Source organism: Myxine glutinosa, chromosome 3 (assembly GCF_964187855.1).
Source record: "Myxine glutinosa chromosome 3, kmMyxGlut1.1, whole genome shotgun sequence".
Taxonomy (NCBI): domain Eukaryota; kingdom Metazoa; phylum Chordata; class Myxini; order Myxiniformes; family Myxinidae; genus Myxine; species Myxine glutinosa.
The window spans coordinates 147,787,546-147,931,724 of NC_136263.1; the positions used below are offsets into that span (position 1 = coordinate 147,787,546).

A 144,179-nucleotide genomic window follows, 5' to 3' on the forward strand; every position below is an offset into this window, starting at 1 on the left:
CACGAGCCTCGATCTTGTATACAAAAAAAGCGAAAAAAAAAAAGCAAAAAAAAAAATAAAGGAAACACGAACACCCTGAGTGTAATGAATGAAACACTAATGCCCTGAGCACAATGAATGAAACAAGAAAGCGTTGCGCGTAATGAATGAAACATGAACACCCTGGACGCAATGAATGACAGATGAACCACCTGAGCGTAATGAATGAAACTTATGAATGCAAAAACGAACGAATGAATGAAACACGAACGAACGGCCGTAATGAATGAAACACGAATGCCCTGTGTATAATGAAACCCGAGCACCCTGAGCATAGTGAATGAAACACGAACGCCTTGGGGGCAATGAAATACGCCCTGAGGGCAATGACACACGCTTTGAGCACAATGAGACACAAACGCACTGAGGGCAAATGAACCACGCGCTGAGGGCAAATGAACCACGCCCTGAGGGCAATGAACACACCTGGTGTGATGGCGAGATTGAGGAAACACCACACAAGCTATTTCAGAGACGATGATCAGGTGCGTGTGCAATTAATGATTTCGGGTCACGGCTCATATAAAAACCATACCGATGATAAAGTCGAGGCACGCCCCTTGGTTGTAGTTGTTTGTTGGATTTTGGGGGTTCGAACTTGTTCAGGGGAATCATGAAGTGCAATGTGGTTGTTGTTTTTGTGGTTGCGGTATTTATGTGTGGTGAGGGTATACTACGGTGAGTGTTCATGACGTGTGCTCCTGTATAAGTTGGTTTCGTATTGGATTATCGATTGCATTGTGGATAGTTTAGTTTGATGTCTAATTGTAGTTTTGTTTTTTACAGGATACCTTTGATCAGGAGTCGCACGGCACGGAGCCGGGCAGGTGATCTAAATCTACCTTTCGATGGTTTGCTGGCACGTCTCAATGGTAGCGCTCGGGGAACCACCATGGAAGAATTGATGAATTACCTGGATGTACGTTCATTCATACATTCATTCATTCCTCATTCTCGCAATTAAACCTCGCTACCATGGAAGATCCGAGGACTTGTTGAACCACAATTTGTTTTGCAGGTTCAGTATTTTGGTCTCATCGGCATCGGATCACCTCCACAGACCTTCAAGGTGGTCTTTGACACTGGTTCTGCCAATCTCTGGATTCCGTCGAAGCGCTGCTCCCCAAAAAACCGAGCATGCTGTGAGTGATTGTTGGTGGGGGTTTGAACCCTCTTTTTGGGGGTTCATGGTGCTTTTCATGAGTTACATTTTGTGGCTTGTGCTGTACTATTGACACGTTTGAAACTTCCATTCTCGAGCAACTTTTGATTTTAATCTTGTAATTTATGTATCTTTATTCAGGGTTTAAAATTTAACGCCAATGTTTTTCATTCGTTAATATAATTTGAGCGATGTATAAATCTTCATTACTGTACCCTCAGCAATTTAATCCTTCGATTTGGAAAGTAATTTGCTCTGTTCTTGGTGGTGAGTGGATGGGTGAATCGATTCTTCCAATTGGTGTAGATGTTTACATGGAACTTGACCTCTGAGTGTCCTCCAGCCAATAGCTTGTGTCCCAACGTGCTTAGTAAGGAGACTAATGGGCCCATCAAGCCTGCTCTTTCCAAGCATATTCAATTATTACATAAATTCTAAATTTTTAAAATTTGATTTCTCGTTGGTTTTTATACATCCACAGATGAAGTTGCCGCAGCATTGTTTTTTACATTCAGTCTGTGATAAGGTTTTGTTATCGCGATAACTTGATGGCAGGAGGGATCCAGGTCAAACTTGGAACAAGTGTGTGCAAGGTAGCTTAGATTATGGGGTCAGTTGATCTTGCAGGTAAAACATTTATTGGATTTTGATCAGATTTGATATCGATCATTAAAATGGAGCAAAAGTATGACGTATGTATATTTGTGACAGGTTTTTATTTTAAAATATTTATAAAAGGGAAATACGATGCATGAGGCGACGAAGCCATATACTACCAGACAAAAGTTATAGAACGCCTCAGTTTTTATTGAAATTTACGCAATTTAATGTCTCGATGTACACTGAAATTAAGCATAGAACAAATAAACAATTGGAGATAAAGAAATCACAATCATTTTGTTTAACAAAATTTAATTTAAAATTTTGACTCGGCAAAGTAACCACCTTTTGCAAATAACAGCCGAACGCACTCGTGGCATTCTTTCTACAATGGAAATCAAATATTGTTCGGGAAGTTCTTCCCAACACTGTTGAAGTTCCCACAAATGTGTGCAACTTGTAGGTTGCTTTGCTTTCACCCTTCTGTCCAGTTCAACCCAAACCAGCTCGATGGGGTTTAAGTCTGGAGACTGTGCTGGCCATTCCCTGATTTGAAGCCTACCGTCTTGTTCTTTTCATCGAAGGTAGTTTTGTCATATCCTGGAGGTGTGTTTAGGGTAATTATCTTGCTGTAGGATGAACCCCCTGATCAACTACGCGTATACCAGAGGGTATTGCATGGTGCTGATAAATGCTGTGGTAGCCTTTTTGGTTCAGGGAGCCAGTCACTGTGCATGTCGCCGACTCTGGGTCCAGCAAAACAGCCCCAGACCATCACGCTTCCTCCTCCATGTTTGACAGTTGGTGTCACACACTAAAGAACCATCCTTTCGCCTCCTCGACGGCGTATAAAAACCCTGTGGGATGAATCAAATATTTCAAATTTTCATCGGTCCATAAGACCTTCCAGTCTTCAGTAGTCTACTGGCGGTGCTTCATGGCCCAGGCAAGCCTCTTTTTCTTATTTTGTCATCAGCAATGGCTTTCTTACTGCCACTCGACCTGTCAAACCTGCAGCTCGAAGTCTTCTCTTCACAGTTGAAACTGAGACTTGCTTCCTTCGACCAGTCTTAAGCTGTGCTTGCAGCTGTTGTCCTCTGAGCCGCCTATCACGCAAGCTGTTGACTCACAGAAACTTGTCTTCTGATTCTGTTGTGTCTTTGGGTCTGCCAGATCTCTTCCTGTCAGTTTCCTCCAGTTTCCAATATACCACTTACTGCAGTGCAATATTGTCCAAATAATGCTTCGGAGGGTGTAATAACAGTCTGTTCCATTACTGCTTTTATAGACGGGGTTTGTAATCAGCAGAGGTTGGGATACCTGTAGAAATTGTGTGCATCAATTTTCAAGGCTTAATTTACTTGCATTGCTTCAGAACAGCTGTACGTTGTTAACCCATTACTTGTTCCCTGAAGAAGGCCTTTTTTTTCATCGAGCAGTTTACTGCTTACCTTTGTACCATTTCAGGTTATTCACTGGACATTAAACTGCATAAATTTCTATAAAAACTGGAAAAATTGAGGTGTTCTAAACTTTTGACCGGTAGTGTACGTCTACATAATCTATTTTGTACTCTTTGAACATCGGTTGCATCCTGTCTATTGCTTGTCAATGTACTGTTACAATATATACTATCATAATAGAGCAAATGTATAGTTTGTTTATACGTGACCAAACTTCTTCAAATAAAATTGACACCCAAAACGATCAACTCTTATGTTCAGACTGCTGAGACCCCTCAGACCTTTGACGACACTTTAAAGGCCCTGAGGACGCAAACACCCCAAGACCCAAAAGATTAAACATTGAGGAACCATAAGACCCAAAATATTACTCTGGAACCAAAAGACCCAAAACTGCCCAGTAGACCCTTAAATACCTTAAAGACCCAGAGGAATCAAAAGACAAAATGGTCAAAGATGCCTATCCCTCAAACTGTGTGGTGAGGTGCGCTGAGTCACCAGCTGGATGAATGAACATGATTAAATAATTATATTGATATATGTGGGGAAAATTACATGATGAGACCATGGTTGTTTGAATGAAACACGTTGTAGTTTGAAAACATGTTTTTAGATTTCAGCATCAAAGGATGTCAGGTAAAAATGTGATACTTGAGAACAGCTGATGGGATTTAAATCACACGGGCTACTAGTATGTGGGCAGAGACCATCGGTCAAGGCCAAAGAGCCGTTCAAGTTCAAACTAATTTAGCAAATTGAAGATTCCTTTGAGCTGAAACAGCCATTCTCAAACCACCTGCATCATACTTTTGTCAGGTTGTTCTTACTTTTTTGGGGTCCTCTCTTTGAGCCTCAACATTGTATAATGAAGGATGTTTTTCTATATCTATCAATCAGCCTGTGTACATGTTGAGAATTAATGGCTTGTCATGTATATTGGTTTGTAGTTACAGCTTCGGTTGAAACGCTGGTTGAGGTATGCTATTGGCCAATTGATTAAGAAATTTTTTAAATTATGTAATCGATCGAATATTTTACACCTCTCCCTCCCAATAGTCTGAGCTGCACTGCGGCAATGCTGCACTGGAGGATGTTTATTTGGCATGGGGGTAGTGTACTTTGAATGTATCTGTACTTGTTCCATAATTGGTTATCAAAATATGGTAGAATATGACCAGCATACCCACACCTGCTGCTGGGTAGCATGCTCCATGATGCAATTTACATTGATGTACCAATATTACATTGTAGTTGGGTTTGCTCCATGAAGCAAAACTACCACTGAAAATGAGTAGTATTGAATTGTTAAATGGTTCACTCGATTCTAAAGCACTCCAGCAAGGTGGAGGTTTGCTGTGTAGCTGTAGAATAATTTGTCATGCCTTCACTGCAGTATCATTCTTTCCAACTTCATATTTTTAGTTTGAGCAGAAGATTTTTCATTTTCAACAGCAGACTAAATCTTGGAAGTTAAAACAAATCCATGCCAAAGTTGTAACTGCATTGGACAGTGTGTTGTCCAAGAAATGGTACCTGTGCATGCTTAACCAATGTTACCTACCTGGTGTGCTTTTTAAAATTTTTTTGCAGCAACACACAAGAGGTATGACTCTTCAAAGTCTCGCACTTACACTCAGGATGGCAGACCCTTTGAGATCCATTATGGCACTGGCAGTCTTCAGGGCTTTATGAGCAAGGACATTGTTACGGTATGTGGAGGGGATGGGGATAGGAATAGGGATAGGTATGGGTATTGTGGTTGGGGATGGCCTCGTCCACATGGTGAGAATATTTATCAGATATCCCACAAGTTGAGTTCAACCTTCAGCAAATGTTGCATACCTAGTGGCAATGTTTTATTTGGATTGTCGTGATCATAGCCACAAGTATTCCCATGGGGGGGATCGCTTGAGTTTTTGGCCGCACTCTTGAACCGGCTGCAGTTGGCAAGTTTTACTTCAGGGTGCTGGTGATGACTTGCTTGCTCCAATGCAGTGGGGTATTTTGTTTACCTTGCGCTAATAGATGGGCCATCCAATTTGAGGGACGAGACTGCAATGTCTTGCACTTAAATCTTTGGCAGATTGGAGTTCAATGTGCCATGTGCACCATTCTTCGCCAAGGATTTTGATTGGAAGCTCATGGAAAATGGCCATGTCAGATTGCCATGGGATAGTTGGCAAAAAAAACAGCAGGCCCAGTAAGGCACTTCAGGGAGAACTCTGATGCTAATACATTGCAGTTGATTATATACACCTGGCATCTTGGGGCAGGCATTGTCTATATAAAACTGCGCTCACCCGTATTGTGATTTTTTAAAAAAAAATTTGCCCATATTGTCTGCATTGATGGATCCTGATTTCTCACGTGATATGCATGACAATCTTTCTCGCTGTAGATCGGGAATCTTAGTGTGGTTGGACAGAGGTTTGGTGAAGCTGTACAGCAACCTGGGATAACCTTCCTGCTGGCTCATTTTGATGGGATTGCAGGGCTCGGTTTCCCATCTCTTGCTGTGGCAGGTGCCACACCACTTTTTGACAACATGATGGCACAGGGTTTGCTTCCACGTCCTGTATTCTCTTTCTACCTGAACAGGTGTGTGAAGTGCAGGCTGGAATTTCACTTGTTTGATTGTTGCTAATTGTTTCAATGGTTGTAGATTTATCATACTTTCAACCTGTTTGTCTTGTGGAAGTGGTTGGGCCTAAATAACATAGTTGTGACATGTGCACTTTGGTATAATGGTATAGTGTGTTCATGTTAAAGTGCAGCTATTCAAGTGTTCCTTTGCTGTCCCGTCTAGAATGAGCTGCCTTTAGTTTCTGCAGGTGATTATGGTGACGAGCACCTGTTGTTACCATGGCAACACTGGGGAACTTGGCAACTTCCCCTGCCCCAATTCATCGAGGATATCTGACGATGCTTTGGCTTTTGACTGGCAATCCATAGGCGATTCCATCTTGGGATCAATCGTACTAAAATGTGCAATTTGGTGTCGGTCTGTTTTTTGGTTTTTTTTGTTTTGTTTTTATCGCGATACATTCCGTCGTTACTTATCCAATCTCTTTCAAACTTGACAGGATGACTGAGGGATGCACAATGAGGTTGTAGCACATTCATTGCCCCCCTCACCAAGGGGGGTTTCTCTCCCGAGCGGGTTTTCCCTGCCATTGCGGTCAATGGGGTTGCGTGTTGCGGTGTATCCATGTTAAGTTATCTTTATCATGGCGTTTTAATAACATTAACGATAATAGCATAATATTCATGTTATTACAAAACATAACACCATTAATATCCGACCTCCCCAAGGGGTTTTTCCTCCTTGAACAAACGTCGAGTGAACGTTTATAAATAGTTTATCATGGCGTTTTTGTGGGAGCAACGGCCTCTACCCGAAGTAAAAAATATTATAAACCACAAACACGTATGATTAGCTTTTTAAACAGTCGCTAAAGCTGTCTAACAATAAATGAAGAAATTGAGGAATCCTGAAATCCGTGAGGTAATTTTACTTTCAGAACTGAGCAAAGATCTGCTGTACTCTATATACCCCACAAGTGTTGGGTTAACATGACCCTTCCTGCAGCTACTGTGGTGACCTTTTGAAACTCTCTCCTGCTGTTTGACACGAAACAAACGGAGGAAGCCCGGGTTGCGCTCATTTGCCAAGTTGCTAGCGAGCGCTTGCCAAGCCAGCCGTTCATTAAGGGTTTTGAATGGAGTGCTTGCTCGAATGCTTAAACCACTTGGTGACCTCTCCACAATAAACTTGGTAAATGAACACACACCCAATGTTCGTGAGATCTGACCATAGATCGACTTTAATCTATATACCCCAAAGAGGAATGACTTCCTGCCACTGCCATAGTGTGTGCACTAGTAAAAGGAAATAAGCTATTCAGTGCCTTGCTCATACAGCCTAATTAACTGTAGACAATTAATTTAGAAGCAGGACCCTCAATTCCCCTCCCACCCGATACCCAACTGTCTTGTGCACTCATTTCTACACCCTGACTATTAACTTTCCTTTTCATCAAATCTCGCTTCCCATTTCCACAATGCCATAAATTGGGTAACCTTACCATGAATAACCAGTAACTTCTGTTACACCAATAAACTACATGGTGGTGACAGGTCCTAAGATAAAGTCAATATCAACCACCAAGGCCAGTTTGGGTCAAAATCTGTCTTTAATTCAGCCATTCTCCCAAACAATCTGCTGCATAGTCTTTGGACTAATGTACTTTATATACCAGCTTCTAATCTACAGGGAAGTTTCAAAAAAAATAAAAAAATTGCTAACACTGGCCAATAAAAATGGACTTTATTTTGACATCAGCAGTTGGATTTCAATTAAGGAAGCTGGTATTTATACTCGAGATTTGAACATTTGTGACCATATTTGAGAGAAACAGGTTGAGATGGTTTGGTCATTTGTTGAGGAAGGATGAAAGTGACTGGTTGAGAAGAGCGATGAAAATGAATGGAGAAGGAAGTAGAGGACGGGGAAGACAAAGACTTTGCTTAATGTGGTGGAAGAAGAAATGTGGGCAAGGGGGTTAACAAGGGGAGATGCAGGAAATGGCGTTAAATGCAGAAGATTGTCATGGGGCCCGCAAGTCTAACCCCCGCTCTCGCAGGGAAAATGGCCTTAAAATGCATGTTGTTGTTGTTGACCATATCGAAAAATACCAACTTGACAACTAAGACACTTTTGATAATATTCAGCAGTTTGTAATTGTTTGCTTGAAAAACTCGAGATGAAACTACATGTTTATTTCCACTGTTTGTTCTCCATCCCCCAGAGACCCGAACATTCTGCCAGGAGGTGAACTGATATTTGGTGGGTCAGATTCCAAGCATTACAAAGGAAACTTTCACTACGTGAAGCTCACAAAAAAGGATTATTGGCAAATCCATATGGAAGGGTGAGATTTTATTTGTATGTTGTGTATTGTGGTGTTGTGCTATCTTGTCCAATGTGCTCATGGACTTTGTTTGCGCAGCCTCACAGTGGGCCCAATGATGCTGTGCCGCAGTGGCTGTGAAGCTATTGTAGATACTGGTACGTCTCTGATCACCGGCCCATCAAAGGACATTGCAATGCTGCAAATTGCGCTTGGGGCTGTTGCTTCACCACATGGTCAGGTTGGTGTGATTGTTTTTATCTACAGATTGTGGCATTTGATTCCATGAAGCTTTTGTTGGGTTAGTGTATTTGATCAGTCAGTCATAATGATTGCTGCTGCTGGTATAAAACAATAGGTCATCCTTCCCTGAGCCCCTGCTCGAGGATTTCATTGTTGGAGTTTTGCACCTTTGGCAAAGATTGAAAAGGAAAGTGCCTTTTTTTTCCTTTTGTTTTTCCTTCTTTCTTTTTCTTTGCAGTTTTACATTGACTGCAATGCTGTCACATCGCTCCCAGTTGTCACGTTCCTGTTTGGTGGAAAGGGCTACACCTTGACAGGAGAGCAATATGTAACAAAGGTAAGACATGGGTCACTTTGCTTTCAACCACTATTTTTGCAGAGGTTCAAAAACAAATTGTTAAAGATGAAATTGTAAAACTGAATTTATAGTCAGGTTCACTATTTTTTCGTTCAAAATCATGGTAGATTAGCAAACATACATTTTTGGAAACGTTATTACATGGAAAATCTGAAAATCAATGTTTACATTTGCCAATTCCGACCGATTCGACCAATCGACCAATTCCATTCGACCATTCGACCAATCGCTTCGATCGACCATTCGACCAATTCGATCGATTCGATTCGATCGACCATTCGACCAATTCGATTTGCCAATCAATTTGACCGACCTTTGCTTGTGTGGAACGGACTGTGAAAACGATGCGGACTATATTGTCGGATACGACACACAGGACAGTGATGACGAACTCTAAATGGCATATTCTGTAATCGTGTATGTTTGATGCCATTGACTGCCTGTGTATATTTTGTCATTGACTGCCTGTGTAGATGTGAAGTTATACTGACTGCATGTGTATATATGATTTTGCTGACTGCCTGTGTATGTTTGGTGATATGAATTATTGTGACACATTTTGATGTTATTAACTGCCTGTACAAAATGATAACATGTATTTGATTATGCAACTTATCACGAATATAAAGACAGTATTTTGCAATTCAAAACCTTTGATTCGTCTTACCATTCCCCATAGCACTAATTTGATACTTCCATTGGATTCCTTGTCCCTGAAAATATAGGTTTAGTATATTTTAAAGTTTTTAGGGGTAATTAGAGGCAGAAATAGAACAATATGTATTTTACAGTGGCCATTTTGAAAATCCAAAATGGCCGCCATACAGGTATCTCTCCAAATGTAAACATTGATTTTTAGTTTCCTTATGCTATAACCTTTCCAAAAATGTATAGGTTTGCTAATCTACCATGATTTTGAACGAAATATAATTTATTGACATAGTGAACCTGACTTATAGCCCAGCAGATATGTGAAAAAATTGTGCTTTTAGTGATACAAGCATGAAATTTTGAACACTGATAGAGCATACTACTAGGAAGATTTTTGGATATAGGGGCATTCAAATCTTTTCCTAGGGACAAAATGGCGGCCATTTTAAAAATGGCCGTTTACGGATAATAAGATACACAGTACCGATGTCTATAAAACTAGATTTACTTATTGCTCAAGCACACCTATGATGTTTTTTTCACGTAAACAGGTTGTAAGATCATAATTAAATGTCAACAAACTCACATAACATTTATTTGGTCCTTATTCTTTACAAAAATAATTATTTTTGAGCTATTTTGAGCAAACTCCAGAAACAATGGAAATGAAGTGAAAATGTCACATTAACGCTGTGGAAGTGACTTTCACTATAAAACAGTCTACAAAACAGTCTTCCACATGTTTGTGTATATGTAACAGGTGTGTTATTCCTCCTGTATACTATCGTGTGCACTCCCCTGCACAGTGACACAGAGCTGAGCACTGGAGTGCGGCCTTAACACACTTGCACTGTTTCCTGCAACCCTTCTTGCATCCACATCTAATCAATTGTCGGCATGCCTCAGTTGCCTCTGTGAGGGTTGTCCAATATATCCCCCAGCCGTTATTACTCTGTTTCCAACCCCATTCACTTGGCGATGGGAGCTCAGGTGCGCAAATCATCATCTGGCCCCAACAAAAGCCGGCTTGGTAGGCAGCTCTCTTGATGTGTTGTCTGAGGGCTTCTTGCGTTGGTGGGATAGCCTCTATTGATCTACCAGTCTGGGTGAAGAGATGCTTGCGGGCATCGTTAACATGTTCCTGGCTGCTTGTTCGATCGTAGAGCAGAACAACAAAACGCTCCAGTGGATCCATGTTGTCATTTGCAGTTGAAATGGTTGGTGTGGCAGCCAGTGCGCAGAAAGCTGAGGTGACCTCATCATAGGCTTTCCATGTTTCCCATGCTGTTTTCTTCCCCCTTCCGCCGAAGCAGGACACGGTGTCACACCCAGTGAAGGCGTGGAAGAATGGCAACCCTCGGCACTTGTTTGGTCCCAGTGCCACAGCCATCTCGTGAGCTGCCAAGTGCCTGAAATTCTTCCCTGTGCCAAAAGCAACCCAGAGTTCATCGATGTCAAGATATCCAGTTGCTGCCACTGCAAGGATCAAAACATCTGTGTCCACTGTGCGGATTGACACCTTGGTATAGCCCTGTCTGACTGCATCTTGGACATGGAGTAGTATCCTTGTATCTGCCTCCTCGTGACTACACGGGGAAAGACCAGTAACATCTCGTGGCTGTGTACAAAAAACTTCTTTGTGGTTTGTGGTGACGATTTGCTTGTCAGTCTCAATGTTTGCTATCCTCGTTGCTAGAAAGTCAAACAACTCCACCTTGTTCTCGTCTATGCGAAGGAAGGCCTGCCAGTTTCGAGGGATGGAACTAGATGGCTCAACTCGTCTCCTGGTGCCTTTACCCCTCGTCTTCCTGGTGTCGGCTTTCAAACTGTCTGGGAAATATTCATCCCAGATAATATCAACCCTGCTCTTATTTTGTATCTGAGATGTGATGTATGGCAAGAATACTAGTGATGCATACTCAGAGAAGGTCTTCGCATTACGAGGTGCCAGCATGTTCACGAAGGCTGCTCCATCCAGGATCATGACTTCAACAGGGGGGCTTACATCATCATTTTCCCGTGAGGTGATCAGATCTTCTAAGCACCCAACCAGATCAGACTTGGTTCCAAGCCGGATTTTGCCCATTTGTGACAATGCAGGGGGACAAGCTTGGTTTTCATGTGCAAAGAATTCATCAAGATCTCCATTCCGTGTCTGGGATGCAATAAACAGCCTGGAGAACAGAACGCAGTCATTCTTCAGAGATACCACCTTCAACTCTGTTCTTGACTTCTCTCTGACTGGGGGTCGGCTGAAGAGAGGGAGATTGTTTCTTTTTATTGGGTCAGTGATAGGCTTTGTATGATGTACAAGCCTCTCGTTCACATATGTGTCATACTGTTCTTTTCCCAGCTTCTCGATCTGGTAAAGGGTGTTGATGACTGCTGGGTCTGCCAGGTCTCTGCTGTCTAGCACCAAGAGATCTTTGCTCTCGTCACAGAATGGGTTCCCCATCTCTCCTATGACACGGGTGAGTGCTCTCACATCTCGAGCAAAGGCTACCTGCATGTGCTTTGTCTGTTCATGGTGTTTTAGTTCAGTTTTCCTAATTCTTTTGAACTCCACGGCTATCGCTATTTGGGTGCTGGAAAAGTGAAATGCCAGTGCCATGGAAGGAGTCGTGGGCACTTGTTGAACTGGGGTTATGATCAATGTTATCTACTGCCCCAGTTGTGAAGAGGTCACTTTTTAGCTCAGGGGGGCAAACTGTACCCTCATTTTGGAAGAAACGGCAGATTCTGTTCCCCAAGTCCGTGGAGATGCTAAGCACCCTGTCATAGGAGATCGAGAGACCCAGGTTGAACATAGTATCAACCAGGTCTCTTTTTCGAGTCTTTGTGTGGATAAGGGTGCCCAGGTACACAGGCAGGGGAGTCTCCCGATTGTGACTGTGCCTCGTGGACGTGGTAGTACTGCTACTCTGTCTGCGGCGTGAGTAACTGTTGAACATAAGGAGTTGTGAGATTGTGAGAGTAGGTGTTGATACCGACGAGTGGCTTGACTGCTCTTGGATGTTAGGACCATTCAAGATCATAGAAACTAGTGATACAAGCGAATTAGGTACCGAATGTTCTTGGCAGTGGGCTTCAAATGAACCACTAAATGTTGAGTTCATTTTCAACATGTCTCTACGAACTATATTTGCGGCTCTCGCAAGACAAACTCCATCACTGTCAGTGTCGTGATCACATGCCTTCTGAAGGGCTGAGCCAACATCCTGGTTGAAAGCAAGCAGAATATCTCGACTGGACATGTGCTCCTCTAGGTCTGGAAAATATGTCATGATTCGATCTTTGTTTGGTGGAGTGGACACGCCTGGTCAAGACTGTTCCAAGCTGTTCCAGCCTGGTGGTGTATAGTCTTGCTAGGTCTACCAGCTTGAACACTGGTGTCACAAGAGCATCTGTGCGGGCATCATCGATGTAGGACACTAGCTCTCCAAGTGCTATACCGTGATTGATATCATCTTGTTCATTCAGTGTTGTGCTTGTGGCCCTTGCTTTGTTATAAAGTGACACCAGACACTTCACGTGGTACTGTGCATCTTGTGCTATAAGGTCACCTGCACTCAGTTTAGCAAGAAGTGCCTGATCTCCTAGTTTCAGGGCAGCTGTCCTGACATGTTTATCGAGGTCGAAGGTGGAAGCTTTTCGCAGAGAATTAGTACCCGCTGGTTTGTCACAAAATAAACACTTTTCAGGCTGTGGCTGTGTGTGGTCTACATGTACTCTGTGACGGGTGTACTTTCTTGAGACACTTGCGGTTTCTTCACTAGACGTTTCTCTTTTTTGTGCCCGATGCAGTTCAGTTTTGTTGTATTTCAGTCTGCATGAATCATGCCACTTAGCCTTGTGGCTCTGGAAGGTTGACTGGATACCTTCATCGTCCAGGCGGGACAGTTCTAGAGATTTTGGCAGGCAGCCCATCTGGCTGAAGGTGAGGAGATAATCTGCAAGAGTTTGGTATCCGGACCCTGTGGTTCGCTTGGAATCAGCTGGACAGGCAAGGGCCTCATCGGTGACCTCCTGACATAACACACACTTCTCCCAATCTGTCAGATAAGGCATGTTTGTTCCAGATGTACTAGGGCTTTGGGGGTCTAATAGCTTGAAATTTTTGTTGGCCATTGTCAATTAAGCATTATCCACCACCACCATCCAATCAATATACAAATTGGGAACCAAATCTAGGTAGCTACTACAGTCAATGAGCGAAGGTGCAGTGCAGTCGAGTTATCATCTGAAAAAGAAATACATACATTATTATCATAAATATAGTAATACGCTTTCGTAACTTTTCACTAGCCTTGCATTGTTCCTTATAGTCACCTAGTCTATGATAGGAAAGTTCATAAAGCTACATCAAAGTTGTTCATATAAAGGTATTGAACCAAAATTACACCCAGGAGAAATCAGATAGTCATGCAAAGTTAAATAATTAAACCGCTAGACCAGTCCTGTCTATTGCAATGGTAAACCATTTGTTCTGCCCCTTATAGGCCACCGTAGATTCCAATTTTGAACCCAGTATGAAGGTATTGCATAGCATGTACATGACAATTTATAATATGCTCATTACATTGTGTTTCAATAGCAGCACAAATGACAAGTCTGAAATAATAGGTAAATATGTCCTTCTTAGCCGCCATTTTGTAAAATGGCCGCCATTTTGGGCCAAGGAGAAATCTGGAATGCCCCTACATCCAAATTTCACTGTAAGGGTATGCCCTAACTGTGTGCCAAGTTTCATGCTTGTATCATCAAAGGCACAATTCTACCACAATTCTTCACATATCTGCCGGACTATTAAGACAAGTACCTTTCTAAACCTTTACTTAAAAAATTTTTTTTTTTCTGAAGCCGTCTTGTAAAAGCATACCTGTAAATATAATTATGGTTTCATGACCAAACTATCCATATCTTTACCTGTACATGCTTTGAGACGAATTGAATGTTTCTTTCAGGACGTGACCTTTTATGGAACCACCTGCCTTTTGGGCTTTATGGCTGTTGATGTTCCTCCACCTGTGGGCCCATTGTGGATTTTGGGTGATGTGTTCATTGGCCATTATTACACTGAATTTGACCGTGGACAAGACCGGGTGGGCTTTGCGATGGCCTTGTGATCATGCACTTTTGTACATTTGAGCGTTTAATCAAAATATAAGTTTTTGGCGTGGACTTTCTCTTGTGGTTGTTTTAATATTCCAGAATTTAAACTTGCTTCTAAAATATGAATTCACGATTTTCTGTAATGTCCATAAAAGTGGTTTTGTCGAGAAAAGTATATTCGGTGCAATGATAAATTGGACCATTAGTTGATAATCTCAACATAACCTGGAGTTGAGGGAATTTAACATATATTTTCCTCATTTGGTCCCTAATCTGGCAATAGGTCAATTTGTTTACTCGATGTCAGAAGTTGTCCTGTTCTTGAACTATGGCAATTGGAAAAATTAGTCCTGATCACTTATTCTTATTTTTTTCACAATCTTTCCATTCTAATTTAGCTTTCACAAGTAATACACGACTTTACAAGTGAATGGATCTATTTTTTTTTTTTTTTTTTTATAAATATTAACCCCCACCCCCCCCCCCCCTCCCTCTCCCCCTCACTCAGTCATCAGTGGGGGCAGGTAATAGTGCAAAGCTATTCAGGGAGAGCAAACGGTCTCCATGCCAAGTTTAATAATAATAATTCATTTATTTTGTATAGCGCTTTTCCAGAAGCCCAAAGGTGCTTTGACAGAGTGGAAAACATAATGCATAACAATACATGAAAACAACAATTGCAAAAGGACAAGAATCAATAGGGAAATATTTAAAGCAAAAGGAGGGAGAATGTGAAGAGATAGTCAGGGGTTAAATGCTGTGGGTTGAATGTTGAATGCAGTGTTGAACAGGTGGGTCTTTCGTGATGTTTTGAATGTGGTGATTGAGGAGGAGTCTCTGATGGTGTGAAGTAGTGAGTTCCAGAGGGTGGGAGCAGCGATGGAGAAGGCCCTGTCCCCCCATGATCTGAATTTGGTCCGGATGGAGGGGGTCATGAGGTTGGTACCAGCAGAGCGGAGGTTGCGGGTGGGAGTCTGGAGAGGAGGTCAGCCAGGTCGGATGGGGCCAGGTTATGGAGGGCTTTGTATGTCAAGAGGATTTTGTACTGGATTCTCTGGGGGATGGGGAGCCAGTGAAGCTTGTAAAGGACGGGGGTGATGTGGTCACGGGTCCGGGAATGGGTGAGTAGACGGGCAGCGGAGTTCTGAATGTATTGGAGTTTATTGGTGATTTTTGAGGGTGAACCATAGAGGAGGCTATTGCAGTAGTCCCTACGGGAGGTGATGAAGGCATGGATGAGGGTTTCTGCAGCCGTGGAGGAGAGGGATGAGCGGAGACGGGCAATGTTTTTCAGGTGAAAGAAGGCTGACTTTGGTATTTGTCGAAGGAAAGGGTTTGGTCAAAGATGACGCCAAGATTCCGGATGTGAGGGGAGGTGGATACTGGGATACCGTCGATGTTGAGGGCAAAGTTATGGGTTGATTTTGTGAGCATTTTTGGGCCAATGATGATTATTTCAGATTTATCACAGTTGAGCTTGAGGAAGTTGATTTGAAGCCAGGATTTTATTTCAGTGATGCAGTTTGTCAGGATAGAGTGGGTGTCGGTGGAGACGGACTTGGTGGAGATGAAAAGCTGGATGTCATCGGCGAAGCAGTGGAATTGGAGACCATGACGGCGGATTAAGTGACCGAGGGGGGACAGGTAAAGGATGAAGAGGAGGGGGCCAAGAACTGAACCTTGGGGGACACCTTGGGGGAGGGGAGCAGTGGGGGATTTGCAGTTATTGATGGAGATGAACTGGCGTCTGTCAGAGAGGTATGATTTAATCCAAGAGAAGGCAGTGCCGGTAACGTTAAAGGTAGATTCAAGTCGGGTGAGGAGGATGGTGTGATCGATGGTGTCAAAGGCAGCGCTGAGGTCGAGGAGGACGAGAATGTTGAGGTTGCCAGCGTCAGAGGAGAGGAGAAGGTTGTTGGTGATTTTGAGGAGAGCAGTTTCAGTACTGTGGTTGGAGCGGAATCCGGATTGGAATGTTTCATACAGGTTATTGGCAGAGAGATGATGTTTGAGTTGAGTGGCTACAGCGCGTTCCAAAACTTTTGACAGAAAGGGTAGGTTGGAGATGGGTCTAAAGTTGTTTAGGGTGTCAGGGTTTAGACCAGGTTTTTTTAGAATGGGGATAACAGCAGCAATTTTGAGGGAAGGTGGGACGATGCCTGTAGACAGGGAGGAGTTTATTGTTGCAATGATAAGTGGAGAGAGAGCAGGGAGGGAGGCCTTGACAAAGCTGGAGGGGATGGGGTCAAGAGTGCAGGTGGCAGTTTTCATTCCTATGAGGAGTTCAGAGGTCAGTTGGGGAGAACCGAGACAGGGGATGGCAGGACAAGGGGGGGGGGGCAGGTGGTTGGAGGGGGAACGGGTGCAGCGGTGGTCAAGCTGTTGTAGATGTCAATTTTGCGTTGGAAGAAAGAGGAAGGAGATGCAGTTGTCTACTGTGAATGACTGGGTGGTGGTGTTCAGGGGGCGGAGGAGTTTGTTTATTGTCGAGAAGAGTGCTTTTGGGTTTCCGGAGCCAGAGTGGATAATTTGAGAGTAGTAAGCGGGGGCGGGAGAGGGCATCTTTGTAGTGTTGTAGGTGGTCCTTGTAGGCTTGGGAGTGAACTGTGAGACCCGTTTTATTGCGGAGTCTTTCAAGTTGGCGAGCACGAGTTTTCATCAGGCGGAGTTCAGGGGTAAACCAGGGAGCAGAATGGGTGAAAAACTGTTTTGGTTTTTACAGGTGCAAGCTGGTCAAGGCAGGAGGAGAGAGTGTGGTTGTAGTAGTCGGTGAGGTCGGAAGGGGTGTGGAGGTCAATGAAGGGAGAAGTGGACATTTTTTCAGAGAGGGTGGATGAGAATGAGGTAGGTGAAAGAGCGTTTAGCTTACGGAAGTTGATAGTGCGATAATGCCTTGCTGTTGGGGCGGGGATCAGAGTGATGGCTAAGTGGTCAGAGGGTGAGGTCGGAGCCAGAGAGATGGTGCAAATTTAATCCAGTGGAGCAGACAAGGTCCAAAATGTGACCACGGATATGGGTAGGAAAGTCGACATGTTGAGAGGTTAAAGCAGGTGAGTAAATCAGTGAAGTCAGTGGTTATTGTGGAGTCCATGTGGATATTGAAATCACCAAGGAGGAGGATTGAGGGGGAGAGGGAACATAGCTGGGTCAGAAAGTAGGAGAAGTCAGACAGGAATGATGGGTGTGGTTTGGGAGGGCGGTAGACGACAGCCATGACTGACTGCATGCGACCAGAGAGTTTAAAAGCCAGGTGTTCAAATGATGGAGCAGATGAGATGGAGATGAGGTTGGTCTTGCTGTCTTGACGGTGGATAACGGCAATTCCACCACCTCGGCCCTCCGAGTGTGGTTTATTGACGTAGGAATATCCATTGGGTGTGGTGAGGTTGAGTGTGTAGTAGTCCAGAGGTTGTTGCCAGGGTTTGGTGAGACAGAGAAAGTCCAGTTTGTTATCCAGGATGTATTCATTCAGGATGAGGCATTTGTTGTTGAGGGACCAGGTGTTGAACAGGGTGAGCTTGATGTTGTTTTGAACAGCAGGGATGAATTCAGGTGATTTAGCCAGGGTTCGTAGGCAGGAGGTGCGATCGTGTGCGTTGCTGTGACCAGGTGCGCTGGGACGAAGAGTGAGAGTGCGCTGAGCCGACCAGAGGACGGGGATGGAGTGACCTGATTGCAAATAAACAAACTTATGACCGGAGCCACGGTGAATGTACCTGGGTCGTCGGAGGAGTCCATTTGATTTGATGGCAGAGATGCATGATGGGGTGGAGCGGGTATTGAGCAGAAGGAGCCTTGCGGCGGAGTACCGCAGAGCCATGCCAGGCAGGAGCGGAGAGACGAGACGAGGCCAAGGTTGAGGAGGTGAATCAATGGTCCCAACCCACGAGAGTGGGCCCGAGGAAACGAAGGAGCCAGGCAGGAGCGGAGAGACGAGATGAGGCCAAGGTTGAGGAGGTGAATCAATGGTCCCAACCCACGAGAGTGGGCCCGAGGAAACGAAGGAGCCAGGTAGGTGAAGCCAGGAGCAGAGCCGGGACCAAGCAGAGGGCAGGCAGGAGCAAAGAGACGATCATTGGGCAAGGTTGATCACGGCAAAGCGGCAAATGCAGCGGCAATCGACCGCCGCTGCTACAAATCTAGATCACGGTGGGAAACCGCCACCAAACCGCTGCGATGGTCACAACCCACGAGAGCGTGCCCGAGGAAACAGCGAGCAGGCGAAGGAGCGGGGCAGGCGAAGCAGGGAGCAGAGCCGGGGCTATGCAGAGGGCAGACTCAATGGCCAAAAAATCCGCACGACCACCAAAAAAGAAAGCAACTGACAGTGGCCCGGTCGAAGAAGCGGCGAGCATGTGACGCCTGCGTCCTCTTCATACCGGACCTGAAGCCGAGTTTGAGACTTGTGGTTCAAAGGATGTCGAAGGTGCATTGTAACCATATGCAGCACTGCTTTGTGAGGGGGTGGGGGTGTGGGAATGCAATAATTCAATCATAAAAATTAATATAATACATTGAAAAGAATGCAATAGTAAAGAATTTTTTTGTTGTTGTTGTTGGGTTTTTATTTTTTTATGCAAAAACCGGTCCAAAAAGACCCACAACTGCGTTTGTGGGGGAGGGGTGAATTAAAAAAAAAAAACATTCCCCCGATCCTGAAAGAAAAAAACAAACAAACAAAAAAAAACCCTAGACACATACAGGAATATGTATTACCCTTCATCAAAGTATACATGAAAGATAATGTGTAAAATTGTTTACGTGTGTAAAATTGTAAATTGTAATGAATGAAACACGAACGCCTTTAACATAATGAATGAAAAATTAATGCCCTGAGTGTAATGAATGAAACACTAACGCCCTGAGCGTAATGAATGAAACACGAACGCCTTTTGCGTAATGAATGAAACACGAATGCCTGTAGTGTAATGAATGAAACACGAATGCCCTGAGCGTAATGAATGAAACACGAATGCCCTGAGCGTAATGAATGAAACATGGATGCCCTGAACGCAATGAAAAAAACACGAACGCCCTGAGAATAATGAATGAAACACAAACGCCCTAAGCATAATGAATGAAACATTAATGCCCTGAGCATAACGAATGAAACATGAAGGCCCTGGGGGCAATGAATGAACGCCCCGGGGGCAATGAAACACGAAGGCTGTGGGGACAATGAACGAACGCCCTGGGGGCAATGAAACACGAATGACCTGGGGGCAATGAACGAATGCCATGGCGGCAATGAAACACGAAGGCCCTGAGAGCAATGAATGAAACTGAATGTTTCGGGGGCAATGAAATACGCCCTGAGGGCAACGAAACATGCTCTGAGCACAATGAGACACGAACGCACTGAGCGTAATGAATGAAACATGAATGCCCTGAGCGTAATGAATGAAACATGAACGTCTTTAGCTTAATGAAAGAAACACGAATGCCCTGAGCATAGTAAATGAAACAATAATGCCCTGAGCCTAATGATTGAAACACGAACGCCTTTCGCGTACTGAATGAAACACGAACACCTTTAGCGTAATGAATGAAACACAAACGCCTTTAGCGTAATGAATGAAACACGAACGCCTTTGGCGTAATGAATGAAACATGAACGCCCTGAGCATAATGAATGAAACACCAACGCCCTGAGCATAATGAATGAAACACGAACGCCTTTGGCGTCATGAATGAAACATGAACGCCCTGAGCGTAATGAATGAAACACTAACGCCCTGAGCATAATGAATGAAACACGAATGCCTTTAGCGTAATGAATGAAATACGAATGCCCTGAGCGTAATGAATGAAACACGAACGCCTTTAACATAATGAATGAAACATTAATGCCCTGAGCATAATGCATGAAACACGAAGGCCCTAGGGGCAATGAACGAATGCCCTTGGGGAAATGAAACATGGAGGGCCTGAACGTAATGAATGAAACACGAACGCGCTGAGCGTAATGAATGAAACACGGACGCCTTTAGCATAATGAATGAAGCACGAACGCCTTCAGCATAATGAATGAAACACGAATGCCTTTGGCGTAATGAATGAAACACGAATGCCTTTAGCGTAATGAATGAAACACGAACGCCCTGAGCGTAATGAATGAAACACTAACACCCTGAGCGGAATGAGTGAAACACAAACATACTGAGTGTAATGAATGAAACACGGACGCCTTTAGCGTAATGAATGAAACACGAACGCCCTGAGCGTAATGAATGAAACACGAACGCCTTTCACGTAATGAATGAAACACGAATGCCTTTGGCGTAATGAATGAAACACGAACGCCCTGAGCGTAATGAATGAAACACGAACGCCTTTCGCGTAATGAATGAAACACGCACGCCTTTGGCGTAATGACTGAAACACAAACGCCCTGGGGGCAATGAAATACGCCCTGCGGGCAATGAACACACCTGGTGTGATGGCGAGATTGAGGAAACACCACACAAGCTATTTCAGAGCCGATGATGAGGTGCGTGTGTAATTAATGATTTCGGGTTACGGCTCATATAAAAACCACGCCGACGATGAAGTCGAGATACCCTCCTTGGTTGTAGTTGTTTGTTGGATTTTCGGGGCTCGGGCTTGGTCAGTGGAATCATGAAGTGCAATGTGGTTGTTGTTTTTGTGGTTGCGGTGTTTATGTGTGGTGAGGGTTTACTACGGTGAGTGTTCATGACGTGTGCTTGTGTAGAAGTTGATTTCGTGTCGGATTATCGAGTGTATTGTGGATAGTTTAGTTTGATGTCTAATTGTCGTTTTTTTTTTACAGGATACCTTTGATCAGAAGTCGCACGGCACGGAGACGGGCAGGTGATCTAAATCTACCTTTCGATGGTTTGCTGGCACGTCTCAATGGTAGCGCTCGGGGAACCACCATGGAAGAGTTGATGAATTATCTGGATGTATGTTCTTTCATTCATTCCCCATTCTCCCAATTCAACATCGCTACCATGGAAGATCCGAGTACTTGTTGAACCACAATGTTTGTTTTGCAGGTTCAGTATTTTGGTCTCATCGGCATCGGATCACCTCCACAGACCTTCAAGGTGGTCTTTGACACTGGTTCTGCCAATCTCTGGATTCCGTCGAAGCGCTGCTCCACAAAAAACCGAGCATGCTGTGAGTGTTGGTGGGGGTTTGAATCTTCTTTTTCGGGGTTCATAGTGCTTTTCATGAGTTACTCCTCCAGCCAATCGTTTGTGTCCCAACGTGCTTTGTAAGGAGACTAATGGGCCCATCAAGCCTGCGCTTTCCAAGCACATACAATTATTACATAAATTCGATTTTTAAAATCTGATTTCTCATTGGTTTTTATTTCTCATCATTTCTCATCTGCAGATTAAGTTGCCGCAGCATTTGTTTTGTATTTAGTCTGTGATCAGGTTTTGTTATCGCGATAACTTGATGGCAGGAGGGATCCAGGTCAAACCTGGCACAAGTGTGTACAAGGTAAAGATTAGATTATGGGGTCAGTTGACCTTGTAGGTAAAAGATTTATGGGATTTTCACCAAATTTGATATCGATCATTAAAATGGAGCAAAAGTATGATTGTACATTTGTGACCAAAAGGTTTTTATTTTCAAGTATTTATAAAACTGAAATACGGTGCATGAGACCAAGCCATATGTCTACATTATCTATTCTGAACTCTTTGTCGGTTGTATCTTGTCTATTACTTTATGTACTTACAATATCTATATATATATATAACTGTGTGTGTGATGTTACCTATAGACTCCTAAACGGAGAGGCTCACGTACTTGATATTTGGCACAGACATGGCCATTGAGCCTGGTAAGAGAGCATGGCCGACCTAAAAATTGATTTCATAATATTTTTTAACCATATTTTTACCTCAGCGCATTTCAGCGAGGAATATTATGCACGGAATCTGACCGGTGGCAGAGCAGCGCGCTGATTCGCTCAGAGCGATCACGTGATGTTCCATCCCGTCGCACGTTTGCACGTAATTCAGGGCGAAAAGCGATCGCGTTTTTTCACCTTTGTGCGATATGAATTAAATTTTAATTAATCTTTCTTTACGAATTCGAATACGAAGGATTTTCCCTTTCGATTTCGAATACGAATCGAATACGAGCTTGAGTCGAGAGGGCGAATGTACGGGTCTCCCTTCCCCCGCCCGGCAACGCCGGTACTGGAGGGCGTGGGTCACAGGATCGGTGAGTCTCCAAAATCCGCTTCGTGCTCTTGCGAAGATGCAGGACGATGTCGCGATTGTTGTGCTGCCCTCCGACCATGAGAACTGCAACGTCATTGTTGACTGGCCCTCCCCCTCCCCCCATTCCCCCTCCCCCCATTCCCCCTCCCTTCCCCCATCCGTCCTCCACCTCCCTTCCCCCTCCGTCCTCCCCCTCCCTTCCCCCTCCGTCCTCCCCCTCCCTTCCCCTTCTCCCCTCCCCCTCCCCCTCCCTCCTCCCCTCCCTTTTGGTTAAGGTTAAGAAATGAAACTCTGGTTGAGGTATGCTATTGGCCAATGGATTAAGAAATTATTTTACGACTTGCCGAAAGCACCCGGCGTTGCCCGGGTTCTTTTTGAATGAATTTACGACTATAATTCAGCTTTTCCCCGCGGCTGTAGAAGAATGACTACTATAATTCAGCTCAGCTTTTAATTGCCAAATGGGCCCAGCCCGGCCGATGTGGCCTCGACCGGCCTCGCCTCCTAGGCAAAAACCTCCCTGGGGCCTGGCCTGACATTTTTTTTGTTTCAGAGGTTTCCTCCTATCTTTCACCGTTCAGGAGATTAGCGCGTGCAGACAAACACACAAAAACTTATATATATATATATATATATATATATATATATATATATATATATATATATATATATATATATATATATATATATATATAATTATATAATTAATCGATCGACTATTTTATCTCCCTCCCAATAGTCTCTGAGCTGCACTGCAGCAATGCTGCGCTGGAGGATGTTTATTTGGCATGGGGGTAGTGTACTTTGAATGTATCTGTACTTGTTCCATAATTGGTTATCAAAATATGGTAGAATGTGACATCAGCATACCCACACCTGCTGCTGGGTAGCATGCTCCATGATGCAATTTACATTGATGTACCAATATTACATTGTAGTTGGGTTTGCTCCATGAAGCAAAACTACCACTGAAAATGAGTAGTATTGAATTGTTAAATGGTTCACTCGATTCTAAAGCACTCCAGCAAGATGGAGGTTTGCTGTGTAGCTGGAGAATAATTTGTCATGCCTTCACTGCAGTATCATTCTTTCCAACTTCATATTTTTAGTTTGAGCAGAAGATTTTTCATTTTCAACAGCAGACTAAATCTTGGAAATTAAAACAAATCCATGCCAAAGTTGTAACTGCATTGGACAGTGTGTTGTCCAAGAAATGGTACCTGTGCATGCTTAACAAATGTTACCTACCTGGTGCTTTTTTTTTTTTTTTTTTCAGCAACACACAAGAGGTATGACTCTTCAAAGTCTCGCACTTACACTCAGGATGGCAGACCCTTTGAGATCCATTATGGCACTGGCAGTCTTCAGGGCTTTATGAGCAAGGACATTGTTATGGTATGTGGAGCGGATGGGGATAGGAATAGGGATAGGTATGCGTATTGTGGTTGGGGATGGGCTCGTCCTCGTGGTGAGAATATTTACCAGATATCCCACAAGTTGAGTTCAACCTTCAGCAAATGTTGCATACCTAGTGGCAATATTTTATTTGGATTGTCATGATCATAGCCACAAGTATTCCCATGGGGGGGGATCGCTTGAGTTTTTGGCCGCACTCTTGAACCGGCTGCAGTTGGCAAGTTTTACTTCAGGGTGCTGGTGATGACTTACTTGCTCCAATGCAGTGGGTTATTTTGTTTACCTTGCGCTAATAGATGGGCCATCCAATTTGAGGGACGAGACCAATGTCTTGCACTTAAATCTTTGGCAGATTGGAGTTCAATGTGCCATGTGCACCATTCTTCGCCAAGGATTTTGATTGGAAGCTCATGGAAAATGGCCATATCAGATTGCCATGGGATAGTTGGCAAAAAAAACAGCAGGCCCATTAAGACACTTCAGGGAGAACTCTGATGCTAATACATTGCAGTTGATTTTATACACCTGGAATCTTGGGGCAGGCATTGTCTATATAAAAGTGTGCTCACCCGTATTGTGATTTTTTATATTTTTTTTGCCCATATTGTCTCCATTGATGGATCCTGATTTCTCACGTGATATGCATGACAATCTTTCTCGCTGTAGATCGGGAATCTTAGTGTGGTTGGACAGAGGTTTGGTGAAGCTGTACAGCAACCTGGGATAACCTTCCTGCTGGCTCATTTTTATGGGATTGCAGGGCTCGGTTCCCATCTCTTGCTGTGGCAGGTGCCGCACCACTTTTTGACAACATGGTGGCACAGGGTTTGCTTCCACGTCCTGTTTTCTCCTTCTACCTGAACAGGTGTGTGAAGTGCAGGCTGGAATTTCACTTGTTTGATTGTTGCTAATTGTTTCAATGGTTGTAGATTTATCATAAACTTTCAACCTGTTTGTCTTGTGGAAGTGGTTGGACCTAAATAACATCGTTGAGTGACATGTGCACTTTGGTATAGTGTGCATGTTAAAGTGCAGCTATTCAAGTGTTCCTTTGCTGTCCCGTCGAGAATGAGCTGCCGTTAGTTTCTGCAGGTGATTATGGTGACGAGCATCTGTTGTTACCATGGCAACACGGGAACTTGGCAACTTCCCCTGCCCCAATTCATCGAGGATATCTGACGATGCTTTGGCTTTTGACTGGCAATCCATAGGCTATTCCATCTTGGGATCAATCGTACTAAAATGTGCAATTTGGTGTCGGTCTGTTTTTGTTTTTTTTTTGTTTTGTTTTTATCGCGATACATTCCGTCGTTACTTATCCAATCTCTTTCAAACTTGACAGGATGACTAAGGGATGCACAATGAGGTTGTAGCAGATTCATTGCCCCCCTCACCAAGGGGGGTTTCTCCCCCGAGCGGGTTTTCCCTGCCATTGCCGTCAATGGGGTTGCGTGTTGTGGTGTATCCATGTTAAGTTATCTTTATCATGGCGTTTTAATAACATTAACGATAATAGCATAATATTCATGTTATTACAAAACATAACACCATTAATATCCCACCTCCCCAAGGGGTTTTTCCTCCTTGAACAAACGTCGAGTGAACGTTTATAAATAGTTTATCATGGCGTTTTTGTGGGAGCAACGGCCTCTACCCGAAGTAAAAAATATTATAAACCACAAACACGTATGATTAGCTTTTTAAACAGTCGCTAAAGCTGTCTAACAATAAATGAAGAAATTGAGGAATCCTGACATCCGTGAGGTAATTTTACTTTCAGAACTGAGCGAAAATCTGCTGTACTCTATATACCCCACAAGTGTTGGGTTAACATGACCCTTCCTGCAGCTACTGTGGTGACCTTTTGAAACTCTCTCCTGCTGTTTGACACGAAACAAATGGAGGAAGCCCGGGTTGCGCTCATTTTCCAAGTTGCTAGCGAGCGCTTGCTAAGCCAGCCGTTCATTAAGGGTTTTGAATGGAGTGCTTGCTCGAATGCTTAAACCACTTGGTGACCTCTCCACAATAAACTTGGTAAATGAACACACACCCAATGTTCGTGAGATCTGACCATAGATCGACTGTAATCTATATACCCCAAAGAGGAATGACTTCCTGCCACTGCCGTAGTGTGTGCACTAGTAAAAGGAAATAAGCTATTCAGTGCCTTGCTCATACAGCCTAATTAACTGTAGACAATTAATTTAGAAGCAGGACCCTCAATTCCCCTCCCACCCGATACCCAACTGTCTTGTGCACTCATTTCTACACCCTGACTATTAACTTTCCTTTTCATCAAATCTCGCTTCCCATTTCCACAATGCCATCAATTGGGTAACCTTACCATGAATAACCAGTAACTTCTGTTACACCAATAAACTACATGGTGGTGACAGGTCCTAAGATAGTCAATATCAACCACCAAGGCCAGTTTGGGTCAAAATCTTGGTGTCTTTAATTCAGCCATTCTCCCAAACAATCTGCTGCATAGTCTTTGGACTAATGTACTTTATATACCAGCTTCTAATCTACAGGGAAGTTTCAAAAAAAAAAAAATTAACACAGGCCAATAAAAATGGACTTTATTTTGACAGCAGTTGGATTTCAATTAAGGAAGCTGGTATTTATACTCGAGATTTGAACATTTGTGACCATATTTGAGAGAAACAGGTTGAGATGGTTTGGTCATTTGTTGAAGGATGAAAGTGACTAGTTGAGAAGAGCGATGAAAATGAATGGAGAAGGAAGTAGAGGACAGGGGAGACCAAGAAAGACTTTGCTTAATGTGGTGGAAGAAGAAATGTGGGCAAGGGGGTTAACAAGGGGAGATGCAGGAAATGGCGTTAAATGGAGAAGATTGTCATGGGGCCCGCAAGTCTAATGCATGTTGTTGTTGTTGACCATATCGAAAAATACCAACTTGACAACTAAGACACTTTTGATAATATTCAGCAGTTTGTAATTGTTTGCTTGAAAAACTCGAGATGAAACTACATGTTTATTTCCACTGTTGGTTCTCCATCCCCCAGAGACCCGAACATTCTGCCAGGAGGTGAACTGATATTTGGTGGGTCAGATTCCAAGCATTACAAAGGAAACTTTCACTACGTGAAGCTCACAAAAAAGGATTATTGGCAAATCCATATGGAAGGGTGAGATTTTATTTGTATGTTGTGTATTGTGGTGCTGTGTGTGCTACCTTGTCCAATGTGCTCATGGACTTTGTTTGCGCAGCCTCACAGTGGGCCCAGTGATGCTGTGCCGCAGTGGTTGTGAAGCCATTGTAGATACTGGTACGTCTCTGATCACCGGCCCATCAAAGGATATTGCAATGCTGCAAATTGCGCTTGGGGCAGTTGCTTCACCACATGGTCAGGTTGGTGTGATTGTTTTTATCTACAGATTATGGCATTTGATTCCATGAAGCTTTTGTTGGGTTAGTGTATTTGATCAGTCAGTCATAATGATTGCTGCTGCTGGTATAAAACAATAGGTCATCCTTCCCTGAGCCCCTGCTCGAGGATTTGATTGTTGGAGTTTTGCACCTTTGGCAAAGATTGAAAAGGAAAGTGCCTTTATTTTCCTTTTGTTTTTCCTTCTTTCTTTTTCTTTGCAGTTTTACATTGACTGCAATGCTGTCACATCGCTCCCAGTTGTCACGTTCCTGTTTGGTGGAAAGGGCTACACCTTGACAGGAGAGCAATATGTAACAAAGGTAAGACCTGGGTCACTCTGCTTACAACCACTATTTTTGCAAAGGTTCAAAAACAAATTGCTGAAGATGAAATTGTTCCACTGAATTAAAGACGGTTACCCTTTTAAACTTTTATTTTAAAAAAAATTATTCTTTTTTTGTTTTTTTCTAATGCAGTCTTGAAGCATACTGGTAAATATAATTATGGTTTCATGACCAAACTATCCATGTCTTTACCTGTAGTTTGAGACGAATTGTTTCTTTCAGGACGTGACCTTTTATGGAACCACCTGCCTTTTGGGCTTCATGGCTGTTGATGTTCCTCCACCTATGGGCCCATTGTGGATTTTGGGTGATGTGTTCATTGGTCATTATTACACTGAATTTGACCGTGGACAAGACCGGGTGGGCTTTGCCATGGCCTTGTGATCATGCACTTTTGTACATTTGAGCGTTTAATGAAAAAAGTTTTTGGTGTGGACTTTCTGTTGTGGTTTTAATATTCTAGAATTTGAACTTGCTTCTAAAATATGAATTCACGACTTTCTGTAATGTCCATAAAAATGGTTGTCGAGAAAAGTATATTCGGTGCAATGATAAATTGGAGGATTATTTGATAATCTCAACATAACCTGGAGTTGAGGGGATTTAATACATATATATTCCTCATTTGGTCCCTAATCTGGCAATAGGTCAATTTGTTTGCTTGATGTCGAGTTGTCCTGTTCTTGAACGATAGGAATTCGAAAAATTAGTTCTGATCACTTGAATTCAATTTTATTTTTATTTATTTTTATTCCCCCACAATCTTCCCATTCTGATTTAGCTTTTACAAGTGAATGGATATATTCTGTAGGTGTTACCATTAAGTAATACACTAATTTACAAGTGAATGTCTGTTTTTGTTTTTTTTTGTTTTAAATAATTAACATAAATAAACCCACCCCCTCTCCCCCTCACACACACATTCATGAGTGGGGTCATGTAATCGTGCAAAGCTATTCTGGTGGAGCAAAGTCTTCATGCGAAGTTTGAGCCTTGTCAAAGGGTGTGGATTGTGGAAGGTACAAGGTACTTTTAAAATAAATTTCCCCGATCCAGAAAGAGAAATATTTATTTATTTTTAAAACCAAAACACATACAGGAATATGTATTGCCCTTCATCAAAGTATATACGAAAGATGTGTAAAATTGTTTCATAACAAAGTTACAGTGAAACAATCATGCCAGGCAATGGGATGGTTAAAAAAAAAAATTACTAATAAAAAACCCTAATCCACACGTGACCATGTATTACCCTGTACTCAAAGCATATATGAAAGATAATAGGGTAAAAACGTTTTTATAACAAAGTTAGACACCCTAATGCAATAAAAGACGCACAATTGCATTATCGGGGTTGAATTTTAAAAACCAAATCCCTCCCCTCCCCCTTCCATCCTGAACAAAAACATTACACACATACTACTGTATATGCATTGGTCTTTATTTGAAGGAAAGAAAAGAGCATGGGTAAACGTTTTTATAACAAAGTTATCACAAAACAAAATAATGCCAGACAAAAAAGACGCACGAATGCATCGAAACGCCAACCACTTCGACTTTCCTCCAAACTTCTTCGATTTTAGCAGTGACTTTAAAATGTAATTTACATTGGACAGAATTGACTGAATCGTTGTGGTTGAAATTATTGCACCATGAAACGGCATTATAACCTATCTATACACCTTAGCACTGAGTTTGTCCAAGATACAAATCCCCTTTGGAGAGGGGGGGCAAGTTAAATAGCTGCACCCACCATCGTGTGACCTTTAGTCCCCAGACATGTTTGGTTGGGATTGAATAAGTAGCGAGTGAATGTATCACGGTCAGACAGACACCAAATTGCATATTTCAGTAGGATGATAGCTCATGTCTGAATCGCCCGTCAACACAGAAATCTCAACGCTGCGACCTTAGTATTGAGAAATGGACCGGACGATCTTGACTGTTCCCAAAGGATAAAGATCATGAAATTGAGCCGAAATAATTGCGGAGGAAACAGTGACCTCAACAATTCCCATCAACATGTTGGATGGATTCGCCTTCCCACACATTGAAGACCTGCAACCCGATATCATTTTTCAACAGGACCGCACTCCCCCTCATTGATACTTGACCAATGAGAAAAGAAATCTTAGTCGTTCGAGCCTTCGGGAAGGAAACATTTCCAGGTCGGTGGATTGGCCGAGATGAACCAACCAACCGCCTGGACCCACTTTCACCATCCATAACCCACCTTGATTTTGTTTTGTGGGGTTTGTCAAGGATGTTGTCTGCAACACCAAGGTGGCAAATCTGCAGGATCTTCATGCTCGGATCACAGCTGTATGCGCACTGGTGGATGCAAACATGACGAACCGAACATGGTTCGTTATGGCTGTAAAACACGAAGGCCCCGAGCGCAATGACCCACGAACGCCCTGGGGGCAATGAAACACAAAGGCCGTGGACGCAATGAATAAAACACGAACGCCCTGAGCACAATTCATGAAACACAAACGCCGTGAGCGCAATAAATGAAACACGAACACCCTGAGTGTAATGAATGAAACACTAAAGCCCTGAGCACAATGAATGAAACAAGAAAGCCTTGAGCGTAATGAATGAAACATGAACACCCTGAACGCAATGAATGACAGATGACTGACCTGAGCGTTATGAATGAAACACGAATGAACGAAAAACGAACGAATGAATGAAACATGAACGAACGGCCATAATGAATGAAACACTAATGCCCTGGACAAAATGAAACACGAGCACCCTGAGCATAGTGAATGAAACACGAACGCCTTGGGGGCAATGAAATACGCCCTGAGGGCAATGACACACGCTTTGAGCACAATGAGACAGAAACGCACTGAGGGCAAATGAACCACGCCCTGAGGGCAATAAACACACATGGTGTGATGGCTAGATTGAGGAAAAACCACACAAGCTATTTCAGAGACGATGATCAGGTGCGTGTGTAATTAATGATTTCGGGTCACGGCTCATATAAATACCATACCGATGATGAAGTCGAGACACGCCCCTTGGTTGTAGTTGTTTGTTGGATTTTTGGGGCTCGAAATTGTTCAGGGGAATCATGAAGTGCAATGTGGTTGTTGTTTTTGTGGTAGCAGTATTTATGTGTGGTGAGGGTTTACTACGGTGAGTGTCCATGACGTGTGCTCGTGTATAAGTTGGTTTCATATTGGATTATCGAGTGTATTGTGGATAGTTTAGTTTGATGTCTAATTGTAGTTTTGTTTTTTGCAGGATACCTTTGATCAGGAGTCGCACGGCACGGAGACGGGCAGGTGATCTAAATCTACCTTTCGATGGTTTGCTGGCACGTCTCAAGGGTAGCGCTCGGGGAACCACCATGGAAGAATTGATGAATTACCTGGATGTACATTCTTTCATACATTCATTCATTCCCCAATCTCCCAAATAAACATCGCTACCATGGAAGATCCGAGGACTTGTTGAACCACAATTTGTTTTGCAGGTTCAGTATTTTGGTCTCATTGGCATCGGATCACCTCCACAGACCTTCAAGGTGGTCTTTGACACTGGTTCTGCCAATCTCTGGATTCCGTCGAAGCGCTGCTCCCCAAAGAACCGCGCATGCTGTGAGTGATTGTTGGAGGGTTGAACCCTCTATTTGGGGGTTCATGGTGGTTTTCGTGAGTTCAATGGTGCAAGCCTGTTGTCTATTGGCACGTTTGAAACTTCCATTCTCTATCACAACTGAAGTTTCCATTTTGATAATTCTGTAGTATGTTAAATATTTCACCCTTACTCGTATTTGTAGAGTGTTTAAAATTTAACGCAAATATTACCTTTTCATTCGTTAATATTGCGGTTTCTGGAAACTGCTGAGAAGTAATGGCAACCACCGTACAGGTCCCTTAGAATAGTTATTTCATAGCTGAACATTATCTTGGCCCCTTCCCCTTATTTCGGGTTAGTATGTCTGTTTTTGGGAGGGAAAGAAAGGTCCTTCACTCATAAGGGGTAATTAGCCAGGCCGATGCACCAAGATTGCATCCACAGTTATTAATTAAAAGTCCTGAAGGACAGAAGACAGACCAAAGACCATTGGAATATGCACCAGATAAAAGTCCCTTCAAAAGGTTTGGTGGCCAGGGAACTTGTCAATCCCACCAATCTTTGCCTGAGAAACTTCGGGGGAGCTTTTGGGGGTGGAGTGACAAACTCCACCAATCGGGAGCCCGGAAAACATCTCCTCCTCCCTACCCCCCACACTAGGCGAGGGTTGGACGAAGGCCTTGTGCATTGCCTTGATCTCAGGGTTGCCAACACTCCACCTAATTGCACACCTTTGTACATTTCTGCTGCGCCACAGAAAAAAGTGCCGTGCTTCGTCAAAAATTGGGCTACTTTGGTCTCCAAGGCGCGGAACTCTTTTTCTAATTCAAGATGCTTTGCAGTGCACTCATACACTCGTCACTCTGAAAACAACCGGAGCATATTTTGGAAGTCGCACTGAGCATGACGTCACGATGATTGGGCCCGGTTAGGGCGTGGCCACTCATGAGTCTGGTTTGGGACTTGGGGGAGAGGGAAGAGGATATAAATTTCCTTTGTTATTATTGTTACCAAATTATGCAACTATTATCGTTGTCAATTAGTTAGTATTAATTAATATAGGCTTGAACAATGTCAGTTTTTGTTGTTTTGTAATTGGAATAATGTTGTGGAAGCACATTCATCTGTTCGTCTGCTCTATGCCACCTCTATTTACACATCAACATGATGCACATTTAAAACAGAATTTCTTCTGAATTATTTGTAGTTGATTAGCCCAATCAACTCAGATCATGACTATGATTTTGGATTCTCAAATTCCACATCAGAGATCCAGTTAAACCACCAAAAAACGTCACACACACACAGCCAAAAATAGAGGGGAAGAAGGGGCATGTGCACAAACTATCAATTGTTGGTAACTCGGAGAAATTATCTAAATGATCAATGCTTTTCGCGGCTCAGGAAGGAGAACGAGCGAAACACTTTGGGTGGCGAAAGAACGAGCGAAACAAACGATCAAAGTTGGAGCATATGCATATCTTAAACGACTTGATGTATGCGTACCTTGTTCTGTTTTTGTAAAACCCCAAAATTGTGCGGTTGTTTTTCATGAAAAGTGCTGTCATGCGATTCTGAACGACTAGACATTGGGTGCCTTTTGGTCCATTTGATGTGGCTTTCTGCCGCACCTTGGCAAATCTTTAGTTTGCAACCCTGATTGCTTTCCCTCTTCGCCGGTTTCACTCAACACGTGTGCATCCGCTCTTGACTGGACCTTCACAGGCCTCTGCACATGATTCACTCTTGGCCGGTCTCTTCCTGTTCTCTGTTGGCTGCCGGACTCCCACTTGATGCACATGTGCATGACTTGGACTATTTCTGCACATGCCTGCTTACCTGCCCAAGTTCGTACTGAATATCGCCTATACCTGTTTGTGTTCGTGCTGAGGATCACCTTTGCCTGCTCGTGTTTGTGCTGAAGATCGCTTTTGCCTGCTCATGTTCATGCTGGAAATGGCCTTTACCGGCCCGTGTTCGTGCTGGGAATCGCCTTTACCTACTCGTGTTGCAAACTGCCGTTTGCTGGCCAGGTGTTCATTGGTGGGGTCGAGGCAAAAGTCATCGCGATGCAAAGCATCATGTCTGATCATGACTGCTTTGCTAACAGGATCCCAACGTTCGTTCTCCTCCCCTCCCCTCCCCTACCCTGTGAATGTGTGATGGGTGCCCTTGTTGTGTTTATTTGTTGTAATCGTCATAATGTGTAGATCAAGCTGGGTTTCTGCCTGTTCTCCCTTTTTCTTTTCTATTGATAAGTTTCACTGTAAATGTTTCTAAATAAATCAAATCGTGAAACGTTTCCTTACCCTCTGTCCGTGAATGTCTTTGCTTTCATTGGTCTGCCTTTGCTCGCACCCAGAGTAATGATCGGCCGTAACAAAAATTAGCATTAGCCCAGCGGGTACCAACAGTTGCTCGGCCGTCTACATTTCCATCAAGGAACAAAAAGTGGTACACCACCGGAGGGTACGGTACATTCCCCGATTGAAACCGTCACGTGGTACATGTAAGTGGAGTTAGACGATTGGACCCTGCTATCATTCGATGGTCCAATTGGTGTTCATAGTTGCTGGTTCGCAACCTGTCGAAGTACGAAGTTGTTTGTGTGCGACAGCCTCAGGTCTGGTAAGTTCGGGAGAGAACGGAGGCTAACCCCTTCGTAGTGAACCACGGGCCATTACAATATAATTTTAGCACTATGCAGGCAGGCGTGGTTAGTCATTTGTGGACCCCATGCAAAACTCGAATAGCCCAGTTTGGCTCTTGGGGTTTGTCCAGTGCCCAAACACATGCCCAGTGTGTCCCTGTCAATTTGCCATCGAAATAAAATACGAAATCTGGTGTCCGACAGTCTGACGTCAATTTACTCGGGCATTAATTTTGCAATCTCGACCAACTAAAGTTGCCAAGCAGACTACTGGTCATATGGCAGAGGTTGTAGCAATTGCATTTCTCCCTCACCAAGAGTTAAGGTGCAGCGACAGTAATAATCCAGTATTGCAAAATATTAACATTAATAATTATTATTAATTTAAAAAACGTGATGTACCTGGCCGCTGCCATAACTATGTTTGAAATTGTTGTATGAGATTAGAACAAGTCAGGAGACGACGGTTCACGAGCGAGTGGTATTCAATGACAATGCTCAATGAGCAATGTTATGAGGTTAGTTAGCTACACAATACCGAAAATTCGGTTCGATTCTGACAACTTTGAAAATTTCACCTTTGTGACCTTCAAAGGTCAAATGTCGAAGATTCTGAAATTTTTTGGAAACCTATTTCATGATGTATGTGATAATATAAGATCATGTAGGACATTTCACCCTATCAGGAAGCGAACAATGTAATAAAACCATCAAAAATCGACTTTTCTAAATTTCGTGACCTTGGGGCGAAAATGAAAAATCGAGCTCCGTGGGGCTAGACATTGGCCTAACCATTGGCCTAACTTGGGTGAGATCAAGACCAGATATCATCGGGTAGTTATGCTGCGGACAGACCGACAGACAGACGCACACCCACGACGTATATTTTGGTCACTTGATAACTCGTGAACCAATTATGTTAACCCCTAATCTCACCCAACACCACCAGCCGCAAACATGAGGTCTCTTGCAAAAAGTTGATCCAGGGGTCTGTCCCATTACCAAACAGGTAGCTGACTAGGTCTTGCCAAGCCAGCTGTTCTCAACTGTGTTGCAGTTCTTGCTTGCATGCTTCAGATGCTTGGTGAGAGCTCTACTTGCTGCTCAATAATGGACCACACCATGGGCATCTAGGTGGGGGTTGGCAGGAAGATATACCCCTTCCTCTCTCTCACTTTTGTGACTAGGGTGGTTTATTCCTTCCCTCCCCCTCCCCACTTTCCACGCGAATGTTGTGGAATGCATTGCTTTGTACAAGCCTCACAGGCCCAGGTGTGGGATGTTCCGCAAATGCATCATATAATTATGTATAAATCAATATTGACCGTCCCCAAATAAGTTTCTTTTGAATAATTACTGAGGTTGTGGGCATTATTTACGAAGAGACCATATCGACAAATGCATTTCATGCTAGATTTCATTGGTTGGAGTAAGTTCGGACTGCAGTGTCCATGTGCTGAAAATGCATCACATGATTTGCGAAAACGTGATACAGGAAGACATTCCCCCTGCAGTGCTGTGTAATGGTGTTGCTTAAAATGTTCTACCAAAGTGTTACGGATTCGTCACTTCCGTTGTTGTGGTTCTCATCCACTGCAAACATTTTTGGTTGCATGTGCTACTATTGTTGTATAAGTGAAATAGAGATTACTATTTTCAAAAGGTAAAAAAAGTTAATGTTTTAAAAGAAACCGGAACCGGAGGAAGAGGAAGAAGAGGCGGAGCGAGTGAGTCGGACAAGAAGCCGAGGTGCTTCGAGGTCTTGAGCAAATGTTGGCGAACGAACTTCGGGTTTCCCGGGAAAGGGATTCCTGTGACAGAGTTGTTATCGCTGTGACAGATCAACCTGCGTGTCAGGTTTTGCGGTTGATTCCGAAGAGAATCGTTGTTTGAGGGCAGTTGCGCCTCGAAGAGGCCTGTTGGCCGTTTTTGTCTCGCGCCTGATTTCGCATCACTCTGGGCTCTTTGCCTCGTTTCAACCATTTTCACCACATCCAGAAGTTAAGCTGGTGTGTGTGTTTAAAGTGGATTTTGAGTGGAAATTTGCGGTCGCCATAAAGGGAGCCGTTGAACGTCCATATCCAAAGGAGTGATTTCCCAGTCGCCTTGAGGGCACCTTTACGCATCTTTGGCAGTGTGACTGTCACTGTCAACCGAACGGGATTCTGGTCTCGATTCGACGTCGTTCTGACGATCAACTTTGCGTGGACCAACTTTGGCTTGAAGCCGGGATAGAGACATTGGGGATGTTCTTTACGCTCACTTGGAGCACAGCGAGTTATATTGTACGAAACTGATGGTACCATCATAGGAATGATATATTTGTTGTGCAATATTGATTACTATTGTTTTTTGTACTGTTATTCTTGTGTGATCTTAATACAATACTTTGTTGGTAACAATTGGTGTGGTTTCACCATTGATCTTTGACATGCAGAATAACACATCTTTCTGCCGTGACTCCTCTCGGGGCTCAGAGGTACACCGTGACCGGGGTTTGGGGAGGAGCACGTAACAGAAATTGGGGGCCTCGTCCGGGATCGAATTCCCTAACATCCTCGTCTTGGATAGAATTCCCTAACATCCTCGTCTGGGATAAAATTCCCTAACATTCCCAAATTTTGGAATTTTTCTAACATTCCCAAAATGAATTTAAAAAATTTGAAATTTTTTGTGGTAAGGTTAACAGGTGTTAACTGATAGTCACCATGGTGTTTGACGCAGAAAAGTTTGCGGCGTCCCCTAATGAGGCACAGTTCCAAGCGTTAAAAAGACCGGAACTTGTGATATTGGCCAAATATTTTAACTTGGAGGTCCGAGTTAATATGAAGAAAGCAGAGATGCAGACATTGGTGGTAGAACCTCTGGTGGGACAAGGAACATGGAAAGAGGTAGCCTTGGATTGGTTACCCGAGGAAAAAGGAAATGTGGAGCTCTGGAAAATGGAGATGCAACTGCAGAGCCAGGAAAGGTTAAAAGAGTTGGAATGGAAAGCGGAAAAGGAAAGAGGAGAACGAGAACGAGAACTCGAGGAGAGAAGAGCCGAGGAAAGAGCAGAGGAAAGGAGAGCTGAAAAGGGAAGAACAGAACAGGAACGAGAACTCGAGGAGAGAAGAGCAGAGGAAAGGAGAGCTGAATAAGAAAGAAGAGCAGAGGAAAGGAGAGCTGAAGAAGAGCAGAGGAAAGAGCAGAGGAAAAGAGGAGAAAGGGAGTTAAAGGAACGGGACATGGAGTATCAGAAGGAACTTAAGCTCAAGGAGCTGGAATTACTGGGGGAACGGTGAGAAGTAGTATCCATGCTGGCTAGTTCGACAACTAGTCAGAACTCTTGGGATGTTGGTAGGCATGTGAGGCTGGTTCCACCCTTCAATGAAAAGGAGGTGGCCAAGTTTTTTTTTTTTTTACATTTTAAGAAGGTGGCTCAAATGCTAAAATGGCCTGTGGGGTCCTGGACTATGTTAGTGCAAATAGTTTTGGGGGGTAAAGCTCAAGATATCTATTCGGCTTTACCGATTGACCAATGTGCAGGTTTTGAGAAAGTGAAGAAAGCCATTCTCAAAGCCTATGAATTGGTCCCTGAAGGTTACCGACAAAAATTCAGGAATAACCAGGAAGAGGGAGAGTGAGACCCATGTGGAGTTTGCCAGAATAAAGGAAACCATGTTTGATAGGTGGTGTGACTCGAAGGAGATTGAGAAAGACTTCAACCTGTTGCGACAATTGATCTTGGTGGAGGAATTCAAACAGTGTGTCCATGTGGACATTATAGTACATCTGGATGAAAGGAAAGTACCAGAGTTGTATGAGGCAGCAACCGTGGCAGATGACTATGCTTTGACACACAGGATGGGGTTCCACAAACCTAACTTCCCGCCGAGAGGTAGTCAGGGGAGTCATGGTAAATCAGGTTCGGAGAACGAATATTCATAGGGGCGCCCTGGAGATGACTATGAGGACAAATCTGATTCCGCGATATTTAGGGATCAGAAGACTGCAGTTCCAAGACATACTTATCTTCTGATGGTACCATCATAGGAATGATATATTGGTTGTACAATTGATTAATATTGTTATTGTACTGTTATTCTTGTGTGACCTTAATACAATACTTGTTTGTTGGTAACAATTGGTGTGGTTTCACCATTGATCTTTGACATACAGAATAACACATCTTTCTGCCGTGACTCCTCTCGGGGCTCGGAGGTACACCATGACCGGGGTTTGGGGAGGAGCACGTAACAAAATAAAAATAAAAGTAAATAAGTAAATAAAATAAGTAAGTAAAAAAATAAAATAAGTTTCTCTTGAATAATTACTGAGGTTGTGGGCATTATTTACGAAGAGACCATATCGACGAATGCATGTCATGCTGGATTTCATTGGTTGGAGTAAGATCGGACTGCAGTGTCCATGCGCTGAAAATGCATCACATGATTTGCGAAAGCGTGATACAGGTAGACATTCCCCCTGCAGTGCTGTGTAATGGTGTTGCGTAAAATGTTCTACCAAAGGAGCCTCTTGCTGGCCTACAGTGGAATTTTCAGTTAAAAATTTTAGTAGTTTTTATTGGAGATGAATGCCAAGGGTTATGCCAATCCATACGCAAACAAATAGGTATCCTCCGTGAAAGCCTGTTTATCCATTCAGACCAGCACCCATCTAACAGTTGGTCTCCTGCATGGGGGGAAGGTGGCCTTCTCTGAAAACCCCATGGGATCCATGACCCCCAACGCCGCCTCTGGATATAGGCTATAAACCTTCACTACTGGACATGCCCTCACTAATTTTGTCCTTTGATTTATTTGGAAAGTAATTTGCTCTGGTCTTGGTGATTAATGGGTGAATCCATTGTTGCTCCATTTGGTGTTGATGTTAACATGGAATTTGACCCTTGAGTGTCCTCCAGCCAATAGCTTGTCTCCCAAATGTGCTTTGGGATTCTAGGATCCTGAGTTTGAATCCCGATTTATTGTTGAGTTAACGCCAGGGGGTACTAGCAAATTGAGGCAAATTGAGTACTAGCTCAGTGGTAATTGGGGCACTGCATCAGCGGAACAAACACGCTTCTAGAGAAATGATGCAACCAGCATCCACAGGCTGCATACGAAACAACCCCCACTCCTGTATACCTAAATCTAAAATATAACTTGTGGTTTTGCCCTTTCTACTGTTTCAGGGAGGTTATTCGATGCATTTCCTGAGTGAAAGACCCCGCTGCTTTAATTGCAACAGTACCAAGGCAGGGGTCTTGAGTAATATCTGCATTTTACCCGTTAACTTTATTTTTCTTACTAAAATTTGCCTTACCTGAACATAATATATGGATGATTCTTGTTCACACTTTGCATCCTTCTGAATGCAGATGCTGCCCTCTTGCGGTGATTGCGACCATCAGCACATGCGTTAAAATGAGTTAATATATCACAATCTTGATGGTACCTCAATTTCGAAGAACTAATTTATTTATTTTTTCCCAAAATTAATTGTAAATTTTGTCCACAAATATTAAATGATTGACATCTGATTCATCTTTCAAACTGAATTGGAAATTTGAAGCCTCCTTTGAGGTGAAACGAGCCTTTCCTAACCACTGCGCAAAACTGTTATGGTAACTTTTTTGTTCCTCTCCTTGAGCCTCAACCATGCAAAATTGAAAGGATTTAGATGTAAATATGAAGAATTTATTTTCATAATTTAACAAATTGAAGAATATACTCGATGAAAAGTAGGTCGAAAGGATGTCATTAAGGGTATATGGGGTCCAACTCGTTCTAGACACCAAAATGCAATACCCTCTCGAGGGCAGCAAAATCAATGCTGAGGTAGCAACTGCATTGGACAGTGCATGATGTAGCAAGTGTTACGAACAATAACATGGCTAACAAATGTTACTTGGGCTGATTGAAGGTTTTTTGATGGAATATTCTTTTTCTTTCAGCAAAACACAAGAGGTATGACTCTGCAAAGTCTCGCACTTACACTCAGGATGGCAGACCCTTTGAGATACATTATGGCACTGGAAGTCTTGAGGGCTTTATGAGCAAGGACGTTGTTACGGTATGTGGATCGTGGTTGGGGTTGGGCTCGTTATGTTAAAACTTGAATCTCCAATCTGTTTGTGGCATGGCCAGGAATCTACCTTGATGCCTCGTTCTTTATGCGACTTTGCACCATGTCAAAAGGATATTGATTCGAAGACTTTTCAGGGAGAACTTGATGGTTCCTGATTTCTCGCTGCAGATTGGGAATCTTAGTGTGGTTGGACAGAGGTTTGGTGAACCTGTACAGCAACCTGGCATAACCTTCCTGCTGGCTTATTTTGATGGGATTGCAGGCCTTGCCTTCCCCTCTCTCGCTGTGGCAGGTGCTACACCACTTTTTGACAACATGATGGCGCAGGGTTTGCTTCCACGTCCTGTATTCTCCTTCTACCTGAACAGGTGTGAAATGCAGGCAGGCATTGCACATGTTTCTGATTCTGTTGGCAATGTAGTTTGGACTCTTGTATCAATGTCAAAAATGCTGTTTAATGAAGGTGCACATGTTGTATTTTGAATGGCTTTGGGCACTTATTTCTCACATTTGAAAGCTCATTGTGACCAAGATATGAGGAGTTCAAGATGCTTAAATTCTTGCATACGTTCTTTATATACCATAAACTGACTTTATACAACCCTATACATTTGAGTGGTGGGGGTGGGGGGTGGATTTCTGGCAATTGGTGACCTTAGGACTCGCGTTGTAGATGGGTGATTATACAAAAGGCAACGAGGTACACATTATCACATTCCATCTCTCGTGGCGCAAACCTTGCTAAAAATCACAATTGGTCTTGCCCCCATTGATTGATACTGACCAATTACATTGGCTTGTGGCCTATTTGGATCAATAAAAGCAAATACATTCAGTGCCTTGCTAGTGCAGCTTAATTAACTGGTGACCATTACTTTAGAAGCATAATCATCTTCAAATATTTTCAGGTTTATTTATTTCCAGTTGGGTGTGCTTTCACATTGTGTAAGCAATAACAAACCATGCTTTGTCCGTAGGTAGTCATGGCCAAAAATATTGGCGCCCTTGCACTTTTTCAAATGCACCATTTCTTCCAGAAAATTTTGAAATGGAAAAAAATATTTGGGTACATGTCCATATGTATTTATTTGGTTTGCAGTGGAACAAAACAAAAAAAATCTTTTTTTGTTTACAAAATCTTACCTTTTTCCACACAAATACTAAAATGGCTTGGACAATATTATTGGCATGTTTTAGAAATTGTTAGAAATAATTAGATTTCAAGCAGGAGATGCTCCTTTTGGAATCTAACCCACCCGTGGCGAGTTGCAGGTGCCTGCAATATAAAAATCACTTTTATCTCATTTATCTCATCTCAAAAATCTCCAGTTTGAATGGAGAAAATACGTTTTTCTGCTGTTTTGTCACTATCACAATGAGCATGGAGGAAAAAACAACAAAAAAAAAACAATTGTCTGAGGAGGACACAAGATTGTAGCCAAGCATAGACAATGAAGGCTAAAAGTCCATCGCCAGAGACTGATGTTCCTGCGCCACCATACACAATATCAGGAAGTTTAAGGCCTATGGCACTGTAGCCAACCTCCCTGGACGTGGCCGCAAGAGAAAACCTGATCGAAGATTGCAGCGAAGGATTGTTTGAATGGTGGAGAAAGCACCTCGATCAACTGCCAAACAGATTCAAGCTGACCTTCAGACACAAGGTACGACAGTTTCAACTCGCACCATCTGTCGCCAACTCGATGAAAGGGGGTTCCATGGAAGGATCCCACTGCTGAAAGACATAAGCAAACCCGACTGGAGTTTGCCAAAACACATCTGAACAAGCCACAATCCTTCTGGGCGAATGTACTGTGGACAGATGAGACCAAATTAGCGCTTTTTGGTAAAACACATTTCAGTTTATGGAAAACAACAAAATGAAGCCTTCAAAGAAAAGAACACCTTTCCTTACAGATAGTCAAACATGGAGGTGGTTCAGTGATGTTTTGGGGTTGCTGTGCTCCCTCTGGCACTGGGTGCCTTGAATGTGTGCATGGCATCAGGAGATTACGTAGACATTTTGGAGCGCAATGTTCAACCCAGTGTCAAAGCTGGGTCTCATGTTCATGGGTCTTGCAGCAGGACAATGACCCCAAAAACGCTGGACTGGTCTGGCGTGGCCAGCAATGAGTCCTGATCTAAATCCCATTGAACACCTGTGGGGAGATCTGAAAACAGCAGCTGGGAGAAGGAACCCTTCAAATCTGGGAGGACTGGAGCAGTTTGCACAAGAATATTGGGCCAAACTGCCAGTAGGGAGGTTTAGAAAGCTCATTCATGGCTATAGGAAGTGCTTGACTGCAGTTATTTTGTCCAAAGGTCGTGCTACCAAATATTAAGTCTCGGGTGTCAATAATTTTGTCAATGCCATTTATTTTTATTTTCTGAATTAAAAGGATATATCGAGTTCCAAATCAAAAACAAACGTTGTGTAATAACAGTGAAATAAGGAATTGTAGAGACTAAATGCTTGTGTATTTCAACTTTTTCGAGAAAATTTACTTATTTGAAAAAAGTGGAGGAGTGCCAATATTTTTGGCTATGACTATGTAGTAAATGGAAGCTGTACGATTATAGGCGAGCATCACCTTGCAGGCGAGCATCACTAACCTGCTGCTTGATATCAACTTAGATTTATTTTATGGGCATGTTTATGGTTTTACATAAATTTTCATTTAGATTTGACAGATTTTTTTTTAAATTAAATAAATGATATATATATGCCGTGTACCGGCTTTGTGTTGGCATGCCAAATTTCAGCCTTCCACAACATCCAGAAGGTACCGAACATTGTCAGTCGGTGGTTTGAAAAATGTGTGAAATTTTATTCTCAGCCCAACCATGTAGTATGCATTCATTTCCTTGCTAATCCAATCTGGTTCCCATTTCTACAATGCCATAAATGGCGTAGCATTCCCCTCTACAGCCAGTATCTTGCTGTGATTCGGCCATTTTGACTTCCTGCTTTCGCAACGATAAACCACATGCTGGTGATGGGTCCGAAGGTGAAATGCATAACATCTTTGTGTCCATTTTTAATGTGGATAATCTCCCAAGTTATCTGATGTATCGTCTTTGACCTAATGTACTTTCTTGCAATACCAACTTCTAATCTGCAGGGAAGTTTCAAAAAAATAAAAATGGCTAGCATAGGCCAATCAAAGTGCACTTAATTTTGACATCAGCAGTTGATGTATTTCAATGGAGAGCTGGTATTTATACTCCAGAGATTTTAACACTTGTCATATCCCAGAATACTTCCTTGGCAACCAATACACAAATGCCTGATGTGATAAAATCTTCAGCGGTTTGTAATTTTGGCTGAAACTACTTGAATGTGATCAAACTAAAGGTTTCTACTTGCACTTTTGGTTTTCCGCTCTGCAGAGACCCGAACATGCTGCCAGGAGGTGAACTGATGTTTGGTGGGTCAGATTCCAAGCATTACAAAGGAAACTTTCACTACGTGAAGCTCACAAAAAGGGCTATTGGTAAATCCATATGGAAGGGTGAGATTTTATTTGTATGTTGTGTATTGTGGTGCTGTGTGTGCTACCTTGTCCAATGTGCTCATGGACTTTGTTTGCGCAGCCTCACAGTGGGCCCAGTGATGCTGTGCCGCAGTGGCTGTGAAGCTATTGTAGATACTGGTACGTCTGATCACTGGCCCATCAAAGGACATTGCAATGCTGCAAATTGCGCTTGGGGCAGTTGCTTCACCACATTGTCAGGTTGGTGTGATTCTTTAACCTACAGATTTTGGCATTTGGTGATTCCATGAAGCTTGCTGGTTTAGTGTATTTGATCAGTCATTGATTGGCACAGCTGGTATGTAACAGTAGGTTTTGGAATAAACAATAGGTCATCCTTCCCTTGGTGCACCTGTTCTTGGATTTGATTGTTGGAGTTTTGCACCTTTGGCAAAGATTTATAAGGTAACTGCTTTTCTTTTCTTTTTTTTTTTCTTTTTTTTTGGCAGTTTTACATTGACTGCAATGCTGTCACATCGCTCCCAGTTGTCACATTCCTGTTTGGTGGAAAGGGCTACACCTTGACAGGAGAGCAATATGTCACAAAGGTAAGACATGGGTCACTCTGCTTACAACCACTATTTTGGAAAGGTTCAAAAACAAATTGCTGAAGATGAAATTGTTCCACTGAATTGAAGATAAGTACCCTTTTAAACTTTTATTTTAAAAAAAAAATGTTCTTTTTTTTTTTGTTTTTTTTCTAATGCCGTCTTGAAGCATACTGGTAAATATAATTATGGTTTCATGACCAAACTAGCCATGTCTTTACCTGTAGTTTGAGACTAATTGTTTCTTTCAGGACGTGACCTTTTATGGAACCACCTGCCTTTTGGGCTTCATGGCTGTTGATGTTCCTCCACCAATGGGCCCATTGTGGATTTTGGGTGATGTGTTCATTGGTCATTATTACACTGAATTTGACCGTGGACAAGACCGGGTGGGCTTTGCCATGGCCTTGTGATCATGCACTTTTGTACATTTGAGTGTTTAATCAACATAAAAGTTTTTGGTGTGGACTTTCTCTTGTGGTTTTAAAATTCTAGAATTTGAACTTGCTTCTAAAATATGAATTCACGACTTTCTGTAATGTCCATAAAAATGGTTGTCGAGAAAAGTATATGCGGTGCAATGATAAATTGGAGGATTATTTGATAATCTCAACATAACCTGGAGTTGAGGGGATTTAATATACTAGGACGTGCCCGTACGTGGGTGCCCGTTCCTTGCCAAAAAAAAAAAAAAAAATGTCTTCGCCCATGCATGCATGGGCGTGCCCATGGGCCCATGGGCGTGCCCGTAAGTGCGTGATGTGACCGTACAATGAATGTATCGTCCCGACGCCGCAGCTCGGATGGCGCTGCAGTTAATCGGGCCTGTATCGGCAGAGTTTTTATAAACGTGTACTACAATCGATCGTACCTTACAGCGTCTGCTCGCCACGTTCACGTCGTCACTATGACTATCCGTAAGTCCGGAAGTGACGTCCTCATTTGACTGTCCGGAAGGTCGCATATCGCAGTTACGATGAATCGCAAATTAGTTTTAATTAGTTTTAAAACATAGTTTAACGCCAACATAGTTTGCCAACGTGAAATAAATGAATACGCTCTCAAATGTGCCGTCCGAGGCAGAGTCTGTTCGCCACGTTCGGCACACGTGATAGCTCGCTGCTCTCTGATTGGTTGAATCGTTTTTTGGACATAGCTCGGTAACTACTTGTCCGATTAATATGAAACCTTGAAAAGGCACATCCTCGGGTCCACAGCAATATACCTGGCAAGTTTCAAGTATATCGGACCCGTGGTTGTCGAGAAACAGCGGTCACAGACAAACAAACACACAGACACACAGAGATTACTGGAATTATAGATAGATAATGTATATTCCTCATTTGGTGCCTAATCTGGCAATAGGTCAATTTGTTTGCTTGATGTCAAGTTGTCCTGTTCTTGAACGATGGCAATTCGAAAAATTAGTCCTGATCACTTGAATTCAATTATTATTATTTTATTTTTTCCCCACAATCTTCCCATTCTAATTTAGCTTTTACAAGTGAATGGATCTATTCTGCAGGGGTTACCAATAAGTAATACACTAATTTACAAGTGAATGGCTCTGTTGTGGTTTTTTTTGTTGTTTAAAAAAAAAAAATTAACATAAATAAACCCACCCCCTCTTCCCCTCACACACATTCATGAGTGGGTGCATGTAATCGTGCAAAGCTATTCTGGTGGAGCAAACGGTCTTCATGCGAAGTTTGAGCCTTGTCGTCCAAAGGGTGTGGAAGGTACAAGGTACTTTTAAAATAAATTTCCCCGATCCAGAAAGAAAAATTATTTATTTATTTTTAAAACCAAAACACATATACAGGAATTTGTATTACCCTTCATCAAAGTATATAGGAAAGATGTGTAAAATTGTTTCATAACAAAGTTAGTGAAACAATCATGCTAGGCAATGGGATGGTTAAAAAAAAAAGAAAAAAAAATTCCTCCCCCTGAAAAAACAATATTAATAAAAAACACTAATCCACACAGGACCATGTATTACCCTGTACTCAAAGCATATATGAAAGATAAGGGGAAAAAACGTTTTTATAACAAAGTTAGACATCCTGTGGCCATAAAAGACCCACAATTGCATTATAGGGGTTGAATTTTAAAAACAAATCCCCCCCCCCCACCCCCATCCTGAACAAAAAAAACAGATACTGTATATGCATTGGTCTTTGAAGAAAAGCAAAGATCAAAGATCGGCATCAGCCCACGGGTCCTAAAATCCTGTTCTTCCGCTCTTTCACTCCCTCTGTTCTCTTCACCCTCTCTTTTACTCAAGGTCATCTGCCATCTGCTTGGAAATCTGCCAACATCACCGCTCTGCAAAAAAAAGGTGCAAAAACAGATCCCAGCAACTACAGACCAATCGGCCTTCTCCCAATTATCAGCAAAGTCATGGAATCTATCATTGCTTCAGATATGAAATCTTTCCCTCTTCTCCAATGGCTTGATCTCTGATCATCAATTTGGTTTCAGACATGGTCACTCTACTCTGGACATGCTGCTTCTGCTTTCTCAACAATGGATGGAGGTCCTCAATGCCAAACAGGAAATAAGAGCTGTCTCCCTTGACATATCACGTGCCTTCGATACAGTCTGGCACCCCACTCTGCTCACCAAACTCTCCTCTTTTGGTATCCATGTAAATCTCCACGCATGGCTGGCGGACTTCCTCTCTAGTCGTAGTCAACGTGTGGCCCTGAATGGGTTTCTCTCATCTCCTCTTCCTGTTCAGGCTGGAGTTCCCCAAGGCAGTGTTCTGGGCTCTGTGCTTTTTCTGGTCTTCATCAATGATCTCTCTGACTCTCTTGAAAATCCTCTCTATCTCTTTGCTGATGACTCTACTCTCTGTCGCTCCATTCTTCATCCCTCAGATCGGCAGTCTGCAGCCTCCTCACTCTCTGCAGACCGGGACAAAATCACAGACTGGGCAAACAAGTGGAGCATGTCTTTCAATCCTGACAAATCTCACACTCTTACGATGTCTCTCCGAAAAGACCGACTGGACAACCCTCCCATCCACTTTCTGAATAATCCTCTCCAAGAATTTCTGTCACTCAAGCTTTTGGGTCTCACTATCTGCCATGATCTTTCCTGGGAAAACCACATTTCAAATCTGGCCTCCAAAACCAGTCGCCGACTGGGCATCCTCCGTCGTGCGAAGTCCTTCCTTGGCACACCTGAGCTCCTCACCACATACAAGGCTTTCATCCACAGCTCAATGGAATACTGCTCTTCCCTTTGGGCTGGTGCTCCTGCCTCACACCTAGCTCGTCTTCACGCTGTTGAAACCAAAGCATTCAGAATCATTGGAATCTCCCGCGATGAAGCTAACTCCAAGGGCCTCTCCTTCACTCACCGCAGGTAGGTTGGTGGTCTTTCCGTCTTCTACCGACTCCTCTCTGGCCCTGCCCCCCCCCCCCCCAGCTCTCTCTGGGCACTGTCCCGCAAATATTCCTACAGGTCGCACAAGCTCTGCCTGCAACCCTCTTATGGTTAAACTGCCAAAATCAAGACTCTCTGCTCACCTTCACTCCTTCATTCCTCTTTTCTCCCACCTCTGGAACAAACTCCCTCACTCTCTTCAATCCCACTCCACCCTCCAGGTCTTTAAAACAGCTGTTCACCACAATCTCTTATCTTCCCCCATCCAAAACCTTGATCTTTTCTACCCCTGCTAATTTCACCCCAATTCCACTTTTTTGAAATACCTATTTCTATCCAGGAAGTCCTTGGTGTCCTTGTTTTATACTTCTCCCACCCCCCCCCCCCATACCCCCCCTTCCCACGCCTCCTCCCCCCAAGCCCTCTCCCTCCCACACATCTCCCTGCTCTCAAATGTTGTGTGCTCTCAAGTGTTTGTGTGCTTCCCCTTCTCTCCCCATCTTGTCTTCCGCTCCCTCTTTTTATATATTTTGTTTGTCTGGTTGATTTGTTTGTGAAGTAAATGTTATGCCTAAGTCACACATAGGCGGATTTGTCGGCGACTACTGGCGACTGGAAAAATCGCCACCACCCGCCGCCAATCGTAATGAAACCGTAATGGACGGTCGCCTGTAGTCGTGGTAATCCTCCCCAGGTCGGCTGCAGTCGGCAAGAGCCGCAAAGGGGCCAAATATTTTTTTAAATGTTTAAAAACGGCGCGCTCAGTCGCACTCGAAAAAAATCCGCCATGCTGTCGTGATGGAACCGCCATGCTGTCGTCGGTATCCGTAATAAGAGCGTAAAGCGGCCGCAACCCAGTCGCTCATAGTCTTCCGCAATCGCCCCACCAGCTAGCACGGCAGAGATGCGAATGCCATTCGGCCTTCCTGCAGCATCTTCCCGACTACGGGCCGACACTGTTGCGGCTGCATATCGACTACAGAAGAACTGCCACGTCTCCCCTGCGGCTATGGGAGACTGACGACGACAGCAGTAGGACTAGTGGCGGCAGAGTTACGGCCATTGGCGACAGAGATACGACTGCCTGGCGACTGCATTACGACATACCACGATTCCATGGCAAGACAGGATGGTGTGAGGGTCTCCGTGGAGTGAGGTCCTGTGGTGCCGACAAGGATATGGCTTTAAACTTTATTGTTTGGACTTGGGACTTTTGGGAACTTTATTTTTGGGACTTTGGTCCTTTGGAAACTTTATTTATGGGACTTGGGACCAGTGGAAATAATTTGTTCGACTTTATTTCCATTCTCTCTCCCTGCAGAAAAGTTTGATTATTACATTACAATGATACATCTTTATTAACTTTCTTATTGTCCATCAAACATCTTTATGCTTCATGTCATACATCATTGAAATGAATAAAGTGAAATGTAAAATAGAGAAATAAAGATTTAAAAAGTTGTGTGAATCGTCTCCAATCGCCGGCCGTCTTATTGCAGTCTTGCGGACGTCGGAGTAAACTGCCATCCGGCCCCAATGCAGTCACTGCGATCCGCCATCGGTCGTAATCTAGCCGCCAGACTGTCGCCACGCTGCCGCCGTGCATCCGCAATGCAGTCGTCGTCGATCTTCAACAGTCGCCATCCCACTCGGGGCGTCGTCGCAATGCAGTCGCAATGTGGCCGCCTGCAGTTGCCATACTGCCGCCTGACCATATTTGACCGCCCGAAATCACCAGTAGTCCCCGAAAAATCTTGATCGCTGGCAGTCGCCAGTAGTCGCCAAAATATCTGCCTATGTGTGACTTAGGCATTAGCTCTTTCACGAGCCTCGATTCAGTATACAAAAAAAAAAAATCATAGGTAAAAACGTTTTTATAATGAAGGTAGAGATACCTTGAGGCAATAAAAGACCCACGATTGCATTATAGGGGTTGAATTTTAAAAACAAATACCCCCCCCCCCCCCCCCCCATCCTGAACAAAAAAACAATACACACATTCTTCTGTATATGCATTGGTCTGTATTTGAAGGAAAGGAAAGAGCATGGGTAAAAACTTTTTTATCACAAAGTTATCACAACATAAAACCAGACCTAATGGAGCACCTCCACACACGAATGCATCGAAACGTTAAGCACGTCGAGTTTCCTCCAAACTTCTAATTTAGCAGTGACTGTTTAAAATGTAATTTACATTGGACAGAATAGACAATCGTTGTGGTTGTAATAATTTCACCATGAAATGGCATTATAATCTATTTATACACCTCAGCACTGAGTTTGTCCAAGACGCAAATCCCCTTTGGAGAGGGGGGCAAGTTAAATAGCTACACCCTCCATCGTGTGACCTTTAGTCCCCTGACATGTTTGGTTGGGATTGAATAAGTAGCGAGTGAATGTATCACGGTCAGACAGACACCAAATTGCATATTTCAGAAGGATGATAGCTCATGTCTGAATCGCCCGTTAACACAGAAATCTCAACGCTGAGACCTTAGTCTTGGGAAATGGAGCGGACGATCTTGACTGTTCCCAAAGGATAAAGGATCATGAAATTGAGCCGAAATAATTGCGGAGGAAACAGTGACCTCAACAATTCCCATCAACATGTTGGATGGATTCGCCTTCCCACACATTGAAGACCTGCAACCCGATATCATTTTTCAACAGGACCGCACTCCCCCTCATTGATCCTTGACCAATGAGAAAATAAATCCTAGTCGTTCGAGCCTTCCTGAAGGAAACATTTACAGGTCGCTGGATTGGCCGAGATGAACCAACGAACGACCTGGACCCACTTTCACCAAACATAACCCCCCTTGATTTTGTTTTGTGGGGTTTGTCAAGGATTTGTCTGCAACACCAAGGTGGCAAATCTGCAGGATCTTCATGCTCGGATCACAGCTGGATGTGCACTGGTGGATGCAAACATGACGAACCGAACATGGTTCGTTATGGCTGTTAAATTCGAAGGCCCCGAGCGCAATGACCCACGAACGCCCTGGGGGCAATGAAACACAAAGGCCGTTTGCGCAATGAATGAAACGGGAATGCCCTGAGCATAATGAATGAAACACTAACGCCGAGAGCACAATGAATGAAACACGAACGACCTGAGCACAATGAATGAAACACGAACGCCCTGAGCATAATGAATGAAACACGAACGCCCTGAGCGTAATGAATGAAACACGAACGCCCTGAGTGGAATGAATGAAACACCAACACCCTGAGCACAATTAATGAAACACGAACACCCTCAGAGCAATGAATAAAACACGAACGCCCTGAGCGTAATGAATGAAACACGAACGCCCTGAGCACAATGAATGAAACAAGAACACCCGAAGCACAATAAATGAAACACGAATGCCCTGAGCACAACAAAGGAAACACGAACACCCTGAGCGTAATGAATGAAACATGAACGCCCTGAGCACAATGAATGAAACACGAACGCCCTGAGCACAATAAATGAAACATGAACGCCCTGAGCACAATAAATGAAACACGAACACCCTGAGCGTAATGAATGAAACACGAACGCCTTGAGCGTAATGAATGAAACACCCTGAGTGAAACACCCTGAGCGTAATGAATGAAACACGAATGCCCTCAGCGCAATTCATGAAACACAAATGCCCTGAGCGCAATAAATGAAACACGAAAGCCCTGAGTGTAATGCATGAAACACGAACACCCTGAACACAATTCATAAAACACAAACACCCTGAGCGCAACAAATGGCAAATTCCTTGGCACCCCTGAGCTCCTCACCACATACAAGGCTTTCATCCGCAGCTCAATGGAATACTGTTCCCCCCTCTGGGCTGGTGCTCCTGCCTCACACCTTGCTCGGCTTCACGCTGTTGAGGCCAAAGCTTTCAGAATCATTGGAATATCCTGCGATGTAGTCAACTCCGAGGGCCTTTCACTCACTCACCGCAGGCAGGTTGGTTGTCTTTCTGTCTTCTACCGACTCCTCTCCGGCCTTGCTCCCACAGCTCTCTCTGTGCTCTGTCCCCCCAATATTCCTTCAGGTCGCACAAGATCTGCCTGCAACCCTCTTATGGTTAAACTGCCAAAGTCTAGGCTCTATGCTCACCTTCACACTTTCATTCCCCTTTTCTCCCGCCTCTGGAACAAACTCCCCCACTCCCTTCAATCCCACTCCTCCCTCCAGGTCTTTAAAACAGCTGTTCACCACCATCTCTTATCTTCCCCCATCGAAAACCTTGATCTTTTCTACCCCCGGTAATTCACCCCAGAGTCCTTGTAGTGTTCATATGTTTTATTCCTCTCCCACCTCCCCCCAAGTCCTCCCGATGTCCCTGCTCTCAAATGTTGTGTTTGTGTCCTTCCCCCTCTCTCCCCATCTTGTCTGCCGCTCCCCTTGTTTTTTGTGTTTTGTGTGTCGGTTTGTCTTTTTGTGTGATTAATGTTAGCTCTTTCACGAGCCTCGATCTTGTATACAAAAAAAACGAAAAAAAAAAAGCAAAAAAAACAAAAAACGAAACACGAACACCCTGAGTGTAATGAATGAAACACTAATGCCCTGAGCACAATGAATGAAACAAGAAAGCCTTGCGCGTAATGAATGAAACATGAACACCCTGGACGCAATGAATGACAGCTGAACCACCTGAGCGTAATGAATGAAACTTATGAATGCAAAAACGAACGAATGAATGAAACACGAACGAACGGCCGTAATGAATGAAACACGAATGCCCTGTGTATAATGAAACCCGAGCACCCTGAGCATAGTGAATGAAACACGAACGCCTTGGGGGGCAATGAAATACGCCCTGAGGGCAATGACACACGCTTTGAGCACAATGAGACACAAACGCACTGAGGGCAAATGAACCACGCGCTGAGGGCAAATGAACCACGCCCTGAGGGCAATGAACACACCTGGTGTGATGGCGAGATTGAGGAAACACCACACAAGCTATTTCAGAGACGATGATCAGGTGCGTGTGCAATTAATGATTTCGGGTCACGGCTCATATAAAAACCATACCGATGATAAAGTCGAGGCACGCCCCTTGGTTGTAGTTGTTTGTTGGATTTTGGGGGTTCGAACTTGGTCAGGGGAATCATGAAGTGCAATGTGGTTGTTGTTTTTGTGGTAGCGGTATTTATGTGTGGTGAGGGTATACTACGGTGAGTGTTCATGACGTGTGCTCCTGTATAAGTTGGTTTTGTATTGGATTATCGATTGTATTGTGGATAGTTTAGTTTGATGTCTAATTGTAGTTTTGTTTTTTACAGGATACCTTTGATCAGGAGTCGCACGGCACGGAGCCGGGCAGGTGATCTAAATCTACCTTTCGATGGTTTGCTGGCACGTCTCAATGGTAGCGCTCGGGGAACCACCATGGAAGAATTGATGAATTACCTGGATGTACGTTCATTCATACATTCATTCCTCATTCTCGCAATTAAACATTGCTACCATGGAAGATCCGAGGACTTGTTGAACCACAATTTGTTTTGCAGGTTCAGTATTTTGGTCTCATCGGCATCGGATCACCTCCACAGACCTTCAAGGTGGTCTTTGACACTGGTTCTGCCAATCTCTGGATTCCGTCGAAGCGCTGCTCCCCAAAAAACCGAGCATGCTGTGAGTGATTGTTGGTGGGGGTTTGAAGTTTGAACCCTCTTTTTGGGGGTTCATGGTGCTTTTCATGAGTTACATTTTGTGGCTTGTGCTGTACTATTGACACCTTTGAAACTTCCATTCTCGAGCAACTTTTGATTTTAATCTTGTAATTTATGTATCTTTATTCAGGGTTTAAAATTTAACGCCAATGTTTTTCATTCGTTAATATAATTTGAGCGATGTATAAATCTTCATTACTGTACCCTCAGCAATTTAATCCTTCGATTTGGAAAGTAATTTGCTCTGTTCTTGGTGGTGAGTGGATGGGTGAATCGATTCTTCCAATTGGTGTAGATGTTTACATGGAACTTGACCTCTGAGTGTTCTCCAGCCAATAGCTTGTGTCCCAACGTGCTTGGTAAGGAGACTAATGGGCCCATCAAGCCTGCTCTTTCCAAGCATATTCAATTATTACATAAATTCTAAATTTTTAAAATTTGATTTCTCGTTGGTTTTTATACATCCACAGATGAAGTTGCCGCAGCATTGTTTTTTACATTCAGTCTGTGATAAGGTTTTGTTATCGCGATAACTTGATGGCAGGAGGGATCCAGGTCAAACTTGGAACAAGTGTGTGCAAGGTAGCTTAGATTATGGGGTCAGTTGATCTTGCAGGTAAAACATTTATTGGATTTTGATCAGATTTGATATCGATCATTAAAATGGAGCAAAAGTATGACGTATGTATATTTGTGACAGGTTTTTATTTTAAAATATTTATAAAAGGGAAATACGATGCATGAGGCGACGAAGCCATATACTACCAGACAAAAGTTATAGAACGCCTCAGTTTTTCCAGTTTTTATTGAAATTTACGCAATTTAATGTCTCGATGTACACTGAAATTAAGCATAGAACAAATAAACAATTGGAGATAAAGAAATCACAATCATTTTGTTTAACAAAATTTAATTTAAAATTTTGACTCGGCAAAGTAACCACCTTTTGCAGATATAACCGCCGAACACACTCGGCATTCTTTCTACAATGGAAATCAAATATTGTTCGGGAAGTTCTTCCCAACACTGTTGAAGTTCCCACAAATGTGTGCAACTTGTAGGTTGCTTTGCTTTCACCCTTCTGTCCAGTTCAACCCAAACCAGCTCGATGGGGTTTAAGTCTGGAGACTGTGCTGGCCATTCCCTGATTTGAAGCCTACCGTCTTGTTCTTTTCATCGAAGGTAGTTTTGTCATATCCTAGAGGTGTGTTTAGGGTAATTATCTTGCTGTAGGATGAACCCCCTGATCAACTACGCGTATACCAGAGGGTATTGCATGGTGCTGATAAATGCTGTGGTAGCCTTTTTGGTTCAGGGAGCCAGTCACTGTGCATGTCGCCGACTCTGGATCCAGCAAAACAGCCCCAGACCATCACGCTTCCTCCTCCATGTTTGACAGTTGGTGTCACACACTAAAGAACCATCCTTTCGCCTCCTCGACGGCGTATAAAAACCCTGTGGGATGAATCAAATATTTCAAATTTTCATCGGTCCATAAGACCTTCCAGTCTTCAGTAGTCCACTGGCGGTGCTTCATGGCCCAGGCAAGCCTCTTTTTCTTATTTTGCCATCAGCAATGGCTTTCTTACTGCCACTCGACCTGTCAAACCTGCAGCTCGAAGTCTTCTCTTCACAGTTGAAACTGAGACTTGCTTCCTTCGACCAGTCTTAAGCTGTGCTTGAAGCTGTTGTCCTCTGAGCCGCCTATCACGCAAGCTGTTGACTCACAGAAACTTGTCTTCTGATTCTGTTGTGTCTTTGGGTCTGCCAGATCTCTTCCTGTCAGTTTCCTCCAGTTTCCAATATACCACTTCCTGCAGTGCAATATTGTCCAAATAATGCTTCGGAGGGTGTAATAACAGTCTGTTCCATTACTGCTTTTATAGACAGGGGGTTTGTAATCAGCAGAGGTTGGGATACCTGTAGGAATTGTGTGCATCAATTTTCAAGGCTTAATTTACTTGCATTGCTTCAGAACAGCTGTAAGTTGTTAACCCATTACTTGTTCCCTGAAGAAGGCCTTTTTTTTCATCGAGCAGTTTACTGCTTACCTTTGTACCATTTCAGGTTATTCACTGGACATTAAACTGCATAAATTTCTATAAAAACTGGAAAATTTGAGGTGTTCTAAACTTTTGACCGGTAGTGTACGTCTACATAATCTATTTTGTACTCTTTGAACATCGGTTGCATCCTGTCTATTGCTTGTCAATGTACTGTTACAATATATACCATCATAATAGAGCAAATGTATAGTTTGTTTATACGTGACCCAAACTTCTTCAAATAAAATTGACACCCAAAACGATCAACTCTTATGTTCGGACTGCTGAGACCCCTCAGACCTTTGACGACACTTTAAAGGCCCTGAGGACGCAAACACCCCAAGACCCAAAAGATTAAACATTGAGGAACCATAAGACCCAAAATATTACTCTGGAACCAAAAGACCCAAAACTGCCCAGTAGACCCTTAAATACCTTAAAGACCCAGAGGAATCAAAAGACAAAATGGTCAAAGATGACTATCCCTCAAACTGTGTGGTGAGGTGCGCTGAGTCACCAGCTGGATAAATGAACAGGATTAAATAATTATATTGATATATGTGGGGAAAATTACATGATGAGACCATGGTTGTTTGAATGAAACACGTTGTAGTTTGAAAACATGTTTTTAGATTTCAGCATCAAAGGATGTCAGGTAAAAATGTGATACTTGAGAACAGCTGATGGGATTTAAATCACACGGGCTACTAGTATGTGGGCAGAGACCATCGGTCAAGGCCAAAGAGCCGTTCAAGTTCAAACTAATTTAGCAAATTGAAGATTCCTTTGAGCTGAAACAGCCATTCTCAAACCACCTGCATCATACTTTTGTCAGGTTGTTCTTACTTTTTTGGGGTCCTCTCTTTGAGCCTCAACGTTGTATAATGAAGGATGTTTTTCTATATCTATCAATCAGCCTGTGTACATGTTGAGAATTAATGGCTTGTCATGTATATTGGTTTGTAGTTACAGCTTCGGTTGAAACGCTGGTTGAGGTATGCTATTGGCCAATTGATTAAGAAATTTTTTAAATTATGTAATCGATCGAATATTTTACACCTCTCCCTCCCAATAGTCTGAGCTGCACTGCGGCAATGCTGCGCTGGAGGATGTTTATTTGGCATGGGGGTAGTGTACTTTGAATGTATCTGTACTTGTTCCATAATTGGTTATCAAAATATGGTAGAATATGACCAGCATACCCACACCTGCTGCTGGGTAGCATGCTCCATGATGCAATTTACATTGATGTACCAATATTACATTGTAGTTGGGTTTGCTCCATGAAGCAAAACTACCACTGAAAATGTAGTATTGAATTGTTAAATGGTTCACTCGATTCTAAAGCACTCCAGCAAGGTGGAGGTTTGCTGTGTAGCTGTAGAATAATTTGTCATGCCTTCACTGCAGTATCATTCTTTCCAACTTCATATTTTTAGTTTGAGCAGAAGATTTTTCATTTTCAACAGCAGACTAAATCTTGGAAATTAAAACAAATCCATGCCAAAGTTGTAACTGCATTGGACAGTGTGTTGTCCAAGAAATGGTACCTGTGCATGCTTAACCAATGTTACCTACCTGGTGTGCTTTTTAAATTTTTTTTGCAGCAACACACAAGAGGTATGACTCTTCAAAGTCTCGCACTTACACTCAGGATGGCAGACCCTTTGAGATCCATTATGGCACTGGCAGTCTTCAGGGCTTTATGAGCAAGGACATTGTTACGGTATGTGGAGGGGATGGGGATAGGAATAGGGATAGGTATAGGGATAGGTATGGGTATTGTGGTTGGGGATGGGCTCGTCCACGTGGTGAGAATATTTATCAGATATCCCCCACAAGTTGAGTTCAACCTTCAGCAAATGTTGCATACCTAGTGGCAGTTTTATTTGGATTATCGTGATCATAGCCACAAGTATTCCCATGGGGGGGGATCGCTTGTTTTTGGCCGCACTCTTGAACCGGCTGCAGTTGGCAAGTTTTACTTCAGGGTGCTGGTGATGACTTGCTTGCTCCAATGCAGAGGGGTATTTTGTTTACCTTGCGCTAATAGATGGGCCATCCAATTTGAGGGACGAGACTGCAATGTCTTGCACTTAAATCTTTGGCAGATTGGAGTTCAATGTGCCATGTGCACCATTCTTCGCCAAGGATTTTGATTGGAAGCTCATGGAAAATGGCCATGTCAGATTGCCATGGGATAGTTGGCAAAAAAAACAGCAGGCCCAGTAAGACACTTCAGGGAGAACTCTGATGCTAATACATTGCAGTTGATTATATACACCTGGCATCTTGGGGCAGGCATTGTCTATATAAAACTGCGCTCACCCGTATTGTGATTTTTTTTTTAAAAATTTGCCCATATTGTCTGCATTGATGGATCCTGATTTCTCACGTGATATGCATGACAATCTTTCTCGCTGTAGATCGGGAATCTTAGTGTGGTTGGACAGAGGTTTGGTGAAGCTGTACAGCAACCTGGGATAACCTTCCTGCTGGCTCATTTTGATGGGATTGCAGGGCTCGGTTTCCCATCTCTTGCTGTGGCAGGTGCCACACCACTTTTTGACAACATGATGGCACAGGGTTTGCTTCCACGTCCTGTATTCTCTTTCTACCTGAACAGGTGTGTGAAGTGCAGGCTGGAATTTCACTTGTTTGATTGTTGCTAATTGTTTCAATGGTTGTAGATTTATCATACTTTCAACCTGTTTGTCTTGTGGAAGTGGTTGGGCCTAAATAACATAGTTGTGACATGTGCACTTTGGTATAATGGTATAGTGTGTTCATGTTAAAGTGCAGCTATTCAAGTGTTCCTTTGCTGTCCCGTCTAGAATGAGCTGCCTTTAGTTTCTGCAGGTGATTATGGTGACGAGCACCTGTTGTTACCATGGCAACACTGGGGAACTTGGCAACTTCCCCTGCCCCAATTCATCGAGGATATCTGACGATGCTTTGGCTTTTGACTGGCAATCCATAGGCGATTCCATCTTGGGATCAATCGTACTAAAATGTGCAATTTGGTGTCGGTCTGTTTTTGGTTTTTTTTGTTTTGTTTTTATCGCGATACATTCCGTCGTTACTTATCCAATCTCTTTCAAACTTGACAGGATGACTGAGGGATGCACAATGAGGTTGTAGCACATTCATTGCCCCCCTCACCAAGGGGGGTTTCTCTCCCGAGCGGGTTTTCCCTGCCATTGCGGTCAATGGGGTTGCGTGTTGCGGTGTATCCATGTTAAGTTATCTTTATCATGGCGTTTTAATAACATTAACGATAATAGCATAATATTAATGTTATTACAAAACATAACCATTAATATCCGACCTCCCCAAGGGGTTTTTCCTCCTTGAACAAACGTCGAGTGAACGTTTATAAATAGTTTATCATGGCGTTTTTGTGGGAGCAACGGCCTCTACCCGAAGTAAAAAATATTATAAACCACAAACACGTATGATTAGCTTTTTAAACAGTCGCTAAAGCTGTCTAACAATAAATGAAGAAATTGAGGAATCCTGACATCCGTGAGGTAATTTTACTTTCAGAACTGAGCAAAGCTCTGCTGTACTCTATATACCCCACAAGTGTTGGGTTAACATGACCCTTCCTGCAGCTACTGTGGTGACCTTTTGAAACTCTCTCCTGCTGTTTGACACGAAACAAACGGAGGAAGCCCGGGTTGCGCTCATTTGCCAAGTTGCTAGCGAGCGCTTGCCAAGCCAGCCGTTCATTAAGGGTTTTGAATGGAGTGCTTGCTCGAATGCTTAAACCACTTGGTGACCTCTCCACAATAAACTTGGTAAATGAACACACACCCAATGTTCGTGAGATCTGACCATAGATCGACTGTAATCTATATACCCCAAAGAGGAATGACTTCCTGCCACTGCCATAGTGTGTGCACTAGTAAAAGGAAATAAGCTATTCAGTGCCTTGCTCATACAGCCTAATTAACTGTAGACAATTAATTTAGAAGCAGGACCCTCAATTCCCCTCCCACCCGATACCCAACTGTCTTGTGCACTCATTTCTACACCCTGACTATTAACTTTCCTTTTCATCAAATCTCGCTTCCCATTTCCACAATGCCATAAATTGGGTAACCTTACCATGAATAACCAGTAACTTCTGTTACACCAATAAACTACATGGTGGTGACAGGTCCTAAGATAAAGTCAATATCAACCACCAAGGCCAGTTTGGGTCAAAATCTGTCTTTAATTCAGCCATTCTCCCAAACAATCTGCTGCATAGTCTTTGGACTAATGTACTTTATATACCAGCTTCTAATCTACAGGGAAGTTTCAAAAAAAATAAAAAAATTGCTAACACTGGCCAATAAAAATGGACTTTATTTTGACATCAGCAGTTGGATTTCAATTAAGGAAGCTGGTATTTATACTCGAGATTTGAACATTTGTGACCATATTTGAGAGAAACAGGTTGAGATGGTTTGGTCATTTGTTGAGGAAGGATGAAAGTGACTGGTTGAGAAGAGCGATGAAAATGAATGGAGAAGGAAGTAGAGGACGGGGAAGACAAAGACTTTGCTTAATGTGGTGGAAGAAGAAATGTGGGCAAGGGGGTTAACAGGGGGAGATGCAGGAAATGGCGTTAAATGGAGAAGATTGTCATGGGGCCCGCAAGTCTAACCCCCGCTCTCGCAGGGAAAATGGCCTTAAAATGCATGTTGTTGTTGTTGACCATATCGAAAAATACCAACTTGACAACTAAGACACTTTTGATAATATTCAGCAGTTTGTAATTGTTTGCTTGAAAAACTCGAGATGAAACTACATGTTTATTTCCACTGTTTGTTCTCCATCCCCCAGAGACCCGAACATTCTGCCAGGAGGTGAACTGATGTTTGGTGGGTCAGATTCCAAGCATTACAAAGGAAACTTTCACTACGTGAAGCTCACAAAAAAGGATTATTGGCAAATCCATATGGAAGGGTGAGATTTTATTTGTATGTTGTGTATTGTGGTGTTGTGCTATCTTGTCCAATGTGCTCATGGACTTTGTTTGCGCAGCCTCACAGTGGGCCCAGTGATGCTGTGCCGCAGTGGCTGTGAAGCTATTGTAGATACTGGTACGTCTCTGATCACCGGCCCATCAAAGGACATTGCAATGCTGCAAATTGCGCTTGGGGCAGTTGCTTCACCACATGGTCAGGTTGGTGTGATTGTTTTTATCCACAGATTGTGGCATTTGATTCCATGAAGCTTTTGTTGGGTTAGTGTATTTGATCAGTCAGTCATAATGATTGCTGCTGCTGGTATAAAACAATAGGTCATCCTTCCCTGAGCCCCTGCTCGAGGATTTGATTGTTGGAGTTTTGCACCTTTGGCAAAGATTGAAAAGGAAAGTGCCTTTTTTTTCCTTTTGTTTTTCCTCCTTTCTTTTTCTTTGCAGTTTTACATTGACTGCAATGCTGTCACATCGCTCCCAGTTGTCACGTTCCTGTTTGGTGGAAAGGGCTACACCTTGACAGGAGAGCAATATGTAACAAAGGTAAGACATGGGTCACTTTGCTTTCAACCACTATTTTTGCAGAGGTTCAAAAACAAATTGTTAAAGATGAAATTGTAAAACTGAATTTATAGTCAGGTTCACTATTTTTTCGTTCAAAATCATGGTAGATTAGCAAACATACATTTTTGGAAACGTTATTACATGGAAAATCTGAAAATCAATGTTTACATTTGCCAATTCCGACCGATTCGACCAATCGACCAATTCCATTCGACCATTCGACCAATTCGATCGATTCGATTCGTTCGACCAATTCGATTTGCCAATCAATTTGACCGACCTTTGCTTGTGTGGAACGGACTGTGAAAACGATGCGGACTATATTGTCGGATACGACACACAGGACAGTGATGACGAACTCTAAATGGCATATTCTGTAATCGTGTATGTTTGATGCCATTGACTGCCTGTGTATATTTTGTCATTGACTGCCTGTGTAGATGTGAAGTTATACTGACTGCATGTGTGTATATGATTTTGCTGACTGCCTGTGTATGTTTGGTGATATGAATTATTGTGACACATTTTGATGTTATTAACTGCCTGTACAAAATGATAACATGTATTTGATTATGCAACTTATCACGAATATAAAGACAGTATTTTGCAATTCAAAACCTTTGATTCGTCTTACCATTCCCCATAGCACTAATTTTATACTTTCATTGGATTCCTTGTCCCTGAAAATATAGGTTTAGTATATTTTAAAGTTTTTAGGGGTAATTAGAGGCAGAAATAGAACAATATGTATTTTAGTGGCCATTTTGAAAATCCAAAATGGCCGCCATACAGGTATCTCTCCAAATGTAAACATTGATTTTTAGTTTCCTTATGCTATAACCTTTCCAAAAATGTATAGGTTTGCTAATCTACCATGATTTTGAACGAAATATAATTTATTGACATAGTGAACCTGACTTATAGCCCAGCAGATATGTGAAAAAATTGTGCTTTTAGTGATACAAGCATGAAATTTTGAACACTGATAGAGCATACTACTAGGAAGATTTTTGGATATAGGGGCATTCAAATCTTTTCCTAGGGACAAAATGGCGGCCATTTTAAAAATGGCCGTTTACGGATAATAAGATACACAGTACCGATGTCTATAAAACTAGATTTACTTATTGCTCAAGCACACCTATGATGTTTTTTTCACGTAAACAGGTTGTAAGATCATAATTAAATGTCAACAAACTCACATAACATTTATTTGGTCCTTATTCTTTACAAAAATAATTACTTTTTGAGCTATTTTGAGCAAACTCCAGAAACAATGGAAATGAAGTGAAAATGTCACATTAACGCTGTGGAAGTGACTTTCACTATAAAACAGTCTACAAAACAGTCTTCCACATGTTTGTGTATATGTAACAGGTGTGTTATTCCTCCTGTATACTATCGTGTGCACTCCCCTGCACAGTGACACAGAGCTGAGCACTGGAGTGCGGCCTTAACACACTTGCACTGTTTCCTGCAACCCTTCTTGCATCCACATCTAATCAATTGTCGGCATGCCTCAGTTGCCTCTGTGAGGGTTGTCCAATATATCCCCCAGCCGTTATTACTCTGTTTCCAACCCCATTCACTTGGCGATGGGAGCTCAGGTGCGCAAATCATCATCTGGCCCCAACAAAAGCCGGCTTGGTAGGCAGCTCTCTTGATGTGTTGTCTGAGGGCTTCTTGCGTTGGTGGGATAGCCTCTATTGATCTACCAGTCTGGGTGAAGAGATGCTTGCGGGCATCGTTAACATGTTCCTGGCTGCTTGTTCGATCGTAGAGCAGAACAACAAAACGCTCCAGTGGATCCATGTTGTCATTTGCAGTTGAAATGGTTGGTGTGGCAGCCAGTGCGCAGAAAGCTGAGGTGACCTCATCATAGGCTTTCCATGTTTCCCATGCTGTTTTCTTCCCCCTTCCGCCGAAGCAGGACACGGTGTCACACCCAGTGAAGGCGTGGAAGAATGGCAACCCTCGGCACTTGTTTGGTCCCAGTGCCACAGCCATCTCGTGAGCTGCCAAGTGCCTGAAATTCTTCCCTGTGCCAAAAGCAACCCAGAGTTCATCGATGTCAAGATATCCAGTTGCTGCCACTGCAAGGATCAAAACATCTGTGTCCACTGTGCGGATTGACACCTTGGTATAGCCCTGTCTGACTGCATCTTGGACATGGAGTAGTATCCTTGTATCTGCCTCCTCGTGACTACACGGGGAAAGACCAGTAACATCTCGTGGCTGTGTACAAAAAACTTCTTTGTGGTTTGTGGTGACGATTTGCTTGTCAGTCTCAATGTTTGCTATCCTCGTTGCTAGAAAGTCAAACAACTCCACCTTGTTCTCGTCTATGCGAAGGAAGGCCTGCCAGTTTCGAGGGATGGAACTAGATGGCTCAACTCGTCTCCTGGTGCCTTTACCCCTCGTCTTCCTGGTGTCGGCTTTCAAACTGTCTGGGAAATATTCATCCCAGATAATATCAACCCTGCTCTTATTTTGTATCTGAGATGTGATGTATGGCAAGAATACTAGTGATGCATACTCAGAGAAGGTCTTCGCATTACGAGGTGCCAGCATGTTCACGATGGCTGCTCCATCCAGGATCATGACTTCAACAGGGGGGCTTACATCATCATTTTCCCGTGAGGTGATCAGATCTTCTAAGCACCCAACCAGATCAGACTTGGTTCCAAGCCGGATTTTGCCCATTTGTGACAATGCAGGGGGACAAGCTTGGTTTTCATGTGCAAAGAATTCATCAAGATCTCCATTCCGTGTCTGGGATGCAATAAACAGCCTGGAGAACAGAACGCAGTCATTCTTCAGAGATACCACCTTCAACTCTGTTCTTGACTTCTCTCTGACTGGGGGTCGGCTGAAGAGAGGGAGATTGTTTCTTTTTATTGGGTCAGTGATAGGCTTTGTATGATGTACAAGCCTCTCGTTCACATATGTGTCATACTGTTCTTTTCCCAGCTTCTCGATCTGGTAAAGGGTGTTGATGACTGCTGGGTCTGCCAGGTCTCTGCTGTCTAGCACCAAGAGATCTTTGCTCTCGTCACAGAATGGGTTCCCCATCTCTCCTATGACACGGGTGAGTGCTCTCACATCTCGAGCAAAGGCTACCTGCGTGTGCTTTGTCTGTTCATGGTGTTTTAGTTCAGTTTTCCTAATTCTTTTGAACTCCACGGCTATCGCTATTTGGGTGCTGGAAAAGTGAAATGCCAGTGCCATGGAAGGAGTCGTGGGCACTTGTTGAACTGGGGTTATGATCAATGTTATCCACTGCCCCAGTTGTGAAGAGGTCACTTTTTAGCTCAGGGGGGCAAACTGTACCCTCATTTTGGAAGAAACGGCAGATTCTGTTCCCCAAGTCCGTGGAGATGCTAAGCACCCTGTCATAGGAGATCGAGAGACCCAGGTTGAACATAGTATCAACCAGGTCTCTTTTTCGAGTCTTTGTGTGGATAAGGGTGCCCAGGTACACAGGCAGGGGAGTCTCCCGATTGTGACTGTGCCTCGTGGACGTGGTAGTACTGCTACTCTCTCTGCGGCGTGAGTAACTGTTGAACATAAGGAGTTGTGAGATTGTGAGAGTAGGTGTTGATACCGACGAGTGGCTTGACTGCTCTTGGATGTTAGGACCATTCAAGATCATAGAAACTAGTGATACAAGCGAATTAGGTACCGAATGTTCTTGGCAGTGGGCTTCAAATGAACCACTAAATGTTGAGTTCATTTTCAACATGTCTCTACGAACTATATTTGCGGCTCTAGCAAGACAAACTCCATCACTGTCAGTGTCGTGATCACATGCCTTCTGAAGGGCTGAGCCAACATCCTGGTTGAAAGCAAGCAGAATATCTCGACCGGACATGTGCTCCTCTAGGTCTGGAAAATATGTCATGATTCGATCTTTGAGTTTGGTGGAGTGGACACGCCTGGTCAAGACTGTTCCAAGCTGTTCCAGCCTGGTGGTGTATAGTCTTGCTAGGTCTACCAGCTTGAACACTGGTGTCACAAGAGCATCTGTGCGGGCATCATCGATGTAGGACACTAGCTCTCCAAGTGCTATACCGTGATTGATATCATCTTGTTCATTCAGTGTTGTGCTTGTGGCCCTTGCTTTGTTATAAAGTGACACCAGACACTTCACGTGGTACTGTGCATCTTGTGCTATAAGGTCACCTGCACTCAGTTTAGCAAGAAGTGCCTGATCTCCTAGTTTCAGGGCAGCTGTCCTGACATGTTTATCGAGGTCGAAGGTGGAAGCTTTTCGCAGAGAATTAGTACCCGCTGGTTTGTCACAAAATAAACACTTTTCAGGCTGTGGCTGTGTGTGGTCTACATGTACTCTGTGACGGGTGTACTTTCTTGAGACACTTGCGGTTTCTTCACTAGACGTTTCTCTTTTTTGTGCCCGATGCAGTTCAGTTTTGTTGTATTTCAGTCTGCATGAATCATGCCACTTAGCCTTGTGGCTCTGGAAGGTTGACTGGATACCTTCATCGTCCAGGCGGGACAGTTCTAGAGATTTTGGCAGGCAGCCCATCTGGCTGAAGGTGAGGAGATAATCTGCAAGAGTTTGGTATCCGGACCCTGTGGTTCGCTTGGAATCAGCTGGACAGGCAAGGGCCTCATCGGTGACCTCCTGACATAACACACACTTCTCCCAATCTGTCAGATAAGGCATGTTTGTTCCAGATGTACTAGGGCTTTGGGGGTCTAATAGCTTGAAATTTTTGTTGGCCATTGTCAATTAAGCATTATCCACCACCACCATCCAATCAATATACAAATTGGGAACCAAATCTAGGTAGCTACTACAGTCAATGAGCGAAGGTGCAGTGCAGTCGAGTTATCATCTGAAAAAGAAATACATACATTATTATCATAAATATAGTAATTCGCTTTCGTAACTTTTCACTAGCCTTGCATTGTTCCTTATAGTCACCTAGTCTATGATAGGAAAGTTCATAAAGCTACATCAAAGTTGTTCATATAAAGGTATTGAACCAAAATTACACCCAGGAGAAATCAGATAGTCATGCAAAGTTAAATAATTAAACCGCTAGACCAGTCCTGTCTATTGCAATGGTAAACCATTTGTTCTGCCCCTTATAGGCCACCGTAGATTCCAATTTTGAACCCAGTATGAAGGTATTGCATAGCATGTACATGACAATTTATAATATGCTCATTACATTGTGTTTCAATAGCAGCACAAATGACAAGTCTGAAATAATAGGTAAATATGTCCTTCTTAGCCGCCATTTTGTAAAATGGCCGCCATTTTGGGCCAAGGAGAAATCTGGAATGCCCCTACATCCAAATTTCACTGTAAGGGTATGCCCTAACTGTGTGCCAAGTTTCATGCTTGTATCATCAAAGGCACAATTCTACCACAATTCTTCACATATCTGCCGGACTATTAAGACAAGTACCTTTCTAAACCTTTACTTAAAAAAATTTTTTTTTTCTGAAGCCGTCTTGTAAAAGCATACCTGTAAATATAATTATGGTTTCATGACCAAACTATCCATATCTTTACCTGTACATGCTTTGAGACGAATTGAATGTTTCTTTCAGGACGTGACCTTTTATGGAACCACCTGCCTTTTGGGCTTTATGGCTGTTGATGTTCCTCCACCTGTGGGCCCATTGTGGATTTTGGGTGATGTGTTCATTGGCCATTATTACACTGAATTTGACCGTGGACAAGACCGGGTGGGCTTTGCGATGGCCTTGTGATCATGCACTTTTGTACATTTGAGCGTTTAATCAAAATATAAGTTTTTGGCGTGGACTTTCTCTTGTGGTTGTTTTAATATTCCAGAATTTAAACTTGCTTCTAAAATATGAATTCACGATTTTCTGTAATGTCCATAAAAGTGGTTTTGTCGAGAAAAGTATATTCGGTGCAATGATAAATTGCACCATTAGTTGATAATCTCAACATAACCTGGAGTTGAGGGAATTTAACATATATTTTCCTCATTTGGTCCCTAATCTGGCAATAGGTCAATTTGTTTACTCGATGTCAGAAGTTGTCCTGTTCTTGAACTATGGCAATTGGAAAAATTAGTCCTGATCACTTATTCTTATTTTTTTCACAATCTTTCCATTCTAATTTAGCTTTCACAAGTAATACACGACTTTACAAGTGAATGGATCTATTTATTTTTTTTTTTTTTTATAAATATTAACCCCCACCCCCCCCCCCCCTCCCTCTCCCCCTCACTCAGTCATCAGTGGGGGCAGGTAATAGTGCAAAGCTATTCTGGGAGAGCAAACGGTCTCCATGCCAAGTTTAATAATAATAATTCATTTATTTTGTATAGCGCTTTTCCAGAAGCCCAAAGGCGCTTTGACAGAGTGGAAAACATAATGCATAACAATACATGAAAACAACAATTGCAAAAGGACAAGAATCAATAGGGAAATATTTAAAGCAAAAGGAGGGAGAATGTGAAGAGATAGTCAGGGGTTAAATGCTGTGGGTTGAATGTTGAATGCAGTGTTGAACAGGTGGGTCTTTAGTGATGTTTTGAATGTGGTGATTGAGGAGGAGTCTCTGATGGTGTGAAGTAGTGAGTTCCAGAGGGTGGGAGCAGCGATGGAGAAGGCCCTGTCCCCCCATGATCTGAATTTGGTCCGGATGGAGGGGTTTATGAGGTTGGTACCAGCAGAGCGGAGGTTGCGGGTGGGAGTGTCTGGAGAGGAGGTCAGCCAGGTAGGATGGGGCCAGGTTATGGAGGGCTTTGTATGTCAAGAGGATTTTGTACTGGATTCTCTGGGGGATGGGGAGCCAGTGAAGCTTGTAAAGGACGGGGGTGATGTGGTCACGGGTCCGGGAATGGGTGAGTAGACGGGCAGCGGAGTTCTGAATGTATTGGAGTTTATTGGTGATTTTTTAGGGTGAACCATAGAGGAGGCTATTGCAGTAGTCCAGACGGGAGGTGATGAAGGCATGGATGAGGGTTTCTGCAGCCGTGGAGGAGAGGGATGAGCGGAGACGGGCAATGTTTTTCAGGTGAAAGAAGGCTGACTTTGGTATTTGTCGAAGGAAAGGGTTTGGTCAAAGATGACGCCAAGATTCCGGATGTGAGGGGAGGTGGATACTGGGATACCGTCGATGTTGAGGGCAAAGTTATGGGTTGATTTTGTGAGCGTTTTTGGGCCAATGATGATTATTTCAGATTTATCGCAGTTGAGCTTGAGGAAGTTGATTTGAAGCCAGGATTTTATTTCAGTGATGCAGTTTGTCAGGATAGAGTGGGTGTCGGTGGAGACGGACTTGGTGGAGATGAAAAGCTGGATGTCATCGGCGAAGCAGTGGAATTGGAGACCATGACGGCGGATTAAGTGACCGAGGGGGGACAGGTAAAGGATGAAGAGGAGGGGGCCAAGAACTGAACCTTGGGGGACACCTTGGGGGAGGGGAGCAGTGGGGGATTTGCAGTTATTGATGGAGATGAACTGGCGTCTGTCAGAGGTATGATTTAATCCAAGAGAAGGCATTGCCGGTAACGTTAAAGGTGGATTCAAGTCGGGTGAGGAGGATGGTGTGATCGATGGTGTCAAAGGCAGAGCTGAGGTCGAGGAGGACGAGAATGTTGAGGTTGCCAGCGTCATAGGAGAGGAGAAGGTTGTTGGTGATTTTGAGGAGAGCAGTTTCAGTACTGTGGTTGGAGCGGAATCCGGATTGGAATGTTTCATACAGGTTATTGGCAGAGACATGATGTTTGAGTTGAGTGGCTACAGCGCGTTCCAAAACTTTTGACAGAAAGGGTAGGTTGGAGATGGGTCTAAAGTTGTTTAGGGTGTCAGGGTTTAGACCAGGTTTTTTTAGAATGGGGATAACAGCAGCAATTTTGAGGGAAGGTGGGACGATGCCTGTAGACAGGGAGGAGTTTATTGTTGCAATGATAAGTGGAGAGAGAGCAGGGAGGGAGGCCTTGACAAAGCTGGAGGGGATGGGGTCAAGAGTGCAGGTGGCAGTTTTCATTCCTATGAGGAGTTCAGAGGTCAGTTGGGGAGAACCGAGACAGGGGATGGCAGGACAAGGGGGGGGGGCAGGTGGTTGGAGGGGGAACGGGTGCAGCGGTGGTCAAGCTGTTGTAGATGTCAATTTTGCGTTGGAAGAAAGAGGAAGGAGATGCAGTTGTCTACTGTGAATGACTGGGTGGTGGTGTTCAGGGGGCGGAGGAGTTTGTTTATTGTCGAGAAGAGTGCTTTTGGGTTTCCGGAGCCAGAGTGGATAATTTGAGAGTAGTAGGCGGAGCGGGGGCGGGAGAGGGCATCTTTGTAGTGTTGTAGGTGGTCCTTGTAGGCTTGGGAGTGAACTGTGAGACCCGTTTTATTGCGGAGTCTTTCAAGTTGGCGAGCACGAGTTTTCATCAGGCGGAGTTCAGGGGTAAACCAGGGAGCAGAATGGGTGAAAAACTGTTTTGGTTTTTACAGGTGCAAGCTGGTCAAGGCAGGAGGAGAGAGTGTGGTTGTAGTAGTCAGTGAGGTCGGAAGGGGTGTGGAGGTCAATGAAGGGAGAAGTGGACATTTTTTCAGAGAGGGTGGATGAGAATGAGGTAGGTGAAAGAGCGTTTAGCTTACGGAAGTTGATAGTGCGATAATGCCTTGCTGTTGGGGTGGGGATCAGAGTGATGGCTAAGTGGTCAGAGGGTGAGGTCGGAGCCAGAGAGATGGTGCAAATTTAATCCAGTGGAGCAGACAAGGTCCAAAATGTGACCACGGATATGGGTAGGAAAGTCGACATGTTGAGAGGTTAAAGCAGGTGAGTAAATCAGTGAAGTCAGTGGTTATTGTGGAGTCCATGTGGATATTGAAATCACCAAGGAGGAGGATTGAGGGGGAGAGGGAACATAGCTGGGTCAGAAAGTAGGAGAAGTCAGACAGGAATGATGGGTGTGGTTTGGGAGGGCGGTAGACGACAGCCATGACTGACTGCATGCGACCAGAGAGTTTAAAAGCCAGGTGTTCAAATGATGGAGCAGATGAGATGGAGATGAGGTTGGTCTTGCTGTCTTGACGGTGGATAACGGCAATTCCACCACCTCGGCCCTCCGAGTGTGGTTTATTGACGTAGGAATATCCATTGGGTGTGGTGAGGTTGAGTGTGTAGTAGTCCAGAGGTTGTTGCCAGGTTTTGGTGAGACAGAGAAAGTCCAGTTTGTTATCCAGGATGTATTCATTCAGGATGAGGCATTTGTTGTTGAGGGACCAGGTGTTGAACAGGGTGAGCTTGATGTTGTTTTGAACAGCAGGGATGAATTCAGGTGATTTAGCCAGGGTTCGTAGGCAGGAGGTGCGATCGTGTGCGTTGCTGTGACCAGGTGCGCTGGGACGAAGAGTGAGAGTGCGCTGAGCCGACCAGAGGACGGGGATGGAGTGACCTGATTGCAAATAAACAAACTTATGACCGGAGCCACGGTGAATGTACCTGGGTCGTCGGAGGAGTCCATTTGATTTGATGGCAGAGATGCATGATGGGGTGGAGCGGGTATTGAGCAGAAGGAGCCTTGCGGCGGAGTACCGCAGAGCCATGCCAGGCAGGAGCGGAGAGACGAGACGAGGCCAAGGTTGAGGAGGTGAATCAATGGTCCCAACCCACGAGAGTGGGCCCGAGGAAACGAAGGAGCCAGGCAGGAGCGGAGAGACGAGACGAGGCCAAGGTTGAGGAGGTGAATCAATGGTCCCAACCCACGAGAGTGGGCCCGAGGAAACGAAGGAGCCAGGTAGGTGAAGCCAGGAGCAGAGCCGGGACCAAGCAGAGGGCAGGCAGGAGCAAAGATACGATCATTGGGCAAGGTTGATCACGGCAAAGCGGCAAATGCAGCGGCAATCGTCCGCCGCTGCTACAAATCTAGATCACGGTGGGAAACCGCCACCAAACCGCTGCGATGGTCACAACCCACGAGAGCGTGCCCGAGGAAACAGCGAGCAGGCGAAGGAGCGGGGCAGGCGAAGCAGGGAGCAGAGCCGGGGCTATGCAGAGGGCAGACTCAATGGCCAAAAAATCCGCACGACCACCAAAAAAGAAAGCAACTGACAGTGGCCCGGTCGAAGAAGCGGCGAGCATGTGACGCCTGCGTCCTCTTCATACCAGACCTGAAGCCGAGTTTGAGAATTGTGGTTCAAAGGATGTCGAAGGTGCATTGTAACCACTAGGGCATGCCCGTACTATATCTATATCTAAAATTATATCCCCCCCTCTATTTACATGAAATGGTTTGGTTCATGAAATGTTTTGGGTCATTCGCAACGCCAAAGCGAACGGCGAACGCTTTACATGAAATGGTTTGGTTCATGAAATGTTTTGGTCCATTCGCAACGCCAAAGCGAACGGCGAACGGCTTGCGAGTACAGTGACAATCCCCCCGGGGTTTTAATTAGTTTTAAAACATCGTTTAACGCCAACATAGCGCCAACATAGTTTGCCGATGGGAAATAAATGAATACGCTCTCAAATGTGCCATCCGAGGCAGAGTGTGTTCGCCACGTTCGGCACACGCGATAGCTCGCTGCTCTCTGATTGGTTGAATCGTTTTTTGGACATAGCTCGGTAAGTAATTGTCCGATTAATATGAAACCTTGAAAAGGCACATCCTCGGGTCCCCAGCAATATACCTGGCAAGTTTAAAGTATATCGGACCCGTGGTTGTCGAGAAACAGCGGTCACAGACAAACAAACGTACAAACAAACAAACGTACAAACAAACAAACGTACAAACAAACAAACACACAGAGATTACTGGAATTATAGATAGATATGCAGCACTGCTTTGTGAGGAGGTGGGGGTGTGGGAATGCAATAATTCAATCATAAAAATTAATATAATACATCGAAAAGAATGCAATAGTAAAGAATTTTTTTGTTGTTGTTGTTGGGTTTTTATTTTTTTATGCAAAAACGGGTCCAAAAAGACCCACAACTGCGTTTGTGGGGGAGGGGTGAATTAAAAAAAAAAAACATTCCCCCGATCCTGAAAGAAAAAAACAAACAAACAAAAAAAACCCTAGACACATACAGGAATATGTATTACCCTTCATCAAAGTATACATGAAAGATAATGTGTAAAATTGTTTACGTGTGTAAAATTGTAAATTGTAATGAATGAAACACGAACGCCTTTAACATAATGAATGAAACATTAATGCCCTGAGTGTAATGAATGAAACACTAACGCCCTGAGCGTAATGAATGAAACACGAACGCCTTTTGCGTAATGAATGAAACACGAATGCCTGTAGTGTAATGAATGAAACACGAATGCCCTGAGCGTAATGAATGAAACACGAATGCCCTGAGCGTAATGAATGAAACATGGATGCCCTGAACGCAATGAAAAAAACACGAACGCCCTGAGCATAATGAATGAAACACAAACGCCCTAAGCATAATGAATGAAACATTAATGCCCTGAGCATAACGAATGAAACATGAAGGCCCTGGGGGCAATGAATGAACGCCCCGGGGGCAATGAAACACGAAGGCCGTGGGGACAATGAACGAACGCCCTGGGGGCAATGAAACACGAATGACCTGGGGGCAATGAACGAATGCCATGGCGGCAATGAAACACGAAGGCCCTGAGAGCAATGAATGAAACTGAATGTTTCGGGGGCAATGAAATACGCCCTGAGGGCAACGAAACATGCTCTGAGCACAATGAGACACGAACGCACTGAGCGTAATGAATGAAACATGAATGCCCTGAGCGTAATGAATGAAACATGAACGTCTTTAGCTTAATGAAAGAAACACGAATGCCCTGAGCATAGTAAATGAAACAATAATGCCCTGAGCCTAATGATTGAAACACGAACGCCTTTCGCGTACTGAATGAAACACGAACACCTTTAGCGTAATGAATGAAACACAAACGCCTTTAGCGTAATGAATGAAACACGAACGCCTTTGGCGTAATGAATGAAACATGAACGCCCTGAGCATAATGAATGAAACACCAACGCCCTGAGCATAATGAATGAAACACGAACGCCTTTGGCGTAATGAATGAAACACGAACGCCCTGAGCGTAATGAATGAAACACTAACGCCCTGAGCATAATGAATGAAACACGAATGCCTTTAGCGTAATGAATGAAATACGAATGCCCTGAGCGTAATGAATGAAACACGAACGCCTTTAACATAATGAATGAAACATTAATGCCCTGAGCATAATGCATGAAACACGAAGGCCCTAGGGGCAATGAACGAATGCCCTTGGGGAAATGAAACATGGAGGGCCTGAACGTAATGAATGAAACACGAACGCGCTGAGCGTAATGAATGAAACACGGACGCCTTTAGCATAATGAATGAAGCACGAACGCCTTCAGCATAATGAATGAAACACGAATGCCTTTGGCGTAATGAATGAAACACGAATGCCTTTAGCGTAATGAATGAAACACGAACGCCCTGAGCGTAATGAATGAAACACTAACACCCTGAGCGGAATGAGTGAAACACAAACATACTGAGTGTAATGAATGAAACACGGACGCCTTTAGCGTAATGAATGAAACACGAACGCCTTTCATGTAATGAATGAAACACGAATGCCTTTGGCGTAATGAATGAAACACGAACGCCCTGAGCGTAATGAATGAAACACGAACGCCTTTCGCGTAATGAATGAAACACGCACGCCTTTGGCGTAATGACTGAAACACAAACGCCCTGGGGGCAATGAAATACGCCCTGCGGGCAATGAACACACCTGGTGTGATGGCGAGATTGAGGAAACACCACACAAGCTATTTCAGAGCCGATGATGAGGTGCGTGTGTAATTAATGATTTCGGGTTACGGCTCATATAAAAACCACGCCGACGATGAAGTCGAGATACCCTCCTTGGTTGTAGTTGTTTGTTGGATTTTCGGGGCTCGGGCTTGGTCAGTGGAATCATGAAGTGCAATGTGGTTGTTGTTTTTGTGGTTGCGGTGTTTATGTGTGGTGAGGGTTTACTACGGTGAGTGTTCATGACGTGTGCTTGTGTAGAAGTTGATTTAGTGTCGGATTATCGAGTGTATTGTGGATAGTTTAGTTTGATGTCTAATTGTCGTTTTTTTTTTACAGGATACCTTTGATCAGAAGTCGCACGGCACGGAGACGGGCAGGTGATCTAAATCTACCTTTCGATGGTTTGCTGGCACGTCTCAATGGTAGCGCTCGGGGAACCACCATGGAAGAGTTGATGAATTACCTGGATGTACGTTCTTTCATACATTCATTCATTGCCCATTCTCCCAATTCAACATCGCTACCATGGAAGATCCGAGTACTTGTTGAACCACAATGTTTGTTTTGCAGGTTCAGTATTTTGGTCTCATCGGCATCGGATCACCTCCACAGACCTTCAAGGTGGTCTTTGACACTGGTTCTGCCAATCTCTGGATTCCGTCGAAGCGCTGCTCCACAAAAAACCGAGCATGCTGTGCGTGTTGGTGGGGGTTTGAATCTTCTTTTTCGGGGTTCATGGTGCTTTTCATGAGTTACTCCTCCAGCCAATCGTTTGTGTCCCAACGTGCTTTGTAAGGAGGCTAATGGGCCCATCAAGCCTGCGCTTTCCAAGCACATACAATTATTACATAAATTCGATTTTTAAAATCTGATTTCTCATTGGTTTTTATTTCTCATCATTTCTCATCTGCAGATTAAGTTGCCGCAGCATTTGTTTTGTATTTAGTCTGTGATCAGGTTTTGTTATCGCGATAACTTGATGGCAGGAGGGATCCAGGTCAAACCTGGCACAAGTGTGTACAAGGTAGAGATTAGATTATGGGGTCAGTTGACCTTGTAGGTAAAAGATTTATGGGATTTTCACCAAATTTGATATCGATCATTAAAATGGAGCAAAAGTATGATGTTTGTATATTTGTGACCAAAAGGTTTTTATTTTCAAGTATTTATAAAACTGAAATACGGTGCATGAGACCAAGCCATATGTCTACATTATCTATTCTGTACTCTTTGTCGGTTGTGTCTTGTCTATTACTTAATGTAGTTACAATATCTATATATATATAAAACTGTGTGTGTGTAATGTTACCGATAGACTCCTAAACGGAGAGGCTCACGTACTTGATATTTGGCACAGACATGGCCATTGAACCTGGTAAGACATGGCCAACCTAAAAATTGATTTCATAATATTTTTAAACCATATTTTTACCTCAGCGCATTTCAGCGAGGAATATTATGCACGGAATCTGAACGGTCCCAGAGCAGCGCGCTGATTCGCTCAGAGCGATCACGTTATGTTCCTTGCCGCCATTAACTCAGTTACGCGTTCGCACGTATTTCAGAGCAAAAAGCGATTGCCTTTTTTTACATTTCAGCGACGAACATTGCCATTCACACCACATAGGTTTTTTTCCCTTTCATCTTTAGATCCATATTTTTTGCCATAACGTAGCGCATTATGGCTCTCTCGAGCTCGAGTTAGCCAATCACCTGGGAGCATGAGGCCACGTTAGCCACGCCCACGACAGGACGCAGAGTTGCAATCGATCGCTCAGAGCGATCACGTGATGTTCCATCCCGTCGCACGTTTGCACGTAATTCAGGGCGAAAAGCGATCGCGTTTTTTCACCTTTATGCGATCGTATTTTGTGCGATATGAATTAAATTTTAATTCATCTTTCTTTACGAATTCGAATACGAAGGATTTTCCCTTTCGATTTCGAATACGAATCGAATACGAGCTTGAGTCGAGAGGGCGAATGTACGGGTTGGGAATGTACGGGTCTCCCTTCCCCCGCCCAGCAACGCCGGTCCTGGAGGGCGTGGGTCACAGGATCGGTGAGTCTCCAAAATCCGCTTCGTGCTCTTGCGAAGATGCAGGACGATGTCGCGATTGTTGTGCTGCTCTCCGACCATGAGAACTGCAACGTCATTGTTGACTGGCCCTCCCCTTCCCTCCCCATTCCCCCTCCCCCCATTCCCCCTCCCCCCATTCCCCCTCCCCCCATTCCCCCTCCCCCCATCCGTCCTCCCCCTCCCTTCCCCCTCCGTCCTCCCCCTCCCTTTCCCCTCCGTCCTCCCCCTCCCTTCCCCCTCCGTCCTCCCCCTCCCTCCCTCCTCCACCCTACCCCTTCCCCTTCTCCCCTCCCCCCTCCCCCTCCCTCCTCCCCTCCCTTTTGGTTAAGGTTAAGAAATGAAACTCTGGTTAAGGTATGCTATTGGCCAATGGATTAAGAAATTATTTTACGACTTGCCGAAAGCACCCGGCGTTGTCCGGGTTCTTTTTGAATGAATTTACGACTATAATTCAGCTTTTCCCTGCGGCTGTAGAAGAATGACTACTATAATTCAGCTCAGCTTTTAATTGCCAAATGGGCCCAGCCCGGCCGATGTGGCCTCGACCGGCCTCGCCTCCTCGGCAAAAACCTCCCTGGGGCCTGGCCTGACATTGTTTTTGTTTCAGAGGTTTCCTCCTATCTTTCGCCGTTCAGGAGATTAGCGCGTGCAGACAAACACACAAAAACTTTCTTTTATATATATATGTATATATATATAGATAGATAATTAATATATATATATATATATATTTAATTATGTAATTAATCAATCGACTATTTTACACCTCTCCCTCCCAATAGTCTCTGAGCTGCACTGCGGCAATGCTGCGCTGGAGGATGTTTATTTGGCATGGGGGTAGTGTACTTTGAATGTATCTGTACTTGTTCCATAATTGGTTATCAAAATATGGTAGAATGTGACATCAGCATACCCACACCTGCTGCTGGGTAGTGTGGTAGAATTTCGTGTATGACTCGCAGGACTCCAATGACCGGACTCAGGTTTACAAAAGGTCTTTGTTTATTATTCACTTCATTCCATTTACCAAATAATACCGCATTATTCAATGGCTGAGATTAACTCTTTTCCATGGTCCTTTTCGTTCGGCTGATGTTCCTCCGCCATGGTCCCGTTCGTCAGAGCTCCTCGCAGCAAGTACTCTCGACTCCAGCCGCAGCTCCCGCTTATATGGACCAACTCGACTTAATCCTCTGTCCGCTGAACTCGTAATCTCTTCTCCGCTGACGTTACTGGTCGCCTTCCTGGCGCCAGCTAGCCCCCCCTGTTGTGAGTTCCATTTATCAAACAATAGGGGGGTGCTCCAGCCTGGGGCTGTGACCAGGTGTTTCAAGAGATTATCATGTTCGTGCACATTCCTAACTCATTTACAAACTCGTCCTTCACAGAGTTTGCATGTAAAATGTATTTGCTTTGTTACCAGGTTAATTAATAAGTTACCAGTGCCAATTAATAAGTTACGCTGAGTTACACTTCCACAATTCCCTCATCTTTTTGTTTTTTGTTTATATTAACCTTTAATCTAAACATCAATATAAGTAAATAATCAATCACTACAAGTAAACATCATTACAAGTATAAGTAAATAATCAATCACTACAAGTAAACATCATTACAAGTATAAGTAAATAATCAATCACTTTGGTAATCAAATTCCCTTGGGCATACACCGTCATCCTGCAAGAATCACAAAACATTTCGTTGGTCATTGACTCCTTCCATATCGTTCAATCTATTGCATTTGCATCACAAATATATTTTCAAAACAACACTTCACCATCACCAAGATACAACAATTTCACTTCATTTTCAAGTTTTGTAAAGCATCTGCACCATCTGGCAAAAAACGTTTTCCTCCACACAAATGTTGACTTTGTTTGAAAGGAAGGGCTGATCACTTGTGTTTGAATCCTGGTATGAAACATTTTCTCCTAATGTCTTCATAGCTCCTGCACTACTTCGTGTAGGATTTCGCTGTTGTGGTAACATTGCGGAGTCATAGGCTGACCCTGCTCTCCTTGTAGCATTCTTGCCACTTTTTGCTGTAAACCATAGTAATTCCTGAACACGGCCTTCACCCAGTTGTAGTCGACTTGCCTCCTCCCTCATTGTGAGTGGGCAGCAAGTATTGGTGTGACGTTGATTGGCCAGCAAGATGTGGAACAGGGATGCCGGATGCATCCACAATGATGTTGGGACCATGGTGTTCAGGTCATTCATGGTCCTTACCAGGAGCAACCAGCAGAATCGTACACAGCTGTTGTGACAAGGGCACAGCCGTTTTTTGCAGCTCCATGCTGGTTCCCCGGACGTTGGTGAAGTAATAACATATGTCCCCGCATTTCACAGAGGTTGCAGGTAAAATGTCGTTGTCCTGCAACTTCTGATGTGGTGAATGTTCGAAGCCTTCGAACAAGAGTAAGTGATCGCCTTTCTTTCATATGTTGCAGTGTGATCCAGGCAAATGGTCACATAAATTTCCTTGGTGAAGGTAAGCATTCATCTCCAAGTTACACGGGAGAATGTCTTCATCATTCTTTGAGAAAGAGGGTGTATGCCACGATTAACTTCATTTTTTAGCCACAAATTTTCTTTCTCGACCTTCTTCCCAATTCCGTTAGCAATCCCTCCAAACTGTGATCTCATCTTATCCTTATGCTCAGTCACATCTGAATCTGCTTTCCGCACACACTGGATCAGATAGGGTACATCTTACCATGAAATCAGCATAATCATGTATATCTTCCGACAGTTTCACATTCAACAATTTGTTGTTTTTTCCTTAACACAAACGTTATATTCATTTATATGCGTCACACAAATAATATTCAATCAGGTATGTATTTTATTACTAATCTAAGAATAGCATTGTATATGATTACAATCACAAACGGGAATATCTAATTCCCAACAACAATTTTCCCAAACCAACAAATTAAGCATAATGTATTATTACCATAATTCCTCTCCACTTTTTCTTTTCCCTCTGTTTTTCTAACAGTGTGTCACTCGTGGTGATATGAGTTCACTGATATTGTAATTGACACAACTCATAACATTGTCGTTATGCCATTATCTTAATTCTACTGTTTGTCGCCATAAAAGTCTTCCTTTTCTGGTTTCACATTTCTTTCCTCATTTGTCACTTCATGCGTTATCATCGTGTTGTTGGTTACCTTATTCAAACACACCGTCACTAAGGCTTTCAAGCAAGCCACCACTAAAACAATTGCCAATATAACTACTAAACCAACAAACAAGTCTGCTACTCCTTGTATATATTCATACCTATGACATAGTTATATGTCGATGACATTTAACATTATATACCAAACTAACAAGCTTCCTAAAAGGTAAATAAAGAAAATCCCTTAATATGTAACATAATCAGATTATTTGTCTTGCCCTGATCCCCCTATCTCCCGGGGTTGAACTCAATCCCCTGATCATGAGTGTAGTTGTGATACATTTTTCACTCATGTTGTATTAATATCAGCAGGTAATTGTATGTCATGTAGGCAAATAAATGTCACTATCCCAAGTAGGAATATCACATGTTGAAAATGTAATGTTTAACAATGCAAGGGGTGTTAAAATGTAATTCAAATGACTGTAAATCACGACTATCATTTATCTACCACTGAATGTTCTGCTGGGCTGCTAGGTGCAGCCTCATTTTCTGTGCGATCGTCCACCTTAGCCCCATGTCCTTGTTTGCAATGAGGGGCATGAATCCAACTTTCTATTTTGGGTCCATATTTTTTTTTTTCTATTCTTATCAATCTCCTATGGTTTATCAATTTGTTCCAAAACACTGCAACCAAAGGTTTTAACCAAAGCTCTACCAAACTATTTCCAATTTGAACTCAAAATGCTAATTAAACAACAATTCAAAGAATTAACTTCAATGGGTCAACAAACTCATTTTATAAACAGATCTAATTTTCCCATCCAATAATTTTCCTTGCCAAATGTCATATTGCAACACTTTAATAAACCTTCGAAAAATGTCTCCCAAATCAATAAATTCCCTTTTTACTTCCCAAATACTCATCTGTAAATTACATATTCAATTACAGTTTTTTCCTATTTGTTCGGCCTAAATGGCCACTGAAGTGGCTGCCAACATGCAGTACCGTTTTTATCTACCAAGCAAGTATTCGTCCGCATAAGATCTCTACCAAAATGTTGTTTGTAAAAACAAATCTGGGATTTCTGATTACATGGATGCACACTCTCAGGACATTTCAGGCTGCTTGTTAACAATCCACTACGATTAATTAATTCCTTTACCCACAATCAAATAATTAGTACAAATTGAGGATATTATCCCTATCACATTCATTTATAGATTCATTATGTTGGATCTAAATTTTCTCCCACTGCTGCAAGGAAGAACAATAGCTCTAATAAGTCTTTGTAATATCTCACTTCATTTACCCAGCATCGAAGAATTTATTTACTATCCATTCCCATCTGTTAACCAGTGACTTTGTTTGAACTCCAAAACTTAATTTGATGAATCCCATGTGTATGGTACCACTTATTGAAACCCATACTTTTGTAGAAAGTATCCAAGTAAGTGTTTTAATACACCCCCTTAACTGTTGCTCATCCATTTCTATGCACCCAGTGAGTACTACTGACACCAGTATGCCAATATAGGTGTGCGAGATTAACAAATATGTTGCAGGTACATGTAACAGCGCGTTCTGAGTATAAATAACGTAACAGCGCGTTCATGTCTGCCCCTTGGTTTAAGATGCACAATGCATTCCGTTTTAAAACTCACAATAGTTCCAATCAGCAAGATTTTCTTTACTATTTTCCCATATCATCTATGCCTAATACACATCCATACATGCAGCACAATTTATATGCTGATAAAATTCAAGTTTATATATATATATATAAATCCATGAGCAGAGTATTCTGGGAAGTCAGTGTAAGACCTCTCCCAAATTTGGATAATTTTGTACTCCCTCATTTCCTTTTATGAAGCTCATATCCATAAATAGCTGTTATTCTCATATAAATTCTATCAAAAATGGAATCCCAAAATTACTCACAATTTTACTATTAATTAATGGCTGCTCATAACCCAGCACATCAAATTTTTTATATTCCATTTCCCTTGACAAAAGAGATAATGTTCATAATCAAATTATATTTCTATTTTATTTTACGGATTCTCTGGATATTCAATCCCATCCACATATCCCAATCCCATCCACATATAACTATCCATTTCCAGACAGGCACACTGTCGGTGTCAACAATCTTGTAAGATTGATACACAAAAACACACACACACATGCATTATGCATATTTGTTTGCGTTGGAACCATTATTTACAGATCAGATGGGTGTCAATTTTATTTCAATTTCATAAAATTTGTCAATCAAATTCAAAATGCTTATAGACAAATGAACCAAAAGTCCATTCTTAGAAAACCTTTATGATGTCAAATTGAAATTACCCTTTCTGCCTTCACAATAATCTATCCAAATTTTGACTACACACCCATTTGCATGTCAGTCGACCATTGACCTATCAATTGTGCGGAACAATAGTCCGAAATTCCCACCTGATCATCATGTGACTCTTGTCACTTAGTTTCAAAAATTTGCAAAGCAATTGTTCCAACTTTGTAAATTTAAAATTGTGTGCCCAACATAAAAGATCCAATTTCGGCATGTGATCAATTAATTACTAATTTGCTTACAAGCAAAAGAAAAAATGAATAATTCTTGCTCCGAAAACTTTTCAGACCCAAGAATCATTGACAGTTATTCATGTTTGTCCAGTAATCGAATCTGTTGAGGCCAATCATCATTTGGGATTTGCAGCAATGAAGGCCTAATCATTGTCTGAGGTACCGGTACGTACTGGTACCCTTGATCTTGGTTTGCCCCATGACCTTGTCCTCCTGTTGACATACGGACATCTTCTTCTCCAATGTCCCATCTTTCCACACTCGAAACACCGGTTTCTGTCGTTTCCTGGTCTGTGCACCTGTGCATTTGTATTGCTGGGCTGCATCTCTACATTCCTGAGTTGCCACTGCAATCTCTCGTTGTCTCCTGAAACACGAAAAAATTCTCTGTACCGTCCTTTTTTGGGGAGACAACTGGAAATCAGATGGGACAACCGTCACTTTCATTCCTAATTTCGAGGGCAGTTGTGCATTTGTCTCCTGCACTGTATCCTGTATCCTTTTTATTTTAAGTTCTAGATCCGTTATCCGTTCTTGCTGTTCCCGTTGTCTGGATTCACCATCCCAAAGATGGAATGCAAGCCAGTCTACCGTTAGATTCTGTCTCTTCCTGGCTTTCAATATTTGTTCCAATCTTTCCAATCGACTTCGCTCAAATGTACCATCTCTTGGAAACTCCTTATCATGTCCCTTTGTCCACAAATACCAATTCTCGACCTGCCTTATAGCTTCTGCACCATAACGGTCGTACATATGATGTGTACAAGTACCTTTTGGTGGACTCTCTGGTTGTCCTTGTGTATTCTTGCAGGCTCCATTTCCCATTCTGCCTTTTATCAAAGTAGCGTTGGATGTGTTGTAGTTTGTTCCTCTAAAGCTTCACTCGTACCTCCAGGAAGGGTCTCTCCACCTGTTCACACGGTGATTTCCAGAGAATCTCCCTCAGCCGTGGCTTTTGCACAATCCAATCTCACAGATCAGTATTTGCAGATGAGCCGGAGGGTCAGTATGAAATGGGTGAATCCTCAGGTGTCCGCTCTGTTTGACGGGGAAATCACACAATGGTAACCGCACATACATATCTGTATATAAACTCACCACCTTGCTCAATTTTCCCAGGTTGTCTCCACATTGATAATATCTCGCAAAGATATCAAAGCTTCTTTCTTGAGACCGCATTTTCATCAATCAAACAATCAATATATTCAATTCAATTTATTCAGTTCAATTTATGCAATTAAATTCAATCAATTAGATTCAATCAATTAACAATTCAATCAATTATTCAATTTCAATTAATTCATCAATATTCATCAATAAATCAAATTAATCATTTTGAATGACTCCTTGCATAAGCCCTTTCCCCAATGATGTCAGGACAGGTCCATCCATTGACTGAGATCGACTCATCGGTCGTCACCTCTGGTTCGTACCTCATGTCAATTGATGAATCACCGTCCTGTCCTAGGGTCATATCTGACATATTTCCCCATTTTGCCTGGTCTCCACAAATTTTCTTTGCAACCACTAAAGGCAACTCATCCTTCATTCGTGAGACAGCCAAAATGGATGGCAGATATTAAGGTTCATTGGAAAAAATATCTCATCATTTTTTCCTTTAATAGTACCCAAAATCTCTTGGCAATTTAAATTTCGTAAAACTACTGAAATAAGACTGTAAAATTCCTTCAATCATGCTAAATTTTGAAGCTCCATTGCTTGTAACACCCAATTTATCCCATAGGGCTTGAAAGTTCTTTCCCAAGTTCATGCAATCATTCTGCATTTGAACCCTATGATATCATTCATAATAATCATCATGATTTTATAGTCATGGTCATATCATAATCATCTATTTAAAACGAACATTTCCTTTATCACCACAATTATGTGGTATAATCAACAATAGAATAAAACTGTACATAGCAACAGGCTACCTCATGGCCACTCAGTATACCTATTGACAATAAGTCATAACAATATCGAATAATCATTGAACAATTCAAAAATCGCTTCCACTGCTCCAGCCGCAGCATTCGTCATTTTGTTTGCTCATCCGCATGACCAAAACGAAATAAAGGGAGCTCAACCATTACACAGCGCTTTTAATGGCGCATGCCATAGAAACTCAACGCAATTTCGACTCAGCCAGAAAACGAGCAAATTTTGCAGGATGTTAACTGGAATTAGTCGTGAAAATATATCCAAAATACACAAAAAATACACATCCACAAAATAAACAACAAACCCAAACAAACCCAAGGTCGACCCTCTTACACAGTAAATTACATCATTTCAGCATCGTATTGATTGCTGAAATATTCCAGGGTTTATACATACCTTAAAAGAGGTATGCGTGGTGTTGCCCCCTCCCACGTTTATTCCAGGGTTTATACACACCTTAAAAGAGGTATGCGTGGTGTTGCCCCCTCCCACTTTTAATTCCTCATTAAATTCCTCATTAAATTACTTATTAAATTACTCATTAAATTACTCATTAAATTACTCATTAAATTATTCGTTAAATTACTCATTAAATTACTCATTAAATTACTCATTAAATTATTCGTTAAATTACTCATTAAATTACTCATTAAATTACTCATTAAATTACTCATTAAATTACTCAGTAAATTACTCATTAACTTAACTTACATAGTTTCAGCATTGTATTGATTGCTGAAATATTCCAGGGTTTATACACACCTTAAAAGAGGTATGCGTGGTGTTGCCCCCTCCCACTTTTAATTACTCATTACATCGTTTCCATTAAAAAAACATCGCTTCTACTGCTCCAGCCGCAGCATTTGTCACTTTGTCTGCTCATCCGCATGACCAAACCGAAATATAAGGAGCTCAACCATTACACAGCGCATTTAATGGCGCATGCCATAGAAACTCAACGCAATTTCGACTCGGCCAGCAAACGAGCAAATTTTGCAGGATGTTAACTGGAATTAGTCGTGAAAATATATCCAAAATACACAAGAAATACACAAAAATACACTCCCACACAAATAAACAACATTTATTCCGTTTAACAGAACAAACATTTCCTCTATCATGACATGCATGTCTTCAAAATTATATGCCCAAGAGAAAAAGTAAAATTAATTAAAACTGCGGGCAGTGATGATCCGGGGACAATACCGCTCCATCCTGATTGGACGAGTGCGTGCTAGAGTCGTTAACAACGACAGTCCAGATCCGATTGTTCAAAATTTAAACTCAATCGATCGAAAAATGAACGCAGGGATGCATTTTAAAGGTGCAGTGGCACTAACTGAGTTGCCACGAATATGGCCACGAAATTGCCAATATGGCCATCACAAAATATTTTCCTTAATCAATTGGCTCATAGCATAACCAATCTGCAAGTATTTCATCCGAAGATGTATCTCTCAGGAATTTTAATTAAATAAGTCATTTATAAATCAACGAGTTAATTTATTAAATGATTAATCAATAAATCAATATTTTCCTTGACAGCCACATCACTTGGTCAGTGTCATGTCCAAATATCAGCTTCCTTACTCAAAAGGTGCCTGAGTTAATGTAATGTAATTAATGTAATTAATAAATGTAATGTAATGTAATGTAACAACAAGTTCCAACAGCAAGTTCCAACAACAAGTTCCAACAACAAGTTCCAACAACAAGTTCCAACAAGTTCCAACAAGTTCCAACAACAAGTTCCAACAACAAGTTCCAACAGCAAGTTCCAACAACAAGTTCCAACAACAAGTTCCAACAACAAGTTCCAACAGCAAGTTCCAACAGCAAGTTCCAACAGCAAGTTCCAACAGCAAGTTCCAACAGCAAGTTCCAACAACAAGTTCCAACAGCAAGTTCCAACAACAAGTTCCAACAAGTTCCAACAACAAGTTCCAACAACAAGTTCCAACAACAAGTTCCAACAACAAGTTCCAACAGCAAGTTCCAACAGCAAGTTCCAACAGCAAGTTCCAACAGCAAGTTCCAACAGCAAGTTCCAACAACAAGTTCCAACAACAAGTTCCAACAACAAGTTCCAACAGCAAGTTCCAACAACAAGTTCCAACAACAAGTTCCAACAACAAGTTCCAACAGCAAGTTCCAACAGCAAGTTCCAACAGCAAGTTCCAACAGCAAGTTCCAACAACAAGTTCCAACAGCAAGTTCCAACAACAAGTTCCAACAACAAGTTCCAACAGCAAGTTCCAACAGCAAGTTCCAACAGCAAGTTCCAACAGCAAGTTCCAACAACAAGTTCCAACAACAAGTTCCAACAACAAGTTCCAACAAGTTCCAACAGCAAGTTCCAACAACAAGTTCCAACAACAAGTTCCAACAGCAAGTTCCAACAACAAGTTCCAACAACAAGTTCCAACAACAAGTTCCAACAGCAAGTTCCAACAGCAAGTTCCAACAGCAAGTTCCAACAGCAAGTTCCAACAACAAGTTCCAACAGCAAGTTCCAACAACAAGTTCCAACAACAAGTTCCAACAGCAAGTTCCAACAGCAAGTTCCAACAGCAAGTTCCAACAGCAAGTTCCAACAACAAGTTCCAACAACAAGTTCCAACAACAAGTTCCAACAAGTTCCAACAGCAAGTTCCAACAACAAGTTCCAACAACAAGTTCCATTTATCAAACAATATCAAAATATTAGGACCATCATCAAACCAATGAATGACTCCATCCTTTAATGACTCCATCCAAACCCAGACATTTTGAGTTCCGTAACTTTAATACTTCAAATTTTCCATTCCTTCCCTTCCTTATCCTTCGATGTAGGGATGTAGGGATGTAGGGATGGGTTCAAAAAAAATCGAACGAGTTTTGGTTATGGCGGGAAAACTGAAAAAAATTCTCTATTTAAAACGGGTGTACACGATTGTACACGTGTACGGACCTTACCGAACCTTACCGACCCGGCAAACAAATCGCCTCATGGTGCACTTCATGAGCCGACTTGCCCGCAGACCAGAGTAAGGCTCTTAACACCCAGCGTATACCGTACGCATATGCAAGCACACGAATAATAGAATCATTTAAACCGTTCCATCCGTGACTTTTACCTTGGACGGTCGTGACAAAAATACTTTTACACTCCTTGGATTACCTACGGAATGCAAGTCCCACACACCAAATCCTCCATCTTCAGAATTCATATTTCATAATGGACAGATCCCCAAGACGTCATGCTTACATGCTCACCTTGGCGACGTCCACTCGAAATCCCAGCGGTGCCTCCATATTGTGGTAGAATTTCGTGTATGACTCACAGGACTCCAATGACCGGACTCAGGTTTACAAAAGGTCTTTGTTTATTATTCACTTCATTCCATTTACCAAATAATACCGCATTATTCAATGGCTGAGATTAACTCTTTTCCATGGTCCTTTTCGTTCGGCTGATGTTCCTCCGCCATGGTCCCGTTCGTCAGAGCTCCTCGCAGCAAGTACTCTCGACTCCAGCCGCAGCTCCCGCTTATATGGACCAACTCGACTTAATCCTCTGTCCGCTGAACTCGTAATCTCTTCTCCGCTGACGTTACTGGTCGCCTTCCTGGCGCCAGCTAGCCCCCCCTGTTGTGAGTTCCATTTATCAAACAATAGGGGGGTGCTCCAGCCTGGGGCTGTGACCAGGTGTTTCAAGAGATTATCATGTTCGTGCACATTCCTAACTCATTTACAAACTCGTCCTTCACAGAGTTTGCATGTAAAATGTATTTGCTTTGTTACCAGGTTAATTAATAAGTTACCAGTGCCAATTAATAAGTTACGCTGAGTTACACTTCCACAGTAGCATGCTCCATGATGCAATTTACATTGATGTACCAATATTACATTGTAGTTGGGTTTGCTCCATGAAGCAAAACTACCACTGAAAATGAGTAGTATTGAATTGTTAAATAATAAATGGTTCACTCGATTCTAAAGCACTCCAGCAAGGTGGAGGTTTGCTGTGTAGCTGTAGAATAATTTGTCATGCCTTCACTGCAGTATCATTCTTTCCAACTTCATATTTTTAGTTTGAGCAGAAGATTTTTCATTTTCAACAGCAGACTAAATCTTGGAAGTTAAAACAAATCCATGCCAAAGTTGTAATTGCATTGGACAGTGTGTTGTCCAAGAAATGGTACCTGTGCATGCTTAACAAATGTTACCTACCTGGTGTGTTTTTTTTTTTTTTTCAGCAACACACAAGAGGTATGACTCTTCAAAGTCTCGCACTTACACTCAGGATGGCAGACCCTTTGAGATCCATTATGGCACTGGCAGTCTTCAGGGCTTTATGAGCAAGGACATTGTTATGGTATGTGGAGCGGATGGGGATAGGGATAGGTATGGGTATTGTGGTTGGGGATGGGCTCGTCCACGTGGTGAGAATATTTACCAGATATCCCACAAGTTGAGTTCAACCTTCAGCAAATGTTGCATACCTAGTGGCAATGTTTTATTTGGATTGTCGTGATCATAGCCACAAGTATTCCCATGGGGGGGGATCGCTTGAGTTTTTGGCCGCACTCTTGAACCGGCTGCAGTTGGCAAGTTTTACTTCAGGGTGCTGGTGATGAATTGCTTGCTCCAATGCAGTGGGGTATTTTGTTTACCTTGCGCTAATAGATGGGCCATCCAATTTGAGGGACGAGACTGCAATGTCTTGCACTTAAATCTTTGGCAGATTGGAGTTCAATGTGCCATGTGCACCATTCTTCGCCAAGGATTTTGATTGGAAGCTCATGGAAAATGGCCATATCAGATTGCCATCGGATAGTTGGCAAAAAAAACAGCAGGCCCATTAAGACACTTCAGGGAGAACTCTGATGCTAATACATTGCAGTTGATTATATACACCTGGAATCTTGGGGCAGGCATTGTCTATACTAGGGCATGCCCGTACTATATATAAGCTAGGACGTGCCCGTACGTGGGTGCCCGTTCCTTGCCAAAAAAAAAAAAAAAAAAAAAATTTGTGTAGGGGTGTGTGTGTGTAAACATCCTAGGGCGTGCCCGTACGTGGGTGCAAAAAAACATGCGTGCAAACAACAACAACAAAAAAAAACTTTGAAACCACGTGGCAGTAACGACCACAGAACCCCCCCCCCCTCTATTTACATGAATGGTTTGGTCCATTCGCAACGACCACAGAACCCCCCCCCTCTATTTACATGAATGGTTTGGTCCATTCGCAAAGCCAAAGCGAACGACCACAGAACCCCCCCCTCTATTTACATGAATGGTTTGGTCCATTCGCAAAGCCAAAGCGAACGACCACAGAACCCCCCCCCCCCCCCTCTATTTACATGAATGGTTTGGTCCATTCGCAACGCCAAAGCGAACGGCGAACGGCTAAATCGCCATAGCTCGGTAAGTACTTGTCCGATTAATTTCAAACCTTGAAAAGGCACATCCTCGGGTCCCCAGCAATATACCTGGCAAGTTTCAAGTATATCGGACCCGTAGTTGTCGAGAAACAGCGGTCACAGACAAACGTACAAACGTACAGAGATTACTGGAATTATAGATAGATAAAAGTGCGCTCACCCGTATTGTGATTTTTTAAAATTTTTTTTGCCCATATTGTCTCCATTGATGGATCCTGATTTCTCACGTGATATGCATGACAATCTTTCTCGCTGTAGATCGGGAATCTTAGTGTGGTTGGACAGAGGTTTGGTGAAGCTGTACAGCAACCTGGGATAACCTTCCTGCTGGCTCATTTTTATGGGATTGCAGGGCTCGGTTCCCATCTCTTGCTGTGGCAGGTGCCACACCACTTTTTGACAACATGATGGCACATGGTTTGCTTCCACGTCCTGTATTCTCCTTCTACCTGAACAGGTGTGTGAAGTGCAGGCTGGAATTTCACTTGTTTGATTGTTGCTAATTGTTTCAATGGTTGTAGATTTATCATAAACTTTCAACCTGTTTGTCTTGTGGAAGTGGTTGGGCCTAAATAACATCGTTGAGTGACATGTGCACTTTGGTATAGTGTGCATGTTAAAGTGCAGCTATTCAAGTGTTCCTTTGCTGTCCCGTCTAGAATGAGCTGCCGTTAGTTTCTATAGGTGATTATGGTGACGAGCATCTGTTGTTACCATGGCAACACGGGAACTTGGCAACTTCCCTTGCCCCAATTCATCGAGGATATCTGACGATGCTTTGGCTTTTGACTGGCAATCCATAGGCGATTCCATCTTGGGATCAATCGTACTAAAATGTGCAATTTGGTGTCAGCCTGTGTTTTGTTTTTTTTTTGTTTTGTTTTTATCGCGATACATTCCGTCGTTACTTATCCAATCTCTTTCAAACTTGACAGGATGACTAAGGGATGCACAATGAGGTTGTAGCAGATTCATTGCCCCCCTCACCAAGGGGGGTTTCTCCCCTGAGCGGGTTTTCCCCGCCATTGCTGTCAATGGGGTTGCGTGTTGTGGTGTGTATCCATGTTAAGTTATCTTTATCATGGCGTTTTAATAACATTAACGATAATAGCATAATATTCATGTTATTACAAAACATAACACCATTAATATCCCACCTCCCCAAGGGGTTTTTCCTCCTTGAACAAACGTCGAGTGAACGTTTATAAATAGTTTATCATGGAGTTTTTGTGGGAGCAACGGCCTCTACCCGAAGTAAAAAATATTATAAACCACAAACAGGTATGATTAGCTTTTTAAACAGTCGCTAAAGCTGTCTAACACTAAATGAAGAAATTGAGGAATCCTGACATCCGTGAGGTAATTTTACTTTCAGAACTGAGCGAAAATCTGCTGTACTCTATATACCCCACAAGTGTTGGGTTAACATGACCCTTCCTGCAGCTACTGTGGTGACCTTTTGAAACTCTCTCCTGCTGTTTGACACGAAACAAACGGAGGAAGCCCGGGTTGCGCTCATTTGCCAAGTTGCTAGCTCGCGCTTGCCAAGCCAGCCATTCATTAAGGGTTTTGAATGGAGTGCTTGCTCGAATGCTTAAACCACTTGGTGACCTCTCCACAATAAACTTGGTAAATGAACACACACCCAATGTTCGTGAGATCTGACCATAGATCGACTGTAATCTATATACCCCAAAGTGGAATGACTTCCTGCCACTGCCGTAGTGTGTGCACTAGTAAAAGGAAATAAGCTATTCAGTGCCTTGCTCATACAGCCTAATTAACTGTAGACAACTAATTTAGAAGCAGGACCCTCAATTCCCCTCCCACCCGATACCCAACTGTCTTGTGCACTCATTTCTACACCCTGACTATTAACTTTCCTTTTCATCAAATCTCGCTTCCCATTTCCACAATGCCATAAATTGGGTAACCTTACCATGAATAACCAGTAACTTCTGTTACACCAATAAACTACATGGTGGTGACAGGTCCTAAGATAAAGTCAATATCAACCACCAAGGCCAGTTTGGGTCAAAATCTTGGTGTCTATAATTCAGCCATTCTCCCAAACAATCTGCTGCATAGTCTTTGGACTAATGTACTTTATATACCAGCTTCTAATCTACAGGGAAGTTTCAAAAAAAAAAAATTAACACAGGCCAATAACAATGGACTTTATTTTGACATCAGCAGTTGGATTTCAATTAAGGAAGCTGGTATTTATACTCGAGATTTGAACATTTGTGACCATATTTGAGAGAAACAGGTTGAGATGGTTTGGTCATTTGTTGAGGAAGGATGAAAGTAACTAGTTGAGAAGAGCGATGAAAATGAATGGAGAAGGAAGTAGAGGACAGGGAAGACCAAGAAAGACTTTGCTTAATGTGGTGAAAGAAGAAATGTGGGCAAGGGGGTTAACAAGGGGAGATGCAGGAAATAGCGTTAAATGGAAAAGATTGTCATGGGGCCCGCAAGTCTAACCCCCACTCTCGCAGGGAAAATGGCCTTAAAATGCATGTTGTTGTTGTTGACCATATCGAAAAATACCAACTTGACAACTAAGACACTTTTGATAATATTCAGCAGTTTGTAATTGTTTGCTTGAAAAACTCGAGATGAAACTACATGTTTATTTCCACTTTGTTCTCCATCCCCCAGAGACCCGAACATTCTGCCAGGAGGTGAACTGATATTTGGTGGGTCAGATTCCAAGCATTACAAAGGAAACTTTCACTACGTGAAGCTCACAAAAAAGGATTATTGGCAAATCCATATGGAAGGGTGAGATTTTATTTGTATGTTGTGTATTGTGGTGCTGTGTGTGCTACCTTGTCCAATGTGCTCATGGACTTTGTTTGCGCAGCCTCAGTGGGCCCAGTGATGCTGTGCCGCAGTGGCTGTGAAGCTATTGTAGATACTGGTACGTCTCTGATCACCGGCCCATCAAAGGACATTGCAATGCTGCAAATTGCGCTTGGGGCAGTTGCTTCACCACATGGTCAGGTTGGTGTGATTGTTTTTATCTACAGATTGTGGCATTTGATTCCATGAAGCTTTTGTTGGGTTAGTGTATTTGATCAGGCAGTCATAATGATTGCTGCTGCTGGTATAAAACAATAGGTCATCCTTCCCTGAGCCCCTGCTCGAGGATTTGATTGTTGGAGTTTTGCACCTTTGGCAAAGATTGAAAAGGAAAGTGCCTTTTTTTTCCTTTTGTTTTTCCTGCTTTCCTTTTCTTTGCAGTTTTACATTGACTGCAATGCTGTCACATCGCTCCCAGTTGTCACGTTCCTGTTTGGTGGAAAGGGCTACACCTTGACAGGAGAGCAATATGTAACAAAGGTAAGACATGGGTCACTCTGCTTTCAACCACTATTTTTGCAGAGGTTCAAAAACAAATTGTTAAAGATGAAATTGTAAAACTGAATTTATAGTCAGGTTCACTATTTTTTCGTTCAAAATCATGGTACATTAGCAAACATATACATTTTTGGAAACGTTATTACATGGAAAATCTGAAAATCAATGTTTACATTTGCCAATTCCGACCAATTCGATTCGACCAAATCGAACAATTCCATTCGACCAATTCGACCATTCGACCAATCGTTTCGTTCGACCATTCGACCAATTCGATTTGCCAATCAATTTGACCGACCTTTGCTTGTGTGGAACGGACTGTGAAAACGATGCGGACTATATTGTCGGATACGACACACAGGACAGTGATGACGAACTCTAAATGGCATATTCTGTAATCGTGTATGTTTGATGCCATTGACTGCCTGTGTATATTTTGTCATTGACTGCCTGTGTAGATGTGAAGTTATACTGACTGCATGTGTATATATGATTTTGCTGACTGCCTGTGTATGTTTGGTGATATGAATTATTGTGACACATTTTGATGTTATTAACTGCCTGTACAAAATGATAACATGTATTTGATTATGCAACTTATCACGAATATAAAGACAGTATTTTGCAATTCAAAACCTTTGATTCGTCTTACCATTCCCCATAGCACTAATTTGATACTTTCATTGGATTCCTTGTCCCTGAAAATATAGGTTTAGTATATTTTAAAGTTTTTAGGGTAATTAGAGGCAGAAATAGAACAAAATATGTATTTTACAGTGGCCATTTTGAAAATCCAAAATGGCCGCCATACAGGTATCTCTCCAAATGTAAACATTGATTTTTAGTTTCCTTATGCTATAACCTTTCCAAAAATGTATAGGTTTGCTAATCTACCATGATTTTGAACGAAATATAATTTATTGACATAGTGAACCTGACTTAAGACAAGTACCTTTCTAAACCTTTACTTAAATTTTTTATTTATTTCTGAAGCCGTCTTGTAAAGCATACCTGTAAATATAATTATGGTTTCATGACCAAACTATCCATATCTTTACCTGTACATGCTTTGAGACGAATTGAATGTTTCTTTCAGGATGTGACCTTTTATGGAACCACCTGCCTTTTGGGCTTATGGCTGTTGATGTTCCTCCACCTGTGGGCCCATTGTGGATTTTGGGTGATGTGTTCATTGGCCATTATTACACTGAATTTGACCGTGGACAAGACCGGGTTGGCTTTGCGATGGCCTTGTGATCATGCACTTTTGTACATTTGAGCGTTTAATCAAAATGTAAGTTTTTGGTGTGGACTTTCTCTTGTGGTTGTTTTAACATTCCAGAATTTAAACTTGCTTCTAAAATGTGAATTTACGATTTTCTGTAATGTCCATAAAAGTGGTTTTGTCGAGAAAAGTATATTCGGTGCAATGATAAATTGGACCATTAGTTGATAATCTCAACATAACCTGGAGTTGAGGGAATTTAATATATATTTTCTTCATTTGGTCCCTAATCTGGCAATAGGTCAATTTGTTTACTCGATGTCAGCAGTTGTCCTGTTCTTGAACAATGGCAATTGGAAAAATTAGTCCTGATCACTTATTCTTTTTTATTTTTTTCACAATCTTTCCATTCTAATTTAGCTTTCACAAGTAATACACGACTTTACAAGTGAATGGATCTATTTTGTTTTTTTAATTTTATTTTTAATAAATATTAACCCCCCCTCCCTCTCCCCCTCACTCAATCAGTGGGGGCAGGTAATAGTGCAAAACTATTCTGGGAGAGAACGGTCTCCAGCCAAGTTTGAGACTTGTGGGTCAAAGGATGTGGAAGGTGCATTGGAACCACATGCAGTGCTGCTTTGTGAGGGGGTGGGGGTGTGGGAATGCAATAATTCAATAATAAAAATTAATATAATACATCAAAAAGAATGCAATAGTAAAGAAATATATTTTTGGTGTTGTTGGGTTTTTATTTTTTTATGCAAAAACCAGTCCAAAAAGACCCACAACTGCGTTTGTGGGGGAGGGGTGGATTTAAAAAATAATAATTCCCCCGATCCTGAAAGAAAAACAAACAAACAAAAAAACCCAAACCACATACAGGAATATGTATTACCCTTCATCGAAGTATACATGAAAGATAATGTGTAAAATTGTTTTATAACAGTTAGTGAAACAATCATGCCAGGCAATGTGATGGGGTTAAAAAAAAAAACAGGACCAACCACAATGGGCCCATCGAGCCATAGTGTGATTAATGAAACACCTGTACTCAAAGCATATATGAAAGATAGGGGGTAAAACGTTTTTTGTTTTTTTTTAAGCAAAGTTAGACAGTCTGGGGCCACAAAAGACCCACAATTGCATTATCGGGGTTGATAAAGAAAATCTTTTTTTTTTAATATATATATAAGATCGACGATTGTGAAAGAGCTAACAATCAGTCATACCGACATAAAACACAAAATAAGGGGAGTGGAAGACAAGATGGGGAGAGAGGGGGAAGGACACAATGAGAGAACTGTGGGAGGGAGAGAGCTTGAGGAGGAGGTGGGAGAGGTATTTTACTGCAAGGACTTCCAGGAAAGAAGTTGGAATTTCAAAAACGTTTAAAAATTATTTTTCAAATCAAACACTTCCTCCCTCCCCCCCTCATCCTGAACAAAAAAAGCAAAACAAGACACAGATATATGCATTGGTCTTTATTTGTAGGAAATCTGAAAGATCATGGGTAAAAACGTTTTTATAACAAAATCGTGCCAGACCAAAAAGATGCATCGAAGGGTTCTTCAATCCCACCTCAAACAAACTCCCTCACTCTCTTCAATCCCACTCCTCCCTCCAGGTCTTTAAAACAGCTGTTCACTACCATCTCTTTTCTACCCCCGCTAATTCACCCCAGATCCACTTTTTTGAAATACCGACTTCTTTCCTGGAAGTCCGAGCAGTATCCATGTGTTTTATACTTCTCCCACCCCTCCCCTCCCCCTTCCCTCGCCTTCTCCCCCCCAAGCCCTCCCACAGATCTCCCGATGTCCCTGCTCTCAAATGTTGTGTTTGTGTGCTTCCCCTTCTCTCCCCATCTTGTCTACAGCTCCCCTTATTATATACTTTATGTCTGTTTGATTTTTTGTGTGATAAATGTTATCTCTTTCACGAGCCTTGATCCTGCATACAAAAAAAAAGAGAAAGGGTTAAGCACGTCGAGCTTCCTCCAAACTTCTTCAAATTTAGCAGCGACTGTTTAAAATGTAATTTTCGTTGGACAGAATTGACTGAATCGTTTGTGGTCACTAATTTTTACATCCGGTAGGTGTGCACCTTGAAACGCCATTATAACCTATTTATACACCTGAACACTGAGTTTGTCCAAGGCACAAACCCCCTTTGGAGAGGGTGGAAAGTTAAATAGCTCCACCATCCATCGTGTGACTTGTAATCCCCTGACACGTTTGGTTGGGATTGAATAAGTAGCGACTGAATGTATCACGGTCAGACAGACAGACACCAATTTGCATGTTTTAGTAGGATGATGATAGCTCATGTCTGAAACGCCCGTTAACACAGAAATCTCAACACTGAGACCTTATAGTCTTGGGAAATGGACCGGACAATCTTGACTGTTCCCAAAGGACAAAGGATCATGAAATTGGGCCGAAATAATTGCGGAGGAAACAGTAACCTCAACAATTTACATCAACATGTTGAATGGATTCGCCTTCCAACATATTGAAGACCTGCAACCCGATATCATTTTTCAACACGACCGCACTCCCCCTCATTGATCCTTGACCAATGAGAAGAAACCTTAGTCGTTCGAGCCTTCCTGAAAGAAACATTTCCAGGTCGCTGGATTGGCCGAGATGAATCAACCAACCGCCTGGACCCCACTATCACCATACATAACCCCCCTTGATTTTGTTTTGTGGGGGTTTGTCAAGGATGTTGTCTGCAACACCAAGGTGGCAAATCTGCAGGATCTTCATTCTCGGATCGCAGCTGCATGCGCAATGGTGGGTGCAAACATGACGAGCCGAACATGGTTCATTATGGCTGTTAAACACAAAGGCACCGAACGCAATGAAACACGACGGCCCTGGGGGCAATGAACGAACGCCCTGGAGGCAATGAAATACAAAGGCTGGGGGCAATGAATGAAACTAAATGCCTCGGGGGCAAATAAACATGCTCTGAGCACAGTGAGACACGAAGATCCTGAATGTAATGAATGAAACACAAACGCCCTCAGCGTAAGGAATGAAACACGAACGCCTTTAGCGGAATGAATGAAACGCGAACACCCTGAGCATAATCAATGAAACACGAACGCCCTGAGCGTAATGAATGAAACACGAACGACCTGAGCGTAATGAATGAAACATGAAGGCCCTGGGGGCAATGAACGAACGACCTGGGGGCAATGAAACACGAAGGGCCTGAACGTAATGCACAAAACACAAACGCCCTTAGCGTAATGAATGAAACATGAATGCCTTCAGCATAATGAATGATACACGAACGCCCTTGGCATAATGAATGAAACACGAATGCCTTTAGCGTAATGAATGAAACTTGAAGGCCCTGGGGGCAATGAACGAACGCCCTGGGGGCAATGAAACACGAAGGCCGTGGGGACAATGAACGAACGTCCTGGGGGCAATGAAACGCGAAGGCCCTGGAGGCAATGAACGAACGCCCTGGGGGCAATGAAACACGAAGGCCCAGGGGGCAATGAACGAACGCCAAGGCGGCAATGAAACACAAAGGCCTTGAGCGCAATGAATGAAACGGAATTCCTCGGGGGCAATGAAATACGCCCTGAGGGCAATGAATCATGCTCTGAGCACAATGAGACACGAACGCACTGAGTGTAATGAATGAAACACGAACGCCTTTAGCATAATGAATGAAACACGAACACCTTTAGCGTAATGAATGAAACAGGAACGCCTTTAGCGTCATGAATGAAATACAACGCCCTGAGCATAATGAATGAAACACTAATGCCCTGATCGCAATGAATGAAACATGAACGCCTTTAGTATAATGAATGAAACACGAAGGCCCTGATCATAATGAATGAAACACTAACGCCCTGAGCATGATGAATGAAACACGAACGCCCTTAGCGTAATGAATGAAACACGAACGCCCTTAGCGTAATGAATCAACACGAATGCCTCGGGGGCAATGAAATACGCCCTGAGGGCAAAGAAACATGCTCTGAGCACAATGAGACACGAACACACTGAGTGTAATGAATGAAACACAAATGCCTTTAGTGTAATGAATGAAACACGAACGCCCTGAGCAAAATCAATGAAACACGAACGCCCTGAGCGTAATGAATGAAACAAGAAAGCCCTGAGCATAATGAATGAAACACGAATGCCTTTAGCGTAATGAATGAAACACGAACGCCCTGAGCGTAATGAATGAAACATTAATGCCCTGAGCATAATGAATGAAACACGAAGGCCCGGGGGGCAATGAACGAACACCATGGGGGCAATGAAACACGAAGGGCCTGAACGTAATGAATGAAATACGAACGCCCTGAGCGTAATGATTGAAACACGAATGCCTTCAGCGTAATGAATGAAACACGAACGCCCTTAGCGTAATGAATGAAACACGAATGCCCTGAGCGTAATGAATGAAACATTAATGCCCTGAGCATAATGAATGAAACACGAAGTCCCTGGGGTCAATGAACGAACACCCTGGCGGCAATGAAACACGAAGGCCCTGAGCGCAGTGAATGAAACTGCATACCTCGGGGGCAATGAAATACGCCCTGAGGGCAATAAAACATGCTCTGAGAACAATGAGACACGAACGCACTGAGCGTAATGAATGAAACACGAATGCCTTTCGCGTAATGAATGAAGCACGAATGCCCTGAGCGTAATGAATGAAACACAAACGCCATGAGCGTAATGAATGAAATACGAACGCCCTGAACGCAATGAATAAAACACGAACGCCCTGAGCATAATGAATGAAACACGAATGTCCTGAGCGTAATGAATGAAACATTAATGCCCTTAGCATAATTAATGAAACATGAAGGCCCTGGGGGCAATGAGCGAACGCCCTGGGGGCAATGAAACACGAAGGCCGTGGGGACAATGAACGAATGCCCTGGTAGCAATGAAACACGAAGGCCCTGGGGGCAATGAACGAACGCCTTGGCGGCAATGAAACACGAAGGCCCTGAGCACAATGAATGAAACTGAATGCCTCGGGGGCAATGAAATATGCGCTGAGGGCAATGAAACATGCTCTGAGCACAATGAGACATGAACGCACTGAGCATAATGAATGAAACACGAACGCCCTGAGCGTAATGAATGAAACACGATTGCCATGAGCGTCATGAATGAAACAATAATGCCCTGAGCATAATGAATGAAACACGAACGCCTTTCACGTAATAAATGAAACACGAACACCTTTCGCGTCAAGAATGAAACACGAACGCCTTTAGCGTAATGAATGAAACGCGAACGCCCTGAGTGTAATTAATAAAACACTAATGCCCTGATCGCAATGAATGAAGCACGAACGCCTTTGGCGTAATGAATGAAACACGAACGCCCTGAGCGTAATGAATGAAACACTAAAGCCCTGAGCGTAATGAATGAAACAGGAACGCCAAGAGCGCAATTGATGAAACACGAACACCCTCAGCGTAATGAATGAAACACAAACACCCTGAGTGCAATGAATGAAACACTAACACCCTGAGCGGAATGAGTGAAACACGAACACCCTGAGCGTAATGAATAAAACACTACCACCCTGAGTGGAATGAGTGAAACACGAACACCCTGAGCATAATGAATGAAACACTAACAACCTGAGTGGAGTGAGTGAAACACGAACATCCTGAGCGTAATGAATGAAACACAAACACCTTTAGCGTAATGAAAGAAACACAAATGTACTGAGCATAATGAATGAAACACGAATGCCTTTTGCATAATGAATGAAACACGAAAGCCCTGAGCATAATGAATGAAACACGAATGCCTTTGGCGTAATGAATGGAACACGAACGCCCTGAGCGTAATGAATGAAACATCCATGCCCTGAGCATAATGAATGAACCACGAAGGCCCTGGGTGCAATGAACGAACGCCCTTGGGGCAATGAAACATGAAGGGCCTGAACGTAATGAATGAAACACGAATGCCCTGAGCGTAATGAATGAAACACGAATGCCTTCAGCGTAATGAATGAAACACGAACGCCCTTAGCGTAATGAATGAAACACGAATGCCTTTAGTGTAATGAATGAAAAACAAACGCCCTGATCATAATGAATGAAACATTAATGCCCTGAGCATAATGAATGAAACATGAAGGCCCTCGGGGCAATGAACGAACGCCCTGGGGGCAATCAAACACGAACGCCGTGGGGACAATGAAACACGAAGGCCCTGGGGGCAATGAAGGAACACCCTGGTGGCAATGAAACAAGAAGGCCCTGAGCGCAATGAATGAAACTGAATGCCTCGGGGGCAATGAAATACGCCCTGAGGGCAATGAATCATGCTCTGAGCACAATGAGACACGAATGCACTGAGTGTAATGAATGAAACACGAACGCCTTTAGCATAATGAATGAAACACGAACACCTTTAGCGTAATGAATGAAACAGGAACGCCTTTAGCGTCGTGAATGAAATACAACGCCCTGAGCATAATGAATGAAACACTAATGCCCTGATCGCAATGAATGAAACATGAACGCCTTTAGTATAATGAATGAAACACGAAGGCCCTGATCATAATGAATGAAACACTAACGCCCTGAGCATGATGAATGAAACACGAACGCCCTTAGCGTAATGAATGAAACACGAACGCCCTTAGCGTAATGAATCAACACGAATGCCTCGGGGGCAATGAAATACGCCCTGAGGGCAAAGAAACATGCTCTGAGCACAATGAGACACGAACACACTGAGTGTAATGAATGAAACACAAATGCCTTTAGTGTAATGAATGAAACACGAACGCCCTGAGCAAAATCAATGAAACACGAACGCCCTGAGCGTAATGAATGAAACAAGAAAGCCCTGAGCATAATGAATGAAACACGAATGCCTTTAGCGTAATGAATGAAACACGAACGCCCTGAGCATAATGAATGAAACATTAATGCCCTGAGCATAATGAATGAAACACGAAGGCCCGGGGGGCAATGAACGAACACCATGGGGGCAATGAAACACGAAGGGCCTGAACGTAATGAATGAAATACGAACGCCCTGAGCGTAATGATTGAAACACGAATGCCTTCAGCGTAATGAATGAAACACGAACGCCCTTAGCGTAATGAATGAAACACGAATGCCCTGAGCGTAATGAATGAAACATTAATGCCCTGAGCATAATGAATGAAACACGAAGTCCCTGGGGTCAATGAACGAACACCCTGGCGGCAATGAAACACGACGGCCCTGAGCGCAGTGAATGAAACTGCATACCTCGGGGGCAATGAAATACGCCCTGAGGGCAATAAAACATGCTCTGAGAACAATGAGACACGAACGCACTGAGCGTAATGAATGAAACACGAATGCCTTTCGCGTAATGAATGAAGCACGAATGCCCTGAGCGTAATGAATGAAACACAAACGCCATGAGCGTAATGAATGAAATACGAACGCCCTGAACGCAATGAATAAAACACGAACGCCCTGAGCATAATGAATGAAACACGAATGTCCTGAGCGTAATGAATGAAACATTAATGCCCTTAGCATAATTAATGAAACATGAAGGCCCTGGGGGCAATGAGCGAACGCCCTGGGGGCAATGAAACACGAAGGCCGTGGGGACAATGAACGAATGCCCTGGTAGCAATGAAACACGAAGGCCCTGGGGGCAATGAACGAACGCCTTGGCGGCAATGAAACACGAAGGCCCTGAGCACAATGAATGAAACTGAATGCCTCGGGGGCAATGAAATATGCGCTGAGGGCAATGAAACATGCTCTGAGCACAATGAGACATGAACGCACTGAGCATAATGAATGAAACACGAACGCCCTGAGCGTAATGAATGAAACACGATTGCCATGAGCGTCATGAATGAAACAATAATGCCCTGAGCATAATGAATGAAACACGAACGCCTTTCACGTAATAAATGAAACACGAACACCTTTCGCGTCAAGAATGAAACACGAACGCCTTTAGCGTAATGAATGAAACGCGAACGCCCTGAGTGTAATTAATAAAACACTAATGCCCTGATCGCAATGAATGAAGCACGAACGCCTTTGGCGTAATGAATGAAACACGAACGCCCTGAGCGTAATGAATGAAACACTAAAGCCCTGAGCGTAATGAATGAAACAGGAACGCCAAGAGCGCAATTGATGAAACACGAACACCCTCAGCGTAATGAATGAAACACAAACACCCTGAGTGCAATGAATGAAACACTAACACCCTGAGCGGAATGAGTGAAACACGAACACCCTGAGCGTAATGAATAAAACACTACCACCCTGAGTGGAATGAGTGAAACACGAACACCCTGAGCATAATGAATGAAACACTAACAACCTGAGTGGAGTGAGTGAAACACGAACATCCTGAGCGTAATGAATGAAACACAAACACCTTTAGCGTAATGAAAGAAACACAAATGTACTGAGCGTAATGAATGAAACACGAATGCCTTTTGCATAATGAATGAAACACGAAAGCCCTGAGCATAATGAATGAAACACGAATGCCTTTGGCGTAATGAATGGAACACGAACGCCCTGAGCGTAATGAATGAAACATCCATGCCCTGAGCATAATGAATGAACCACGAAGGCCCTGGGTGCAATGAATGAACGCCCTTGGGGCAATGAAACATGAAGGGCCTGAACGTAATGAATGAAACACGAATGCCCTGAGCGTAATGAATGAAACACGAATGCCTTCAGCGTAATGAATGAAACACGAACGCCCTTAGCGTAATGAATGAAACACGAATGCCTTTAGTGTAATGAATGAAAACCAAACGCCCTGATCATAATGAATGAAACATTAATGCCCTGAGCATAATGAATGAAACATGAAGGCCCTCGGGGCAATGAACGAACGCCCTGGGGGCAATCAAACACGAACGCCGTGGGGACAATGAAACACGAAGGCCCTGGGGGCAATGAAGGAACACCCTGGTGGCAATGAAACAAGAAGGCCCTGAGCGCAATGAATGAAACTGAATGCCTCGGGGGCAATGAAATACGCCCTGAGGGCAAAGAAACATGCTCTGAGCACAATGAGACACGAACACACTGAGTGTAATGAATGAAACACGAATGCCTTTTGTGTAATGAATGAAACACGAATGCCCTGAGGGTAATGAATGAAACACGAACGCCATGAGCGTAATGAATGAAACATGGACGCCCTGAACGCGATGAATAAAACATGAACGCCCTGAGCATAATGAATGAAACACGAACGCCCTTAGCATAATGAATGAAACATTAATGCCCTGAGCATAAGGAATGAAACATGAAGGCGCTGGGGGCAATGAAACACGAAGGCCCTGGGGTCGGGGAACGAACGCCCTGGCGGCAATGAAACACGAAGTCCCTGAGCGCAATGAATGAAACTGAATGTTTCGGGGGCAACGAAATACGCCCTGAGGGCAAAGAAACATGCTCTGAGCACAATGAGACACGAACGCACTGAGCGTAATGAATGAAACACGAATGCCCTGAGCGTAATGAATGAAACATGAACGTCTTTAGCTTAATGAATGAAACACGAACGCCCTGAGCATAATCAATGAAACACGAATGCCCTGAGCATAATGAATGAAACGTTAACGCCCTGAGCATAATGAATGAAACTCGTATGCCTTTAGCAAAATGAATAAAACACGAACGACCTGAGCGTAATGAATGAAACACGAATGCCCTGAACGTAATGAATGAAACATTAATGCTCTGAGCCTAATGAATGAAACACGAAGGTCCGCGGGGGGGGGGGGCAATGAACGAACGCCCTGGGGGCAATGAAACACGAAGGGCCTGAACGTAATGAGTGAAATACGAACACCCTGACCGTAATGAATGAAACACGAATGCCTTCAGCATAATGAATGAAAGACGAATGCCCTTAGCATAATGAATAAAACACGAACGCCCTGAGCATAATGAATGAAACACACTCGCCCTGAGAGTAATGAATGAAACACGAATGCCCTGAGCATAATTAATGAAACATGAAGGCCCTGGGGGCAATGAACGAACGCCCTGGGGGCAATGAAACACAAAGGCCGTGGGGACAATGAACGAACGCCCTGGGGGCAATGAAACACGAAGGCCCTGCGGGCAATGAACGAACGCCTTGGCGGCAATGAAACACGAAGGCCCTGAGCACAATGAATGAAACTGAATGCCTCGGGGGCAAGGAAATACGCCCTGAGGGCAAAGAAACATGCTCTGAGCACAATGAGACACGAACGCACTGAGCGTAATGAATGAAACACGAACGCCCTGAGCATAATGAATGAAACACGAATGCCCTGAGCGTAATGAATGAAACAATAACGCCCTGAGCGTAATGAATGAAACACGAACGCCTTTAGTGTAATGAATGAAACACAAACGCCCTGAGCATAATTAATGTAACACTAATGCCCAGAGCGTAATGAATGGAACACAAATGCCTTTAACGTAATGAATGAAACACGAATGCCCTGAGCGTAATGAATGAAACACGAACGCCTTTAACATAATGAATGAAACATTAATGACCTGAGCGTAATGAATGAAACACTAACGCTCTGAGCTTAATGAATGAAACACGAACGCCTTTCGCATAATGAATGAAACACGAACGCCCTGAGTGTAATGAATGAAACACTAAAGCCCTGAGCGTAATGAATGAAACAGGAACGCCGAGAGCGCAATTAATGAAACACGAACATCCTCAGCGTAAAGAATGAAACACAAACACCCTGAGTGTAATGAATGAAACACGACCGCCCTGAGCGTAATTAATAAAACACTAATGCCCTGATCGCAATGAATGAAACATGAACGCCTTTGGCATAATGAATGAAACACGAACGCCCTGAGCATAATGAATGAAACACTAACGCCCTGAGCGTAATGAATGAAACACGAACGCCTTTAGTGTAATGAATGAAACACAAACGCCCTGAGCATAATGAATGAAACACTAATGCCCAGAGCGTAATGAATGGAACACAAATGCCTTTAACGTAATGAATGAAACACGAATGCCCTGAGCGTAATGAATGAAACACGAACGCCTTTAACATAATGAATGAAACATTAATGACCTGAGCGTAATGAATGAAACACTAACGCCCTGAGTGTAATGAATGAAACACGAACGCCTTTCGCGTAATGAATGAAACACGAACGCCTTTCGCGTAATGAATGAAACACGACCGCCCTGAGCATAATGAATGAAACACTAAAGCCCTGAGCGTAATGAATGAAACTGAATGCCTCGGGGGCAATGAAATATGCGCTGAGGGCAATGAAACATGCTCTGAGCACAATGAGACATGAACGCACTGAGCATAATGAATGAAACACGAACGCCCTGAGCGTAATGAATGAAACACGATTGCCCTGAGCGTCATGAATGAAACAATAATGCCCTGAGCATAATGAATGAAACACGAACGCCTTTCGCGTGATAAATGAAACACGAACACCTTTCGCGTCATGAATGAAACACGAACGCCTTTAGCGTAATGAATGAAACGCGAACGCCCTGAGTGTAATTAATAAAACACTAATGCCCTGATCGCAATGAATGAAACACGAACGCCTTTGGCGTAATGAATGAAACACGAACGCCCTGAGCGTAATGAATGAAACACTAAAGCCCTGAGCGTAATGAATGAAACAGGAACGCCGAGAGTGCAATTGATGAAACACGAACACCCTCAGCATAATGAATGAAACACAAACACCCTGAGTGCAATGAATGAAACACTAACACCCTGAGCGGAATGAGTGAAACACGAACACCCTGAGCGTAATGAATGAAACACTACCACCCTGAGAGAATGAGTGAAACACGAACACCCTGAGCATAATGAATGAAACACTAACAACCTGAGTGGAGTGAGTGAAACATGAACATCCTGAGCGTAATGAATGAAACACAAACACCTTTAGCGTAATGAAAGAAACACAAATGTCCTGAGCGTAATGAATGAAACACGAATGCCTTTTGCATTATGAATGAAACACGAAAGCCCTGAGCATAATGAATGAAACACGAATGCCTTTGGCGTAATGAATGAAACACGAACGCCCTGAGCGTAATGAATGAAACATTCATGCCCTGAGCATAATGAATGAAACACGAAGGCCCTGGGTGCAATGAACGAACGCCCTTGGGGCAATGAAACATGAAGGGCCTGAACGTAATGAATGAAACACGAATGCCCTGAGCGTAATGCATGAAACAAGAATGCCTTCAGCGTAATGAATGAAACACGAACGCCCTTAGCGTAATGAATGAAACACGAACGCCTTTAGTGTAATGAATGAAACACAAACGCCCTGATCATAATGAATGAAACATTAATGCCCTGAGCATAATGAATGAAACATGAAGGCCCTAGGGGCAATGAACGAACGCCCTGGGGGCAATCAAACACGAACGCCGTGGGGACAATGAAACACGAAGGCCCTGGGGGCAATGAACGAACGCCCTGGTGGCAATGAAACAAGAAGGCCCTGAGCGCAATGAATGAAACTGAATGCCTCGGGGGCAATGAAATACGCCCTGAGGGGAAAGAAACATGCTCTGAGCACAATGAGACACGAACACACTGAGTGTAATGAATGAAACACGAATGCCTTTTGTGTAATGAATGAAACACGAATGCCCTGAGGGTAATGAATGAAACACGAACGCCCTTAGCGTAATGAATGAAACATGAACGCCTTTAGTGTAATGAATGAAACACAAACGCCCTGATCATAATGAATGAAACATTAATGCCCTGAGCATAATGAATGAAACATGAAGGGCCTCGGGGCAATGAACGAACGCCCTGGGGCAATCAAACACGAACGCCGTGGGGACAATGAAACACGAAGGCCCTGGGGGCAATGAACGAACGCCCTGGTGGCAATGAAACAAGAAGGCCCTGAGCGCAATGAATGAAACTGAATGCCTCGGGGGCAATGAAATACGCCCTGAGGGGAAAGAAACATGCTCTGAGCACAATGAGACACGAACACACTGAGTGTAATGAATGAAACACGAATGCCTTTTGTGTAATGAATGAAACACGAATGCCCTGAGGGTAATGAATGAAACACGAACGCCATGAGCGTAATGAATGAAACATGGACGCCCTGAACGCAATGAATAAAACACGAACGCCCTGAGCATAATGAATGAAACACGAACGCCCTGAGCATAATGAATGAAACACGATTGCCCTGAGGGTAATGAATGAAACACGAACGCCATGAGCGTAATGAATGAAACATGGACGCCCTGAACGCGATGAATAAAACATGAACGCCCTGAGCATAATGAATGAAACACGAACGCCCTTAGCATAATGAATGAAACATTAATGCCCTGAGCATAAGGAATGAAACATGAAGGCGCTGGGGGCAATGAATGAACGCCCTGGGGGCAATGAAACACGAAGGCTGTGGGGACAATGAACGAACGCCCTGGGGACAATGAAACACGAAGGCCCTGGGGTCGGGGAACGAACGCCCTGGCGGCAATGAAACACGAAGTCCCTGAGCGCAATGAATGAAACTGAATGTTTCGGGGGCAACGAAATACGCCCTGAGGGCAAAGAAACATGCTCTGAGCACAATGAGACACGAACGCACTGAGCGTAATGAATGAAACACGAATGCCCTGAGCGTAATGAATGAAACATGAACGTCTTTAGCTTAATGAATGAAACACGAACGCCCTGAGCATAATCAATGAAACACGAATGCCCTGAGCATAATGAATGAAACGTTAACGCCCTGAGCATAATGAATGAAACACGTATGCCTTTAGCAAAATGAATAAAACACGAACGACCTGAGCGTAATGAATGAAACACGAATGCCCTGAACGTAATGAATGAAACATTAATGCTCTGAGCCTAATGAATGAAACACGAAGGTCCGCGGGGGGGGGGGGGCAATGAACGAACGCCCTGGGGGCAATGAAACACGAAGGGCCTGAACGTAATGAGTGAAATACGAACACCCTGACCGTAATGAATGAAACACGAATGCCTTCAGCGTAATGAATGAAACACGAATGCCCTTAGCATAATGAATAAAACACGAACGCCCTGAGCATAATGAATGAAACACACTCGCCCTGAGAGTAATGAATGAAACACGAATGCCCTGAGCATAATTAATGAAACATGAAGGCCCTGGGGGCAATGAACGAACGCCCTGGGGACAATGAAACACAAAGGCCGTGGGGACAATGAACGAACGCCCTGGGGGCAATGAAACACGAAGGCCCTGCGGGCAATGAACGAACGCCTTGGCGGCAATGAAACACGAAGGCCCTGAGCACAATGAATGAAACTGAATGCCTCGGGGGCAAGGAAATACGCCCTGAGGGCAAAGAAACATGCTCTGAGCACAATGAGACACGAACGCACTGAGCGTAATGAATGAAACACGAACGCCCTGAGCATAATGAATGAAACACGAATGCCCTGAGCGTAATGAATGAAACAATAACGCCCTGAGCGTAATGAATGAAACACGAACGCCTTTAGTGTAATGAATGAAACACAAACGCCCTGAGCATAATTAATGAAACATTAATGCCCAGAGCGTAATGAATGGAACACAAATGCCTTTAACGTAATGAATGAAACACGAATGCCCTGAGCGTAATGAATGAAACACGAACGCCTTTAACATAATGAATGAAACATTAATGACCTGAGCGTAATGAATGAAACACTAACGCTCTGAGCTTAATGAATGAAACACGAACGCCTTTCGCATAATGAATGAAACACGAACGCCCTGAGTGTAATGAATGAAACACTAAAGCCCTGAGCGTAATGAATGAAACAGGAACGCCGAGAGCGCAATTAATGAAACACGAACATCCTCAGCGTAAAGAATGAAACACAAACACCCTGAGTGTAATGAATGAAACACGACCGCCCTGAGCGTAATTAATAAAACACTAATGCCCTGATCGCAATGAATGAAACATGAACGCCTTTGGCATAATGAATGAAACACGAACGCCCTGAGCATAATGAATGAAACACTAACGCCCTGAGCGTAATGAATGAAACACGAACGCCTTTAGTGTAATGAATGAAACACAAACGCCCTGAGCATAATGAATGAAACACTAATGCCCAGAGCGTAATGAATGGAACACAAATGCCTTTAACGTAATGAATGAAACACGAATGCCCTGAGCGTAATGAATGAAACACGAACGCCTTTAACATAATGAATGAAACATTAATGACCTGAGCGTAATGAATGAAACACTAACGCCCTGAGTGTAATGAATGAAACACGAACGCCTTTCGCGTAATGAATGAAACACGAACGCCTTTCGCGTAATGAATGAAACACGACCGCCCTGAGCATAATGAATGAAACACTAAAGCCCTGAGCGTAATGAATGAAACTGAATGCCTCGGGGGCAATGAAATATGCGCTGAGGGCAATGAAACATGCTCTGAGCACAATGAGACATGAACGCACTGAGCATAATGAATGAAACACGAACGCCCTGAGCGTAATGAATGAAACACGATTGCCCTGAGCGTCATGAATGAAACAATAATGCCCTGAGCATAATGAATGAAACACGAACGCCTTTTGCGTGATAAATGAAACACGAACACCTTTCGCGTCATGAATGAAACACGAACGCCTTTAGCGTAATGAATGAAACGCGAACGCCCTGAGTGTAATTAATAAAACACTAATGCCCTGATCGCAATGAATGAAACACGAACGCCTTTGGCGTAATGAATGAAACACGAACGCCCTGAGCGTAATGAATGAAACACTAAAGCCCTGAGCGTAATGAATGAAACAGGAACGCCGAGAGCGCAATTGATGAAACACGAACACCCTCAGCATAATGAATGAAACACAAACACCCTGAGTGCAATGAATGAAACACTAACACCCTGAGCGGAATGAGTGAAACACGAACACCCTGAGCGTAATGAATGAAACACTACCACCCTGAGAGAATGAGTGAAACACGAACACCCTGAGCATAATGAATGAAACACTAACAACCTGAGTGGAGTGAGTGAAACATGAACATCCTGAGCGTAATGAATGAAACACAAACACCTTTAGCGTAATGAAAGAAACACAAATGTCCTGAGCGTAATGAATGAAACACGAATGCCTTTTGCATTATGAATGAAACACGAAAGCCCTGAGCATAATGAATGAAACACGAATGCCTTTGGCGTAATGAATGAAACACGAACGCCCTGAGCGTAATGAATGAAACATTCATGCCCTGAGCATAATGAATGAAACACGAAGGCCCTGGGTGCAATGAACGAACGCCCTTGGGGCAATGAAACATGAAGGGCCTGAACGTAATGAATGAAACACGAATGCCCTGAGCGTAATGCATGAAACATGAATGCCTTCAGCGTAATGAATGAAACACGAACGCCCTTAGCGTAATGAATGAAACATGAACGCCTTTAGTGTAATGAATGAAACACAAACGCCCTGATCATAATGAATGAAACATTAATGCCCTGAGCATAATGAATGAAACATGAAGGCCCTAGGGGCAATGAACGAACGCCCTGGGGGCAATCAAACACGAACGCCGTGGGGACAATGAAACACGAAGGCCCTGGGGGCAATGAACGAACGCCCTGGTGGCAATGAAACAAGAAGGCCCTGAGCGCAATGAATGAAACTGAATGCCTCGGGGGCAATGAAATACGCCCTGAGGGGAAAGAAACATGCTCTGAGCACAATGAGACACGAACACACTGAGTGTAATGAATGAAACACGAATGCCTTTTGTGTAATGAATGAAACACGAATGCCCTGAGGGTAATGAATGAAACACGAACGCCCTTAGCGTAATGAATGAAACACGAACGCCTTTAGTGTAATGAATGAAACACAAACGCCCTGATCATAATGAATGAAACATTAATGCCCTGAGCATAATGAATGAAACATGAAGGGCCTCGGGGCAATGAACGAACGCCCTGGGGGCAATCAAACACGAACGCCGTGGGGACAATGAAACACGAAGGCCCTGGGGGCAATGAACGAACGCCCTGGTGGCAATGAAACAAGAAGGCCCTGAGCGCAATGAATGAAACTGAATGCCTCGGGGGCAATGAAATACGCCCTGAGGGGAAAGAAACATGCTCTGAGCACAATGAGACACGAACACACTGAGTGTAATGAATGAAACACGAATGCCTTTTGTGTAATGAATGAAACACGAATGCCCTGAGGGTAATGAATGAAACACGAACGCCATGAGCGTAATGAATGAAACATGGACGCCCTGAACGCAATGAATAAAACACGAACGCCCTGAGCATAATGAATGAAACACGAACGCCCTGAGCATAATGAATGAAACACGATTGCCCTGAGCGTCATGAATGAAACAATAATGCCCTGAGCATAATGAATGAAACACGAACGCCTTTCGCGTGATAAATGAAACACGAACACCTTTCGCGTCATGAATGAAACACGAACGCCTTTAGTGTAATGAATGAAACGCGAACGCCCTGAGTGTAATTAATAAAACACTAATGCCCTGATCGCAATGAATGAAACACGAACGCCTTTGGCGTAATGAATGAAACACGAACGCCCTGAGCGTAATGAATGAAACACTAAAGCCCTGAGCGTATTGAATGAAACAGGAACGCCGAGAGCGCAATTGATGAAACAGGAACACCCTCAGCATAATGAATGAAACACAAACACCCTGAGTGCAATGAATGAAACACTAACACCCTGAGCGGAATGAGTGAAACACGAACACCCTGAGCGTAATGAATGAAACACTACCACCCTGAGAGAATGAGTGAAACACGAACACCCTGAGCATAATGAATGAAACACTAACAACCTGAGTGGAGTGAGTGAAACACGAACATCCTGAGCGTAATGAATGAAACACAAACACCTTTAGCGTAATGAAAGAAACACAAATGTCCTGAGCGTAATGAATGAAACACGAATGCCTTTTGCATAATGAATGAAACACGAAAGCCCTGAGCATAATGAATGAAACACGAATGCCTTTGGCGTAATGAATGAAACACGAACGCCCTGAGCGTAATGAATGAAACATTCATGCCCTGAGCATAATGAATGAAACACGAAGGCCCTGGGTGCAATGAACGAACGCCCTTGGGGCAATGAAACATGAAGGCCTGAACGTAATGAATGAAACACGAATGCCCTGAGCGTAATGAATGAAACATGAATGCCTTCAGCGTAATGAATGAAACACGAACGCCCTTAGCGTAATGAATGAAACACGAATGCCTTTAGTGTAATGAATGAAAACCAAACGCCCTGATCATAATGAATGAAACATTAATGCCCTGAGCATAATGAATGAAACATGAAGGCCCTCGGGGCAATGAACGAACGCCCTGGGGGCAATCAAACACGAACGCCGTGGGGACAATGAAACACGAAGGCCCTGGGGGCAATGAAGGAACACCCTGGTGGCAATGAAACAAGAAGGCCCTGAGCGCAATGAATGAAACTGAATGCCTCGGGGGCAATGAAATACGCCCTGAGGGCAAAGAAACATGCTCTGAGCACAATGAGACACGAACACACTGAGTGTAATGAATGAAACACGAATGCCTTTTGTGTAATGAATGAAACACGAATGCCCTGAGGGTAATGAATGAAACACGAACGCCATGAGCGTAATGAATGAAACATGGACGCCCTGAACGCGATGAATAAAACATGAACGCCCTGAGCATAATGAATGAAACACGAACGCCCTTAGCATAATGAATGAAACATTAATGCCCTGAGCATAAGGAATGAAACATGAAGGCGCTGGGGGCAATGAATGAACGCCCTGGGGGCAATGAAACACGAAGGCTGTGGGGACAATGAACGAACGCCCTGGGGACAATGAAACACGAAGGCCCTGGGGTCGGGGAACGAACGCCCTGGCGGCAATGAAACACGAAGTCCCTGAGCGCAATGAATGAAACTGAATGTTTCGGGGGCAACGAAATACGCCCTGAGGGCAAAGAAACATGCTCTGAGCACAATGAGACACGAACGCACTGAGCGTAATGAATGAAACACGAATGCCCTGAGCGTAATGAATGAAACATGAACGTCTTTAGCTTAATGAATGAAACACGAACGCCCTGAGCATAATCAATGAAACACGAATGCCCTGAGCATAATGAATGAAACGTTAACGCCCTGAGCATAATGAATGAAACACGTATGCCTTTAGCAAAATGAATAAAACACGAACGACCTGAGCGTAATGAATGAAACACGAATGCCCTGAACGTAATGAATGAAACATTAATGCTCTGAGCCTAATGAATGAAACACGAAGGTCCGCGGGGGGGGGGGGGGCAATGAACGAACGCCCTGGGGGCAATGAAACACGAAGGGCCTGAACGTAATGAGTGAAATACGAACACCCTGACCGTAATGAATGAAACACGAATGCCTTCAGCGTAATGAATGAAACACGAATGCCCTTAGCATAATGAATAAAACACGAACGCCCTGAGCATAATGAATGAAACACACTCGCCCTGAGAGTAATGAATGAAACACGAATGCCCTGAGCATAATTAATGAAACATGAAGGCCCTGGGGGCAATGAACGAACGCCCTGGGGGCAATGAAACACAAAGGCCGTGGGGACAATGAACGAACGCCCTGGGGGCAATGAAACACGAAGGCCCTGCGGGCAATGAACGAACGCCTTGGCGGCAATGAAACACGAAGGCCCTGAGCACAATGAATGAAACTGAATGCCTCGGGGGCAAGGAAATACGCCCTGAGGGCAAAGAAACATGCTCTGAGCACAATGAGACACGAACGCACTGAGCGTAATGAATGAAACACGAACGCCCTGAGCATAATGAATGAAACACGAATGCCCTGAGCGTAATGAATGAAACAATAACGCCCTGAGCGTAATGAATGAAACACGAACGCCTTTAGTGTAATGAATGAAACACAAACGCCCTGAGCATAATTAATGAAACACTAATGCCCAGAGCGTAATGAATGGAACACAAATGCCTTTAACGTAATGAATGAAACACGAATGCCCTGAGCGTAATGAATGAAACACGAACGCCTTTAACATAATGAATGAAACATTAATGACCTGAGCGTAATGAATGAAACACTAACGCTCTGAGCTTAATGAATGAAACACGAACGCCTTTCGCATAATGAATGAAACACGAACGCCCTGAGTGTAATGAATGAAACACTAAAGCCCTGAGCGTAATGAATGAAACAGGAACGCCGAGAGCGCAATTAATGAAACACGAACATCCTCAGCGTAAAGAATGAAACACAAACACCCTGAGTGTAATGAATGAAACACGACCGCCCTGAGCGTAATTAATAAAACACTAATGCCCTGATCGCAATGAATGAAACATGAACGCCTTTGGCATAATGAATGAAACACGAACGCCCTGAGCATAATGAATGAAACACTAACGCCCTGAGCGTAATGAATGAAACACGAACGCCTTTAGTGTAATGAATGAAACACAAACGCCCTGAGCATAATGAATGAAACACTAATGCCCAGAGCGTAATGAATGGAACACAAATGCCTTTAACGTAATGAATGAAACACGAATGCCCTGAGCGTAATGAATGAAACACGAACGCCTTTAACATAATGAATGAAACATTAATGACCTGAGCGTAATGAATGAAACACTAACGCCCTGAGTGTAATTAATGAAACACGAACGCCTTTCGCGTAATGAATGAAACACGAACGCCTTTCGCGTAATGAATGAAACACGACCGCCCTGAGCATAATGAATGAAACACTAAAGCCCTGAGCGTAATGAATGAAACTGAATGCCTCGGGGGCAATGAAATATGCGCTGAGGGCAATGAAACATGCTCTGAGCACAATGAGACATGAACGCACTGAGCATAATGAATGAAACACGAACGCCCTGAGCGTAATGAATGAAACACGATTGCCCTGAGCGTCATGAATGAAACAATAATGCCCTGAGCATAATGAATGAAACACGAACGCCTTTCGCGTGATAAATGAAACACGAACACCTTTCGCGTCATGAATGAAACACGAACGCCTTTAGCGTAATGAATGAAACGCGAACGCCCTGAGTGTAATTAATAAAACACTAATGCCCTGATCGCAATGAATGAAACACGAACGCCTTTGGCGTAATGAATGAAACACGAACGCCCTGAGCGTAATGAATGAAACACTAAAGCCCTGAGCGTAATGAATGAAACAGGAACGCCGAGAGCGCAATTGATGAAACACGAACACCCTCAGCATAATGAATGAAACACAAACACCCTGAGTGCAATGAATGAAACACTAACACCCTGAGCGGAATGAGTGAAACACGAACACCCTGAGCGTAATGAATGAAACACTACCACCCTGAGAGAATGAGTGAAACACGAACACCCTGAGCATAATGAATGAAACACTAACAACCTGAGTGGAGTGAGTGAAACATGAACATCCTGAGCGTAATGAATGAAACACAAACACCTTTAGCGTAATGAAAGAAACACAAATGTCCTGAGCGTAATGAATGAAACACGAATGCCTTTTGCATTATGAATGAAACACGAAAGCCCTGAGCATAATGAATGAAACACGAATGCCTTTGGCGTAATGAATGAAACACGAACGCCCTGAGCGTAATGAATGAAACATTCATGCCCTGAGCATAATGAATGAAACACGAAGGCCCTGGGTGCAATGAACGAACGCCCTTGGGGCAATGAAACATGAAGGGCCTGAACGTAATGAATGAAACACGAATGCCCTGAGCGTAATGCATGAAACATGAATGCCTTCAGCGTAATGAATGAAACACGAACGCCCTTAGCGTAATGAATGAAACATGAACGCCTTTAGTGTAATGAATGAAACACAAACGCCCTGATCATAATGAATGAAACATTAATGCCCTGAGCATAATGAATGAAACATGAAGGCCCTAGGGGCAATGAACGAACGCCCTGGGGGCAATCAAACACGAACGCCGTGGGGACAATGAAACACGAAGGCCCTGGGGGCAATGAACGAACGCCCTGGTGGCAATGAAACAAGAAGGCCCTGAGCGCAATGAATGAAACTGAATGCCTCGGGGGCAATGAAATACGCCCTGAGGGGAAAGAAACATGCTCTGAGCACAATGAGACACGAACACACTGAGTGTAATGAATGAAACACGAATGCCTTTTGTGTAATGAATGAAACACGAATGCCCTGAGGGTAATGAATGAAACACGAACGCCCTTAGCGTAATGAATGAAACACGAACGCCTTTAGTGTAATGAATGAAACACAAACGCCCTGATCATAATGAATGAAACATTAATGCCCTGAGCATAATGAATGAAACATGAAGGGCCTCGGGGCAATGAACGAACGCCCTGGGGGCAATCAAACACGAACGCCGTGGGGACAATGAAACACGAAGGCCCTGGGGGCAATGAACGAACGCCCTGGTGGCAATGAAACAAGAAGGCCCTGAGCGCAATGAATGAAACTGAATGCCTCGGGGGCAATGAAATACGCCCTGAGGGGAAAGAAACATGCTCTGAGCACAATGAGACACGAACACACTGAGTGTAATGAATGAAACACGAATGCCTTTTGTGTAATGAATGAAACACGAATGCCCTGAGGGTAATGAATGAAACACGAACGCCATGAGCGTAATGAATGAAACATGGACGCCCTGAACGCAATGAATAAAACACGAACGCCCTGAGCATAATGAATGAAACACGAACGCCCTGAGCATAATGAATGAAACACGATTGCCCTGAGCGTCATGAATGAAACAATAATGCCCTGAGCATAATGAATGAAACACGAACGCCTTTCGCGTGATAAATGAAACACGAACACCTTTCGCGTCATGAATGAAACACGAACGCCTTTAGTGTAATGAATGAAACGCGAACGCCCTGAGTGTAATTAATAAAACACTAATGCCCTGATCGCAATGAATGAAACACGAACGCCTTTGGCGTAATGAATGAAACACGAACGCCCTGAGCGTAATGAATGAAACACTAAAGCCCTGAGCGTATTGAATGAAACAGGAACGCCGAGAGCGCAATTGATGAAACAGGAACACCCTCAGCATAATGAATGAAACACAAACACCCTGAGTGCAATGAATGAAACACTAACACCCTGAGCGGAATGAGTGAAACACGAACACCCTGAGCGTAATGAATGAAACACTACCACCCTGAGAGAATGAGTGAAACACGAACACCCTGAGCATAATGAATGAAACACTAACAACCTGAGTGGAGTGAGTGAAACACGAACATCCTGAGCGTAATGAATGAAACACAAACACCTTTAGCGTAATGAAAGAAACACAAATGTCCTGAGCGTAATGAATGAAACACGAATGCCTTTTGCATAATGAATGAAACACGAAAGCCCTGAGCATAATGAATGAAACACGAATGCCTTTGGCGTAATGAATGAAACACGAACGCCCTGAGCGTAATGAATGAAACATTCATGCCCTGAGCATAATGAATGAAACACGAAGGCCCTGGGTGCAATGAACGAACGCCCTTGGGGCAATGAAACATGAAGGCCTGAACGTAATGAATGAAACACGAATGCCCTGAGCGTAATGAATGAAACATGAATGCCTTCAGCGTAATGAATGAAACACGAACGCCCTTAGCGTAATGAATGAAACACGAATGCCTTTAGTGTAATGAATGAAAACCAAACGCCCTGATCATAATGAATGAAACATTAATGCCCTGAGCATAATGAATGAAACATGAAGGCCCTCGGGGCAATGAACGAACGCCCTGGGGGCAATCAAACACGAACGCCGTGGGGACAATGAAACACGAAGGCCCTGGGGGCAATGAAGGAACACCCTGGTGGCAATGAAACAAGAAGGCCCTGAGCGCAATGAATGAAACTGAATGCCTCGGGGGCAATGAAATACGCCCTGAGGGCAAAGAAACATGCTCTGAGCACAATGAGACACGAACACACTGAGTGTAATGAATGAAACACGAATGCCTTTTGTGTAATGAATGAAACACGAATGCCCTGAGGGTAATGAATGAAACACGAACGCCATGAGCGTAATGAATGAAACATGGACGCCCTGAACGCGATGAATAAAACATGAACGCCCTGAGCATAATGAATGAAACACGAACGCCCTTAGCATAATGAATGAAACATTAATGCCCTGAGCATAAGGAATGAAACATGAAGGCGCTGGGGGCAATGAATGAACGCCCTGGGGGCAATGAAACACGAAGGCTGTGGGGACAATGAACGAACGCCCTGGGGACAATGAAACACGAAGGCCCTGGGGTCGGGGAACGAACGCCCTGGCGGCAATGAAACACGAAGTCCCTGAGCGCAATGAATGAAACTGAATGTTTCGGGGGCAACGAAATACGCCCTGAGGGCAAAGAAACATGCTCTGAGCACAATGAGACACGAACGCACTGAGCGTAATGAATGAAACACGAATGCCCTGAGCGTAATGAATGAAACATGAACGTCTTTAGCTTAATGAATGAAACACGAACGCCCTGAGCATAATCAATGAAACACGAATGCCCTGAGCATAATGAATGAAACGTTAACGCCCTGAGCATAATGAATGAAACACGTATGCCTTTAGCAAAATGAATAAAACACGAACGACCTGAGCGTAATGAATGAAACACGAATGCCCTGAACGTAATGAATGAAACATTAATGCTCTGAGCCTAATGAATGAAACACGAAGGTCCGCGGGGGGGGGGGGGGGCAATGAACGAACGCCCTGGGGGCAATGAAACACGAAGGGCCTGAACGTAATGAGTGAAATACGAACACCCTGACCATAATGAATGAAACACGAATGCCTTCAGCGTAATGAATGAAACACGAATGCCCTTAGCATAATGAATAAAACACGAACGCCCTGAGCATAATGAATGAAACACACTCGCCCTGAGAGTAATGAATGAAACACGAATGCCCTGAGCATAATTAATGAAACATGAAGGCCCTGGGGGCAATGAACGAACGCCCTGGGGGCAATGAAACACAAAGGCCGTGGGGACAATGAACGAACGCCCTGGGGGCAATGAAACACGAAGGCCCTGCGGGCAATGAACGAACGCCTTGGCGGCAATGAAACACGAAGGCCCTGAGCACAATGAATGAAACTGAATGCCTCGGGGGCAAGGAAATACGCCCTGAGGGCAAAGAAACATGCTCTGAGCACAATGAGACACGAACGCACTGAGCGTAATGAATGAAACACGAACGCCCTGAGCATAATGAATGAAACACGAATGCCCTGAGCGTAATGAATGAAACAATAACGCCCTGAGCGTAATGAATGAAACACGAACGCCTTTAGTGTAATGAATGAAACACAAACGCCCTGAGCATAATTAATGAAACACTAATGCCCAGAGCGTAATGAATGGAACACAAATGCCTTTAACGTAATGAATGAAACACGAATGCCCTGAGCGTAATGAATGAAACACGAACGCCTTTAACATAATGAATGAAACATTAATGACCTGAGCGTAATGAATGAAACACTAACGCTCTGAGCTTAATGAATGAAACACGAACGCCTTTCGCATAATGAATGAAACACGAACGCCCTGAGTGTAATGAATGAAACACTAAAGCCCTGAGCGTAATGAATGAAACAGGAACGCCGAGAGCGCAATTAATGAAACACGAACATCCTCAGCGTAAAGAATGAAACACAAACACCCTGAGTGTAATGAATGAAACACGACCGCCCTGAGCGTAATTAATAAAACACTAATGCCCTGATCGCAATGAATGAAACATGAACGCCTTTGGCATAATGAATGAAACACGAACGCCCTGAGCATAATGAATGAAACACTAACGCCCTGAGCGTAATGAATGAAACACGAACGCCTTTAGTGTAATGAATGAAACACAAACGCCCTGAGCATAATGAATGAAACACTAATGCCCAGAGCGTAATGAATGGAACACAAATGCCTTTAACGTAATGAATGAAACACGAATGCCCTGAGCGTAATGAATGAAACACGAACGCCTTTAACATAATGAATGAAACATTAATGACCTGAGCGTAATGAATGAAACACTAACGCCCTGAGTGTAATGAATGAAACACGAACGCCTTTCGCGTAATGAATGAAACACGAACGCCTTTCGCGTAATGAATGAAACACGACCGCCCTGAGCATAATGAATGAAACACTAAAGCCCTGAGCGTAATGAATGAAACTGAATGCCTCGGGGGCAATGAAATATGCGCTGAGGGCAATGAAACATGCTCTGAGCACAATGAGACATGAACGCACTGAGCATAATGAATGAAACACGAACGCCCTGAGCATAATGAATGAAACACGATTGCCCTGAGCGTCATGAATGAAACAATAATGCCCTGAGCATAATGAATGAAACACGAACGCCTTTCGCGTGATAAATGAAACACGAACACCTTTCGCGTCATGAATGAAACACGAACGCCTTTAGCGTAATGAATGAAACGCGAACGCCCTGAGTGTAATTAATAAAACACTAATGCCCTGATCGCAATGAATGAAACACGAACGCCTTTGGCGTAATGAATGAAACACGAACGCCCTGAGCGTAATGAATGAAACACTAAAGCCCTGAGCGTAATGAATGAAACAGGAACGCCGAGAGCGCAATTGATGAAACACGAACACCCTCAGCATAATGAATGAAACACAAACACCCTGAGTGCAATGAATGAAACACTAACACCCTGAGCGGAATGAGTGAAACACGAACACCCTGAGCGTAATGAATGAAACACTACCACCCTGAGAGAATGAGTGAAACACGAACACCCTGAGCATAATGAATGAAACACTAACAACCTGAGTGGAGTGAGTGAAACATGAACATCCTGAGCGTAATGAATGAAACACAAACACCTTTAGCGTAATGAAAGAAACACAAATGTCCTGAGCGTAATGAATGAAACACGAATGCCTTTTGCATTATGAATGAAACACGAAAGCCCTGAGCATAATGAATGAAACACGAATGCCTTTGGCGTAATGAATGAAACACGAACGCCCTGAGCGTAATGAATGAAACATTCATGCCCTGAGCATAATGAATGAAACACGAAGGCCCTGGGTGCAATGAACGAACGCCCTTGGGGGCAATGAAACATGAAGGGCCTGAACGTAATGAATGAAACACGAATGCCCTGAGCGTAATGCATGAAACATGAATGCCTTCAGCGTAATGAATGAAACACGAACGCCCTTAGCGTAATGAATGAAACACGAACGCCTTTAGTGTAATGAATGAAACACAAACGCCCTGATCATAATGAATGAAACATTAATGCCCTGAGCATAATGAATGAAACATGAAGGCCCTAGGGGCAATGAACGAACGCCCTGGGGGCAATCAAACACGAACGCCATGGGGACAATGAAACACGAAGGCCCTGGGGGCAATGAACGAACGCCCTGGTGGCAATGAAACAAGAAGGCCCTGAGCGCAATGAATGAAACTGAATGCCTCGGGGGCAATGAAATACGCCCTGAGGGGAAAGAAACATGCTCTGAGCACAATGAGACACGAACACACTGAGTGTAATGAATGAAACACGAATGCCTTTTGTGTAATGAATGAAACACGAATGCCCTGAGGGTAATGAATGAAACACGAACGCCATGAGCGTAATGAATGAAACATGGACGCCCTGAACGCAATGAATAAAACACGAACGCCCTGAGCATAATGAATGAAACACGAACGCCCTGAGCATAATGAATGAAACACGATTGCCCTGAGCGTCATGAATGAAACAATAATGCCCTGAGCATAATGAATGAAACACGAACGCCTTTCGCGTGACAAATGAAACACGAACACCTTTCGCGTCATGAATGAAACACGAACGCCTTTAGTGTAATGAATGAAACGCGAACGCCCTGAGTGTAATTAATAAAACACTAATGCCCTGATCGCAATGAATGAAACACGAACGCCTTTGGCGTAATGAATGAAACACGAACGCCCTGAGCGTAATGAATGAAACACTAAAGCCCTGAGCGTATTGAATGAAACAGGAACGCCGAGAGCGCAATTGATGAAACAGGAACACCCTCAGCATAATGAATGAAACACAAACACCCTGAGTGCAATGAATGAAACACTAACACCCTGAGCGGAATGAGTGAAACACGAACACCCTGAGCGTAATGAATGAAACACTACCACCCTGAGAGAATGAGTGAAACACGCACACCCTGAGCATAATGAATGAAACACTAACAACCTGAGTGGAGTGAGTGAAACACGAACATCCTGAGCGTAATGAATGAAACACAAACACCTTTAGCGTAATGAAAGAAACACAAATGTCCTGAGCGTAATGAATGAAACACGAATGCCTTTTGCATAATGAATGAAACACGAAAGCCCTGAGCATAATGAATGAAACACGAATGCCTTTGGCGTAATGAATGAAACACGAACGCCCTGAGCGTAATGAATGAAACATTCATGCCCTGAGCATAATGAATGAAACACGAAGGCCCTGGGTGCAATGAACGAACGCCCTTGGGGCAATGAAACATGAAGGCCTGAACGTAATGAATGAAACACGAATGCCCTGAGCGTAATGAATGAAACATGAATGCCTTCAGCGTAATGAATGAAACACGAACGCCCTTAGCGTAATGAATGAAACACGAACGCCTTTAGTGTAATGAATGAAACACAAACGCCCTGATCATAATGAATGAAACATTAATGCCCTGAGCATAATGAATGAAACATGAAGGCCCTAGGGGCAATGAACGAACGCCCTGGGGGCAATCAAACACGAACGCCGTGGGGACAATGAAACACGAAGGCCCTGAGCGCAATGAATGAAACTGAATGCCTCGGGGGCAATGAAATACGCCCTGAGGGGAAAGAAACATGCTCTGAGCACAATGAGACACGAACACACTGAGTGTAATGAATGAAACACGAATGCCTTTTGTGTAATGAATGAAACACGAATGCCCTGAGGGTAATGAATGAAACACGAACGCCAGGAGCGTAATGAATGAAACATGGACGCCCTGAACGCAAGGAATAAAACACGAACGCCCTGAGCATAATGAATGAAACACGAACGCCCTGAGCTAATGAATGAAACACGATTGCCCTGAGCGTCATGAATGAAACAATAATGCCCTGAGCATAATGAATGAAACACGAACGCCTTTCGCGTGATAAATGAAACACGAACACCTTTCGCGTCATGAATGAAACACGAACGCCTTTAGCGTAATGAATGAAACGCGAACGCCCTGAGTGTAATTAATAAAACACTAATGCCCTGATCGCAATGAATGAAACACGAACGCCTTTGGCATAATGAATGAAACACGAACGCCCTGAGCGTAATGAATGAAACACTAACGCCCTGAGCGTAATGAATGAAACAGGAATGCCGAGAGCGCAATTGATGAAACACGAACACCCTCAGCATAATGAATGAAACACAAACACCCTGAGTGCAATGAGTGAAACACGAACACCCTGAGCGTAATGAATGAAACACTACCACCCTGAGAGAATGAGTGAAACACGAACACCCTGAGCATAATGAATGAAACACTAACAACCTGAGTGGAGTGAGTGAAACACGAACATCCTGAGCGTAATGAATGAAACACAAACACCTTTAGCGTAATGAAAGAAACACAAATGTCCTGAGCGTAATGAATGAAACACGAATGCCTTTTGCATAATGAATGAAACACGAATGCCCTGAGCATAATTAATGAAACATGAAGGCCCTGGGGGCAATGAACGAACGCCCTGGGGGCAATGAAACACAAAGGCCGTGGGGACAATGAACGAACGCCCTGGGGGCAATGAAACACGAAGGCCCTGGGGGCAATGAACGAACGCCTTGGCGGCAATGAAACACGAAGGCCCTGAGCACAACGAATGAAACTGAATGCCTCGGGGGCAAGGAAATACGCCCTGAGGGCAAAGAAACATGCTCTGAGCACAATGAGACACGAACGCACTGAGCGTAATGAATGAAACACGAACGCCCTGAGCATAATGAATGAAACACGAATGCCCTGAGCGTAATGAATGAAACAATAACGCCCTGAGCGTAATGAATGAAACACGAACGCCTTCAGTGTAATGAATGAAAAACAAACGCCCTGAGCATAATTAATGAAACACTAATGCCCTGATCGCAATGAATGAAACACGAACGCCTTTTGCATAATGAATGAAACACAAACGCCCTGAGCTTAATGAATGAAACACGAACGCCTTTCGCATAATGAATGAAACACGAACGCCCTGAGTGTAATGAATGAAACACTAAAGCCCTGAGCGTAATGAATGAAACAGGAACGCCGAGAGCGCAATTAATGAAACACGAACATCCTCAGCGTAAAGAATGAAACACAAACACCCTGAGTGTAATGAATGAAACAGGACCGCCCTGAGCGTAATTAATAAAACACTAATGCCCTGATCGCAATGAATGAAACATGAACGCCTTTGGCATAATGAATGAAACACGAACGCCCTGAGCGTAATGAATGAAACACTAACGCCCTGAGCGTAATGAATGAAACACGAACGCCTTTAGTGTAATGAATGAAACACAAACGCCCTGAGCATAATGAATGAAACACTAATGCCCAGAGCGTAATGAATGGAACACAAATGCCTTTAACGTAATGAATGAAACACGAATGCCCTGAGCGTAATGAATGAAACACGAACGCCTTTAACATAATGAATGAAACATTAATGACCTGAGCGTAATGAATGAAACACTAACGCCCTGAGTGTAATGAATGAAACACGAACGCCTTTCGCGTAATGAATGAAACACGAACGCCTTTCGCGTAATGAATGAAACACGACCGCCCTGAGCGTAATGAATGAAACACTAAAGCCCTGAGCATAATGAATGAAACTAAATGCCTCGGGGGCAATGAAATATGCGCTGAGGGCAATGAAACATGCTCTGAGCACAATGAGACATGAACGCACTGAGCATAATGAATGAAACACGAACGCCCTGAGCGTAATGAATGAAACACGATTGCCCTGAGCATCATGAATGAAACATTAATGCCCTGAGCATAATGAATGAAACACGAACGCCTTTCGCGTGATAAATGAAACACGAACACCTTTCGCGTCATGAATGAAACACGAACGCCTTTAGCGTAATGAATGAAACGCGAACGCCCTGAGTGTAATTAATAAAACACTAATGCCCTGATCGCAATGAATGAAACACGAACGCCTTTGGCGTAATGAATGAAACACGAACGCCCTGAGCGTAATGAATGAAACACTAAAGCCCTGAGCGTAATGAATGAAACAGGAACGCCGAGAGCGCAATTGATGAAACACGAACTCCCTCAGCATAATGAATGAAACACAAACACCCTGAGTGCAATGAATGAAACACTAACACCCTGAGCGGAATGAGTGAAACACGAACACCCTGAGCGTAATGAATGAAACACTACCACCCTGAGAGAATGAGTGAAACACGAACACCCTGAGCATAATGAATGAAACACTAACAACCTGAGTGGAGTGAGTGAAACATGAACATCCTGAGCGTAATGAATGAAACACAAACACCTTTAGCGTAATGAAAGAAACACAAATGTCCTGAGCGTAATGAATGAAACACGAATGCCTTTTGCATAATGAATGAAACACGAAAGCCCTGAGCATAATGAATGAAACACGAATGCCTTTGGCGTAATGAATGAAACACGAACGCCCTGAGCGTAATGAATGAAACATTCATGCCCTGAGCATAATGAATGAAACACGAAGGCCCTGGGTGCAATGAACGAACGCCCTTGGGGCAATGAAACATGAAGGGCCTGAACGTAATGAATGAAACACGAATGCCCTGAGCGTAATGCATGAAACATGAATGCCTTCAGCGTAATGAATGAAACACGAACGCCCTTAGCGTAATGAATGAAACACGAACGCCTTTAGTGTAATGAATGAAACACAAACGCCCTGATCATAATGAATGAAACATTAATGCCCTGAGCATAATGAATGAAACATGAAGGCCCTAGGGGCAATGAACGAACGCCCTGGGGGCAATCAAACACGAACGCCGTGGGGACAATGAAACACGAAGGCCCTGGGGGCAATGAACGAACGCCCTGGTGGCAATGAAACAAGAAGGCCCTGAGCGCAATGAATGAAACTGAATGCCTCGGGGGCAATGAAATACGCCCTGAGGGGAAAGAAACATGCTCTGAGCACAATGAGACACGAACACACTGAGTGTAATGAATGAAACACGAATGCCTTTTGTGTAATGAATGAAACACGAATGCCCTGAGGGTAATGAATGAAACACGAACGCCATGAGCGTAATGAATGAAACATGGACGCCCTGAACGCAATGAATAAAACACGAACGCCCTGAGCATAATGAATGAAACACGAACGCCCTGAGCATAATGAATGAAACACGATTGCCCTGAGCGTCATGAATGAAACAATAATGCCCTGAGCATAATGAATGAAACACGAACGCCTTTCGCGTGATAAATGAAACACGAACACCTTTCGCGTCATGAATGAAACACGAACGCCTTTAGTGTAATGAATGAAACGCGAACGCCCTGAGTGTAATTAATAAAACACTAATGCCCTGATCGCAATGAATGAAACACGAACGCCTTTGGCGTAATGAATGAAACACGAACGCCCTGAGCGTAATGAATGAAACACTAAAGCCCTGAGCGTATTGAATGAAACAGGAACGCCGAGAGCGCAATTGATGAAACAGGAACACCCTCAGCATAATGAATGAAACACAAACACCCTGAGTGCAATGAATGAAACACTAACACCCTGAGCGGAATGAGTGAAACACGAACACCCTGAGCGTAATGAATGAAACACTACCACCCTGAGAGAATGAGTGAAACACGAACACCCTGAGCATAATGAATGAAACACTAACAACCTGAGTGGAGTGAGTGAAACACGAACATCCTGAGCGTAATGAATGAAACACAAACACCTTTAGCGTAATGAAAGAAACACAAATGTCCTGAGCGTAATGAATGAAACACGAATGCCTTTTGCATAATGAATGAAACACGAAAGCCCTGAGCATAATGAATGAAACACGAATGCCTTTGGCGTAATGAATGAAACACGAACGCCCTGAGCGTAATGAATGAAACATTCATGCCCTGAGCATAATGAATGAAACACGAAGGCCCTGGGTGCAATGAACGAACGCCCTTGGGGCAATGAAACATGAAGGGCCTGAACGTAATGAATGAAACACGAATGCCCTGAGCGTAATGAATGAAACATGAATGCCTTCAGCGTAATGAATGAAACACGAACGCCCTTAGCGTAATGAATGAAACACGAACGCCTTTAGTGTAATGAATGAAACACAAACGCCCTGATCATAATGAATGAAACATTAATGCCCTGAGCATAATGAATGAAACATGAAGGCCCTAGGGGCAATGAACGAACGCCCTGGGGGCAATCAAACACGAACGCCGTGGGGACAATGAAACACGAAGGCCCTGAGCGCAATGAATGAAACTGAATGCCTCGGGGGCAATGAAATACGCCCTGAGGGGAAAGAAACATGCTCTGAGCACAATGAGACACGAACACACTGAGTGTAATGAATGAAACACGAATGCCTTTTGTGTAATGAATGAAACACGAATGCCCTGAGGGTAATGAATGAAACACGAACGCCAGGAGCGTAATGAATGAAACATGGACGCCCTGAACGCAATGAATAAAACACGAACGCCCTGAGCATAATGAATGAAACACGAACGCCCTGAGCATAATGAATGAAACACGATTGCCCTGAGCGTCATGAATGAAACAATAATGCCCTGAGCATAATGAATGAAACACGAACGCCTTTCGCGTGATAAATGAAACACGAACACCTTTCGCGTCATGAATGAAACACGAACGCCTTTAGCGTAATGAATGAAACGCGAACGCCCTGAGTGTAATTAATAAAACACTAATGCCCTGATCGCAATGAATGAAACACGAACGCCTTTGGAATAATGAATGAAACACGAACGCCCTGAGCGTAATGAATGAAACACTAACGCCCTGAGCGTAATGAATGAAACAGGAATGCCGAGAGCGCAATTGATGAAACACGAACACCCTCAGCATAATGAATGAAACACAAACACCCTGAGTGCAATGAATGAAACACTAACACCCTGAGCAGAATGAGTGAAACACGAACACCCTGAGCGTAATGAATGAAACACTACCACCCTGAGAGAATGAGTGAAACACGAACACCCTGAGCATAATGAATGAAACACTAACAACCTGAGTGGAGTGAGTGAAACACGAACATCCTGAGCGTAATGAATGAAACACAAACACCTTTAGCGTAATGAAAGAAACACAAATGTCCTGAGCGTAATGAATGAAACACGAATGCCTTTTGCATAATGAATGAAACACGAATGCCCTGAGCATAATTAATGAAACATGAAGGCCCTGGGGGCAATGAACGAACGCCCTGGGGGCAATGAAACACAAAGGCCGTGGGGACAATGAACGAACGCCCTGGGGGCAATGAAACACGAAGGCCCTGGGGGCAATGAACGAACGCCTTGGCGGCAATGAAACACGAAGGCCCTGAGCACAACGAATGAAACTGAATGCCTCGGGGGCAAGGAAATACGCCCTGAGGGCAAAGAAACATGCTCTGAGCACAATGAGACACGAACGCACTGAGCGTAATGAATGAAACACGAACGCCCTGAGCATAATGAATGAAACACGAATGCCCTGAGCGTAATGAATGAAACAATAACGCCCTGAGCGTAATGAATGAAACACGAACGCCTTCAGTGTAATGAATGAAAAACAAACGCCCTGAGCATAATTAATGAAACACTAATGCCCTGATCGCAATGAATGAAACACGAACGCCTTTGGCATAATGAATGAAACACAAACGCCCTGAGCATAATGAATGAAACACTAACGCCCTGAGCATAATGAATGAAACACGAACGCCTTCAGTGTAATGAATGAAAAACAAACGCCCTGAGCATAATGAATGAAACACTAATGCCCAGAGCGTAATGAATGGAACACAAATGCCTTTCACGTAATGAATGAAACATGAATGCCCTGAGCGTAATGAATGAAACACGAACGCCTTTAACATAATGAATGAAACATTAATGCCCTGAGTGTAATGAATGAAACACTAACGCTCTGAGCTTAATGAATGAAACACGAACGCCTTTCGCATAATGAATGAAACACGAACGCCCTGAGTGTAATGAATGAAACACTAAAGCCCTGAGCGTAATGAATGAAACAGGAACGCCGAGAGCGCAATTAATGAAACACGAACATCCTCAGCGTAAAGAATGAAACACAAACACCCTGAGTGTAATGAATGAAACACGACCGCCCTGAGCGTAATTAATAAAACACTAATGCCCTGATCGCAATGAATGAAACATGAACGCCTTTGGCATAATGAATGAAACACGAACGCCCTGAGCGTAATGAATGAAACACTAACGCCCTGAGCGTAATGAATGAAACACGAACGCCTTTAGTGTAATGAATGAAACACAAACGCCCTGAGCATAATGAATGAAACACTAATGCCCAGAGCGTAATGAATGGAACACAAATGCCTTTAACGTAATGAATGAAACACGAATGCCCTGAGCGTAATGAATGAAACACGAACGCCTTTAACATAATGAATGAAACATTAATGACCTGAGCGTAATGAATGAAACACTAACGCCCTGAGTGTAATGAATGAAACACGAACGCCTTTCGCGTAATGAATGAAACACGAACGCCTTTCCCGTAATGAATGAAACACGACCGCCCTGAGCGTAATGAATGAAACACTAAAGCCCTGAGCGTAATGAATGAAACTAAATGCCTCGGGGGCAATGAAATATGCGCTGAGGGCAATGAAACATGCTCTGAGCACAATGAGACATGAACGCACTGAGCATAATGAATGAAACACGAACGCCCTGAGCGTAATGAATGAAACACGATTGCCCTGAGCGTCATGAATGAAACAATAATGCCCTGAGCATAATGAATGAAACACGAACGCCTTTCGCGTGATAAATGAAACACGAACACCTTTCGCGTCATGAATGAAACACGAACGCCTTTAGCGTAATGAATGAAACGCGAACGCCCTGAGTGTAATTAATAAAACACTAATGCCCTGATCGCAATGAATGAAACACGAACGCCTTTGGCGTAATGAATGAAACACGAACGCCCTGAGCGTAATGAATGAAACACTAAAGCCCTGAGCGTAATGAATGAAACAGGAACGCCGAGAGCGCAATTGATGAAACACGAACACCCTCAGCATAATGAATGAAACACAAACACCCTGAGTGCAATGAATGAAACACTAACACCCTGAGCGGAATGAGTGAAACACGAACACCCTGAGCGTAATGAATGAAACACTACCACCCTGAGAGAATGAGTGAAACACGAACACCCTGAGCATAATGAATGAAACACTAACAACCTGAGTGGAGTGAGTGAAACATGAACATCCTGAGCGTAATGAATGAAACACAAACACCTTTAGCGTAATGAAAGAAACACAAATGTCCTGAGCGTAATGAATGAAACACGAATGCCTTTTGCATAATGAATGAAACACGAAAGCCCTGAGCATAATGAATGAAACACGAATGCCTTTGGCGTAATGAATGAAACACGAACGCCCTGAGCGTAATGAATGAAACATTCATGCCCTGAGCATAATGAATGAAACACGAAGGCCCTGGGTGCAATGAACGAACGCCCTTGGGGCAATGAAACATGAAGGGCCTGAACGTAATGAATGAAACACGAATGCCCTGAGCGTAATGCATGAAACATGAATGCCTTCAGCGTAATGAATGAAACACGAACGCCCTTAGCGTAATGAATGAAACACGAACGCCTTTAGTGTAATGAATGAAACACAAACGCCCTGATCATAATGAATGAAACATTAATGCCCTGAGCATAATGAATGAAACATGAAGGCCCTAGGGGCAATGAACGAACGCCCTGGGGGCAATCAAACACGAACGCCGTGGGGACAATGAAACACGAAGGCCCTGGGGGCAATGAACGAACGCCCTGGTGGCAATGAAACAAGAAGGCCCTGAGCGCAATGAATGAAACTGAATGCCTCGGGGGCAATGAAATACGCCCTGAGGGGAAAGAAACATGCTCTGAGCACAATGAGACACGAACACACTGAGTGTAATGAATGAAACACGAATGCCTTTTGTGTAATGAATGAAACACGAATGCCCTGAGGGTAATGAATGAAACACGAACGCCATGAGCGTAATGAATGAAACATGGACGCCCTGAACGCAATGAATAAAACACGAACGCCCTGAGCATAATGAATGAAACACGAACGCCCTGAGCATAATGAATGAAACACGATTGCCCTGAGCGTCATGAATGAAACAATAATGCCCTGAGCATAATGAATGAAACACGAACGCCTTTCACGTGATAAATGAAACACGAACACCTTTCGCGTCATGAATGAAACACGAACGCCTTTAGTGTAATGAATGAAACGCGAACGCCCTGAGTGTAATTAATAAAACACTAATGCCCTGATCGCAATGAATGAAACACGAACGCCTTTGGCGTAATGAATGAAACACGAACGCCCTGAGCGTAATGAATGAAACACTAAAGCCCTGAGCGTATTGAATGAAACAGGAACGCCGAGAGCGCAATTGATGAAACAGGAACACCCTCAGCATAATGAATGAAACACAAACACCCTGAGTGCAATGAATGAAACACTAACACCCTGAGCAGAATGAGTGAAACACGAACACCCTGAGCGTAATGAATGAAACACTACCACCCTGAGAGAATGAGTGAAACACGAACACCCTGAGCATAATGAATGAAACACGAACAACCTGAGTGGAGTGAGTGAAACACGAACATCCTGAGCGTAATGAATGAAACACAAACACCTTTAGCGTAATGAAAGAAACACAAATGTCCTGAGCGTAATGAATGAAACACGAATGCCTTTTGCATAATGAATGAAACACGAAAGCCCTGAGCATAATGAATGAAACACGAATGCCTTTGGCGTAATGAATGAAACACGAACGCCCTGAGCGTAATGAATGAAACATTCATGCCCTGAGCATAATGAATGAAACACGAAGGCCCTGGGTGCAATGAACGAACGCCCTTGGGGCAATGAAACATGAAGGGCCTGAACGTAATGAATGAAACACGAATGCCCTGAGCGTAATGAATGAAACATGAATGCCTTCAGCGTAATGAATGAAACACGAACGCCCTTAGCGTAATGAATGAAACACGAACGCCTTTAGTGTAATGAATGAAACACAAACGCCCTGATCATAATGAATGAAACATTAATGCCCTGAGCATAATGAATGAAACATGAAGGCCCTAGGGGCAATGAACGAACGCCCTGGGGGCAATCAAACACGAACGCCGTGGGGACAATGAAACACGAATGCCCTGGGGGCAATGAACGAACGCCCTGGTGGCAATGAAACAAGAAGGCCCTGAGCGCAATGAATGAAACTGAATGCCTCGGGGGCAATGAAATACGCCCTGAGGGGAAAGAAACATGCTCTGAGCACAATGAGACACGAACACACTGAGTGTAATGAATGAAACACGAATGCCTTTTGTGTAATGAATGAAACACGAATGCCCTGAGGGTAATGAATGAAACACGAACGCCATGAGCGTAATGAATGAAACATGGACGCCCTGAACGCAATGAATAAAACACGAACGCCCTGAGCATAATGAATGAAACACGAACGCCCTGAGCATAATGAATGAAACACGATTGCCCTGAGCGTCATGAATGAAACAATAATGCCCTGAGCATAATGAATGAAACACGAACGCCTTTCGCGTGATAAATGAAACACGAACACCTTTCGCGTCATGAATGAAACACGAACGCCTTTAGCGTAATGAATGAAACGCGAACGCCCTGAGTGTAATTAATAAAACACTAATGCCCTGATCGCAATGAATGAAACACGAACGCCTTTGGCATAATGAATGAAACACGAACGCCCTGAGCGTAATGAATGAAACACTAACGCCCTGAGCGTAATGAATGAAACAGGAATGCCGAGAGTGCAATTGATGAAACACGAACACCCTCAGCATAATGAATGAAACACAAACACCCTGAGTGCAATGAATGAAACACTAACACCCTGAGCAGAATGAGTGAAACACGAACACCCTGAGCGTAATGAATGAAACACTACAACCCTGAGAGAATGAGTGAAACACGAACACCCTGAGCATAATGAATGAAACACTAACAAACTGAGTGGAGTGAGTGAAACACGAACATCCTGAGCGTAATGAATGAAACACAAACACCTTTAGCGTAATGAAAGAAACACAAATGTCCTGAGCGTAATGAATGAAACACGAATGCCTTTTGCATAATGAATGAAACACGAAAGCCCTGAGCATAATGAATGAAACACGAATGCCTTTGGCGTAATGAATGAAACACGAACGCCCTGAGCGTAATGAATGAAACATTCATGCCCTGAGCATAATGAATGAAACACGAAGGCCCTGGGTGCAATGAACGAACGCCCTTGGGGCAATGAAACATGAAGGGCCTGAACGTAATGAATGAAACACGAATGCCCTGAGCGTAATGAATGAAACACGAATGCCTTCAGCGTAATGAATGAAACACGAACGCCCTTAGCGTAATGAATGAAACACGAACGCCTTTAGTGTAATGAATGAAACACAAACGCCCTGATCATAATGAATGAAACACGAATGCCCTGAGCGAAATGAATGAAACATGAAGGCCCTCGGGGCATTGAACGAACGCCCTGGGGGCAATCAAACACGAACGCCGTGGGGACAATGAAACACGAAGGCCCTGGGGGCAATGAACGAACGCCCTGGTGGCAATGAAACAAGAAGGCCCTGAGCGCAATGAATGAAACTGAATGCCTCGGTGGCAATGAAATACGCCCTGAGGGCAAAGAAACATGCTCTGAGCACAATGAGACACGAACACACTGAGTGTAATGAATGAAACACGAATGCCCTGAGCGTAATGAATGAAACATGAACGCTTTTACCTTAATGAATGAAACACGAACGCCCTGAGCATAATGAATGAAACATTAATGCCCTGAGCATAATGAATGAAACATGAAGGCCCTGGGGGGCAATGAATGAAGGCCCTGGGGGCAATGAAACACGAAGGCCGTGGGGACAATGAACGAAGGCCCTGGGGGCAATCAAACACGAGGCCCTGGTGTCGATGAACGAACGCCCTGGCGGCAATGAAACACGAAGGCGCTGAGCGCAATGAATGAAACTGAATGTTTCGGGGGCAATGGAATACGCCCTGAGGGCAAAGAAACATGCTCTGAGCACAATGAGACACGAACGCACTGAGCGTAATGAATGAAACACGAATGCCCTGAGTGTAATGAATGAAACATGAACGCTTTTAGCTTAATGAATGAAACACGAACGCCCTGAGCATAATCAATGAAACACGATCGCCCTGAGCATAATGAATGAAACACGTATGCCTTTAGCGAAATGAATAAAACACAACGACCTGAGCGGAATGAATGAAACACGAATGCACTGAGCGTAATGAATGAAACATTAATGCCCTGAGCCTAATGAATGAAACACGAAGGCCCGGGGGGGGGGGCAGAGAACGAACGCCCTGTGGGCAATGAAACACGATGGGCCTGAACGTAATGAGTGAAATACGAACGCCATGAGCGTAATGAATGAAACACGAATGCCCTGAACGCAATGAATAAAACATTAATGCGCTGAGCATAATTAATGAAACATGAGGCCCTGGGGGCAATGAACGAACGCCCTGGGGGCAATGAAACACAAAGGCCGTGGGGACAATGAACGAACGCCCTGGGGGCAATGAAACACGAAGGCCCTGGGGGCAATGAACGAACGCCTTGGCAGCAATGAAACACGAAGGCCCTGAGCACAATGAAGGAAACTGAATGCCTCGGGGGCAAGGAACTACGCCCTGAGGGCAAAGAAACATGCTCTGAGCACAATGAGACAAGAACGCACTGAGCGTAATGAATGAAACACGAATGCCCTGAGCGTAATGAATGAAACACGAGTGCCCTGAGCGTAATGAATGAAACACGAATGCCCTGAGCGTAATGAATGAAACACGAACGCCTTTCACGTAATGACTGAAACACGAACACCTTTCACGTAGTGAATGAAACACGAACGCCTTTAGCTTAATGAATGAAACACGAACGCCCTGAGCGTAATTAATGAAACACTAATGCCCTGATCGCAATGAATGAAACACGAACGCCTTTGGCATAATGAATGAAACACGAACGCCCTGAGTGTAATGAATGAACCACTAACGCCCTGAGCGTAATGAATGAAACACGAACGCCTTTAGTGTAATGAATGAAAAACAAACGCTCTCAGCGTAATGAATGAAACACCTATTCCCAGAGCGGAATGAATGGAACACAAATGCCTTTAACGTAATGAATGAAACATGAATGCCCTGAGCGTAATGAATGAAACACGAACGCCTTTAACATAATGAATGAAACATTAATGCCCTGAGCGTAATGAATGAAACACTAACGCCCTGAGCGTAATGAATGAAACACGAATGCCTTTCGCAAGATGAATGAAACACGAACGCCCTGAGCGTAATGAATGAAACACTAATGCCCTGAGCGTAATGAATGAAACACGCACGCCCTGAGCGTCATGAATGAAACACTAAAGCCCTGAGCATAATGAATGAAACAGGAACGCCGAGAGCACAATTAATGAAACACGAACACGCTCAGCGTAATGAATGAAACACAAACACCCTGAGTGTAATGAATGAAACACGAACGCCCTGAGCGTAATTAATAAAACACTAATGCCCTGATCGCAATGAATGAAACACGAAGGCCCGGCGGGGGGGGGGGGGGCAATGAACGAACGCCCTGGGGGCAATGAAACACGAAAGCCGTGGGGACAATACACGAACGCCCTGGGGGCAATGAAACACGAAGGCCCTGGGGTCAATGAACGAACGCCTTGGCGGCAATGAAAAACGAAGTCCGCGAGTGCAGTGAATGAAACTGAATGCCTCGGGGGCAATGAAATATGCCCTGAAGGCAATGAAACATGCTCTGAGCACAATGAGACACGAACGCACTGAGCGTAATTAATCAAACACGAATGCCTTTAGCGTAATGAATGAAACACGAACGCCCTCGTCATAATGAATGAAACACACTCGCCCTGAGTGCAATGAATGAAACACGAACACCCTGAACGCAATGAATAAAACACGAACGCCCTGAGCATAATGAATGAAACACGAATGCCCTGAGCATAATGAATGAAACATTAATGCACTGAGCATAATGAATGAAACATGAAGGCCCTCGGGGCAATGAACGAACGCCCTGGGGGCAATCAAGCACGAACGCGGCGGGGACAATGAAACACGAAGGCCCTGGGGGCAATGAAGGAACACCCTGGTGGCAATGAAACAAGAAGGCCCTGAGCGCAATGAATGAAACTGAATGCCTCGGGGGCAATGAAATACGCCCTGAGGGCAAAGAAACATGCTCTGAGCACAATGAGACACGAACACACTGAGTGTAATGAATGAAACACGAATGGCTTTTGTGTAATGAATGAAACACGAATGCCCTGAGGGTAATGAATGAAACACGAACGCCATGAGCGTAATGAATGAAACATGGACGCCCTGAACGCGATGAATAAAACACGAACGCCCTGAGCATAATGAATGAAACACGAACGCCCTTAGCATAATGAATGAAACATTAATGCCCTGAGCATAATGAATGAAACATGAAGGCCCTGGGGGCAATGAATGAACGCCCTGGGGGCAATGAAACACGAAGGCTGTGGGGACAATGAACGAACGCCCTGGGGGCAATGAAACACGAAGGCCCTGGGGTCGGTGAACGAACGCCCTGGCGGCAATGAAACACGAACTCCCTGAGCGCAATGAATGAAACTGAATGTTTCGGGGGCAACGAAATACGCCCTGAGGGCAAAGAAACATGCTCTGAGCACAATGAGACACGAACGCACTGAGCGTAATGAATGAAACACGAATGCCCTGAGCGTAATGAATGAAACATGAACGTCTTTAGCTTAATGAATGAAACACGAACGCCCTGAGCATAATCAATGAAACACGAATGCCCTGAGCATAATGAATGAAACGTTAACGCCCTGAGCATAATGAATGAAACACGTATGCCTTTAGCGAAATGAATAAAACACGAACGACCTGAGCGTAATGAATGAAACACGAATGCCCTGAACGTAATGAATGAAACATTAATGCCCTGAGCCTAATGAATGAAACACGAAGGCCCGCGGGGGGGGGGGGGGGCAATGAACGACCGCCCTGGGGGCAATGAAACACGAAGGGCCTGAACGTAATGAGTGAAATACGAACACCCTGACCGTAATGAATGAAACACGAATGCCTTCAGCGTAATGAATGAAACACGAATGCCCTTAGCATAATGAATGAAACACGAACGCCCTGAGCATAATGAATGAAACACACTCGCCCTGAGCGTAATGAATGAAACACGAATGCCCTGAGCATAATTAATGAAACATGAAGGCCCTGGGGGCAATGAACGAACGCCCTGGGGGCAATGAAACACAAAGGCCGTGGGGACAATGAACGAACGCCCTGGGGGCAATGAAACACGAAGGCCCTGGGGGCAATGAACGAACGCCTTGGCGGCAATGAAACACGAAGGCCCTGAGCACAATGAATGAAACTGAATGCCTCGGGGGCAAGGAAATACGCCCTGAGGGCAAAGAAACATGCTCTGAGCACAATGAGACACGAACGCACTGAGCGTAATGAATGAACCACGAACGCCCTGAGCATAATGAATGAAACACGAATGCCCTGAGCGTAATGAATGAAACAATAACGCCCTGAGCGTAATGAATGAAACACGAACGCCTTCAGTGTAATGAATGAAAAACAAACGCCCTGAGCATAATTAATGAAACACTAATGCCCTGATCGCAATGAATGAAACACGAACGCCTTTGGCATAATGAATGAAACACAAACGCCCTGAGCATAATGAATGAAACACTAACGCCCTGAGCATAATGAATGAAACACGAACGCCTTCAGTGTAATGAATGAAAAACAAACGCCCTGAGCATAATGAATGAAACACTAACGCCCAGAGCGTAATGAATGGAACACAAATGCCTTTCACGTAATGAATGAAACATGAATGCCCTGAGCGTAATGAATAAAACACGAACGCCCTGAGCATAATGAATGAAACACGAATGCCCTGAGCATAATGAATGAAACATTAATGCCCTGAGCATAATGAATGAAACATGAAGGCCCTCGGGGCAATGAACGAACGCCCTGGGGGCAATCAAGCACGAACGCCGTGGGGACAATGAAACACGAAGGCCCTGGGGGCAATGAAGGAACACCCTGGTGGCAATGAAACAAGAAGGCCCTGAGCGCAATGAATGAAACTGAATGCCTCGGGGGCAATGAAATACGCCCTGAGGGCAAAGAAACATGCTCTGAGCACAATGAGACACGAACACACTGAGTGTAATGAATGAAACACGAATGCCTTTTGTGTAATGAATGAAACACGAATGCCCTGAGGGTAATGAATGAAACACGAACGCCATGAGCGTAATGAATGAAACATGGACGCCCTGAACGCGATGAATAAAACACGAACGCCCTGAGCATAATGAATGAAACACGAACGCCCTTAGCATAATGAATGAAACATTAATGCCCTGAGCATAATGAATGAAACATGAAGGCCCTGGGGGCAATGAATGAACGCCCTGGGGGCAATGAAACACGAAGGCTGTGGGGACAATGAACGAACGCCCTGGGGACAATGAAACACGAAGGCCCTGGGGTCGGTGAACGAACGCCCTGGCGGCAATGAAACACGAAGTCCCTGAGCGCAATGAATGAAACTGAATGTTTCGGGGGCAACGAAATACGCCCTGAGGGCAAAGAAACATGCTCTGAGCACAATGAGACACGAACGCACTGAGCGTAATGAATGAAACACGAATGCCCTGAGTGTAATGAATGAAACATGAACGTCTTTAGCTTAATGAATGAAACACGAACGCCCTCAGCATAATCAATGAAACACGAATGCCCTGAGCATAATGAATGAAACGTTAACGCCCTGAGCATAATGAATGAAACACGTATGCCTTTAGCGAAATGAATAAAACACGAACGACCTGAGCGTAATGAATGAAACACGAATGCCCTGAACGTAATGAATGAAACATTAATGCCCTGAGCCTAATGAATGAAACACGAAGGCCCGCGGGGGGGTGGGGGGGGGCAATGAACGAACGCCCTGGGGGCAATGAAACACGAAGGGCCTGAACGTAATGAGTGAAATACGAACACCCTGACCGTAATGAATGAAACACGAATGCCTTCAGCGTAATGAATGAAACACGAATGCCCTTAGCATAATGAATGAAACACGAACGCCCTGAGCATAATGAATGAAACACACTCGCCCTGAGCGTAATGAATGAAACACGAATGCCCTGAGCATAATTAATGAAACATGAAGGCCCTGGGGGCAATGACCGAACGCCCTGGGGGCAACGAAACACAAAGGCCGTGGGGACAATGAACGAACGCCCTGGGGGCAATGAAACACGAAGGCCCTGGGGGCAATGAACGAACGCCTTGGCGGCAATGAAACACGAAGGCCCTGAGCACAATGAATGAAACTGAATGCCTCGGGGGCAAGGAAATACGCCCTGAGGGCAAAGAAACATGCTCTGAGCACAATGAGACACGAACGCACTGAGCGTAATGAATGAAACACGAACGCCCTGAGCATAATGAATGAAACACGAATGCCCTGAGCGTAATGAATGAAACAATAACGCCCTGAGCGTAATGAATGAAACACGAACGCCTTCAGTGTAATGAATGAAAAACAAACGCCCTGAGCATAATTAATGAAACACTAATGCCCTGATCGCAATGAATGAAACACGAACGCCTTTGGCATAATGAATGAAACACAAACGCCCTGAGCATAATGAATGAAACACTAACGCCCTGAGCATAATGAATGAAACACGAACGCCTTCAGTGTAATGAATGAAAAACAAACGCCCTGAGCATAATGAATGAAACACTAACGCCCAGAGCGTAATGAATGGAACACAAATGCCTTTCACGTAATGAATGAAACATGAATGCCCTGAGCTTAATGAATGAAACACGAACGCCTTTCGCATAATGAATGAAACACGAACGCCCTGAGTGTAATGAATGAAACACTAAAGCCCTGAGCGTAATGAATGAAACAGGAACGCCGAGAGCGCAATTATTGAAACACGAACATCCTCAGCGTAAAGAATGAAACACAAACACCCTGAGTGTAATGAATGAAACACGACCGCCCTGAGCGTAATTAATAAAACACTAATGCCCTGATCGCAATGAATGAAACATGAACGCCTTTGGCATAATGAATGAAACACGAACGCCCTGAGCGTAATGAATGAAACACTAACGCCCTGAGCGTAATGAATGAAACACGAACGCCTTTACTGTAATGAATGAAACACAAACGACCTGAGCATAATGAATGAAACACTAATGCCCAGAGCATAATGAATGGAACACAAATGCCTTTAACGTAATGAATGAAACACGAATGCCCTGAGCGTAATGAATGAAACACGAACGCCTTTAACATAATGAATGAAACATTAATGACCTGAGCGTAATGAATGAAACACTAACGCCCTGAGTGTAATGAATGAAACACGAACGCCTTTCGCGTAATGAATGAAACACGACCGCCCTGAGCGTAATGAATGAAACACTAAAGCCCTGAGCGTAATGAATGAAACTGAATGCCTCGGGGGCAATGAAATATGCGCTGAGGGGAATGAAACATGCTCTGAGCACAATGAGACATGAACGCACTGAGCATAATGAATGAAACACGAACGCCCTGAGCGTAATGAATGAAACACGAATGCCCTGAGGGTAATGAATGAAACACGAACGCCATGAGCGTAATGAATGAAACATGGACGCCCTGAACGCAATGAATAAAACACAAACGCCCTGAGCATAATGAATGAAACACGAACGCCCTGAGCATAATGAATGAAACACGATTGCCCTGAGCGTCATGAATGAAACAATAATGCCCTGAGCATAATGAATAAAACACGAACGCCTTTCACGTGATAAATGAAACACGAACACCTTTCGCGTCATGAATGAAACACGAACGCCTTTAGCGTAATGAATGAAACGCGAACGCCCTTAGTGTAATTAATAAAACACTAATGCCCTGATCGCAATGAATGAAACACGAACGCCTTTGGCGTAATGAATGAAACACGAACGCCCTGAGCGTAATGAATGAAACACTAAAGCCCTGAGCGTAATGAATGAAACAGGAACGCCGAGAGCGCAATTGATGAAACAGGAACACCCTCAGCATAATGAATGAAACACACACACCCTGAGTGCAATGAATGAAACACTAACACCCTGAGCGGAATGAGTGAAACACGAACACCCTGAGCGTAATGAATGAAACACTACCACCCTGAGAGAATGAGTGAAACACGAACACCCTGAGCATAATGAATGAAACACTAACAACCTGAGTGGAGTGAGTGAAACACGAACATCCTGAGCGTAATGAATGAAACACAAACACCTTTAGCGTAATGAAAGAAACACAAATGTCCTGAGCGTAATGAATGAAACACGAATGCCTTTTGCATAATGAATGAAACACGAAAGCCCTGAGCATAATGAATGAAACACGAATGCCTTTGGCGTAATGAATGAAACACGAACGCCCTGAGCGTAATGAATGAAACATTCATGCCCTGAGCATAATGAATGAAACACGAAGGCCCTGGGTGCAATGAACGAACGCCCTTGGGGCAATGAAACATGAAGGGCCTGAACGTAATGAATGAAACACGAATGCCCTGAGCGTAATGAATGAAACATGAATGCCTTCAGCGTAATGAATGAAACACGAACGCCCTTAGCGTAATGAATGAAACACGAACGCCTTTAGTGTAATGAATGAAACACAAACGCCCTGATCATAATGAATGAAACATTAATGCCCTGAGCATAATGAATGAAACATGAAGGCCCTAGGGGCAATGAACGAACGCCCTGGGGGCAATCAAACACGAACGCCGTGGGGACAATGAAACACGAAGGCCATGGGGGCAATGAACGAACGCCCTGGTGGCAATGAAACAAGAAGGCCCTGAGCGCAATGAATGAAACTGAATGCCTCGGGGGCAATGAAATACACCCTGAGGGGAAAGAAACATGCTCTGAGCACAATGAGACACGAACACACTGAGTGTAATGAATGAAACACGAATGCCTTTTGTGTAATGAATGAAACACGAATGCCCTGAGGGTAATGAATGAAACACGAACGCCATGAGCGTAATGAATGAAACATGGACGCCCTGAACGCAATGAATAAAACACGAACGCCCTGAGCATAATGAATGAAACACGAACGCCCTGAGCATAATGAATGAAACACGATTGCCCTGAGCGTCATGAATGAAACAATAATGCCCTGAGCATAATGAATGAAACACGAACGCCTTTCGCGTGATAAATGAAACACGAACACCTTTCGCGTCATGAATGAAACACGAACGCCTTTAGCGTAATGAATGAAACGCGAACGCCCTGAGTGTAATTAATAAAACACTAATGCCCTGATCGCAATGAATGAAACACGAACGCCTTTGGCATAATGAATGAAACACGAACGCCCTGAGCGTAATGAATGAAACACTAACGCCCTGAGCGTAATGAATGAAACAGGAATGCCGAGAGCGCAATTGATGAAACACGAACACCCTCAGCATAATGAATGAAACACAAACACCCTGAGTGCAATGAATGAAACACTAACACCCTGAGCAGAATGAGTGAAACACGAACACCCTGAGCGTAATGAATGAAACACTACAACCCTGAGAGAATGAGTGAAACACGAACACCCTGAGCATAATGAATGAAACACTAACAACCTGAGTGGAGTGAGTGAAACACGAACATCCTGAGCGTAATGAATGAAACACAAACACCTTTAGCGTAATGAAAGAAACACAAATGTCCTGAGCGTAATGAATGAAACACGAATGCCTTTTGCATAATGAATGAAACACGAAAGCCCTGAGCATAATGAATGAAACACGAATGCCTTTGGCGTAATGAATGAAACACGAACGCCCTGAGCGTAATGAATGAAACATTCATGCCCTGAGCATAATGAATGAAACACGAAGGCCCTGGGTGCAATGAACGAACGCCCTTGGGGCAATGAAACATGAAGGGCCTGAACGTAATGAATGAAACACGAATGCCCTGAGCGTAATGAATGAAACACGAATGCCTTCAGCGTAATGAATGAAACACGAACGCCCTTAGCGTAATGAATGAAACACGAACGCCTTTAGTGTAATGAATGAAACACAAACGCCCTGATCATAATGAATGAAACACGAATGCCCTGAGCGAAATGAATGAAACATGAAGGCCCTCGGGGCATTGAACGAACGCCCTGGGGGCAATCAAACACGAACGCCGTGGGGACAATGAAACACGAAGGCCCTGGGGGCAATGAACGAACGCCCTGGTGGCAATGAAACAAGAAGGCCCTGAGCGCAATGAATGAAACTGAATGCCTCGGTGGCAATGAAATACGCCCTGAGGGCAAAGAAACATGCTCTGAGCACAATGAGACACGAACACACTGAGTGTAATGAATGAAACACGAATGCCCTGAGCGTAATGAATGAAACATGAACGCTTTTAGCTTAATGAATGAAACACGAACGCCCTGAGCATAATGAATGAAACATTAATGCCCTGAGCATAATGAATGAAACATGAAGGCCCTGGGGGGCAATGAATGAAGGCCCTGGGGGCAATGAAACACGAAGGCCGTGGGGACAATGAACGAAGGCCCTGGGGGCAATCAAACACGAGGCCCTGGTGTCGATGAACGAACGCCCTGGCGGCAATGAAACACGAAGGCGCTGAGCGCAATGAATGAAACTGAATGTTTCGGGGGCAATGGAATACGCCCTGAGGGCAAAGAAACATGCTCTGAGCACAATGAGACACGAACGCACTGAGCGTAATGAATGAAACACGAATGCCCTGAGCGTAATGAATGAAACATGAACGCTTTTAGCTTAATGAATGAAACACGAACGCCCTGAGCATAATCAATGAAACACGATCGCCCTGAGCATAATGAATGAAACACGTATGCCTTTAGCGAAATGAATAAAACACAACGACCTGAGCGGAATGAATGAAACACGAATGCACTGAGCGTAATGAATGAAACATTAATGCCCTGAGCCTAATGAATGAAACAC

General features: G+C 43.5%; 2 protein-coding genes and 3 pseudogenes across 5 annotated transcripts; all 5 read left to right on the top strand.

Annotated features, from left to right (window-relative positions):
• The first annotated feature begins 604 nt into the window (after positions 1-604).
• Positions 605-14,969, top strand: LOC137423952 (cathepsin D-like). Its single transcript, XM_078773530.1, has 9 exons — positions 605-717; positions 826-958; positions 1,058-1,181; positions 4,855-4,973; positions 5,663-5,862; positions 8,073-8,195; positions 8,274-8,415; positions 8,656-8,754; positions 14,391-14,969. The coding sequence occupies exons 1-9, from the start codon at positions 653-655 to the stop codon at positions 14,550-14,552; spliced, it is 1,167 nt and encodes a 388-aa protein (XP_078629656.1). The 5' UTR covers positions 605-652; the 3' UTR covers positions 14,553-14,969.
• Positions 14,970-21,121: 6,152 nt separating this feature from the next.
• On the top strand, positions 21,122-28,480 carry LOC137424145 (cathepsin D-like; annotated as a pseudogene). Its single transcript, XR_013622754.1, has 9 exons — positions 21,122-21,221; positions 21,329-21,461; positions 21,555-21,678; positions 24,016-24,134; positions 24,822-25,020; positions 27,185-27,307; positions 27,390-27,531; positions 27,772-27,870; positions 28,117-28,480. The product of XR_013622754.1 is annotated as a cathepsin D-like (transcript).
• Positions 28,481-31,023: 2,543 nt separating this feature from the next.
• Positions 31,024-44,909, top strand: LOC137424144 (cathepsin D-like; annotated as a pseudogene). Its single transcript, XR_013622884.1, has 9 exons — positions 31,024-31,044; positions 31,153-31,285; positions 31,385-31,508; positions 40,077-40,195; positions 40,379-40,578; positions 43,601-43,722; positions 43,805-43,944; positions 44,193-44,291; positions 44,543-44,909. The product of XR_013622884.1 is annotated as a cathepsin D-like (transcript).
• Positions 44,910-52,785: 7,876 nt separating this feature from the next.
• LOC137423950 (cathepsin D-like) lies at positions 52,786-66,849 on the top strand. Its single transcript, XM_078774668.1, has 9 exons — positions 52,786-52,853; positions 52,962-53,094; positions 53,190-53,313; positions 57,004-57,122; positions 57,823-58,022; positions 60,230-60,352; positions 60,431-60,572; positions 60,813-60,911; positions 66,516-66,849. The coding sequence occupies exons 1-9, from the start codon at positions 52,789-52,791 to the stop codon at positions 66,675-66,677; spliced, it is 1,167 nt and encodes a 388-aa protein (XP_078630794.1). The 5' UTR covers positions 52,786-52,788; the 3' UTR covers positions 66,678-66,849.
• A 6,972-nt stretch (positions 66,850-73,821) lies between these two features.
• On the top strand, positions 73,822-93,526 carry LOC137423948 (cathepsin D-like; annotated as a pseudogene). The gene is made up of 10 exons (XR_013622774.1): positions 73,822-73,924; positions 74,032-74,164; positions 74,266-74,389; positions 87,674-87,792; positions 89,123-89,321; positions 91,526-91,641; positions 91,731-91,870; positions 92,111-92,209; positions 92,302-92,305; positions 93,324-93,526. The product of XR_013622774.1 is annotated as a cathepsin D-like (transcript).
• The last annotated feature ends 50,653 nt before the right edge of the window (positions 93,527-144,179 follow it).

Coding starts and splice junctions, on each gene's coding strand:
- LOC137423950 (XM_078774668.1), top strand. CDS start 52,789: ATGAAGTGCAATGTGGTTGTTGTTTTTGTGGTAGCGGTATTTATGTGT. Junction 53,314..57,003: donor CCCAAAAAACCGAGCATGCT/GTGAGTGATTGT, acceptor TTTTTTTTGCAG/CAACACACAAGAGGTATGAC. Junction 57,123..57,822: donor TGAGCAAGGACATTGTTACG/GTATGTGGAGGG, acceptor TTCTCGCTGTAG/ATCGGGAATCTTAGTGTGGT.
- LOC137423952 (XM_078773530.1), top strand. CDS start 653: ATGAAGTGCAATGTGGTTGTTGTTTTTGTGGTTGCGGTATTTATGTGT. Junction 5,863..8,072: donor TTCTCTTTCTACCTGAACAG/GTGTGTGAAGTG, acceptor TCCATCCCCCAG/AGACCCGAACATTCTGCCAG. Junction 8,416..8,655: donor TTGCTTCACCACATGGTCAG/GTTGGTGTGATT, acceptor TTTTCTTTGCAG/TTTTACATTGACTGCAATGC.